We start from the raw sequence: 141,335 nt of genomic DNA on the forward strand, positions 1-141,335 counted from the left end.
TCCCACAGATGCTGACTTCTGTTTTTGCCTGTGGGTGCTTTTGAAGAGGTGGGGGGGGCACACTCTGCCAGTTTGGGGGGAGGCTATTTTCAGCATGTTTATAATTTTTAATATTCTAGTTTTTGAATATGAATCTGTCACTGGTATCTTAATTTAATCATTATTCAAATAGTAACAAATGACATAATTACAGTTTATTACAATCATTGCACTCACCCAAAGGCTGTCTTCACTAATGTCCCTGTTGAAAGATATTATATCTCACTGTGGCTTACTGGATGAAACTGTCAGCCATATTACTTACAGCTAGTTCCCTGGTCTGGTCTTGATGCACATTAAGGACAGCTACATAATTCAGTCGCGTCTGTTCCGATGGTGGTATAAAGAAAAGGAGGACTTGTGGCACCTTAGAGACTAACAAATTTATTTGTTATAGTAGTCTAATAATTCCACCTTCCGGTTTCACTGTGCGCCATGTACGTGCTCCTGCCCCCTACTGGTGCCATTGTAAAATGTCCATTGGAAGTTACTTTGCTTTAAACCGACATCTTTAATAACACTTACCACATAAAAACCCACTGTGGCTTGTGGGTGCTGAGCACCCCTTATTTTTTTTCAGTGGATGGTTGAGCCCCACAGCACCCATGGAGTCAGCACCTACGGATCCCATCACTGTGTAGCTTCACAGTCGTGCCACTCTCACTCGAGCCAGGCTAACTCGAGGGGCGTAACTCCGGCTGGCTGTTGGCAGAAGGTGATGTTGGCAAATGAGTCAGTTCTTGAGTTTCCAGGGCAAAACTACCCTGTGTAAAGGCTGCCATGGCCACAGAGGGTCACCAACCCTCCAGGATTGTCCTGGAGTCTCCAGGAATTAAAGATTGTATCATGAAAAAACTTGCAGGAATACGTCCAACTGAAATTGGCAACCCTATTTTCACATGGCAGTTGGAGATGCTATTTCTGGTAAGTCAGATACCCTCTCCCAGGAGAATCTCCCTCTGATAAATTTGTCAGTTTCATGTTTTCTCTGACAAGCTTCTACTGTGCTGTACATACAGGGAATGTGGTGGTATTTTCTGTACCTTGGCCTTTAGGACCAGCCTCCTAATCCTTTCTGTAGTGTCGATCTAGAGATCATGTTCTAGATGTCTCTTATTTTATGCTTTTTTCTGTGTTCTGTAAAATTGTCAATAAAATCTATTTGCTTTAAGTCCCTGGTTCTCATCCTTTCCCATAGTGGGCCCCTGCCATTCCCATCAAGACAGAACCTCCCTTTCCCTGAGCAGTATGGGACAAACTGGCCGGTCATGGCCCAAACATGTCCTCCAACTCTGGACAAGCTCTACAGTGGCAGAGTTACTTTGTTTTTGCCTTTTGCCACTCTGGCACTTTTCTGAAGTTGAGGTGTTTTAAAAATCTACAGAGCTCAGAAGAAGGAAAAGGAAGACAGGGATTAACAGATTCCTAGGTTCCAAGGCCAGGAGGGACCATTGTGATCATCTAGTTTGATCTCCTGGTGAACACAGGCCAGAGAAGAGCCCCCCCCCCGCAGTACTTAAAAAAAAAAAAATCTTGATTTTAAAAGTTGCCAGTGATGGAGAATCCACTACAAACCTTGGTAAAAGGTTCCAAGGGTTAATTACGCTCCCTGCTAAAAATTTACACCTTATTTCCAGTCTGAATTTGTCTAGCTTCAACTTCCAGCCATTGGATCGTGTTAGACCTTCCTCCGCTCAACTGACAAGTTCATTATCCAATATTTGTTCTCCATGGGGGTGCTATAAACTGATCAAGTCACCCCTTAGCCTTCTCTTTGTTAAACTAAATAGACTCAGGGAGCTCAGTCTATCACTATAAAACAGGTTTGCTGAATCCTTTAATCATTCTCATGGCTCTTCTCTGAACCCCCATCCAATTTATCAACATCCTTCTTGAATTGTGGGCACCAGAACTAGACACAGGATTTCAGCAGGACACACCCATGCCAAACAGAGGTAACAATCTCTCTGCTCCTACCTGAGATTCCCTTGTTAACGCGTCCCAGGATCACATTAGCTCTCTTGGCCATAGTGTCGCACTGGGAGCTTATGTGCAGCTGATTATCCACCACAACCCCCAAGTCTTTTTCAGAGTCCCCTATCCTGTAAGTATGGCCCACGCTCTTTGTTCTTAAATATATACATTTTGCCGTATTAAAGCACACACTGTTTGCTTGCACCCAGCTTACCACACAATCCAGATCACTCTGTATCTGATGACCTGTTCTCATCATTATTTTTGAGTCATCTGCAAACTTTAACAGTGATTCTAAGTTGAACACCTTATAGAAGCCTAAGTATTTTATGCCAACACTATTACCTTTATCAACCAAACTTGTACTCGGATTGAAAAAAGATAGTTTGACAGGATCTATTTTCCATAAACCCATGTTGATTGGCATTAATTATATTACCCTCTTTTAATTCTTTATCAATCAAGTCTCATATCAGCTGTTCCATTATCTTGCCTGGGAACAATGTCAGACTGACAGGCCTATAATTACCTGGGTCATCCTGTTTACTCTTTAACTATTGGCAAATTTTGCTCTTCCCACCTTCTGGGCCTTCCCCAGTGTTCCAAGACTTACTGAAAATCAACATTAAAGGTCCAGTGAGCTCCTTTGGCAGCTATTTTAAAACTCTTGGTTGCAAAGTATTTGGACCTGCCGATTTAAATACTGATTAAAAATGTCTAACTTTAGTAGCAGCTGTTTTACATCCTCCTGATATCCTAGTGAAATGGAAAGAGTGTTATCCTATTATATGATTGCATCATCTGTTTTCCCCCAAATACAGAACAGAAATATTTATTGAAGACTTCTGTCTCTTCTGCATTATAATTTGATAATTCTACCATTGCTCATGGTTAGGATTCTTTTTGCTCCTAATATATAGTGGCAGAGCTCTGACCTTGTCCCCTGGGTCCTGTGCTTCTAGGCATTTTATGCTAGCCTCAGTGGCTCACTGCAACCCTCCACGTAGCCCTTCTCTCTCTAGGGCCAGGGTTACAGTCTACTGAGCCCTTTTCATCATAAGCCAGCAAGGAGGTTGGTGAGAGAACTCCCATAATCTCTGTTATCCCTAGGGGCTTATTTCGGAACAGTTTAGCCTCCTGTCCTGACAGGGGCCTGTCTTCCCCTCCCAGGAGGTGTTTCTGTAGCGGCAGCTTGCGGGGAACCCAGGCCCATCCTCTACCGTGGGTTCCCGCCCAGGGACCCTAATGGTAGCAGATGTTGGCAGCCAACCTTTCACTACTAGAGTTGCTACATTTCCTTGGGCCACTTCCCCACAGCTCTCCTGCTTCTCTCTTCTTCACCCTTACCTTAGGGCTTCCTTACCAATGGCTTGAGGGCACCTTCATTGACCAGCCCTTCAGCCAGACTTGCTCTCCTCAGCCTGACCAGAGTGAGCCCTTTTATAGTATCAGAAGGGCCTTAATTAGAATCAGGTGTTCACATTACCTTAATGGCCTTGCCTAACTCTTTGCAAGTTAATTGGAGTCAGGTGTTCTCATTAGCCTGGAACAACCCCTGCTCTGGTCAGTCAGAGAAAGGAACACTGTTCAGCCAGTGGCTAGTAGACCCGTCTTCGGCTCCTCTGCTGAACCCGTCTAGCCTGGAGGGAGACTGCTGCTCCTGCTAGGCCGTGGGTCCTTGCTGCTACCGCCACTACCCCTGATCCAGTTGCTCCCCTGGCCAGGCCGGACACCACCCACCCACTCCCCTTCTCCGCTACCTGGTTGCTAGCTAGCTGCTGGACTCCCCCACCCACCCTTGGGTGCTGTTGCTACTGTTCCAACTGCAGTCCCTTGGTGGGGGAGGCTGCTGGCCTGCTCCCCAGAGGGGGGGAGTGAGGGACCCCTACCCCAGCCGTTGCCGCTACCGCTGCTGTGGATATCACCACCACCTGTGAGGGGTCCTCTCTGCCTGCCTGGCCACCAGGCTGCTGCCTAGAGCTGCTGCTGCTGCCTTTGCTGCTGCCTCAGAGCTGCCGGACCCCGAAAGAGGAGGGGACGAGGCCATCTGCTGCTGGGGGAGCGCACAAGGACTCTGTAGACCACTGTGGAGGGGGCTTGAAAGCTGAGTAACTTTTGGACTGTGCTCTTGTGGTGGGGGTCCTGACTGTGTTTGTGGGGACACAGGGGATGTGGCGTGGAGCCTGCCCCCTAGTCCATCGGTGTCCCTCCCCCCCACCGTCGGCGCTGCCCCCTCCACCCCCCCCAGTGGACACTCACCATCTGCCTCAAGCTCCTGCTTCTGGGACTCCGCCACTTGCTTGGCCTGCCACGCCCTTTCACCACCTTTTGGGCCTGCAGCAGCAGCCAGCCCGCATTGACTCTTCTGCAAGCACACGTGGGCGCACGTGTCCCCCGCCCCATCCTGGACTGACCCCCTTCAGCACCCCCCAGCTTTGTCCATGGCTCCCTGCCCCATTTTTCCCCTTGCAGCCCTTTTGCCCTCCCCTTTACCCCAGCACCTCGCTGGCTTCAGTTTGTTTGCCTGCCCCGCCCTTCTCCCTCTGCAGCCTTTGCTTGTTTGCCCCGCCCTTGCCTCTGAAGTCAGCCCCTAGGTTCCCTGCCCTGCCTCCAGCCTGGTTTCCCCCCCCCCACATGTGATACCCCTGCCCTGATTGGCCCCTTATTCAGTGCGTCCATGCCCCCTCCCATGCCCTTGTGCCCTTCCCCTGTTTGAGTTTGCCCCAACCTCACTGCACTCCCCGAATGTTGTTATGACCCCCCCTCCCCTAGTGCAGCTAGAGGAGCCGGTTTTCTACTCTGAGTCGGTGACTGTCCCCCACAAGCCCTCGAAAGCCCCCCTGTCCAGCCCATCCCCTTCGGCGCCCTCCTCCCCTGCCTGCAGCCTAGCGGGGAGGAGTGGTTGACCTGCCTCCTCTTTCCCCTCCTCTTTCTGGTGTCCTTCCCTCCCTCCCTGCTCATTATGGCGGGGGATACGATGGGTGGGGCCCCTCCAGCAGCCCTAGATACCCCTCTACCCCGCCTGCCCCTCTGTCACCCCCCCAAGCCTCTACCTCAGCCGCCGCTGCCAAACCACCTGTCACCGCCTCCGCCGGGGTGCCGGCAGTGGCGGGCACTGGGGTGACCTCCGTTGCTGTCACGTCCCTCCCCCCCTTAGATTCTGGGGGAGCCCCCCCAGCCGGCAGGAAGGGCCAGGGTAGGAAGAAGGGGAAGGGCCCTGCCAAAAAGTCCAGGCCCTCCATGGCAGGGACTGCCCTCACTGCCGCGGCCCCGCCACCGGCCGTGGCCTCCCACCCCGCTGCTCCTTCCACCAGCTCTGCGGGTGTCCCGCCCCCGGGGCCTACGCCCAGGTGGCGGCAGCCCCCCCGCCTACCGTTACGTCATCTCTCCCGCCCGCCGCCTCCGCTACCAGCTATAGCGCGGCTGGGGCCCCTTTCCCACCATGACCAGGAAGCACGGCGTCCGTTGCCTCCTGGTGCCCGCCTCGCCCCACGTGGAGACCTACGTGCGGGTGTTGGCGAGGGCGGTGGGGCCCACGGCCATTGTGGTGGCCTCCAAAATGTACGGGAAGGTGGTCTTCTTCCTGGCATCGGAGGCCGCAGCCCAGGAGGAGGTGGAGAAGGGCCTGGCGGTGGGGGGCGTGTTCGTCCCCCCTTGAACCGCTGGACGACCTGGGCGTCCGCCTGGTCCTGACTTCCATCCCTCCCTTCCTTCCCAGTGCCGCCCTGTTACCTGCCTCTCTACCCTGGGGAAGCCCATCTCTGTTTTGAGCCCTCTCTCCTTGGGCTGCAAGGACCCCGCCCTCTGTCACGTCCTCTCGTTCCGCCGGCAAGTGCAGCTGCAACTGCCGCCGGCGGCGCGTGACGGAGAGGCGCTTGAGGGGTCCTTTTTGATCCCCTACCAGGGGGCCCACTACCGGGTGCAGTATTCCACGGGGGAGACCCGGTGCTACCTCTGCCGGGCGATGGGGCATGTCCGGAGGGACTGCCCCTTGGCCCGGCAAGGAGAGGCATCCAGGACCCCCGAGCCCCGGCAGGGCACTGGCCCCGTCATCGCCGGCGCCCCTGGCTGCCTGGCGCCCGAAGCCGCCCCTCCTCCCACTCGGTCCATCACTGCTCCCGCTCGGGCCCAAGGGGTGCCCCCCCAGCACGCCCAGATGAGCGGGAGAGCCCCGCCTCTGCTGCCTACAATTCGGGGGGGCCCCCAGAGGAGGGTGCGGCAGGGATACCGCCAAGCGTGGGAGAGGGCCTGCCCCAGGGGGACTCTTTCCTCCCTTATTCTGCCCCACCACTGCCTCCCACGGTCCCTGAGCCATCGATCTTGCCCCCTGACCCGACCCCTGTTAGCCAGCCCCCAGATGATGCCATGGAGGGGCTGGGCCCTAGTCCAGGGGAAGCGGGGCAAGCGGAAGGCTCGAGCTCCGCCCCTTTCCACCGATGCGGAAGCCCCCCGGAAGACCAGAAGGGGGGGCGCCGATGCCAGCCCTCTGCCTTGCCCACGGGCGCATACCATCCCCTGGTGCCGGCTGGGGAAAACGTGGCAGCACGGGAGGGCAGTACCGTCCGTCTCTTGGAGTCCCTTCCCTCCAAGGACCCCGATGTAGCCCCACCTGCCCCGTTACCATCCGGAGCCCCTGTGAGCCTCGGGGTGAGTGTCGCTTCGGGCACTAGCGGGGAGACCTCCGGGGTGGCGGAAGGAGAGCTCCCCTCCATTTATGAGGAGATTGAGGCCCTGGGTCTGACCCCCGTTACCCAGGAGGAGGACGACCCTCTTCTAGCGGGCCTCGATCTGAGCGACCTCACCCTGGCCCCGCCTTCCCCATGCCCCCTTCCCCTAATCGCTACCTTTGCTCCTGCCTCCGAGGGTTCCCAGGGCTCCTCCATCTGCCCAGCCGTGGGTGGCACCCCGCTGTTAGCCGCCAAGTCCACCGAGGCGACCGCTGGTGCGCTGCGACTGGGACCCGAGCCCCACGGGTTGCCCCTCAAGGGCGTGGGGCGACTGACCTCCTTCCCGGGTGGGGACCCCACCGACAGTGCTGTGACTACTATGCCGGCCGTGGTGCCAGAGCCCAGCATCATGGAGGGCCCCCTGCCCCATCCCCATCTCCCAGAGCCTGATCGAGAGGGGCCATTTTCCAACTGTTTGGCTCCTGGGGCCCAGGATCCTACCTTTGCCCCTCTCCCTGGCTCTGCACCCAACCCCTGCCTTGCCCTTACTCTGGATCCCTGCCCTGCCCCTGATGTCAACCCCACCCCTGTCCCCCCCACCTCCCGTGCTGTCACCGCCACCCCTGGGGCCGTCATCTCCTCGCTCCTAGAGGATAGCCCCCAGGGAGCGGCTTCTGTATTCCCCAGTCCCGACTCACTAGGGGCTGCTACCTTCCCTCCGCCGCCCCCAATCGAGCCAGGGTTTGAGGGGGGCTGCGTGGTGCCAGCCCATCGGGCGCCACGTCAGGGGTCTGCCCCTTGCCTGCCCATTTCGGTGGGCCACGGGGCTGTGTCAGTAGTCCCTCCGGAGGACAGCCGGGGGCTAGTGGCCCCGGCCCCCCATACGCTGCGGGAGGAGCTGCGGGAGTTCCTTGAGGATGTCCGGGGCTCCCATAATAAGGTGCAGCTCGCCCTGCAGTGATGGGGGGATTTCCATCTCATCCTCCGGGCCGCGAGGGCCTTTATGCGGGAGGGTAAAAGGACCGGGAAGCAGGCTGCCACGACTTACCAGCGGGTCCGCCTCTTCCGTGACTCCCTAATTACCTACGGGGTAGGTCATGGATTGTTGTGCGGCCCGTTGGGAACCGCGAGCGTCCCTGCCGGCGAGGATCCCCCCCCCCAGCCCTCCTCATGGCACCTCTTACCATCATCACGTTAAACACCCGGGGCTGTAGGATGGGTCTCCGCAGGTGCCAGGTGCTCTCCTTCCTTCGGGAGGGGGGTACTCTGTGATTTTCCTGCAGGAGACCCATACGGATCCGGCCGCCAAAGCTAGCTGGCGGCTGGAATGGGGGGACATCGTCTACTTTAGCCATCTCACAGTTCGTATGGCTGGAGTGGCGACCCTGTTCTCCCCCGACCTACGGCCCGAGGTGCTGGGGGTCGCTGAGGCTGTGCTGGGCCGCCTGCTGCACCTCCGGGTCCGTTTGGAGGGGCTCGTAGTCAATCTTGTCAACGTCTATGCCCCGACATCGGGCCCGGAGCGGCTGCGTTTCTTTCAGCAGGCGTCCGCCTTCCTCGGCACTTTGGATCCTCACGAGTGCCTGGTCCTGGGCGGGGACTTTAATACGACCCTCGAGGAGCGGGACCGAGCAGTGCCCGGCCGCCGCGGACGTCCTCCGGGAGATAGTCGACCATCACTCCCTGGTGGAAGTCTGGCGCGACCACCACCCGGACGACGTCTCGACGTTCACTTTTGTCCGGGTGGAGGCCCGTCGGTCGCGCTACTCCCGGTTGGACCGCATCTATTTATCACGTTTCCATCTTTCACAGGCCCACTGCTCTAGCATCCGGCCGGCCCCATTCTCCGATCATCACCTGGCCACCGTGACGGTCTCTCTCTGTGCAGAGAGGCCGGGGCCGGCCTATTGGCATTTTAATAACAGCTTGTTGGAGGACGTAGGCTTCGTGGCGTCCTTCCGGGAGTTCTGGTTGGCCTGGAGAGGGCAGCGGCGTGCCTTTCCCTCAGCGCGGCGGTGGTGGGACCTAGGGAAGGTGCGCGCCTGGCTCTTCTGCCGTGACTACACCCAGGGCGCCAGCCGACGGAGGGATGCGGCGACAGGGCAGTTGGAACAGGAGGTCTTAGAGCTGGAGAGGCGGCTGGCCGCCAGCCCCGAGGATCCATCCCTCTGCGGGGCGTGCTGGGAGAAGCGGGAGGAGCTCCGGGCCCTCGAGGACCATCGGGCCCGGGGTGCTTTTGTTCGATCCCGCATCCGCCTCCTTCGGGAGATGGATCGCGGCTCCCACTTCTTCTACGCCCTGGAGAAAAAGAGTGGGGCCAAGAAGCATGTCATCTGCCTCCTCGTAGAGGACGGCACCCCCCTCATGGATCTGGCGGAGATGTGCGGGAGGGCCAGGGCCTTCTACGCAGGCCTTTTCTCCCCGGATCCGACCGATCCTAACGCTTGCAGAGTGCTCTGGGACGAACTCCCGACGGTCAGCGCGGGTGACCGAGACTGGCTAGAGCTGCCTCTCACTCTGGCCGAGTTCTCGGAAGCCCTCCGCCGCATGCCCACCAATAAATCTCCAGGCATGGATGGGCTGACCGTGGAGTTCTACCGCGCGTTCTGGGACGTCCTCGGCCCAGACTTAGTTACTGTCTGGGCCGAGTCTTTGCAGAGCAGGGTCCTCCCTCTTTCGTGCAGGCGAGCCATGCTCGCCTTATTGCCAAAGAAGGGGGACCTCCGCGATTTATGAAATTGGCGTCCCGTCTCGCTCCTCAGCACGGACTACAAGGTCGTAGCGAAAGCCATCTCGCTGCGGCTAGGGTCCGTCCTGGCAGACGTGATCCACCCAGACCAGACCTATGCCGTCCCAGGCTACACCATCTTCGACAATCTGTATCTGGTCCGGGACCTCTTGGAACTCGGGTGTAGGGACGGTCTGTCGTTTGCCCTCCTGTCCCTGGATCAGGAGAAGGCGTTCGACAGGGTGGATCACGGGTATCTCCTTAGCACTCTGCGAGCGTTTGGCTTTGGACCCCAGTTTGTGGGTTTTCTCCAGGTGCTGTACGCCTCCACAGAGGCTCAACTGGACCCTGACCGAACCGGTCAGCTTCGGGCGAGGAGTACGGCAGGGGTGCCCCCTCTCGGGCCAGCTGTACGCTCTGGCAATCGAGTCCTTCTTCTGTCTCCTCCGCAGGAGGTTGACGGGGTTGGCGCTACAGGAGCCGGAGCTGCAGCTGGTCCTGTCGGCATACGCCGACGATGTACTCCTCGTGGTCCAGGACCCAGGCTACTTGGCGCGGGTGGAGGCTTGCCAGGCTGTGTACTTGGCAGCCTCCTCCGCCCGGGTCAACTGGATCAAGAGCTCTGGCTTGGTGGCAGGGGACTGGCGGCAGGTGAGCTCCCTCCCACCCGCGCTTCAAGCCATCCGGTGGAGCGCAGGTCCGCTGCTCTATCTCGGCGTTTACCTTTCTGCCACGCATCCGTCTCCGCCGGAGAACTGGCACGGTTTAGAGGGCAGGGTGGTAGAGCAGCTCCGGAGATGGACAGGACTACTCCGGTGTCTGTCCTTTCGAGGGCGGGCACTGGTGCTCAATCAACTAGCCCTGTCCATGCTCTGGTACCGGCTCAACACCCTGGTTCCGGCCCTGGATTTCCTGGCCAACCTCCGGAAATTGATTCTGGAGTTCTTCTGGTCAGGACTGCACTGGGTCTCTGCAGGGGTTCTCCATCTACCCCTGGAGGAGGGAGGGCAGGGCCTGAAGTGTCTCCGCACTCAGGTCCATGTCTTCCGCCTCCAGGCCCTGCAGAGGCTCCTTTATGGTGCAGGTAATCCGGCGTGGAGCGTACTGGTGCACGCCTTCCTGCGCTGCTTCCGAGGGCTCCGATATGACCGGCAGCTCCTTTATCTCCATCCGAGGGGTCTTCCGCGAGACCTCTCCGGGCTGCCGGTCTTCTACCAGGACCTCCTCCGGACCTGGAAACTGTTCACAGTGACCAGGTCCGTGGCGGCCTCCGTGGGGGAAGATCTCCTCGCGGAGCCCCTGCTACACAACCCCCAGCTCCGTGTGCAGGTGGCGGAGTCCCCCTCGTGCGCCAGAGGTTGGTCCTGGCAGAGGTGGTCAGAGTCGTAGACCTCCTGGACTACGACCGGGGAGACTGGCTGGATCCCCTGACGCTCGCTCAGCGCATGGGGCTCTCCAGACCTCGTACTGCCCTGCGCGTACTTCAGGAGGTGAGGGCCGCTTTGCCGCCTGCTGCTCGGGTTTACCTCGACCGGGTCCTGCGAGAGGGCGCGCCCCGTCCACCCTCCACCCCAGGCCCTCCGGACCTTTTCATCGGGCCCCTGCCCCGTGGAACTGACCGACTCTTCCCCCCCCCCCCTTCACCGTGAGCCGGCTACGCGAGCTGCAGCCGGTCCGGTTCCAGACCGCGCCAAAACAACATCTCTACACGCTCGTGCTCCACAACCTTCATGTCCTCACCCTCGTGTCCCGCCCTGACACAAAGTGGCGGGACCTCCTGCCACCTCTAGAGGGTGAGGAGCCCCGGTGGGCCAGCCTCTATTCCACCTTAGTCCCGAGGCCCGCCGGGGATATCAGTTGGCGGCTCCTTCGCGGGGCCGTGAGCACGGGCGTGTACTTGGCACGGTTCACCCCAATCCCGGACACCTGCCCTTTTTGCGGCGTGAGGGAAACCCTGGCGCACGTCTACTTGGAGTGCGCCAGGTTGCAGCCCCTATTCCGGCTCCTCACGAATATTTTGTTAAGGTTTTGGTTGCACTTTTCTCCTCACCTCCTTATCTATGCTCTCCCTGTCCATGGCCCCACTAAGTCGCAGGACCTCCTGGTCAACCTCCTCCTGGCCCTGGCTAAAGTGGCCATCTATAAAACCAGGGTGAGGAGGTTGGCCGATGGAGTCTCCTGCGACTGTGGGGCCTATTTCCGATCCTCTGTCCGTTCACGCCTCCGGGCAGAGTTCCTCTGGGCAGCGTCCACTGACTCCCTTGATGCCTTTGAGGAGCGGTGGGCGCTGTCTGCGGTTCTCTGCTCGGTGTCCCCGTCCGGTTCCCTTCGTTTGACCCTTTGACCGCACTCCCGTCCCTGTTGTTCATTAGTTGTCCTCCCTTAGGCTGGGGGGGGGGGGATCCTTTAGCAGTGGGCGGGCTTCGCCCACCCTCTTCCTGGATCCCAATAAGGACTACTTTGTTGTATCCAACCAGCCTGGGTCTATCAAAATACATAAAAAGTCCTCCTTCTTATTGTCCCTAACTCTGCTGACCAGAGATTTCTCCTTGTGTCCCTTTACTTCCCGTATCAATTTTCTACAGTTCCTAACTTACTATCAACTTCCTCTTTTTGCCGTTTGCTATATATGTTTGTTTTTATATTGTATAGCTGCCTTCACTTTGCCTCTAAATCAGATCTCTCTTTAACCAATACAGCCATCTTCCTCAGTTGTGGCTTTTAAACAATTCCCATTTATCATTTCCACAGTATGCATCCGATGAAGTGAGCTGTAGCTCACGAAAGCTCATGCTCAAATAAATTGGTTAGTCTCTAAGGTGCCACAAATACTCCTTTTCTTTTTGCGAATACAGACTAACACGGCTGTTACTCTGAAACCATTTATCATTGACATTTTTCTGATTAAATTCTCCCAGCTGATTTGGCTCAAAATAGCTTTAAGCTTTTTGAAATTGACCCTTTTAAAGAACCAAGTTTATAGTTACTGGTCTGGACTTCTTGAACATTTTAAATGTTATCAAATCCTGATCACTTGTACCTACGTTACCAGAACAAGGAGCAATGGTCTCAAGTTGCGGTGGGGGAGGTTTAGGTTGGATATTAGGAAAAACTTTTTCACTAGGAGAGTGGTGGTGGAATCTCCTTCCTTTGAGCTTTTTAAGGTCAGGCTTGACAAAGCCCTGGCTGGGATGATTTAGTTGGGGATTGGTCCTGCTGAGGTCCCTTCCAGCCCTGATATTCTATGATTCTATAATGAACTTTAAATTCTGTGATCAGTTCCGCTTTATCTGTCAAGATGAGGTGTAATAGAGAATTCCCCCATGCTGGATGCAACACTTTGAGTTAGGAAATGGTCAGAGTATTTAGAAATCCCAAGGATGTTTTAGCAGTGGCAGCATGAGCCCTCCAGTGTGTGTCACTAAGATTCAAGTCCCCCATGATCACACAGCTTTCCCCCCTATACGTTATAGATAGGTGCGCACGGAGGCAGTCATTCTGTCCCTTAGTGTGATTTGATGGTCTGTAGCTGTGATGTTATTAATATAACCTGTGACCGTATAGATCATTGTTGCAACCACTGTTATATATTTGCAGCAAAAATTGTATAAAGGTTGTTGTGTAAGGTGTCTATGGAAAGGTTATGATTTGCTAATTATGATTATGCTATCTGTGTGTATATCATTTTTGTAGTTGAAGTTATGAATATTGGCTATGTATTTATGTGGGGGGAGGGATAGCTCAGAGGTTTGAGCATTGGCCTGCTAAACCCAGGGTTGTGAGTTCAATCCTTGAGGGGGCCATTTAGGGATCTGGGGCAAAAATTGGGGATTGGTCCTGCTTTGAGAAGGGGGTTGGAGTAGATGACCTCCTGAGGTCCCTTCCAACCCTGATATTCTATGATTTGTATATCAATGTGTTTTGATTCTGAAGTAGCCTTAGTAAAGCATTTGATCAGCTTCTTGAGAGAGGAATGTGCAAATTAAGTGCCCAAGCAAGAAACACTTCATGGACAATGGACCTTGGGACCTCCAATCCACATACGAAGTCTTCCTGGGAACATTCAAGATAGCATGTGGGCAATGGCTGCTACCTGTAAAGAACTGAGTCATGCATGGACATGTGACTTGCCCATGTGACTCCAAACTCCATTTTGCTGTAATTTTCCACAGGAAGAACAAAGAGGTGTTCTTACACCTGGAAGAGACTATGAAAGGAAGCTGCCTCATCTCCATCTTGTCTTCAATCCTGCTTCTGACCTTTGGAGGGACTTTGTGACAAACTGAAGCTTTGATCAAAGGACTGAATGACCCATTCTAGCTGTGGATGTACTCCAGAGACTTGATTTGAGCCTGCAGTTTATTCCATCACTGCTACAAGCGTCAACCAAGAACTTTGCCATTACTGTATGTAACTGAATTCATTTAACCAATTCTAGCTCTCATCTATATCTTTTTTCCTTTTATGAATAAACCTTTAGATTTTAGATTCTAGAGGATTGGCAACAGCATAATTTGTGGGTAAGATCTAACTTGTATATTGACCTGGGTCTGGGGCTTGGTCCTTTGGGGTATTTTTTTCTTTTACTGGGGTATTGCTTTTCATTACCATTCGTCCCCATACCCAGTGGCACTGGTGGTGATACTAGGAAACTGGAGTGTCTAAGGGAATTGCTTGTGTGACTTGTGGTTAGCCAGTGGGATAAAACCAAAGTCTTTTCTGTTTGGCTGGTTTGGTTTGCCTTGGTGTGCAAAAGAACCCCAGCCTTAGGTGTAACTGCTCAGGTTTAAGCAATTTGTCCTGAATTGGCACTCTCAGTTGGCTCCCACCAAAGCCAGCATCGTTACAGCAGCAGACATCAACTAATAGCCCATCTTCTGCCTTATCTATAAAGACATTGATCCATAAGCATTCAAGATAATTTTCTGCTAAGTGATCAGCGACTCAGAAACAGGTCATGCCATTTTTGACATAATTCTGCTCTCCCACCCCTTTTGCCCACTTGATCCTTCCTAAATAGGCTGTAACCATGAATTGTAAAATTCCAGTCATGGGAATCATCCCACCAGGTTCCAATAATACCAACAAAAGCGAATTTATGCTCATAAATTCCAGTTCCTCTTGTTTGTCACCCAGGCTCCTACCATTCGTGTCTAAGCAACTAAAGAATTTCTCCTCTGCATGTCCTTTGGTGTCTCGATTTTATTTTCAACATCACGATTTTGTGCTAAGTGTTCTTATCTTCCCTCTTTTTTTTTTTTTTTTTTACCCGTCCCCCTTTTGTTATTAGTTTAATGCCCTCCTGTCCCTAAGAAAATGGATCCCCCTTCTACTGAGGTGGAGGCTGTCATAAATATAAAGGAAAGGGTAACCACCTTTCTATAAAATCCCTATAAAATAGTACTATAAAATCCCTCCTGGCTGGAGGCAAAACCCTTTCACCTGTAAAGCGTTAAGAAGCTACGGTAACCTCACTGGCACCAGACCCAAAATGACCAATGAGGGGACAAGATACTTTCAAATCTGGAGGGGGGCGGGGAACAAAGAGTCTGTCTGTCTGTGTGATGCTTTTGCCGGGAACAGATCAGAAATGCAAGCCTTCCAACTCCTGTTAAGTTAGTAAGTAAGCTAGGTAGAAAATGCATTAATCTTATTTTGTTTAATGGCTGGTAAAATAAGCTGTTCTGGAGGGAATGTGTATTCCTGTTTTTGTCTTTTTGTAACTTAAAGTTTTGCCTAGAGGGATTCTCTATGTTTCGAATCTGATTACCCTGTAAGGTATTTACCATCCTGATTTTACAGAGGTGATTCTTTTACCTTTTCTTTAATTAAAATTTCTTCTTTTAAGAACCTGATTGATTTTTCATTGTTCTTACGATCCAAGGGTTTGGGTCTGTGTTCACCTGTACAAACTGGTGAGGATTATTATCAAGCCTTCCCCAGGAAAGGGGGTGTAGGGCTTGGGGGGATATTTTGGGGGAAGACGTCTCCAAGTGGGTTCTTTCCCTGTTCTTTGTTTAAAACGCTTGGTGGTGGCAGTATATTGTTCAAGGACAAGGCAAAGTTTGTACCTTGGAAGTTTTTAACCTAAGCTGGTAAGAATAAGCTTAGGGGGTCTTTCATGCAGGTCCCCACATCTGTACCCTAGAGTTCAGAGTGGGGAAGGAAACTTTATGGCCCTCCCTCCCCACAGAAGTTGGACCAATGTTGTGCAAAACCTAGGGTTACCACCCGGGTCTCCTGGACAGAGCCTCTGAGCTTCCTTTCCCTGTCGGGGCGGATTTCTCAAATAACAGGCAACATCTGGGGTTTTTATAGAGCAGACAAGCTGCAGCTCAGAAAGATCCCCAATTGGTCCCTCTCCTGCACCCGCAGCTGATTGGTGCAATCCCCTGCAAACCACAGCTGCCTGATCGCACCCACCCAGGCCCCAGCTCTGAGCCCTGGGATGGGAGTCTCGCAGGGAGGCACTGACTGACGACGGTCACTGTGTCCTGGGCTTTCACCAGCCACCCTGCCGCCATGAGAGCGACACGGCCTCCCACCTCCAATTAATACCCCCTCTAGTTCCCCCCAACTGTACCCTCCTTCCCTGTCCCCTCTAGCTCTCCCCTCCCCCACAATGTCCTCTTTTTGGAAATCTGAAATATGGTAAACCTCTACCTAGCCAGCAGTTCGCTTCCGAAATCTGCTGCATTCTGTCTTCCTTTGTTTAACCTGCTCTTTAACACCTCTGATGCTGGGGATTGCACCTCATTCATTGTATTGCAGTGAACCTGCAGTGAACACTACATTGTATTGCAGTGAAGAGAGGAACCAAAAATCCACAATTAAAAAAAATCTTTTTTCAATAACCGACATGAACATTTCAATTAGAACTGAAAATGTTCATTTTGTTTTGAAATTCCCCATTGACCAATTCAATTGCACTTGACACTGTCCCTGTGAAAATTTCCGTTTCTGATTAAATCTTTTTCTTTTTTTTTTTTTTTTAAAAGGGAACACTTTTCAGACAACAAATTTGGAGCAGTTCTAGTGTGTTCCCCAGGGAAGGCTTCCAGATCTGTTTGAGGCCTGATTTATTTATTTATTTTTAATCAATTTCCTTTTGCTAACCTTCATGCCCTGTTACTCTGATTGCCTACAGATGAGGGGGAATTGCATGTGTCAAATGACCAGCTATGCGTCCAGCTACTTGCATGTGATGTATCTGATATCTGAATGCAGTCACAGTAATTCCACATACACATTCACAACGGCGTTGCACTCGGGTAATACTAGAGCAATGTGGGAGTAGATCAGAACCTAGTTGTGCAATTGCATGGACATTTCTTTACACGCAATACAGAAAAACAGGTGCTTGGGGTCTAATCCTGCCCCCACCCAGGGGTCAAATCAGCAGTGAGGTCACAATTAGACTCCTTGTGTTACAGAAATACAGGAATCCTCATTGCAAAGAGACCGGTCTCCTTCCCTTTCCTTCCCCAAACTAGAAAGTGTTTCAAAATAGGGGGGAAATGCCAACATTAGGCCACTTTTTCCCCTTGTTCCTCAGATCCTACCTTCCCTGACCCCAAACCGGCCTCATTACCACTGCCCATGACATATGTGGGAGGTTAGTGATTTAGTGAAGAGATAAACCCAGAGCCTCCAGGGCCAGCGATCAGTGTTTGTTTCTGCCTTCTGTAAAGTTAATTGGTTTAGATTTTCCAGGAACAAATGAGAGAAACCCATTCCCAGCGTGCAAAGCTCATGGCTGCTTTCTGATTAATTATAATTGCAAATAATGTTTTGAAATTGCATTAACCAATTATTCGTTGTTGTTGTTGAGCTTGCCCCATCATAGCATAGCTGGGAGCACACACAATGATATAAACAATACTCTAGGGCAAACAACATGGCTATAAAATAAACTGGTTTCTCACCCCCTCATGGCAGCCATTTCTGAAAGTAAATATCCTGCTGGCTTGAAAAACGCATGTCCTAGGATTTGACCATGAGTGAAGAGCTAAAGTGATCAAATACATCACCCACTAGGCTGTAAAGGCTGCCAGAGTTGGGATGTGGCAGATCTGAGCCATTGCAATGTATCCTAATGGAAAGGGCAGTGGACTAGACCTCAGGAGATCCAGGTTCACATCTTACCTTTGCCACTGGACTGCTGCATAACCTTGGGCAAGTCATTTCCCTTGCATTGTGCCTCAGTTTCCCCATCTGTAACATGGGGGTAACGATACTGACCTCCTTATGAAGTGTTTTGAGATTGACTGATGGTAAAAATTAGGTGTTATTGTTAACAATGAATCCCATCAAGAGAAACAATCTCACCCATTGTGCAAGCCTTTGACTTTTTCCCACCCCTAATTCAACCAGAACTTTCACAATCCTTGTCCCATGATCCTTTCTGCAAGGACCATGAAATTAGAGTTGCAGCAAGCAAATGGAGCCGGTGTTTGGGTGGTGGGCAGGGAAGGCTGCCGATTCTCGGCTGGACAGTTGGATAACGTGAATCAGCATTAAACGCCATTTCCAAGACTCTACAACTGTGGGTCTCACGTCAGGAAAATGAAACTGATCATGTCCTTCGCAGCCTGGCCTCGTGGTGGTCATGCTTAATTCCAAATACGCACTCACTCCACATGCGTGTAGATCTTCCAGACGGCAATAGATGATACTCGTAACACTCCCAAAAGTGACACAAGAGTGTGCGTGACAGCCTAGCACAGACTGTCAAAAACCAGGGCACAACCCCCAAATCAGCTGTGAGCGCTAAACCTAGATTTCACAAACAATGTGCAAACTCCTCAGGCACTTGAACAGCCTTAACATGGAGTCACCGCCAGCCCCTGGGGTTCTCTGGTCTGTCTTGCTGCCCAGGTGAATGTACCTCTCTGCTCAATGGCTCCCTACACCAAGAATCACAGCAATATTCATGGTACTTCTGATCCCAAAGGACCAGTCACTTACCTCAGGTCAATTGCCCTTTAGGTCTCACACCGAAGATAACACTTGTAGCCAATCCTATAGTAAAGTACATGAAGATTTATTAAATAGGAAAAGGGAATATGAGCTTCTATAATCAGAAAGCTCTACTTGTCCTTTACTGCTAACCCAGACTTGACATCCTGGGATTTCTTGCTCAAGCCTAGAAACACCTGGCCCTTCACCACACCCAAGTCCAAGCAGCATAGAGATACCTAGTACTTTTGTTTGGGGTTTTTATCCCCCTCCTGCCTTGTGCTCTGAGCTGCAAACTCAGCTGATGGGAGTCCACTTTCATGACGCATCTTCATGGGGAGCAGAACACAACAACAATAACAGACTTTAGTCCTTTTATTGACAATTCCTAATCCCACAGTGGGGCGTTTCCCGTTGTAAGAACAGACGACGGCCCATCTGGTATCAGTGGGTCTCCTCTTTTTGGAAGGGGTAAATCAATGTTTGTAGAAGAACAGCTCTTCACACTAATTAATGTCGCTTTCCGGTATGATGATACAGAAGTTCACAATACAACTGCTCTGGTATTTGATTACAGTGTGAAGCACAGATATTACCAGCAAGATTAACGCAGGCAGTAACTGAAAAGCACCCAATAGAGTCTAACCATAAAACACTTTCTTAGAATTCTTACACTTGCAGGTTGATGTTGATAAAATAACTAAATCTGTCCGTGAGACATGGGAACCTTGACACAAGCTGGCACTGGTCTGCCAGTGTCACTGTACTTTTCCTCCTTTTGAACATGTTTTGGTGGGCAGCAGAGCTGATAGAAAGTTTTTCATCCAAACATAGCTATCGGTGGTCCAATGGCTCTTTGATCACAATGAACGCGCTCTCTGCAAATTTTCACTTGGTCAAAAATGTCATTTTTGGTTACAAACAGAGAATTAAAGGGGGGCATTAATAAAAATTAATCAGAGGGCATTTGAGTTCTAGCAGAGCCAGGTCCCTCACTGCTATAGAAGGGATCTCTGGGCAGATCAAACAATCTAGTGGGGGCGGGGACAGTTGTTTCTTTGTCACAATATGAATTTATTCCTGCATTGTAGCAATAAAAACTTTGTTTCTTCCACACACAGGGCTCCTGATTAAGTGATTTCCTGTCCCTGATGTGAGAGCGATTAGATTGTTGTGAGAACAAGGACACACGCACACATACCCCACTCCTGTGGAAAGCCCCTGCGCATGCAGTTTGTGCAGGGGAAACAGAACCTGCCCCACCAACTGATGGACAGCCTGCCCATTCTGCTCTCAGCTGAAATAGGAGATCTTGGTTTGTCCCTGTACTGGGGCATGTCACCCTTTGCTCCATGTGGGTGTGAATGCACCCCTGAATTCACACCCTGCACACGACTGTAATAATCTTTGTACAAAACATGCCTTGTAAAAACTAAGAACTCGCTGGTCAATCCTATCAAAGGATAAAAGGTGTGTAGCAACATTCTATGTAAAGTTATGAGCACAAGCTGAAATCCTGACTGAAGTATGTTTACCAGACAAGTGTGGGGGGAGGGGAGAGTAAATCTGTTTCTCGGGGGTCATCAAGTGGCCATTCTTTGGGAGGGGCAGGAACAAACAGAGCTGCAGTTTAGCAAACAGCATGGAATCTCTTTCATCTAGAGATGCCTTGTCTGTCCTCCATGCTGCAATGAACTTTGTCTAGGGCTAACCCTCAGGAAACTGCATTGCAAAGGGTGACTGGACTACAAAAGTGAGGGGGCAAAACACCCCAAGGTGTCTTTCCCTCTCCCTCTTTTACCTAAGACGACAAAAGAAACAGGTTTTGGACTTTGGGAGCAGATCCTGGCCTGAGAATGTTCCTGGGAACATGGGGTAAGGGATTCCACCTTGAACCAAGGCTAGCTTGTCAAGTTTTAGCTCTAGGATGCTAAAACCTGCCCTTTCAAGGGTCCCTTCCCCAAAGCCGTGTTCACCAAGTCTTGCTCCAGCCCATTCCTGCCTGCCTCCTACACTCCCCTGCAGCTTCAACTGGGTCCAGGCTTCTCCTTCCCTTTGCTGATCACTGCAAACTAGCTGACTGTTCACTGCCCAGAGGTGGCTGCATTTCAATGCTGGGTCAGCAATCCTGGTCTCCAGGAGCTATGGGCTCTTTGGCATGTGCCATGCCAGGCAGGTGCTAGAGAAATGCAAGAGATTATTCTCACTGGCTGGTTCTGTCCATAGCTAGGGCTCAGATGTCCCCACAAAGCCCCTAATCCTGGATCTTGCCTGTAACCCAGCAGTGAGCCCAAGCCTTGCTCCTACCTCTGGTGTAGTCAATGGAAGTCTTCCTGTTGCTCTGGGGACAGCTGGCCCAAGCTCTGGTTCAGGCAAAGTCCAACTGGGCAGTATTATAAAGACTGATCATTGCCTTTGCTCTGTAAGGTTGTTCTCTGGACTGGGGGGAGTCACTGCTACCACAATTTCTGAGATTGGCTTAAACACCAGGAGATTTAAAGATTTCATAGAATCATAGAATATCAGGGTTGGAAGGACCTCAGCAGGACCAATCCCCAATTAAATCACCCCAGCCAGGGCTTTGTCAAGCCTGACCTTAAAAATCTCAAAGGAAGGAGAGTCCACCACCTCCCTAGGTAACCCATTCCAATGCTTCACCACCCTCCTAGTGAAAAAGTTTTTCCTAATATCCAACCTAAACCTCCCCCACTGCAACTTGAGACCATTAGTCCTTGTCCTTGTTTGCTACCACTGAGAACAGTCTAGATTCATCCTCTTTGGAACTCTCTTTCAGGTAGTTAAAAGCAGCTATCAACCCCCCCCCATTTAATCCATTTGGGGTCCTTTCCAATCCCCCCCCTTTAGGCATCACGTTCTCTAGCTCATTTCCACAGCCATGAGGGCCAGAAGTTTATAAAAACACCAACTGAGATTGTGACCTAATCCCAGGACTCCAGGAGCTGGAGCTTTGAGAAAAATACCAAATATTGCAAGACACACCATAAAAATCATGGTCATATATGCTGTGAATTTGCCTGCTTGGACCCAACAAACACATTGATTCTGAGTTTGCTCCGGTCTGTATCAGGAGTCACTGCAATGAAAGTCTTGTGGTGTAAACCAGTGCAAGATCAGGACAGAATCAGCAAGCTCCTACCTCAGGAGCTTCTCTGAGGAGAGTCAGAAAATCATTAGCTTTTGAGCCCATAGAAATTACCTCACCACAGATAGGGACTGAGCCCCCGGAGATTTGGGGACTGGCAACCTGTGGAAGAACTGGGGACAGAACTCAGATCTCCTGAGTCCCTGTCCAGAGACCTGAGGAACGGGGTGTTCCTGGCATTCCTGGAGTGACTCCCTGCCTTTCCTCCAGAGGCTGTCAGCAGTTCCTCATTAGCTTCTCCATCTACTCTAGATTGAACGCTCCGGGGCAGGGATCCTGGCCTTAATGGTTTTCACAGCAGAAGCAAAGACCCAGGAATGCCACAATCCCCAGGGGCCTCGGTTGGTTTAGATTCCAGAGTGAGTGTCCACAGAGTCAAATGTGCTGTCACATGCTGGGGCTGATGCTCCAACGTGCTTCCTGCAGCTGGGATGGTCCTGCGGTGTTTGGGTTGAGCTCTGTTGCATGGCCTGGAGCTGACCGCCAGCCACTCACTGCTGCTCCAGGCTCTGCCCTCTACTCATGCTGGACGGCTAGAAATACCACACTGCTCCCAGCTCTCAGTGATTGATTGCTGGAGGGTGAAGGGGCTCTGTCCTAATAGCAGGTGTGTAAGAAGCACAGCTGGCCTGATGCCGCCAGGACTGGGATGGGGGACCTGTTCCAGTTGCAAACAGCTGTTCTGTTCAGCCACATTTGGGCCCCTGACTATTCACGGTAGGTGCAACTAGAGCTGGGCAAAATGTTTTGCCTGAAACCTATTTGGTGGCACCAAAATCACTTGCAGCTCTGGGTCAAATTGTTTGTTTAGCGGGGGAAATCTAAATAAATTGAAATGTTTGGATTTCAGTTAGAAACGACTTTTCCTTTCAAAATGTCCTTGCATTTTTTGCTTTAAATCCAAGAATGTTTAAAAAGTGGTGGAAATGGAAACAAAACACTACACTCGCCCCAAAATGAAACTAGCAATTTTGAAACGTCAGAAACGAACCCACTAGAATCACGAGTCATAAAACCAGCTCTCGCTCTCTGCAAAGGTCGTGTCCTGATGGCAGTTCAGAATAAACCATGGCACCTGCCCGCTCTTGGCTGGGCTTAAAGATTGTGTGCGTGCCCCGTGCAAGCGTGAGCATGAGTGTGTGTGAAAGAAAATAGAATACATGCAGGAAATTGTTCTGGACCATGTGCAGGACAAATTGCATTTCCAAGGGCAGATTTTTTCTTACCTTCCACTTAATTTTTCCCCCCCATTTTTTAACTTCTCTAAAAGATTAATGTTTCTTCCAACTCCCCTCTGAGATTTACTCGAAGGAGTGACGGTCCTGTGATACCAGAAACACTCTACTTTCTTTCCTCATTATGAAAAAGACCACTGCAGCTATATTTATATGTATTTATATCTGCCACATGCTCTACTTAATATGCAGACCCTGAATCTGCCCCCCTTTTAACTTCTCGGTGCTGTGAAATACACAGACCCTGCACGGGAGAGGGGAACTGGAACCAGATCTTACCCTGTCCCTGAAGTCAGATATCAATGGGAAACTCCCGCTGTGGGTACTGATCAACCTCCATGTGTCAGTGTCATTGATCTGCTTCCAGATGTTTCTGTCTTGGTGGGAAGATGTAGAACTGCAGGTGCCTATGCACGCACTGTGCACCTCTCTGCAGGGAAGAACCTGTCAAACTGGGGAAATCCTCTGCTGACTAACTGCCCCTCTCCAATTTCCCACCTCCTGAGGAAGGGCAGCAGTGAGTGCTGATGCATGCACTAAGGGACAGTAGCTTCTCTTAGCACATGGAGCAGGCTCCTCTTCCCATTTTGCTCTGCAGCAAAGGGCAGGGAATGGGGCTAGGTAAATTATGGGAAAACAATCTAGTGAAAATTTTTTTGAGGCTTCCATTGTCAAATGGGACAACTTTTTATGAAATATATTTTTCAAAAATTCTAATTTTGGGAAATGTCAGATTTGTATTTTTGAGATTGCAACTTTTCACTTTTTTCCTACTTTCCCTCTTTTTTACCAGAGTGCACCAGAATGCATGACAAAAAGGTGTCTTTTCCTTTTTCCAATCTCACTTCCCAAAACTGCCTCATCTTTGAGTCTGTTTCACGTTGGCTGTCCTATAACTCTTCCAAAGTTGAGGAAGTTTTGGAAAGGGAGAGTGGCAAAGGGGGAAAGCATAAAACAAAACCCTTGACATCTTCTATTGTGTTCTGTGTCAAAAGAGCAAAAAAGGAAAGAAGAAAAGGGAAAAAAATCAATTTCAAAATTAAATTTTGAATTTTTCATTTTGACCCCAAAAGGACAGTTTTGCAAACAGAGTATTTTACAAAAGATGTAGGGTTTTTAAAAAAAGTTTCCAACTAAAAATGTTAACCAGCTCTAGGTGGATGTGATACATTAATACAAAGCCCCTCAAATATATTGCAGGGGGTTGATATATCTGTAACTCACTGCCCTGGGGTTACTCTCAGAACCAGCTGAGGTGCACAGTTACTTTAGGGAGAAGCTAATGCTAATTAATTAACAATCAGGGACAATGTTCCCTCTAATTTTTGACAGGCTGTGTGCGCAAAAAATTTCTTCTGTGCAAATTGTTGTGCGTGCAGTGTTTTCCTGTGTGCACGGGTTTAGGATCTGTGTGCACATGCACCCGTGCACAGCTTAGAGGGAACAGTGATCAGGGAGTATTTATGCAACTTCCATGAAGGGGGCGGTGTTGCAGGATGTTGTCAAGACTGCTGCTCCGTAGTGCCTGGACTGCCTCCCCAGAGACTCCCTCCTAGCCAAGCTAGCTAGCCGATCACTCCTCTGTCTCTTCGTGTTTTGGCAGCTGCCACTCAAACGGATTTACTTGTGTGACTCGGGCTCGCAGTGACACATAGACATGCATGGCTGTGCTGACTGTGCATGGCCATGGCTTGTAGCACAGCACTGGATGCGACTGCTGTCTTATTAAATGTCCCATGCTTCAGTGTGTTTGCTGGGAGGATTTGCTGATTGGGTGGCTGTTTTCAGGCCTCTCTCTTTTTTTAACCCCTTCCCTATGTCAGAATACATGGATTGCTGTATTCTCCTGACTCATGCACTGTTGATTTGTGCAACCCGGGCCCGGGCTGTGCTTGGAATTGTGGCATCAGAGGGGTTCAAAACCCTGGACTGGAGTCTTATCTCTTTCAAACTGGAACTTCCCACAAATGGCACCTGTGGGGTGGCTCAGATCTGCCTTTGTAACCTGCCCTGAACTTCCAAAAGCTCAGGCAGGCCTGGCCTTTAGTCCTTCAGGGTATCAGCAGTTCAGGAGTTACCTCCACGTGCTGCTGTTAGGAATTAACAGTCAGTGTGGCTCTTCTGCCAAAAAGCAGCAAAACAAGGCCAGCGGGAACAGGAGAAGCGCTATTGTGGGGCACAAGGGCAGCTCATGTGACAGCAACTTACTGAATATTTAACATCTTACTATTTGGGTGTATTAGGAACATGCCGGCTCAGTTGAGCTCAGCAACAGAGTAAAAAGGGATGCAGCAGGTGGCTGCTATTTGTAGGATCCCTGGGTTGGGACCCAGAGCAGTGGGTGGGCCTGGGTCCCCCCCATTAGACACTAGGGAAGTGGCTTAAGCCCTGAGCAAGGAAGTAGCTCTGGGAAGGCGCTGAAGACCCAGAAGAGGGTCAGCATTTGTTGGATACCCCACCAGAAAGGAAGTGAACTGAACTATAAAGAGTGACTCAGCTGGAGAGCTGGGGTCAGCTAAGGCTTGCCAGGAGGCGAAGAGTCTCCAGTCAGGAAGCCCTAGGGGCACTGCTCCGTTCCAGAGCAGGGACCGTTTGAGAGCTAGCAGAGAAGGGGCTGAGGACTAAGCCTAGGAAGGGCTGCAGGAAGAGACCAAGTGAGGGTACTGTGATAGGTTCTGTTGGACTTGTACCCTGGAAGGGGTTTGTTTATTCACATACAGACTGTATGTGACTTGGCCAGCGGGCTGAGTTGCAAAGATCCACTTGACGAGGCTGGTAGCCGGCGGGTGGCACCGAGAGCAATGCTAAACTGAAAAAGATCAGGTGCGTGTGTAAGGGGACTGTTGCCCCCTTACTAACATTCAGTGGGGGTGTTTTAGTTGCTAGCTCCCAGTACTCAAAGGGGAAGGGTCGATGGGGAATCAGGACCCTGAGACTGACAGCCCCCAGGAACAATGGGGAGAGGCCAATGCTCCAGGTCAGCCTGAATGACAGGGCGAGCAGGCTAATCAGGGAGTCAGGAGGCCAGGGAGGTCCTGTCCTCTGTGTGAGCTGGAATTGCCTGGGTCAGACAGAGTGGGGCCGAGCTAAGGAGAAAGCAGGGGCCCAAGCTGAGCTGGGGAGCAGAGCTGTGCCAGATCCAGAGGGACCAGAAAAGCAGCCCAGAGAGAGCAGACCCTGTCCTGGGAGCAGAGCTGCAGCCCCAAAGCCGGAGGCACAGCCCAGAGAGAGCAGACCTCTCCTGGGAGGAGAGCTGCAGCAACCAGAGCCAGAGGGGCCAGAAAAGCAGCCCCGGAAGCAGGTCAGTGCTGGGTGCAGAGTCACAGAAGCAGCCTGCAGAGCAGACCTGTCCTGGGAGCAGAGCTGCAGCAACCAGAGGCAGAGGGGCCAAAGAAGCAGCCCAGGGAGCTGGAGGCAAAGCAGCAGCAGTGCAAAGACAGAGTGGTGGGGCTGGGGCTGGAGCAGTCCGGAGCTGGGTGCGGTGAGCAGCTGGGTAGAGCGAATGGGACCCTGGGCAGCGGGCCCAGCACCGGGAGACGCCTCAGCCAAGAGGCTCTGCAGGCCAGGCTTGGATCATAACCCCGACAGGGCGGGGGCGACACTGGGAAGAAGGGTCCTACCACTTAGAGCCTGAGAGCGTGTGGCCACCACCAGAGCAAGTGTCCAACCCACAGCATCCCTGCAGCACAGCTAGGGCCTGAGACGAAGGCCTGGGACTTACAAGGAACAGACTGTGAACGGCCCTGACATTCCAGAGACACTGTTTGTGATGTTCCCTGCCACAGAGCGTCTTGATGTGTTTCCTTTAACCTTTCCCATTTTCCCTTATTCTTTTTAAAATTAATTGTTGATTAAACAACTTGCATTTGCTTTAAATTGTATGTAATGGTCAGTGGGTCAGAGAAGTGCCCAGTGCAGAGAGAGTACCCTGGAGTGGGGACACCCTAGCCCCTGTCCTAGGTGACCACAGCAGGGTTGGGGATCGAGCCCCCCAGGACTCCTAGGCCCAGCCTTGTTGGGGTTACGAGGACTCTGCCAGACAGGAGGGTGGAAGGGGAGTCCTCAAGGGCAGGGAGGCCACTGGGTAAAGGAAGTGGGAGCGAGGACTCAGATCCTTTCGCTAGGCCACTTCACTGGGGTAGTACAGAAGCCAGGAAGGTTCCCCACAATAGCGGGACTGTTCCCCCGCTTACACATGCACATATCCAATAGAGGTTTCAGCATAGCAGCCGTGTTAGTCTGTATTCACAAAAAGAAAAGGAGTACTTGTGGCACTTTAGAGACTAACAAATTTATTTGAGCATAAGCTTTTTGTGAGCTACAGCTCACTTCATCGGATGCATTCAATAGAGGGCACTCGTGAGAGGCAAGTGGGCCCAGCAGAGGGAGGACGAAAATAAAAACAAATACATCTTTAAAAAGTCTAGAAATAGCATCTCTAATACATAAGTGTAAGCAGAGTCAGGATGAGCTCCACCCTTGACATCTGGTGGTGAGGTGTGGCAAGTTGTGGAAAAGAACTTCAGGGGCAGATCTCATTTGCATAGGCACACCCACCCCACCTAGAATGAGGCCATAGCTGCCCAAATGGTCACTTTGGCTGCTGTGGGATCCCAAGTGTCTCTCTTATTGGGGCAGGAAGAATAAATTGTTATTACCCTGATTATGGGAATCAAGGACAGTGGAACTGTACTTGGCCTTTTGTTATGATGGAGGGACTCGCCATCAACTAAGTAGCACTCGCTAGGAAAGGGACATGGGTTCCAAAACTCTGTGAATAGAGAGGGGCTGGGGACAGGTATTAATACTTGGTGGTATGGGCCCCTTGGTGAGGGCCTTATGTGCTAATTGCACTTCCTCCTCTCTCCACTGTGGAATATCAGAGCTAATTTTGATTCCATTAGGAGTCTAGTTACAGGCTGCTGAGCTCGCTTTAGGCTAATGGTGCACCAGCACTGAGGCTCCCCTACTACAAGCTGAAATCACTGAGTGTTGTGTTAAGTAGTGGGGGAGCCTGAAGCTATATGGTGGAGCAGTTTGCGGGACAGCGAGCAGAGCGGCTGCAGAGCATTGTAGTTTGCGGGACGGCGAGCGGAGCGGAGCGGCTGGTGGAGCAGAGCAGTTTGTCGGATGCCTAGAGCAGCTCATGGGGCAGCTGGCAGAGCGGAGCCCCGTGGAGAGGTGGGGCCAGCAGCTTTAGACCACGTAACCCCCTCCCCCCCCCATCTCCACCCAGGTTGGGAGGTAAAACTCTGCAGATAAACTTTTGAACTCTGGGGCTGCCCTGACCAAGGACAGAGACTTTTGGGTCGTTGGACTTTTGGGACTTTGGGTGATTTTGGGTTGCTGGACTCAAGAACCAAAGGGAAAGGACATGCCGCAATTTGCTTGGGGTGGGTTTTGCTCATGGGTTGTGTTATGAATCCTGTTGGTGGTGTTTCCCCAACATAATGCCACATTGTTTCTCTCTGTTATTAAAAGGCTTTTTGCTACACTCAGACTCTGTGCTTGCGAGAGGGGAAGTATTGCCTCTTGGAGGCGCCCAGCGGGGGTGGTATATATTTGTCCCAGGTCACTGGGTGGGGGCTCGATCCGGTTTTGCATTGTGTTATTGGAATGGATCCCCTAGATACTGAACCCGGCCCTTGTTGCTGCCAACTCTGACAGGCAGAAGGGTTACATTTTTGGGGGCTCGTCCGGGATCCCTGGGTCAGTACCCCTCGCAAGCACCTGTTGAGTGATCCACTACATTGGGAAACAATTTATATTTTGTTTGTTTATGCTTATATTTTGAGGAAATTACTGTTTGTATAATGGCTAATATGTCAGGTTTGTTGGGCCCCGGCTCAGCAGCTTCTAGCTCAGAGGCTGCAGCCTCGGCCGATGATTGGACAAAAGCTCTGGGGCAAACATTGGAAAAGGTTGTGCTGTCCCATGCTGCATCAAACTCTTGTTGCAAGTTAAGGTTATTTGCTGGGGAGGAGGAGTTTGAACCCTGGTTGGAGCATACCACTGAAATGCTGCAAGAGTGGGCTGTACCAGATGCAGAAAAGCGAAGATGCCTCATAGAGAGGCTTGGTGGCCCAGCATTAGATGTGATTCGCACCCTGAAGCTCATTGACCCTGGGGTCAGTGTGAAGGACTGCCTAGAGGCCCTTGAACACACCTTTGGGAGCGTAGAGGGCCCTGAAGACAGCTACTGTAAGTTCCTTAATTCCCGACAGCAAAAGGGCGAGAAGGCTTCAGCCTACATACAGAGACTGGAGAGACTGCTTCAGAGAGCTGTCATGAGGGGAGCAGTGACTGCTGAGCAGATGGATCAGACCAGACTGGCTCAAATTGTAAGAGGAACTCAGTATCAGAACCCGATTCTACTTCATCTCCAGCTAAGAGAACGGCAGGAACATCTCCCAAGTTACTCCCAGCTGATAAAAGAGGTCAGAGAGGAGGAGGAAAGGCAGGCTGCCAGTGAGTTTTGGGAAGCCCAAACATCGGAGCTAGCCAGCACAACACCACTGCAAACGGCCAGTGTACTGATGGTGAGCACCAGAGAGGAACTTGCCCAACAAATGCAGGTCCTGACGGAAAGGAAAGAAGTTGCTGTGATACCCACAGATGGAGTGAGAGCTATTTGCAGTGTGAGTCGCCGAGAGCCAGAGGCCCGTGAGAGCCTTCAGGGATGTGTGGCAGAAGCTTTGGGCCTGCCCCCTGAATGCATGCCTTCTGCTTCAGTGAACTATATTGCATTAGACCAATCTCCCTTGCCCATGCTCAGTGCAGCTGACTGGCAAGAAGCCCAGCGGCAGGATATTGACATTCGTGATATGCTACTTGCCAAAAGGGAGGGGCGAAGCCCAGCTGCGGTTGTCCCACCTAACCCAGAGGGTAAACTACTATTGAGAGAAGGGACCAAACTAAAACTGATTCAGGGAGTGCTACACCGAATGACCACCGACCCTTTACAAAAACAATGAGCACAACTAGTACTGCCAAAAGAGTACAGAGCCCTGGCCATGAGGGCCCTCCATGATGACTTTGGGCAGTTAGGGATGGAGAGGACCCTGGAACTTATTCGTAGTAGGTTCTATTGGCCCTGAATGGCTGAAGATGTTCGCAGGAAATGTGAGACTTGTGCTCAATGTGTTCAAAGGAAAACTCTGCCCATGAGGGCTGCATATCTCAAGAACATCACCAGCAACAAACCTTTGGAACTGGTATGCATTGATTTCTTGTCTGTAGAGGTAGACAAGAGGAATGTTGGGAACATTCTAGTAGTGACTGACCATTTTACACAGTATGAACAGGCATATCCCACACATGATCAGAGGGCCACCACCATCGCTCGAGTATTGTGGGACAAATATTTCTCAGTCTATGGATTCCCGGCTCGGATACACTCTGATCGGGGCGGGATTTTGAGTGTCAGCTTCTGAAGGAGGTGCTGAAGATAGCAGGAATTAAAAAGTCTAGGACAACGCCTTATCACCCCCAAGGTGATCCTCAGCCAGAGAGGTTCAACCGAACCCTACTAGATATGTTGGGAACTTTGCGACCAGAGCAGAAGGCAACCTGGAGCCAGCATGTCGCATTTCTGGTGCATGCCTACAATGCCACAAAGAACGATGCTACGGGAGTCACCCCATATCTCTTGATGTTTGGGCGAGAACCAAGATTACACCAAAGCACAAGTCTATGGGTATCAGAGGATGGAGATAGCTTGAAACTCATCAGCAATATGTATCCCGACTAAGAGAAAAGCTGTGGGATGCTTATCACTTAGCTACCGCTGTGGCTCAGAAGAACGCAGACCGCAACAAACATTGATATGATGCTAGAGGGCGTTCGCAGGAGCTCCAGCCGGAGGACAGAGTCCTGCTGCGAAATTTGGGTATTGCTGGCAAACACAAGATAGCTGACAGATGGAAGGCAATACCTTACTTGGTGATGGAAAAGCTGGGAGACCTGCCGGTCTACAAGATCAAACCTGAAGAGGATACAGGGCAAACAAAGACAGTGCACAGAAACCTTTTGCTCCCTGTGGGGGAATTAGTAAGTACCCCTTATGAGATGGGCTATAACAGGGCAACCAGGCAGGATAAAGGTGCTAGACCAAAGCCACCATCCAACATGGACAGCCGGCCCCCTGCAGCTAACCTACCCCCATGCAGCACATCCGAGAGCAAGTCTGAGGAGGAAGACACAACCCTGGTATATCCTGGAATGGAGACAAGATTTCAGTCTCGATCAGCTGAACCAAATAAGAGTTCCCCCTCTTCCACCCTAAACCCCACGGTGGAATTATTTAGGCCCATTTCTGACACCCCTGTGCCGCTGATGAGACCCCCGTGTGATGACACGCACAGGTTATTGGACACTGGAGACACAGAGGTAGAGGATGTCCTGGGCACCTTGGACCCTCCAGCGTTAGAACTAGGAATGCAGGGGCCTACGCCAGTAGCCGAGGGACCCTCGAAGGAAACCCCTCCGTCCGTCACTCAAGAGGATGTTCCCCCTACCACGGCAACAGAGATTCTCAATAGATGAGACAGGGTGATAAGACCAGTAAAATGGCTAACTTATAACCTGGGGTGACTAGTGAGGAGCCAATACATTTAGCACACAGGCTTGTGGAAGCTAAAGTGGGCTTCCTGAGGCCCTTTGGAGGAAACCAGTGAGTTGGTATAAAGGGAGTGTGATTTGTCGGGACGACAAATTCTCGGCTTGGGGGAGGATGTAAGCAGAGTCAGGATGAGCTCCACCCTGACATCTGATGGTGAGGTGTGGCAAGTTGTGGAAAAGAACTTCAGGGGCGGATCTCATTTGCATAGGCACACCCACCCCGCCTAGAATGAGGCCATAGCTGCCCAAATGGTCACTTTGGCTGCTGTGGGATCCCAAGTGTCTCTCTTATTGGGGCAGGAAGAATAAATTGTTATTAGCCTGATTATGGGAATCAAGGACAGTGGAACTGTACTTGGCCTTTTGTTATGATGGAGGGACTCGCCATCAACTAAGTAGCACTCGCTAGGAAAGGGACATGGGTTCCAAAACTCTGTGAATAGAGAGGGGCTGGGGACAGGTATTAATACTTGGTGGCATGGGCCCCTTGGTGAGGGCCGTATGTGCTAATTGCACTTTCTCCTCTCTCCACTGTGGAATATCAGAGCTAATTTTGATTCCATTAGGAGTTTAGTTACAGGCTGCTGAGCTCGCTTTAGGCTAATGGTGCACCAGCACTGAGGCTCCCCTACTACAAGCTGAAATCACAAAAGAGCTGAAATCACTGAGTGTTGTGTTAAGTAGTGGGGGAGCCTGAAGCTATATGGTGGAGCAGTTTGCGGGACAGCGAGCGGAGCGGCTGCAGAGCATTGTAGTTTGCGGGACGGCAAGCGGAGCGGAGCGGCTGGTGGAGCAGAGCAGTTTGTCGGATGCCTAGAGCAGCTCATGGGGCAGCTGGCAGAGCGGAGCCCCGTGGAGAGGTGGGGCCAGCAGCTTTAGACCACGCAACCCCCTCCCCCCCCATCTCCACCCAGGTTGGGAGGTAAAACTCTGCAGATAAACTTTTGAACTCTGGGGCTGCCCTGACCAAGGACAGAGACTTTTGGGTCGTTGGACTTTTGGGACTTTGGGTGATTTTTGGGTTGCTGGACTCAAGAATCAAAGGGAAAGGACATGCCCCAATTTGCTTGGGGTGGGTTTTGCTCATGGGTTGTGTTATGAATCCTGTTGGTGGTGTTTCCCCAACATAATGCCACATTGTTTCTCTCTGTTATTAAAAGGCTTTTTGCTACACTCAGACTCTGTGCTTGCGAGAGGGGAAGTATTGCCTCTTGGAGGCGCCCAGCGGGGGTGGTATATATTTGTCCCAGGTCACTGGGTGGGGGCTCGAGCCGGTTTGCATTGTGTTATTGGAATGGAACCCCTAGATACTGAACCCGGCCCTTGTTGCTGCCAACTCTGACAGGCAGAAGAACATAAGAACATCCCAAATTTAAAGCCCAATATCCCAGGACTAGAATCAAATGTTAGAAGCCAAAGATTTCAGACGTGAAATCAGTTGCCAGCCGAGGGCTGGTGCAATTCTGGGAAAAACTATCACATCTGGGAAGGAAGGTAACATCTCTCTAACAGGGTGATTAAAAAAACAAACCAACAACCCTCCCCACCCCCCCAGCTCCTTGGGGCTGATCAAGGTCTTGGAATGTTAGAATAAATGCAGGGGAGGTGGGCAGAGTACAGGCAAGGCTGAGGAGTGTATGATCTATGCAACATCTTGCATGGTGTGTGTAGCACATGCCAAATAATGACGTTAAGGTTGCAATGTTAGGAAGTGGAACAATTCTGGCCTGAGGTGGTAGAAATTCATGCTCTTAGATCCAGAGGTTCTAGCTTCAGTTCCTACTGAGGCTTTGTAACATGCGGCATTAGGCTGCCCCTGCAAGTTGGATTATTGGCAGGGTCTGACCCTACGATCTTTATATCCAGACCTCTACTGCTTGAGCTATAGGAGTAACTGATTGCAGTAGTAGGCTGTTATCTTCTATATTTATCGGTCACCAGAGAAGACTGCAACACACATTTTGCTGATGGTTCACCCAAGTGTCTGCTGGACAGCGGTAGAATGATGACAGGTAGGATTCCTGGGTTCTTTTCCTGGGTCTGGAGGGCAGTGTGTGGCTATAGACAGCACAACCAAGCACACAGATTTGGCACTGGGTCCCAGAGCAACCCAGAATCTGGAAGGCAGCAGGATGTTATAAACCACCTTTTGCCTCTCTGTCTTAAGAGGCGCAGCATGGAGCATGGCCCCTGGCTCCTAGTCCCTGGTCTACGAGACGTGGCCTTGTGCAACCTAATCTGTAAAATGGAGGGGCTGACACATACCTTCCTCCTACAGGAGAGGTGTGAGGCCTTACTCAGTGACAAGCTGTGTACTTCACAGCCCTTAACACCAGTCAGCTGAAGAGATGGGATGAGACCTCATGGTGGCCTTTTGTCCCCCAGCCCCCCTCTCATTCCCCTTGTCCAACTGCTATTGCTGTAGCCTGTTTTGAGCTAGAGCTGTGGGAGAATTAGATGGCATGCTCAGCGTGGATGAAAGAGTCATATAGTTTTAGCAACCAGCCTCCACTGAGGTGGGCAAATAGTGATTTTCAGACACTTATGGGCAAATCTGGGTGAATTTCACCAAGACCTCTTTGACACCAAGACCATCCTGCTGCCAAATGTGGAATTCCTGTTCCAAAGCTTGGGGATGCTACAGCTCTTCGACGAGTTGGGGGGGAAATCTGTTGGCAAAACAACTTGATTTTCCCCCATGGCATTCTCAGAAATGGCTGGGCCATTTTTGCTGAAACATAAAGAACCTCTATATTTTTTCAGCCAGAAAGAGAGACCCGGCATGGAACATTTCAGCCCAAATACATCATTCTGGCAAATCTATAAGCAACTGAAAACAGGATCTTGTAATGAGAAGTGTCAAGCAACCTTAACTACAGGGCACTTTGCTGTTAGCGGCTGTGTCGGGGGGCGGCTGCCCCACTCCCGCAGAACAGGGGTTAAAAGCAGCCCTGGAGAGGGCTGCAGCTGGGAAAAGCTAGGCTGACTGGGGAAGCAGCCACAGCTGTGGCCAGCTCAATCAGGGCCCAGCTGGCCCTGAGAAGAGGGCTGGGGACTAGGAGCTGGAGGAGTCTCACTCTAGCCCTGGAGTGGGAAGGGCTCACTGCCTGGCAGCAGGGTACCCGAAGTGGAGCAGTGCTGGGGAAGGGCAAAGAGAGCTGGGGAGCTCCAGCCTGGTAAACCCCCGGGCTGCAGGCTTTGTTTAAGGGCAAAAGGTAGTGGGGCTGCAGAGGGGCAGCCTAGGGATAGGCAAAGGCAGTAGGTCCTACCCCCTTGCCGGGGGTACAGACTGCAAGCTGCCCGAGTGAGTGGGGGCTAGATAATGACTGGCAGTAGCCACTGCAGCAAGGTGGGGATAGAGGGTTGGGGGTTCCCCTGGGTGGGGAGACCCAGACTGTGGGTTACCGCTGGGGGCAGAACCCCGAGGTAAAGGGGCACCGGGGTCTGGGAGGGACACGGGGCCTGAGGCAGGCGAGACACCAGCCAGGAGGAGGCGTTCCATATGCTGGAGAGCTAATTCCCGAGATGACCAGTAGGAGGTGCCGCGCCAGTGCTCGTTCGCTTCGCTACAGGCTCTGCCTATAATTAATCATTCTGTGCACCCCTTCCAGCTTCTGCAACCAGTGAGGCAGGGGTCCTACAGAAAACAGATGCCTTCACTATACTCCTAGGTTCTTCCTATGCACTGAGTGAGATAGAGGTTCTCTGGAAAATAATGCCATGTGATCATGTAAATAAACACTGTGTCATAATGCACAGACGGGGGAGGGGGTGAATTAAAGCTGGATGGGCCATCTTCATTCTGGCATTTCCTAACTTTGGGGTGCTTGACTCTGCAACCTTAACGTCCTGCTACTGCAGCTATGTTGTATAGTGGGGTAGTCAATAGGCAGACCACAGGCCTAATCCAGACCCCCCAGACCTTTTGAATGGACCGCAAAGGTCAAATGGGGTGAAGCTGTGCCAGCTCCCCAACGCAGGGCCCCCTGCCGCAGGGGGTGGGCGGCTGGGCTGAGCTGTGGGGCACAGTGTGTCCCCAGGTGGCTGCTTGTGCACCCTGCAGCTCCTCCAGCTCTGTCCTCCACTGGCCAGCAGCAGTAAAATCCTTGCTGATCTTAAACACAAAAAAGAAGCTTACAAGAAGTGGAAGATTGGACAAATGACGAGGGAGGAGTATAAAAATATTGCTCGGGCATGCAGGAATGAAATCAGGAAGGCCAAATCACACTTGGAGTTACAGCTAGCAAGGGATGTTAAGAGTAACAAGAAGGGTTTCTATAGGTATGTTAGCAACAAGAAGAAAGTCAACGGAAGTGTGGGCCCCTTACTGAATGGGGGAGGCAACCTAGTGAAAGAGGATGTGGAAAAAGCTAATGTACTCAATGCTTTTATTGCCTCTGTCTTCACGAACAAGGTCAGCTCCCAGACTACTGCACTGGGCAGCACAGCATGGGGAGGAGGTGACCAGCCCTCTGTGGAGAAAGAAGTGGTTTGGGACTATTTAGAAAAGCTGGATGGGCACAAGTCCATGGGGCTGGTTGCGCTGCATCCGAGGGTGCTAAAGGAGTTGGCGGATGTGATTGCAGAGCCATTGGCCATTATCTTTGAAAACTCATGGCGATCGGGGGAGGTCCTGGATGAATGGAAAAAGGCTAATGTAGTGCCTATCTTTAAAAAAGAGAAGGAGGAGGATCCAGGGAACTACAGGCCAGTCAGCCTCACCTCAGTCCCTGGACAATCATGGAGCAGGTGCTCAGGGAATCAATTTTGAAGCACTTAGAGGAGAGGAAAGTGATCAGGAACAGTCAGCATGGATTCACCAAGGGCAAGTCATTCCTGACTAACCTAATTGCCTTCTACTGCCTTCTATGGCTCTGTGGATGTGGGGAAAACAGTGGATGTGTTATCCCTTGACTTTAGCAAAGCTTTTGATACAGTCTTCCACAGTATTCTTGACAGCAAGTTAAAGAAGTGTGGGCTGGATGAATGGACTATAAGGTGGATAGAAAGTTGGCCAGATCGTCGGGCTCAAAGGGTAGTGATCAATGGCTCGATGTCTAGTTGGCAGCCGGTATCAAGTGGAGTGCCCCAAGGGTCGGTCATGGGGACGGTTTTGTTCAATATCTTCATTAATGATCTGGAGGATATTGTGTATTACACCCTCAGCAAGTTTGCAAATGACACTAAACTGGGAGGAGAGAGAGATAAGCTGGAGGGTAGGGATAGGATACAGAGGGCCCTAGACAAATTAGAGGATTGGGCCAAAAGAAATCTGATGAGGTTCAACAAGGAGAAGTGCAGAGTCCTGCACTTAGGATGGAAGAATCCCATGCACTGCTACAGACTAGGGACTGAGCGGCTAGGCAGCAGTTCTGCAGAAAAGGACCTAGGGGTTACAGTGGACGAGAAGCTGGATATGAGTCAACAGTGTGCCCTTGCTGCCAAGAAGGCTAACGGCATTTTGGGATGTATACGTAGGGGCACTGCCAGCAGATCGAGGGACGTGATCGTTCCCTTCTATTCGGCATTGGTGAGGCCTCATCTGGAGTACTGTGTCCAGTTTTGGGCCCCACACTACAAGAAGGATGTGGAAAAATTGGAAAGAGTCCAGCGGAGGGCAACAAAAATGATTAGGGGACTGGAGCACATGACTTATGAGGAGAGGCTGAGGGAACTGGGATTCTTTAGTCTGTGGAAGAGAAGAATGAGGGGGGATTTGATAGCTGCTTTCAGCTACCTGAAAGGGGGTTCCAAAGAGGATGGCTCTAGACTGTTCTCAGTGGTAGCAGATGACAGAACAAGGAGTAATGGTCTCAAGTTACGGGGGGGAGGTTTAGGTTGGATATTAGGAAAAACTTTTTCACTAGGAGAGTGGTGAAGCACTGGAATGGGTTACCTAGGGAGGTGGTGGACTCTTCTTTCTTTGAGATTTTTAAGGTCAGGCTTGACAAAGCCCTGGCTGGGATGATTTAGTCGGGGATCGGTCCTGCTTTGAGCAGGGGGTTGGACTAGATGACCTCCTGAGGTCCCTTCCAACCTTGATATTCTATGAGTACAAGGATGGGACGAGTGGGCCACATGGGCGAACGAGCAGGCTCTGGCATCCAGGCTCAGTGAGTGGGGTGGCGGGAGCCTCTGCGGGCAGCGAGCTGGGTGGGAGGCAATTGGAAGCTTGGGGGAGCTGAGCTGCCTGGCCTACCAGTAAGCAAAGCTACCATGCACCTCTTGGCTAGGCTGCCTGCCCTGCTATGGGGCCTCAGAGCTCAACAGGGAGGGGTGACAGGGCCAGACCCCGGCTCCCTGCCCTGGGGTGGGGGAGAGGCCTGCAGGGAGGCGCTGACTGATGGGCTGGCACTGCATTCCAGGCCTGTGCCAGCTGCCCTGACACCATCACACGGAGTCCGACACTGCCCCCACCTTGAGAATGGGACCACAGGTACCACCGCCAGCACCCACAAATATCCCAGCCAGTACATACACTCCCCTCCAGCCCCCCGCAAATACCCTCTCCAGTTCTCTCTGCCCTCCTGGCAGTGTTCTCTTGAAATACGGTAACCCTAAGATGGGGAGGGGGGCAATCAAGAGGTTTGGGGAGGGGAGGAAGGTGGTGGGCAATCGGGGTATTACATGCCTATGATAATTTTATTTGACAAAACCAAAGATAATACTCTTTGTAAACCCAAAACAAATTCAAAACGTAAACCAGTTGTCTAAAAGTGTTTTAATGCCAATATTTGCATCTATTTGACATTTTATCCATGTACTTTCTCAAAGTCTCAGATGTAATGTATTATACCTTTCTTGGAGGTTATTTTAGGTTATACGGTGTTTTGATTTTAGTTTTCATTTAATGTACCAAAACTATAAGCAGTAGGCCCTGGGTGTATTACACAGCATTGTGTGTTTTTGAACAGGGGCACGTGCAGTGTGAAAAATGTTTCCCTGGAGTCTGTACCTTGACTAGACCTTGACCAAGAAATTTGGACATTGACAAAAAATAATTGACTATCCCTGTTGCATATAATGTGCACATGCAGTGGTTGCCATCTAAAAGTCAACATGTACTACAGGTCAGGTGCAACAGATTCTTCCTAAAAGTGGGGGCCTGCCACCACCCCTCCATGGCTCCGCCCCTGCCCCTCCTCTTCCCCCCAAGACCCCGCTGCCTAGCCAAGCCAGAAGCTGCAGCTGGGCTGGGGATCCTGGGATCCTCCACCTGCCCAGCATGGGGGGGAGGTGAGAGTAGCGCCTGGCCCATTTCCCTGCCCCTGGGTTCCCTGCCCGGGGCAGGTAGAGGGTCTGCAGCTCCACACAGCTGCCTGCGCAGATCTTACCATGGCCCCGCTCTGGCTTCCGTCCTGGCCTGGGGGTGAGGCCTTGGGGGCCAAAGAGGCACAGCTGGGCCGTGATAAGAGCTGCACGGTCAGCTGTGGGGAACCGCCGACTCTCCATCTCCCTGGGTGGGAGGTCCGGGGGGTGCGGACACAAGCCCTGGGCAGGTAGAGGGTCTATGGTTCCCCACAACTGCCCAGGGTCCCCAGGCCACTCTTACCCAGGCCGGGCTTCAGATTAGCTTCCAGCCTGGCTGGGGGCAGAGCCTTGGGGAAAAGGAGGGGCAGAGGCTAGGCCTGTGGTGAAAAATGGACTGGCCAGGCCCATCCACTTTCAAAAGTGGTTCTGCAGTCGTTTCTTATTCCCCATATAGGGAGAATCTGTGGGAATGTGCGGCAGCTGCTGGAAATGTTGACTTGTTAATAGCGATCCCTGGCTAGATTAATTTAACTACTGACACCCAGGGCAGCACTGGAGAGGAATTAAGGGAAAGTCAATGCCCAGATGATTTTACAGTCTAAAAACCTATTTCTGCACATCCTTGCTCACACAAATAGCCCCATTGATTTAACCAGGATTTATAGAATTAGCCCTTGTGTCCAATAGCACTATGCATTTCTCTAGATAGGCTTGTTTGCTGCCATCAAGGAGCCAAGCAAGTGAATTTGGTGCCTGCTATAGTTAGAGCTTCAGGGCTTAGATTAAAAGAACCAAAATAGATCTGGGGCATTTAATCCAGAGGTTATTCCTGGGGCTTTGGGTACGTACCTATTTGGGATTAAAATCTGCAGAGGGGATCCTACAATCATCTGGATTTTAAAAATGGCTGAACTACCCCCATATAGCCAGGCCGAGGGAGAGGTTCTTAGGGAAGGGAAATGTCTGATCTTAGTGTGTGGCAGGAAAGCCCATGGCAAGTCATTCTGTAAAGCAGGGGAGAAAGAGGCAGCTTCATTCGTTGCTTGGGGAAAAAGCTGGCGGGACCCAGGAATGAAATCAGAAGAGCTGGGCTGGTGGTGATGAGCAGAGCTCTACCCTTGCTGTCCCTCTTGCTGTCCCTCTCTAATCCTGCTATGTGTGTGTGTGTGTGTGTGTACACATCCCTTCAAGCCCTGGAGAAAAAAGGGTTGGCTGTGACGCTGGCCCAGAAGCCACACAGATTGGAAGCTGCGATGGGGGCGGGTCTGGGGTGCTTTAATCCTGCCTCCACTGGGATTACTGGGTAACACGGTCCTGTAATCTGCACAGTAGCTCTGAGCACGCAGAGCTATCTCCCAGCAGAGGAAATCGGCAAGTTGCGCCCGCTTTCCCCAGCGCAGAACAGAGCAGCCAGTGTTTGGGGGCGTAGAGGGAAGAAGCAGGTAAGTGCCAGCAAACTTGTCTTCTGTTTCCTCACACTGGCTGTGTTTTTCTTTTTCCTTTCTCTTGAAATTGCTTCCTATAAACCTGCTTTATAATTTTTTTTAAATGTGCAAAACTCTTCGATTTCCAAACCACCCTGAAACGGTGAGAACTCTTCCAGCCAAGCCAGGCTCATCTCTCCTGATCTATTCCGGCTGTTCTAATCTAACCTGTCCTGGTCTAAATACTGCCACTCTTTCTACTCTCGGTAATACCTGCGTGGGATGGGGTTAGAGCTTTTGACGTATGTGCAAGGGGGTTAGGAATAGCGTATGTGCCGAACACTGATATTTGTGCACTATGTGGAGGGCGAATTGTAGGTCCAGGGAAGCTGTCTTTATCTTCCACTTCCCACTCCCCCTTGCCCCCGATTCTTTATTTTTACCTCTTCTGTAGTCTCTCTCTGGCTTTCTCCTAAAACTCTTTTAAACTGCCCTGATGGTTTTATTGCCAGGGTCAACAGCCCCATGATATTATAAACACTCACATTGCTTTCCTCACTTGCAAAAAGACAGCTGCAGGACTATATAATAAATAGTATAATTCACCATGTGCTCATCTTAACGTACAGATCCTAGCTCTCTTTCAGTGTTGTGAACTATACAAGCCAATGCATGTGGGCCAAACCTGAAGCTACAGCAAAGTTTGCAGGTGACAAGAGCTGGAGTTCTGGTGTGGGTCTTGTTTGGGTTTTTTTCACTCTTAACTCCTTGTGATCTATAAAAATGTGTGAAGCATCAGAAAGGAGCCGGTGCTAAGCCGGGTTTGCTGCATTGGAACATAGTGCCTTGCCTTTGGGCAAAGTCTTGGAAAGTGCCTTATGCTGTGTGAGCTGGGTGGGCCAGCTGTTGCCAATGATCTCTGGGTTGCACGCATTTAAAAAAAACACACCTTTTTTCCGCTTTAATTTTTAATTGGGCATGGGAGTTACATGTCTCCTAGCTCTGGGAACTGTTGCAGCCTAGATCAGGTGTCATTGCTCTGGACTGAGGCAGGAGGTTTCCGGTCAGCACACTACTTGAGAACACCAGGTTCTTGCACATTGCACCGGGAGACAGAGAGAGTCTTTGGCATTCGATTTCACCAGCAGCAGCAGCATGTGTGTCCCAGCTGCATGTTACTTGGTGGGCTCTCTGCAATCGGGGTATTGAGGTGTGGCTGTCAGGACTCTGGGCAGGCTCAGAGGGGGTCACTGTGTGCAGCAGGCTGGATGTAATTTGACTGTCAGAGCTGGCTCAGTGTGGGTGCTGTGGCCCAGGCTGTCTCTGGGGAGCAGGTGGGACGTGCCTGGATTTGCCTTGCCCTGAGCAGGGTATTTATAGAGCCTGGTTGCTCAAGGAGCCATCAGATGGCTAGGGGGAGGCAGGGGTGGCACATTGCATTCCCCTTCTGCCCACATGCTCCAACTGCCAACCAACCACTTTTCATCACTGTGTCCACTTCTAACTCCACCCTTCACCCGGCCAGTGATTTGCATAGCCATGCCCATTAGCCTTGATTATAGAGGGGCACCAGGGAGAGCTTGCCCTGTCCCCACTTTTAGCCAGGCAGGAGAAGGGGGTGCCTAGTACAGGAGAGGCTGGGTGGAGCCAGGCGGGAGCAGTGCTAAGTGTGCTTGGATTGCTGGAGCTGGGGTCTCCCATCCCCAGTGACCAAGCCAGGCCCGTTCGATGATCATTCACATTTTCCAGCTGACTCCCCGATATGCAGCCAGCTCTGGGGTAAAGCAGCAGCCAACAGCTGAGGAAGAAGGGGTGATTTTGGCTCCAGGCGCCGAGGCAAGTGCCTGCTCTTCAGGGAAGGGCTGGGGGATCCCACACTGATCGGAGACGGCCTTGTTTGGTCTAAAATCCTTCCCCAGGTGTAGGGAACAGCGCAGTGGGGCTGGTCCCCCGTTGCCTTCCCCCTTGGGCCGACGTGGGTGTGAGAGACTCCCACGCTGCTCTGGGGGTGCGGCGCAGCACTCGCGCCATACTGCATGCCAGCAGATCAGCATGGCAGCATCTCGCACTTGCATCCCACGGTTGAGAATGGCTGCATCAGGGGAGGCCAACCTAGGACCGGGGCATAGGGGTGGGGGTGGGGGTGGGGGTGGGGGTCAGCAGTCAGTTCCACTGACTTCAGAGAGCTCCAGCTCGGGCCCAGATGGCTGAGTCTGATGGACTCAGGCCTCTGGCTCCAGGGTGTGTATGTGTTTCACAGCCAGGGGAGCGGCCCCCTTTGGGTAGGGGGCTATCAGATCTGCTCTGTAGCCAGGGTAACCTCCCCTCTCATCGCTCAGAAGAGGGTCGGGCTGGCCACACCACAGAGACAGGTGTCTGTTGTCCTGCTGGGCCAGGGGCTACCACAACCATAGGTCCTGTAAGGGGAGCCTGCGCCGGAGCAAGCCGGAGCTAGGGCTAGTGCACAGGCCGTGCGTTCACATGCTCAGCCCCAAACAAGGACCCCTTGTTTCCAGCTGGAGACAATTAAAGGGCCATTGCCAGGGCAGGGGTTGTCTAACTACTTTACTCGGCTCTTCCCATGCCGCCCTTCATCTGAGTCTCTTGGGGCCTCCTGGTGCTCATGTGTGACCACACATCCACCTTCGCACTCGGGGTGGGCAGCCCCATCTCAGAGGTGAGAGGAGTCCCTGCGAGGTGCCAGAGCCAAGCCTGCTCCCATCCCAGACCAAGAAAGGAACCCAGGAATCCGGGCCCCCAAGGCTTGCTTCTAACCACCAGACCCAGCTTGCCTCCCGTAGCTGGGACTAGCACCCAGACTCCCAGTCTCCTGTGCCGGTCACTAGACCCCACTCCCCTGTGACAGCTGGGATTTTCTAGACCAGGAATCAAGCTGCTCTATCCCCTGCTTTAACCGCCTGACCACAACCAATTGCCCTGTGACTCTGCCCCCTGGCCTGCTGTGGTACAGAGCCTGGGGCAGGTGGGGACACCTTTGATCAGCTCTGCCCTTCCCTTTCCCTGCTCCATCCCAGAGCTGCCGCAGCAGCTGCTGGCCAGCCTGGCTGAAGGCAACGATTTGGGGCCCAGAGCTGGGAGTTCAGAGCTGCTGGGGTTTCAGCTGTATCTACACCCACTGGCTGCGGCTGTATCAAATAAACATGCTACACCAGGGCCTTTCTTTGGTGGATTTGTCGGGAGTGAAGCGCTGGGGTCCCACAAAGTTTGTTTTCTCAGTAAACCATTCTCCAGTCTGAGTAATAGCCAGCATGGTGGGGAGCTGGGGACCTGGCGCCCACTCACCTAGGCTGGTCCTGGCATGCTGGGGGCATGTGAGGTTTGGCTGCCACCCATGTGCCCCCTGCCGCGCAGTGCTGCTGACACAGAGATTTGCTAACAGTCGGGTCCTTCGTGTTCACCCTCAGGTCCCCTTCACATTCCACCAGGGGAATGTCAGTCGGGCCCCGGTTCCAGGGGAAATGCCTAAACCAAACAGTGTTCTAACCCCCACCTCCCCTCGTTTGTTATCACTTCCCTGAAAGGGCCGCATGTCTGCATCTGTCACCTGCATTCCGGTCGCCTCTGGGATACTGGAATGAGGCCCACGCCCCACTGTGCAGGTGCTGTACGTACACACACACACACACACGTAGCCCTAGCCCCATCCAACTTAGGCTAGCTAGGCAAAGGGTGGGAGGGGAAACAGAGGCACAGCAGGGGGCATTCACCCAGTAGGGCAAGGGGAGAACCCACATGTCTAGGATCAGCCATCCAGGGCAGAAGGCTGACCTAGTGGTTAGGACAGGTTCCGTTCTGGGCTTGGCTCCAAACTTGGGCCTTGTCTACGTTAGATCTAAGGTAGCGTGTTAGCTAACACATGCTACCAAGTCTAGCCTAGGCAATGGCAGTGGGCCGTTAGTGTGTGTTCAGCTGGTTCGATTAAAATCCAGGCCTCCCCCAGGAATGGACAGGACTGGCTGAGATCACATCCAGGGGCTGATGTCTCTCCTAGCTTCCTCCAATGTACAGCCTGTCTGAGGGAAAATGGCCCGGAGACCCCAATGGCTGGGGCAGATCCAGTCCCGTGACACCCCTGAGGGGTGGTGCCCTGGTCCAGTCCTGCTGGCGTCCACAGTGGGCTCATTTCTCCAAACCCCGACGGGGCAGTTTGCATCTAGCCTCGAACCCAGCAAAGAGCCACAGGAGCTGATCCGAGTGGTGGGTCTCAGGCTCAGCCCCTGCTGGCCTAGCCTTTTATTATTGTAGCCCCAGACATGGCCCAGGCCCCCACTGGGCCAGGCTCTGTACAGACACAGCACAAAGAGCTGGCAGCGTCAGTGCTAAGCTGGGCCACTTGCCTGAGACCAATCATCTGAGTTAAAGGGTTAGGCGCCTAAATCCGTATGTCCAGGGCATGTTACACACCCCGGTCTGCAGAAGCGGGGTCTGCGCCAGCCCCAGCTCTGGAGCCTGGCTTCTCTAGTGCAGGATCCAGAGGGCCCCAGTCCGAACCCCACTACGCTGGCCAGCAGCTGTCACACAGGCACCTACGGGAGTCGCTTGTGGCTCAGGAGTTGAGCACCCACTGCTAGCAATGGCAAAATTCCCTCTAAGTGCAGGCCCAGGCTAGGTCAGATCTCACCCCTTTCCCCGAGGCAGCAAGTGAGCTCCCTGCTGGCCATTTGCATCCCCTGCAGCAGGCTCCATCCCTACCCACTCTGCAGCGGGTTACCTACCCGCCTGGCCTGGCCCTGGCTGGTCAAGGCTGCCTGTGATATTGACGGCTGATGCAGGCTCCTTCCTCCTGCTCAATCACGTTCAGGGGAAGGAGCTAGTGTTGTTGGAGCTTGAGTCTGGGTCTTGGGGGCAGCCCCCGCCTGCGGGAGGTTTCCCAGGACAGCATCTGACAGCTGGTGGCTCCTGCTTTGCAAGTATCCCATGGGTTCGTGTCACCCCGGCTGAGGTTACTGGGGGCTGGCTTCAGGGGTAGGCACCACATAGCCCCCCAGAGTCCCCTGGGCATGGGGAGGAGGTGCTGGGGTGGCCCCAGCTGTCCCAGGTGCTGGAACGCCATGGCTGTCTTTGCAGCTCTCCTAAGAAGGCAGTTGCCATCTGTCCATGTTCTCCCAGGCCCTCCTTCCCTCATCCTCGCATGTCCGAGTCCCCCTCAGAACCAGGCTGCGTCATCGACTAACACAGCTTCCTGCCCTGTTGGGTGGGTTTAATGCCACGGGGAGGAGTGGCGCTAGGTTAGTGGGGGCTGGCGCTTAGAGCAGGGGGATCTGGGGCCCAGGCTGCCAGGGTTCAATTTCCCACTCTGCCACTGACTCACCATGTGATCGTAGACCAGTTGCACAGAATCATAGATTATCAGGGTCGGAAGGGACCTCAGGAGGTCATCTAGTCCAAACATCTGCTCAAAGCAGGACCAATCCCCAATTTTTGCCCCAGATCCCTAAATGGCCCCCTCAAGAATTGAACTCACAACCCTGGGTTTAGCAGGCCAATGCTCAAACCACTGAGCTATCCCTCCTCTCCTCCTCTTCCCTGCTGTGCCTCAGTTTCCCTATCTATAACATGGGGTCATGGCTTCTCCTGCCTTTACCAGTGGCCCACAGCCTACCTGGCTGGCACTGCGATCCTGGGCATGGGCTGGAGGGAGTGTTCCTGTCGGACCCCTGCCGGGTGGGCCCAGGCACGGACGCGTCACAGCAGGTTACCCCTCTCCTAGCTTGTATCCCTGCAGAGCTGGGAGGGTCTCTTCTTCCCTGGGAGATTGGGGCATGGCCCAGGGCTGGTTCTGGATGCCAGCTCCAGTGAATCCCATTGCTGGGATGGGTAGGGTTAGGACCTGCACCCATGGCAGTGTCTGGCTGGAGTGTGACACGTGCCATGGAATGGGGGGGCTCTGCCCTGCTTCTAAATAGGCCAGTGTGGCAAGGTGCCAAGGGAGCTCCAGTGGCTGGGAGAGCCAGTGGCTGGGAGACCCGGCTCGTCGGCCGGAACGGGTGTGGGGATGCACGGGAGCACCATGGCCTGGCTGGGCACTGAGGGGTTGAATCCACCCCCAACACGCCTGTTCCACTTTCAGGCTTTCCGCGACGCTGGGAGCAAAGCCCTGGTGGGTTTGCCCACGCAGGTGTTTTGCGACTCACTGCACCACGTACGAACCCCGTGCGCTGGGCTGGCCTCATCTCTTGTTCAGTGGCTGCAGCCACGAGTGCACGTCCCTGCTCATCAGCGCGCCCTCGCTGATTATCCAGAGCAGCTGTGAGCTCTTTTGCAGCTCCCTCTCACTAGGATTAGATTTCCTCTCCAAGGGCAGCTCAGGACACGGGGAGTGAGGCTGTGCATCCAGCCCTTCCCCAGGCGGGGGGCCGGTCCTTGGCCAAGCAGGGGAAAGGTTGGGATGCTGGCCCCGAACGAAACTCAGTGGCTGCGAATGGGTTGGCTATTAATCCCCTGGTGGGGAAGCTGAGCAGAGACATCCAGTGCCATGGCAGGGTGAGGGGGGCTAGGAGCCAGGACTCCTGGATTCTCTCCCCAGCTCTGGGAGGGGAGTTAGTGGTTGCGGAGGGGCTGGAAGCCAGGACTCCTGGGTTCTCTCCCCAGCTCTGGGAGGGGAGTTAGTGGTTAGAGCGTGGTGGGGGGGCGGGGGGGGGTTGGGAGCCAGGACTCCTGGGTTCTCTCCCAGCTCTGCTACTGGCTCACTGTGAGACTGGACGTTGCACACTCCAGTGGAGGTGAACGGGCTGAGCCCTTTGGTCAGGCAAAGCTCTGCAGCGTTCTCTGCATCAGGGCTTGGGGCCCGTAGCTGTGGAAGCTGCTTGGGGCAGGGACTATATCTTGGTGTGCGTCTTGCACAGTGCTGAGTGCACAGTAGCGGTAAAAGCCCCTCCCTGCTGCACGGTTCAGTGGAACAGCTCCACGGGATGGGGAGGCGTGGGTAGTGGGCGCTTGGGGGAAGCGCGGTGCACCCTTCTGGGGACGGGCCTGTTAGTTCAAGTGGCGCCTGTGTTCCGTGTCCCCCTCCGTGCCCAGCCCCCAGAGGAGATGGAGCTGTCACAGCTCACGCTGTAGCAGCTCCTCCTTTGCGCTCTGGAGGTCCCAGGGTGCTGGCCAGGTGGGTGGCTGTCGCCCAGAGGAAGGGTGGTGGCTGATCAGGGAATGAGGTGAGCTGGTTCTGCCACCGACTCCATTACACCTTGGGCAAGAAACACACAGGCTCAGCTCCCTGTCTGGGCAAGGGGGCGCAGAACACTGCCTGGCTCCCAGGGATGCGGGGCAGACAGGGTGCTAAGAGATGCTGCGGTGCTGAGAGAGTAACACGCCCAAGGTAGAGGAGGGGAGAGTTCCACCCACAGTGGAATAGGGGGAAGAATTTTGTCTGCACCGAACAGCTGTTTGCAATTGGAGAAACCATTCCCCAACCCAGCTGTGGGTCACTGTGCTTCTTACATGCCTAGTTTTGAGACCAAAAGTCCGCCCCTCTGTCCCCTCCGGATCAGTCACCAAGGGCCGGGAGCAGCAGAATCTTCCCAGCCCCATGGCCTAGTGGAGGGCAGAGAGCCTGGCCCAGAGTGGCAGTGACTGGCTCGGGGCTGGCTCCAGGCCACTCAACCACACAGAACAACCGACATGTGGGCAGGATGATCCGGTGGCAGGGAACGCGTGAGACCGTCAGACCCAGCGCGTGTGGCAGTCACGTCCGACTCTGTGTCCTCACTGACTGGAGACCAACTCAGGCACAGCGGCTGGGGAAGGGCTGAGATGGGGGCGTTCCTGGGTCTTCGTTTCTGCTCTGAGGATGTATTGCAACCTACTCAAGCCAGGATCCCAGCCCCAGGCGTTCAGTCTAGATTAGCTGGAGAAGTTAATGGGGGACTGCTGACAGCCCCTGGAGGAAAGGCGCCAGGAACCCCATGTGCTCATAGCTCTGGACAGGGACTCTGCAGACCTAGGTTCTGGCCCCAGCTCTGCCACAGGCTCCCTGTGTGATGTTGGGCCATGAACTGGCATCAGTGCCCATCTATTCATGTGGTTATAGCCCCTCTGGTCTCCCAGCCTTCGGAGCATGGTGCAGCATCATGGCGCCGGGGCAGCTGGATGCTGATGGGGGCCTGTAATGCTACTGTAATGAAATAGTGATCAAGGGCCCCGGGGGGAAGGGAGCTCTGCATGATTTATAGAGGAGTTGGGCTTGACTGGCGTTGACAGGGCTGGCTCTGATTCCCGCACGGCAGCTGCTGCGCCACCCTGGCTCTGCAGCCTGCATGTGCTGCCAAGCTAGAGACCAGATTCCACCGGCAAAGCAGCATTTACCTTCTCCCTCCTGCAGGGGGCACGGGTATCTCGCCTCCCACCATGCCTGAGGGCCCATGGGTGCCAAGGGGTGAGGGGGAGCTCCGTCTCATGGGCCAGCAGGGGGCGGGATGTCGGTGGGAAGAGGGGGACACTTTGCTGGAGAAAGCGTGTTGGGGACAGGGGCTGCAATTTGCCCTGGAGCAGTGGGATGAGGGCAAAGTTCATGCCCCAGCTAGACCCCACTGAAGCCCTAGTTTGAGGAGAAAGGTGGGGGCCAGGCCTCAGCTGGTCCCTCTGCCCGGACTGGATTGCACCCAAGCATGTGGGCGAGGGCAGAGGGAGTGACCCGAGCAGCTGACAAACAGATTCAAGTCTTGGAAGACAAGAGAAAACCAGCGGGGGACGGCAGAGTCACTGGGGAGCCAGGAATGCAGGCAAAGGGATGAGTGTCCCAGTGCCTGCTGGAATGCGGAAGCGGATCTCTGAGCTGGATCCCCAGCAGGGGGAGGCATTAGGATGTATAGATGCCAGGCAGGCTGCCCGGTGGATTGTGGCCCCAGGAGCAGAAGAGGCCTAAGGTACCAGTGTAGGCCAGCTGAGCCGTGGTCCCAGTGCTATTTATCAAGGGCTCTGCTAACACTGAAGTCTAACCAGAGCAGAGCCACTCATGAAGGCCTGGAGTGCCCTGGGCCCAGCCTCTGAGCAGCTTCCCCTGTGGGGTTGGCCCCAGTGCCAGGGAGCTGGCAGCACTAGGCTTCTCCACGGGGAGCTGTGGTCTCTTCCAGGCAAAGGCTCGAGCTGTCTGTGTGCACTGAGTGCCGGGGACCCCTGCTGCTCCAGCATGCCACAAGGAGGCTTTCTGCATGAACCGGGCCATAGCGGGGCTCTAATTACTACAGCCTGAATGCTGAGAGTTCCCTCTCTCTTCTCACCTAAGAAGCTCCTGTGGGAGGTGTGAAGGTTTCCCCCGGGGTGTCACTTGGAACTGGGGTACCACTGAGCCCTCTGACCCGCCAGCCTGGGCTCCCTCTCACACTGTGCTGTTGTGACAAGCTGCAGAGCCGCTCCCGGTCCTACACTTCCACCAGCATTCACACAAGTAGGGACACACCCAGCTGCAGTTACATGCTGGGTCTCTGACCAGCCCCTGCATGAAGCAACAATAGAAAGGCTACAGCCAAGATAACTCCCAGCTCCCCAGGCACACGCCCCGCCCCCTCTGGAGCATAAACCCAAAATTATATCATCTTTTGCTGCACAGGGAACTGTGCAACATAAGCTCTTAGAGTTCACCTCACCCTCAATGTGGAGGGGAATATGCAGCAGCCCCCAGAGCTAAGATTCCCAAGGACTTCACTCCAAATGTATTGGTTTAGATTAAAGCATAAAATAAAGTTTATTAACTACAAAAGATAGATTTTAGGTGATTATAAGTGATAGCAAACAGATCAAAGCAGATTACCTAGTAAATAAACAAAACACAAACTAAGATTAACATACTAGAAAGATAGGATGTGAATTATGTTTCTCACCCTGAGAGATGGTACAAGCAGGTTTCAGATTCTTAAGTGACAAGCTGCACTTGTTTTACAGCTTGGAATCCCCAGGTCTTTCAAACACAGGCTAGAAATCCCTTTAGCCTGGGTCCAGCACTTCCCCCAGTTCAGTCTTTGTTCCTCAGGTGTTTCCAGGAGTCCTCATGTGGGGAGTGAAGAACAACAGATGATGTCACTCCCTGCCTTATATAGCTTTAGCATATGGCAGGAACCCTTTGTCCCAAAAAGTCAATTTGTGGAAAAACACTGACATCGCAAGATGGAGTCCAGAGTCATGTGGTCTCATCACATGTCCTTGCTGAGTCATAGCAGCCATTACTTACAGACTGGAGCATTCTCAGGAAGGTTCACCAGGCCAGGGATAAGTTTCTCCTAAGGCCTATTGTTTTTCTTAATGGCCCATTACCCTGAATAGGCCCTTCGCCACCATCTATCTAGACTGGAAGTTCCTGCCTAGTGGGCGTTACCCAGGTGTAACTACATGTGGAAGACAGATACATAGTCAATATTCATAACTTCAGATACAAATAATACATGCATACAAATAGGATAATTATATTCAGCAAATCATAACTTTTCCAATGACATCTTACATGACCCATCTTGCATAAAATGCATCATAATTATGCCATAATCATATCATAATAATATTGCTATGAAGAATATGGGGTGCGGTGTCACAGCAGTGAGCAAAACAGCCTTGCTGATTCAGTGTCCTCCATCCTCATCTTGTGCTGATTTCACACCATGGCTGTCATGGCGCTGACTCCTGATTCACACCAGAGTGAGCTTGGAGTCGGCCTATTTGTTGGCTGGGGTCTAAGTGGGTAAAGCAGCTGCCTGACTACCCTAATTTTATGGCACATCTTGTGATATTTGGTGTTTCTTTTCCTCAAAGCCCCAGCTCCTGGAGTGCTGGGATTAGGTCAGACTCTCAGCTGGTGTTTTTATAAGTCAGTAAGAGTCTGGCCCTCGTGGAGAAGAGCTAGAGAACGTGACCCCTAAAGGGTCAAAACTGGAAGGAGAATGGAAAGGGCCCAAAATGGATTAAATCTTTAAATTTATTGGCATTTAAGCCAATCTCGTGACTGTGGGAACAGAGATTCCCCCTCTCCTCCCATCCAGATAACAACCTTTCAGAGCAAAGGCACTGATCAGTGTTTATGCTACTGCCCAGCTGGACTTTGCCTGAATCAGAGCCCAGCCCAGCTGCCCCCAGAGCGATGGGAAGACTCCCATTGACTGCACCAGAGGTGGGAGCAGGACTTTGGCTCCCTGCTGGGTTACAGGCAAGACCCAGGATTAGGGGCTTTGTGGGGGCCAGCTGAGCCCTAGCTATGGACAGAACCAGCCAGTGAGGATAATCTCTTGCATTTCTCTAGCACCTGCCTGGCACAGCACATCTCAAAGAGCCCATAGCTCCTGGAGACCAGGATTGCTGACCCAGCATTGAAATGCAGCCACCTCTGGGCAGTGACCCGTCAGCTGGTTTGCAGCGCTCAGCAACACAGCTTGGCAGTCTAGGAAGAGAAGGAGAAGCATGGTCCCACTTGAAGCTGCAGGGAGTGTACGAGGCAGACAGGAATGGCCGAATGGGCGGGGCGAGCCAATGGGGCTGCAGCCACACAGAACTGCGGTTACAAATCCCAGTTCAGGGGGAACACACAGATTCCATCCCCTGTGTCTGCCAGGGGCTGAATGAGCTGGGGAAGAGGGGCTGCCCAGCAGTTGGAGGGGGCGGGTTTTGCATTTACACTGGCTTCCTGCAGCAGATATGTGTGTCTGGGGGAGGGAGGGAGTGCAGCTCTCCCCCTCGGTACTGTCACGCCGATCTAATTGCTCGCACATCAGACAGGAAATCACTTGATTTGGAGCTTTGGTTGTAGATGAGACAACATTTATTGCTACCACTTAGGAAAATTCTTCCTACATTCCACCAAAGATGCGAGACCACCACCTCACTTGTCTGGTCCACGCCAAGGTTACCATTGAAACTCAGATGCTCTGTGATCAATTTTTATTCACTGTTTCCTTTTCGTTCCCGTTCTGTTTCTGTGGCCTTCAGGTGCCCGTGGATCATTAATAAGCACTGGCATTTTTCAGCACAGATCTCAGAGTGCTTCTCGCAGGCGGCCAGGCCCATTATATCCATTTTACAGATGGAGAAACTGAGGCACATAGGTGAAATTATTTGCCCAGGGTCACCCACCTGGCCAGTACAGAACCAGGAAGAGAACACAGCTTTCTGAGCCTCTGGCCACTCTGCCATGCTCCCTTTGGCTGTCTTGTCTCTAACCCTAACACATCTGCTCAGGGGACTAAGGATCCCCTCCCCCTTGTGCAATCACATTAGGGTGGCAGCACCAGGGGAAAGCAGGGCTGTGACCGCTACTCCCCTGCTGCCAGCCATTGTCCCAGGATAGGGACAGTAGTGCCCTGGTTCCACCCCCTCTAATTAGCCCCCCAGGGCCACAAGGGGGAGCCCACAGTAGATGGGTGTCTCAGAAGTACAGCGCCTCCTAGTGCGCTGACTGCGAGCACTGCACCTGCACTCTGCCACTAACGGCAAAATGTAACGGCCTTCAGTAGCAATAAGGTGCATGCGGCAGGTGTTAGAGCCTCGAGGTTAAACGGCTGGGCTGTCTAGGCCATGAGGTCAGATGCTCCAAAGCTTATCTCTTGGCTTTTCCACATCCATGTAGCTGGCGATTCATTCTCAGGCCACTTTGATGGGAAAAGAAGAAATGGAATATTAGCAAAGAAGCCAAGGTAGAAAACGGACCACTAGGAACATGGGGCTCTCTAGAGCGGCTCAGAGCCCAGATTGGTCTAGGACACTGACACTCTGACCTGTCTCCAATGGGGGCCAGTGCCAGCTGCTGCAGAGGAAGGTCATAGAATCATAGAATCATAGAATATCAGGGTTGGAAGGGACCCCAGAAGGTCATCTAGTCCAACCCCCTGCTCGAAGCAGGACCAATTCCCAGTTAAATCATCCCAGCCAGGGCTTTGTCAAGCCTGACCTTAAAAACCTCTAAGGAAGGAGATTCTACCACCTCCCTAGGTAACGCATTCCAGTGTTTCACCACCCTCTTAGTGAAAAAGTTTTTCCTAATATCCAATCTAAACCTCCCCCATTGCAACTTGAGACCATTACTCCTCGTTCTGTCATCTGCTACCATTGAGAACAGTCTAGAGCCATCCTCTTTGGAACCCCCTTTCAGGTAGTTGAAAGCAGCTATCAAATCCCCCCTCATTCTTCTCTTCTGCAGACTAAACAATCCCAGCTCCCTCAGCCTCTCTTCATAAGTCATGTGCTCTAGACCCCTAATCATTTTTGTTGCCCTTCGCTGGACTCTCTCCAATTTATCCACATCCTTCTTGTAGTGTGGGGCCCAAAACTGGACACAGTACTCCAGATGAGGCCTCACCAGTGTCGAATAGAGGGGAACGATCACATCCCTCGATCTGCTCGCTATGCCCCTACTTATACATCCCAAAATGCCATTGGCCTTCTTGGCAACAAGGGCACACTGTTGACTCATATCCAGCTTCTCGTCCACTGTCACCCCTAGGTCCTTTTCCGCAGAACTGCTGCCTAGCCATTCGGTCCCTAGTCTGTAGCGGTGCATTGGATTCTTCCATCCTAAGTGCAGGACCCTGCACTTATCCTTATTGAACCTCATCAGATTTCTTTTGGCCCAATCCTCCAATTTGTCTAGGTCCTTCTGTATCCTATCCCTCCCCTCCAGCGTATCTACCACTCCTCCCAGTTTAGTATCATCCGCAAATTTGCTGAGAGTGCAATCCACACCATCCTCCAGATCATTTATGAAGATATTGAACAAAACCGGCCCCAGGACCGACCCCTGGGGCACTCCACTTGACACCGGCTGCCAACTAGACATGGAGCCATTTATCACTACCCGTTGAGCCCGACAATCTAGCCAGCTTTCTACCCACCTTATAGTGCATTCATCTAGCCCATACTTCCTTAACTTGCTGACAAGAATACTGTGGGAGACCGTGTCAAAAGCTTTGCTAAAGTCAAGAAACAATACATCCACTGCTTTCCCTTCATCCACAGAACCAGTAATCTCATCATAAAAGGCGATTAGATTAGTCAGGCATGACCTTCCCTTGGTGAATCCATGCTGACTGTTCCTGATCACTTTCCTCTCATGTAAGTGCTTCAGGATTGATTCTTTGAGGACCTGCTCCATGATTTTTCCAGGGACTGAGGTGAGGCTGACTGGCCTGTAGTTCCCAGGATCCTCCTTCTTCCCTTTTTTAAAGATTGGCACTACATTAGCCTTTTTCCAGTCATCCGGGACTTCCCCCGTTCGCCACGAGTTTTCAAAGATAATGGCCAAGGGCTCTGCAATCACAGCCGCCAATTCCTTCAGCACTCTCGGATGTAACTCGTCCGGCCCCATGGACTTGTGCACGTCCAGCTTTTCTAAATAGTCCCTAACCACCTCTATCTCCACAGAGGGCTGGCCATCTCTTCCCCATTCTGTGATGCCCAGCGCAGCAGTCTGGGAGCTGACCTTGTTAGTGAAAACAGAGGCAAAAAAAGCATTGAGTACATTAGCTTTTTCCACATCCTCTGTCACTAGGTTGCCTCCCTCATTCAGTAAGGGGCCCACACTTTCCTTGGCTTTCTTCTTGTTGCCAACATACCTGAAGAAACCCTTCTTGTTACTCTTGACATCTCTTGCTAGCTGCAGCTCCAGGTGCGATTTGGCCCTCCTGATATCTTTCCTACATGCCCGAGCAATATTTTTATACTCTTCCCTGGTCATATGTCCAACCTTCCACTTCTTGTAAGCTTCTTTTTTATGTTTAAGATCCGCTAGGATTCCACCATTAAGCCAAGCTGGTCGCTTGCCATGTTTACTATTCTTTCGACTCATCGGGATGGTTTGTCCCTGTAACCTCAACAGGGATTCCTTGAAATACAGCCAGCTCTCCTGGACTCCCTTCCCCTTCATGATAGTCCCCCAGGGGATCCTACCCATCCGTTCCCTGAGGGAGTCGAAGTCTGCTTTCCTGAAGTCCAGGGTCCGTATCCTGCTGCTTACCTTTCTTCCCTGCGTCAGGATCCTGAACTCAACCAACTCATGGTCACTGCCTCCCAGATTCCCATCCACTTTTGCTTCCCCCACTAATTCTACCCGGTTTGTGAGCAGCAGGTCAAGAAAAGCGCCCCCCCTAGTTGGCTCCCCTAGCACTTGCGCCAGGAAATTGTCCCCTACGCTTTCCAAAAACTTCCTGGATTGTCTATGCACCGCTGTATTGCTCTCCCAGCAGATATCAGGAAAATTAAAGTCACCCATGAGAATCAGGGCATGCGATCTAGTAGCTTCCGTGAGTTGCCGGAAGAAAGCCTCATCCACCTCATCCCCCTGGTCCGGTGGTCTATAGCAGACTCCCACCACTACATCACTCTTGTTGCACACACTTCTAAACTTAATCCAGAGACACTCAGGTTTTTCCACAGTTTCGTACCGGAGCTCTGAGCAGTCATACTGCTCCCTTACATACAGTGCTACTCCCCCACCTTTTCTGCCCTGCCTGTCCTTCCTGAACAGTTTATAACCATCCATGACTGTACTCCAGTCATGTGAGCTATCCCACCAAGTCTCTGTTATTCCAATCACGTCATAGTTCCTTGACATCACCAGGACCTCCAGTTCTCCCTGCTTGTTTCCAAGGCTTTGTGCATTTGTATATAAGCACTTGAGATAACCTGTTGATCGCCCCTCATTCCCAGTATGAGGCAGGAGCCCTCCCCTCACAGACATTCCTGCCTGTGCTTCCTCCCGGTATCCCGCTTTCCCACTTACCTCAGGGCTTTGGTCTCCTTCCCCCAGTGAACCTAGTTTAAAGCCCTCCTCACTAGGTTAGCCAGCCTGCTGGCAAAGATGCTCTTCCCTCTCTTCGTAAGATGGAGCTCGTCTCTGCCCAGCACTCCTCCTTCATGGAACACCATCCCATGGTCAAAGAATCCAAAGCCTTCTCTCCGACACCACCTGCGTAGCCATTCGTTGACTTCCACGATTCGACGGTCCCTACCCAGGCCTTTTCCTTCCACGGGGAGGATGGACGAGAACACCACTTGCGCCTCCAACTCCTTTATCCTTCTTCCCAGAGCCACGTAGTCCGCAGTGATCCGCTCAAGGTCATTCTTGGCAGTATCATTGGTGCCCACGTGGAGAAGCAGGAAGGGGTAGCGATCCGAGGGCTTGATGAGTCTCGGCAGTCTCTCCGTCACATCGCGAATCTTAGCCCCTGGCAAGCAGCAGACTTCTCGGTTTTCCCGGTCAGGGCGGCAGATAGATGACTCAGTCCCCCGGAGGAGAGAGTCCCCGACCACCACCACCCGCCTTCTCCTCTTGGGAGTGGTGGTCGTGGAACCCCCAACCTCAGGACATCGCATCTCATGCCTTCCAACCAGCAGAGTCTCCTTCTGCTTTCTCCCCCCAGACATATCATCTGGTCCACTCTCCGCAATGGTACCTGTGGAGAGAACATGAAAGCGGTTGGTTACCTGTGTCTGTGTTACTGGAACCCGGACATTCCGCTTACCTCTTCTGGAGGTCACATGTTGCCAAGCTTCTTCACTGGCCTCTTGGCTCCTCTGTGCAACCTGCTCTATATCTTTAGAGCTTTGTGCCCCTAGAAGCCTATCCTGTGTTTTGTCCAGAAAATCCTCAGTTTCTCGTATGCAACGCAGGGTCGTTATCTGTTGTTCCAGACCTTCAATCGTCTCTTCCAATATGGAGACCAGCTTGCACTTTGTACAGACAAAGCCGCTTCTGTCCTGTGGAAGAAAGACAAACATGGCACATCCAGTGCAGGTCACAACAGCTGAACCCCCCCCTTCCATATCACCTACCTACTATGAGCTTCCTCAGAGACGTTTGCAAGATGTAAGCTGCTTCCTCCATGATGTTTCTCAGACCCGGTCTTCCCTTTGGGTCCCAATGTCTGCTCTCCCATCTGGACGCCACCCCTCCTCCCCTCATGCCCATCTTCCCGTGGCCTGTCCACATCACCCGCTCCATGCCACCACTGGCTCCCACCATCTCATCTTGCCCTGCTGGCCCCTTGCCTCTGCCCGTGCTGCCAGCCTCACCCCCTGCCTGCTGTCTCACCAGTGTCTCCAGGCTCCCTCTCCCACTCGGAGCTTTGAAAAGGTCCCCCGGAGCGCGGTCACTGAACTGATCCATAAAGCTCCAACCCTCGTCTCCTCCGGCCCCCTTGTCAGGACCCACCGTTGCCACCCCACTCACAAGAACTCAGATGGAGGTGAGGCTGCAAGGCAGCTGGGCAGGAGATCGGCGGGCAGCCAGCCACAGCTTTATGGTAACTAAGTGTTTTGTTTGGGAATTGGAAAACATGATCACAATATTTGGGGTCAGGAAGGAATTCTCCCCCGGGTCAGATTGGCAGAGATCCTGGGGGGTTTTCGCCTTCCTCTTCAACATGGGTCACTTGCAGGTTTAAACTAGAGTAAGTGGTAGATTCTCTGTCACTTGAAGTCTTTAAATCATGACTTGAGGACTTCAGTAACTCAGCCAGAGGTTAGGGGTCTGTTATAGGAGTGGGTGGGTGAAATTCTGTGGCCTGCAACATGCAGGAGGTCAGACTAGATGATCATGATGGTCCCATCTGGCCTGAAAGTCTTTGAGTCTCGGAGAAACATTGGGTCTTTTATTTGGAGGTAAAAACTCAGCTGGGGATATGAGATTATTTTGGCTTGGTTTTGACTGTAATCGTTCCAGTTAGCACTCTTCAGCAGTAAATCTCAAAACACTTTACAAAGGAGGTTGGTGTTGTTATCCCCATTTTACAGATGTGGAAACTGAGGTATGGGGTGGGGACATGACTTGCCCAAGGTCAGCCAGCAGGCCCTTGGCAGAGCCAGGGACGAGAACCTGGTCTCCTGAGTCCCAGTCCAGTGCTCTGTCCACGAGGGCATGCTGCCTCCCTGCTGTAGACCACTTTTCTGCCATGTGAAATCCACTCTCTGCTCAATTTCTGACACACAAACTCATCCTATTTGATTGGGGCTGATTTGGCATCTCTGTGAGTTCTTCATTGTGGGGCTCGTGCAGTGGTGCTGGAATACTTTTAATAGTGGGGGTGCTGAAAGCCAGCCCCCTTACCCCTGTCTGTGCCCCCCAGCCCCTCCCCAGCTGGGGCCAGGAGCAGGGCCATGTCTCCAGGAGTGGGGGACCCGGACAGGAGTAAGGGGGCTGAGGCTGGGGCCACAGCTAGGGGCATCAATAGGGCCGGCAGCCGGGACCCTGCGTGCCAGGACACTGCATGAAAACCTGGGAGTGCTGCAGCACCCCCCACGCCCCTAGTTCCCATGCCTATGGGCTCGTGGTGTTTACCCGGTCGGCTAAGAGGCTCGTAGAACCAGTAATCGTCCCGAGTCGCGCTGTCTGAGCTCATGACATTCGCAAGCCAGTCTAGCTGTGGTAGGCGGGATTGGCAACCTGCAGCCACCTGACAAATCATGAGATTGGTGGAAAAATCATGAGACTTTTTAAAATCATGTTTTTACATTCTTATTTTTCCCTTTTGGTTCTGAGCCCTTCAGGGGCAGGGGTCACGACTTTGCGCTTTTGCTCTGTAGCTGTGAAGGCTAGAAATATTTCCAACAAAGAAAACAGAGATTTCCTCAGAACGAGAATAACAAGAAGCAATGGGCTTGATCTGCAGCAAGGGCAATTTAGGTTTGATATTAGGAAAAACTTTCTAACTTTCAGGGCCGTTCAGCTGTGGAACAGGCGTCCGAGGGCAGTTGCGGAATCCCCGTCACTGAAGGTTTTTAAGAGCAGTCGGACAAGCCCCTGCCTGGGCTGGTCTGGGGTGACTTGGTCCTGCCTCAGCGTGGGCGGCTGGACTTGACACATTTCTAGGATTCTTTAATTGCATGACTCTGGGAGCTGGGGCTTTAAGAAAACCATACCAAGTAGCATGACTTGGGATCAAATCCTGAGAGTTTGCAGAACTGAGTGGGCCAAGATTTCCAAACTGGGGTCCCTAAACTTCAACCCTGAGGGGGTGAATATTTCAAAACTCCATAAGTCCCACTGAAGGGCAAAGTAATTAGGCATGTGAAGGCTTTTTGCTCTAGATCCAAAGGTAGGCACCTCAATGTCTTGCTTTTCAGAAGCCCTGAAAGTTAGAAAGTTTTTCCTAATATCAAACCTAAATTGCCCTTGCTGCAGATCAAGCCCATTGCTTCTTGTTATTCTCGTTCTGAGGAAATCTCCGTATTCTTTTTTGGAAATATTTCTAGCCTAGAGCCTCAGAGGTATTTCAGCCCCCACCTCACTAACTGTGCCCGTTTAACTCAGTGTCCGTTTAGCATGGTTGAAAATTGGGCCTCTTGCCTGGGTGTCTAAACCTGGATTTTGGACGTTACCCAACTTTCGGAAGTCAACAATCAGCCATATTTTTTCCACCTGTCGGAAGCATTGTCTGGTGGTTAGAGCACTGGGCGAGTCTGAACTCCTGGGTTCTTCCTGGCTCTGCGTGGGGACTGCGGCCCATGGGTGAGAGTGCAGGACTGAGAGTCAGGGCTCTTGGGTCCTAGTGCAGGCTCTGGGAGGGAGTGTCAGCTAGTGGTTAGAGTAGGGGGGCTGGGAGCCAGAACTCCTGGGTTCTATTCCTTGCTGCTTGCATGACCTCAGGCAAGTTCTGTTCAGCTCTCTGGGCCTTGCTGAGCTTCCGCCCAGCCACCTCCTTATGCCAGCGACAAGTAGGCACAATGCAGCCTCCCAGCCTGCCCGTTTCGGGAGACTGAGGCAGGCAGCAATAACTGCCAAGCGAAGCAGTGGCAGAGACAAGAATAGAACCCAGGCGTCTTGGCTGCTAATGTCCTGGGCTCACCGCATGCCCACACTGCCTGCCTGGGTGATCTGCAGCATGCCATGGTCAAGCCAGGGCAGGTAATGAGAAGCCTGTTGCGGGCATTTCCTGGACTCCACTGACCATGTAGGCCAGAGCGTGGGTACCTGGCCAGCCGCACGCAGCCCCAGCAGCTGGGCAAGTGCCTGGTGCTAAAGCCGGATTACTGCCATTAATGTTTCTGCTTCCAGGGACCCAGGGCAAGCGGATTATCAGGGATTCAGCTGTGATGAGAAGGGAGATGAGTGAGTGGTTCTCCCTCTGCAAAGCTGCCCCTCCCCCTGAGCTCTGCCAGCCTCAAGGCAAGGGACCAGCCAGGGGCAATAGCATGGCTTGGCCAGCAGCAGCTACCACCGGGGCCAAACACTCCATCAGCTGCTTCTCTGCACCCTCCTGGTCCAGGTAGAGAGGCTGAGGGGCACTGTCACCAAAAGTCAGATGCCGCCTGTACTCCGTGCCGTCCTCCCCCGCCCATGCTCCTGCAAGGTAAAAACTACACCACCTTGTCTTCTCTAGGCTTTCCTAGCCTCCACAGTGTAAAAACAGCCCTGGATTGGGCAGCAAGGAGGTGGCCTGTGTGTGTGTTATATCTTGTGTACATGGCACAGGCTGCACGGGTTTAGCTTAAATCAGTTCTCAAAGTAGTGCAACTCCCCCTTCCTCCCTCCCTCCCCATGTAGATGCTCTTGTTTCAGGTGAGCTGAAACCAGTTCCTGGCCAATTGCAGCTAAACTGCGATCAGCCTGGTTTAAACTGAAATCAGAGGCTGCACCCAGCTCTTTGCACCGACCAAAAACCACCCCTGAAGCCAAGGCGCTGTGTATGTAGACAAAGCCCGGGTGGGTGCGTCTCTGTCTGTCTGTGCAGGGCTGGAGGCGACTGTCCTGTGCTACTTACTGGCTGAGCAACCAAAAGCTGCTCTCTGGGATCCAGCGACTCCTGCTCCAGCTGACAGCCCTGCTGGGTTCTAAGGGGTGGGAGCAAAGCCGCAGCAGCCCAGCAAAGCTCCTCCGAGTTTTGTTGCTGCTCTCCGGCTGCTGAGGCAATGCCAGCGCCTGTCTTAGTGGGAGCAAGGGCCAGCCCAGCCACCCCAGCACTGCAGTGGTTCTTGGGAGTTGCCCGTGCCCAGCTGCTCGCTGGCAGTGAAAGAGCAGGGAAGGTGCTGAGCCAGCAGCCCAGAAGGTTGGGCTTGTATAGAAAGCCAGGGGTTAAGAAACACAGCCCTGATTAGCTTTGGGGTCCTTCTTCCCCGCCACTTCCAGCGCACTTTACTGGGGGAGGGGCAGGTATCACCACCGGAGCTGTGGAGCAGGGCGGGGACTTGGCCACAGGCTGCAGCACAGCCAGGAAGAACCCAGGTGTCCTGGCTAGCAGCTTGGTGCCCTAGCCCCTGGCCCCTGCCCCTCCACAGCAAGGAGCCCAGGCTGAGCATCATATCAGTATCAAGGGTTCTTTTAAAGCCAGCGACGAGGGTGGGATTTAAATATTCCAGCCGCACTCTTGCCCCCCCTTCGATGATAGAGCACCTTCCCAAGGTGGGCCAGTGCCATCACCCCCATTTCATAGAAGGGGAAACTGAGACACAGAGGGGGCCACGATTCTCCCACGGTCCCCTGATTCCTAGCTTGGTGCTCTCTCCGCTAGGCCACAGCCTCCCCTCTGCTGGAAGTGGGGGTTACTTTGATAGCCTGAGGGAAAGACAGGGTGGTCTGGCACTGGCCTGGCACTGCTGTGCCCAGTGAGGCTGCCGTCATCCCAGCCTGGCCTGGGCACCCTGGCAAGACCCACTGCCTGCAAGAGCCAGAGCCCTGAGCCTCGGGCTCCGCTCCCCCTTTGCTCCCACTGCCTCCCAGCTGAGGCAGGTCCCATTGAAGCATGAGGCAGTCACACCTGGGGGGAGATTTAGGCCACACCTCCTCACCCCAAATGACCCTTTCCGATGAGATCCCCAATCAACGCCCTTGTCCTGGCTCCTGGGCTGAGGCTGTCTCTGCCCATCAGATGGTGCAGCACTGCCAAGCAGGTCACTGAGCCCTGCCAGGGCTTAGGGCAATTCATGGCTTTGTTTGTGGAGTCTCCCCTGCCAGAAGCCACGCAGCCTTTGCCAACAGCGGCCTGGGAATCAGGGCTGCCCAGAGCAGGGCCTCTCCCCTCGGGGGTGTGATTGGTGAGTAACAGCCCACGTGATGTACTCTTTGGGGGCCGGGAACCCTGGGGAGATGGGGAGCAATGAGGGATCCATCTACCCACAGGTGTGTAAGGACTAACGGCCACCCCAGCTCAGACCCATGGTCTTTCTAGCCTGGTGTTCTGTCTCTGGCAAGTGGCTGGTGCCGGGTGCTTCAGAGGGAATGAACAGAACAGAGTGATTATCCAGTGATCCATCCCCTGTTTTCCAGTCCCAGGTTCTGGCAGTCAGAGGCTCAGGGACACCCAGAGCATGGGATTGCTTCCCTGACTACCTTGGCTAATAGCCATTGATGGACCTATCCTCCAGGAACTTATCTCATTCTTTCTGAACCTACAGGTTTCAGAGTAGCAGCCGTGTCAGTCTGTTTCCGCAAAAAGAAAAGGAGTACTTGTGGCACCTTAGAGACTAACCAATTTATTTGAGCATGAGCTTTTGTGAGCTACAGCTCATTTCATCGGATCCATGCAGTGGAAAATACAGTGGGGAGATTTTATATACATCAGCCGCACTATCAGAGGCTCGTTCACCTGCACATCTACCAATGTGATATATGCCATCATGTGCCAGCAATGCCCCTCTGCCATGTACATTGGTCAAACTGGACAGTCTCTACGTAAAAGAATAAATGGACACAAATCAAACGTCAAGAATTATAACATTCAAAAACCAGTCGGAGAACACTTCAATCTCTTTGGTCACTCGATTACAGACCTAAAAGTGGCAATTCTTCAACAAAAAAACTTCAAAAACAGACTCCAAAGAGACTGCTGAATTGGAATTAATTTGCAAACTGGACACAATTAACTTAGGCTTGAATAGAGACTGGGAGTGGATGGGTCATTACACAAAGTAAAACTATTCCCCCATGTTTATTGACCCCCCCGCCCCCCACTATTCCTCACACGTTCTTGTCAACTGCTGGAAATGGCCCACCTTGATTATCACTACAAAAGGTTCCCTGGTTTGTGTGGGGAGGGTCTAATTTAAGGCATTCCAGAGCCCTAGTTGCCCCCTGAAGCCCCTGTCCCAGGTCATATCCCCACATTCTTTAGGTTAAGATGAGAGGGGCAGTTCAGCCCCCTGGGAGCTATTGTTTCAGACTCTCTGCAGACTCAGGCCTTGTCTACACCTAGATCATTCCCATGCTGCTAGTCCGCCAGTGCCTTCCCCCCGTGTGCCGAGAGGAAGACAAGCTCTCCTGCACGTCACTGGGAACGAACCCCAGAGTGGCTCAGCTCCCTGCAGCCCAGTGGTGCAGACAACAGCCCCCAGAAATCCTAGCAACCCTCCACACACAGGGAGCGCAGCACTGTGAGGGTGCAGGGCTTTTCCGGGCGGCTGCTCACACCCAGGCTGGGTTGAGCCAGGGTCTCAGATCTGGGCTAGGCTCAGAACCAGGCACTGATCAGCTAACTCTGCAGGGAAAACATCTCCCCTAGGAGCGCACTGAGCAGCTGGCCGGGCCATACCCGCACTCAGCAGTGGTGTAGAGAGGGGAAGAATTATCCGGCACCAGGAGCTAGAACATTAGTGCCACTGAGAGCCTGGCTGGTGTCCAGAGAACCCCAAGGACTGGTCACCTTTAGTTCATTGGCTTAAATCCACTGGGCCCTCACAGAGGAGCTGAGGCAGAAAGCAGGAGCTTTCCAGAGGTGCTAGGGGACAACACCCAAGCCCAGTTCAGCAGGGACAATGAAACGGGGGAGCCGGTACCACCTGGGAACAAAGTGACAGCATGTGAAGTGCGAATGAAGGGCAAGCGAGGCAGGGCTAATGAGTTCAAACAACAAGCTTTGTGTGGGATTATCTCCCTGCTACGCACCGAAACAAACTGTTCGGGCTATGGTGCACAGTGTGAGTGTGGGTCCGGGAGCAGAAGCCAGGATGCCTGGGTTATATTCCTGGCTCAAACTCCCCATGTGACTTTGCTTGCTCTGTGCCTCAGTTTCCCCATCTCTGAATGGGACCCAAACATTGCCCTGTTTCACGGTGGAGTTGTGAGAGTTAATGAAGCACTTTTCCCCAAAGATTCATTCATTTTAATGCTATGAGGAATCATTAAATCATCTAGTCGGACCTGTATCTCACTGACCTGAGAGTTTCACCAATTACTCCTACGCTGAAGCCAATAACTGGTGTTTTGCTAATGGGTGCCTTCTACAAAACCATCTAGCCTTGATCTGGCAACACAAAGAGATGGAGAATGCATCATTTCTCATGGGATTAGTTCCACTGCTCAGCCACCCCCACTGTGAAACAATTGTGCCTTATTTCTAAATTGAACTTATCTAGCTTTAACTTCCCACCGTCGGTTCTTGTTCTATCTGTCTCCACTCAAGTGGAGAGCCCGTGAGTTTCTGGTATTTTCTCTTTGAGATCCTTGGGTGAGAAGTGCTAGGAAACAGGCAAAGCTTCCGAATTAGAACACGGTGAAGAATGCTCCTGTGAACGTTTTATTTGGCTGAAAAGTGGGGGCTTGGACCAAAAGGAAAAATTTCTCAAAAAATAAAAGAATCATTTTGGTAAAAAAAGAAAAAAAAATTCAGCTGTAATATGTTTGATCCCATAGGCCAGAATTCCTTCCCCCCTCCCCCAAACACACAGTCTCTCACTTTTTTGTCTTTTCCTCCCAGTGTGAAAAAGAAGTGAGAAAATAGGTGGGGTGTTTTATTCCCCATCAAAACTTTTAAAAATTCTTTGACGAGTGCAGAATAATTTCATTTAAAGTTAGTTCACTGAAAAATGAAAACAAAATCCCACCACCCCCAGCAATGCATTTTCCAGGGTTTTTTCCTACAAAACAGTTACCATTTTTCTTCAACTTCCAGTTGAAATGAACGGTTGGGGGAGGGGGGTGTGTTTGTCACCACCCTCTCATGGATGGGAAAAGAACCGTTCCACCGTGCAACCCGGGTGCAGTGTCTGTTGGTGTCTGTCTGTGAGGATGGGGTGTGGATAGTGTAGGCTACAAAGAGAAAAGCTTTTTTGCCACTGGGGAAAGTCCCACATGTAGGGAGCCAGAAAACTTCTGAAAACCTGGCCCCAGCTGTGGGGTTTGAGTTCTTAGAGTTGGGCCGACTCTCAGGGACCTACAGATATTCAGTATAAATGTGGTGGTAAAAGGAACCTCTGCGCAGGGCAGGATACAACTTGTTGCATCTGCTTATACGTGTGCCTAATGGGCCCAAATCTATGGGTACAGAGGTAGCCATAGGCCAGTGAATGGTGGGGAAGAGACAGCATTGTGGAAACATGAAGCTGAGGCCAGGCAAAACTTCCGAATTAGAACACGGTGAAGAATGTTCATGTGAACGTTTTATTTGGACTGGCAGGGAGTGGTAACCCATCCCTGTTCTGTTCCTGACTCCGTGGCCTTGAGTAAGTCACACTTCCTGCTCTGTGCCTCAGTTTCCCCATCTGAGGGGACATGATTTTTCCCTGCACTGGCATGAGAAACACTCACTGTCAGCCCTGACAACTTGAAATAAATGAAGCCAAAAGCAGGGGTGAGGGTGAGCTGTGTCCAAGGGCTGGCAACTCACCAGGGCCTCCCAGCCAGCACCTGAAGCCACGGTTGTTACCTGCAGTGATGCAAAGCAAACCCTGAGGCTTTGTCCAGACTCGGATTTAAGGGTTGACATTCACTCGCGCCAGCTGCCATGTGGCTAGCACATGGGGGGCGTGGATCACCTGCTGTGCTCCTCTGGGCATCTCTCAGCCGGTCCATAGGCATTTCAGCCACCACCTTTGCTAAGGGTCCACTGAGCTGCGGCCTCAGCTCTACCATGTACTGGTCTGTAGGAATGCTGTACCCAAGGCAGGCCCTTTCGAAATTTTCTAAGAAGGCCTCAGTATCATCGCCTGCCTTGTAGGTGGGGAACTTTCTGGGATCTTTCTGGGAAGCGGTACCTAGAGAAGGATTGCTAGGGTTGGTTGGTATATTCTGCTGAGCCCCTGCCTTCTCCATCTCCAATGCATGCTTCCTCTCTTTTTCTTTCTCCTCCATAGCTCTTCATAGCGGTCTCACCTCTGGCACAGCACAGTCCCCCGAGCACTGAAATGTTTGGTCTCACTGACATCCCTGGGCTCAGGAGCCGGTGGGGTCAGTGGCCCAGGCTATACGGAAGGTCAGACGGGCCAGTCTGATGGGCCCCTCCACCCTGAAACTCTATGAAACTAACAGTGCAGCTGTGCCAGGCAGGAGGGAAGCGGTTCAGCACATGCTAAGGGCTAGGTGGGAGGTTCCAGGTGTGTTAGTTAGTATGTGTTAACCTCCCTCCTTAGGTTCCAGGCGAGACGAGGCCCTGGGGGAAGCCAGGCCTTGCCCTGCACCATTGACCCCAGTCTGAAACTGGGCAGAGACACCAATGGCTTAAACCCTTCTGGAGACTAGGTGTCACTTGGAGCTGTCTTCATCCTGGCCTGGCCAAGTCCAGGCAATGCATGCTGGGGCCTGCTGGCTCGGCCCTCTGGCTTAGGGGAGAACTCGGCTGCTCTCTTAGTCTCTCCCCCAATCAGCAAACAATCCAAACATGCTGGGGCGGGGAGCAGGTGCTCGGTGGCCAGGCCAGAGGCATTAGGGCTTGTTCCAGGGAACGGCAGCTGTGGGAATCCCTCAGGGACTGTGCTGTGCAGGGAACAAACAGATCAATAATGTGCAGGGACTCATGGGCTTTCCGCCACCCCTCTCCCACCCGCTGGTGAAGAGGGGGAGTGGGCGCTGCACGGGGGCTGGCGATGCCACTCACACCTGGGGCAAGCCCAGGGGAAACCACGGGGCAAGGCCCAAATTCCTGCTGTGGCCCATGGGAGTTAGGCACCTGAATGCCTGTGAGGATCTGGGCCAATGTCAGCCTCTTGTTCAGTCCTGATGGGCCATATCCAAAGAGCCGCTGAGCCCCTCCTGGCGCTTCCATAAGACCTAGGAGCATGCTCCGGGCTGGTTCCAAGGATCCCACATGGCCGCTGTGCTGGGAGCTGGGGGAAAGGGGTTTGTGGGGGACCTCCCTGATATGGGAGAGGTGCTGGGCTGCCCTTCCCAGCAGGGGCTGACAGCAGGGTTTATTGAAATAATTGTCTGTTCACCTTTCAGCTGCATGGGGGAGCCCAGGGCCGGGCTAGCTGGGGCTGCGGGTCGGGAGTGAGGAGCACTGGCAGAGCTTAGGGGGGAGTCCAGGGCTGGGATAGCAGATGGCTGTGAGGTAGGCCTGAGAGGCACCGGCAGAGCTGGGAGGTGGGGGGAGAGCGCAGGGCTGGAGGTTGAGACTGAGGGGCACCTGCAGAGCTGGGGCGGGAGCCCAGGGCTGGGCTAGCAGGGGCTGCGGGTTGGCACTGAGGGGCACCGGCAAAGCCGGGGGGAACCCAAGGTGGGAAAAGCAGTGGGGGGGGGGGTGTGGGTGCTGCCAGCTGGGGCTGAGGATCAGCAGTGGAGCTGTGCTGTCTTTGGTCACTTCAGGGAGAACGAGGCAGGATAAGATTCTAATCCACATTCAGAAAGTTGACTTTAGGGAGCAGTGCTGCATGCTGGGGGTGTCTGGACAGAGCTGGCCCAGGGCTCCCACCGCAGGTCAACAGCACCAGCCTTGCTGATGAAGGCTTCAGAGCTAAAAGTTAATTATTTACGGGTGCCCCAGAGCTCCCTGCTGAGATCTGGCCCCATGGCACTGGGCATGGCCCAGGCACCGGGAGAAAAGGACCCAGTGCCGAGAGCTGACAGACACACAGCATACAATGATTATCCCATTGCACCGAGACCCAGGCCTGCAGTGGGATTTAGGCTCCTAACTGCCACAAATTTCCAGTGGAGTTAGGAGCCTCAGGATCTGGGCAAGGTCCCAGAGGGAAGCTGGGAACTGAGCCCCCAGCCCTGCCGCCACCCCAAGGCCGGCCTTCCTCTGACAGCGTCGGGTGCTGGGCAATGGGGGCTCGCACTCCCAGCAGGAACAGAGGAGAAGGAGGAGGTCGGGGGCTGGGGCTGAGCTCAGCGCAAATGCCTGGATGGCTGGGGAGATGAAAATAGCGGGGCACCATTACGAGCAGTGGCACGTGGACCAGAGCGATTGTCTGGGGAGCGTTTTCCTCTCAGAGCCATGGGCCATGGAGGGCAATTAACTTTGCCAGAAGTTCCCACCATGTCCTCGCATACAGCACGTAGAATGGTCACCTGGGGGCAGGGCCCTGGGGGTTTGAAACCTCCCTTGCTCTGTGACACACAGCCTGGAGTCTCCCACCTACACATGCCACAGCTTGGCTGCCCACCCGGCGTCACATTGTGAGGAAAAAGAAAAGGAGTACTTGTGGCACGTTAGAGACTAACTAATTTATTTGAGCATGAGCTTTCAGAGTGAAGTGAGCTGTAGCTCACGAAAGCTCATGCTCAAATAAATTAGTTAGTCTCTAAGGTGCCACAAGTACTCCTTTTCTTTTTGCGAATACAGACTAACACGGCTGCTACTCTGAAACCTGACATTGTGAGGAGCGAGCAGAGACACATGATGGCTCAGATGGACACAGATACACCCAGGATTTCATAAGCCACCCAAACACAAACTACCTGTCTCCCATGCATGCCACACGCTCACCCCGCTGCACCATTTCATATGCCACATCAGTGCAAAGGCAGCCACATCTGTCCCGCATGCCCTGCCCAGGGAAACAAACTTCCCCACACCCAAGTGTGTGCCACGCCCAGAAATTCAATTCCACACACGCTCCCGAACATAGCTACACCCCCTTCCCAAATACAAACACGGACCTGAAGCCTTATGCACGTGCAAAGCACATGTATACAGCTCCAGCTCCACACACCGAGCTAGATTCATTGGCTGTCCCACAGCCTCTTATCTCAAGGCAAAGCAAACAGGTTTCCACCTCTAGTTCTGTTCCATCAATTTATTGATTTTCCTCCTTTCCCTCTCTCCCCTCGCGACAAACCGTTTTTAGTCACCATTTAAGACCCATCAGCCTCTCAGGTGACATTCTCTTTTCCACGTTCACATAGCCAACCAAACGCCTGCATGAATTGCATTCTGGGAAGGCTGCCAGCGAGGGAACAAAACTCCCCTCTCATAAGGCCCGGCTGGCGAATTTCACACAGACCTGGGATGTGGGGGGAATCGGTCTGTGCGCATCACATTCACTCTGGTGCGTTTGAAATAGGTTTCACTGCCCCACACTCGCTACTCAGAGAGGCATGTGGGGGAGAGGCTGGTATTTCCTGAACTGCTGGGATAAAAAATCATTGTAACCTGGGAGAAGGAGCTTTTACTCAGACACTAAAAAGGAGCATTTGAGCAGTGAGTGCTGTGGAAAGGGAGTGGCAATGAGAGTTCAATCCGCACCTAATAAAACACTCTACTACCACATGCCCAGGGACGAATGGGGGACAGAGTTTGGCATAAGGTGCCCAAGGAAAATAATATGGGGGGAGGGGACTGGGACAAACAGGCCGAAGAGCGAGAAGGGGAAATGCGAGGCAAAGATTGGAGGAACGGCCAGTGAGGTGAGCTAGGATGCGGAAGAGTGGGGAAATTGAAGCACTGGCTCTGTGTCATGAGCTCTGGGGAAGGCACCCGGCTGTGACTGGGATGGGAGACGAATAAAACCTGGTTGGGGGAAGCCCCATTGCTCAGGTCACATGAAGCTAGACTGGACAAAAAGCCAGGTGAGCATTCCTAGGTGGTGCTGTTCCATGCAGCCTTGTGCATTGTTTAGGCACTGGTTGAATGGTGGGTTATTGGCAGTTGTGTGACACAAGTTTGTCCCGGGGGAGCTGTTGCAAGCAGAAGGGGCGTTTTGCTCTGTGCTTTGATCTCTGTAAGCAGAGTCAATTTCTAGGGCGGGGTTGCTTCCAGAGCCATGGGCAGGGGTGCTTGGGTTGGGCTTCCTTCACAAGGGCCTTGCCTGCCTGCCATTTGGGCCCACCACTGTCCCAAGCCTGGCATATGGAGCGGAAATAAACAGCAGCACTAAGAAAAATCCCAGACTGCAACAGTGATGCCAGGAAATCCCACCTGCAAGGCCTCAGCCTTGGCAGAGGGCAGCGATGTAACAGGGCACAGCCTTGCAGTGGCAGGGGGATGGTCTGGCACTTTTCTGCCCCCTTCTAACTACCCTGGGCCTGATCTTCTGGAGCAGAATCCATGGAGCGCCCCCCTTTGACTGCAGAGAGCAGGGGCTTCAGAGAACCTCTAGGACCTGGCCTCAGAGGTTGTGTGGTCACGTGGCAGACAGCTGCCAGGGAGGGGATGAGAGGTCTGGGCAGGGCAGCTGAAGACATGGTTAGGTGGGGACGAGGAGTAGTGGGAAGGTGGCACTGTGGCCCAGTGGGGAAGGGAATGGGGTTGGTTTCACTGCCTGGTTCTGCTGGTCTGAGAGCAGTTTTGGTGCATTCATAACCTCCCCGGGCCTAACACATGTTCTGCAGGGAGGTGATTACCCATGGGAAAGGCTGCCCTCGACACGTGGTGGGTTCTCCATCTGATGGCATTTTTCAATCCAGCAGCTGATGTCTTTTGTTGAGCCAGGCATCACGCACGTGGGGCAGGAACCTCTGGGTGAAATTCGCTGGCCTGTGGTGGGCAGGTCAGGGTAGATGATAGTTATGGTCCCCTCTGGCCTTCAAAATTTCTGATGTTCTCAGCAGAGCTGCAGTTTGCCAGGCTTTGTCTGCTGCTGAGGCTGAGGTCAGGTGCTCTGGAAGCCTCAGGTGGACAGTGCTATACGCACACTGAGCTTTGTCATCCCCTTCATATCAGCAGCCCCCCGTCTCTTTACACCTTTCATCCCCCCTCTGCAAACCACTGTGGCTATTGCCATGGACCCTCTGCTGGATTCAGCCTGGACCGAAGAGCCTTTCCCAGGCTGCCTGCCACCAAGCCGAGAGCTTGGGGCCGGAGCAACCAGTTGGGCTGAGGGACCCTCCCTCCCCTTACGTCCCCTCTGCGGCATCACCTGCCTTATCTGTCTCACACGCGGAGCGGCCCAAGGTGGAATAGTGCATGTTGGGACTTGTAGTCCCCAGGAGCCACGCCAGCATGTTCACCAGGAGAGCTGTGCAACAGACTCCAGTTTATACCGAATAGGTGCAGGGCTTGTGCTCCGGGCATGATGCCAGGCAAGCACCATGGTGGGCAAAGCGTGGGCAGCTCCCTGGTCTGTGCCCCTCACTTGGGAACAGACAAAGCACCTGGTCTCCTGTGCAGATGAGATTAGGGCTGAGTCCTCAGGGAAGATGGCTTAGCTGGCAGGCGCTGCTGCATCCCCCCGGAGGGGCTGGGCTGTCGACTGACAGATGCCGCTTTCCTGGAATACGGCTTCTGTTTGCAAGCTCAGACGCCCCAAGCATGCCTTACCCGGCCCTTACTGAGAGATCTCCTGGACAGAGCAATCTTTGTGGCCTCGCTTCCTGCCCTGACAGCCTAGAGTCAGCCTCCTCTCAGACCCTGCGTTCAAGTGGGCCGGGGAAGGTGGGAGATGGAACAGATCAGATTCCAAAGCGGGGGAATGGTCCCGCTATTGTGGGGAACTTTCCTGCCTTCTGCATTACCCCGGTGAGGTGGGTTAGCAAGAGGATCTGAGTCCTCGCTCCCACTTCCTTTACCCAGTGGCCTCCCTGCCCTTGAGGACTCCCCTTCCACTCTCCTGTCTGGCAGAGTCCTCGTAACCCCAACAAGGCTGGGCCCAGGATTCCTGTGGGGCTCGACCCCCAACCCTGCTGAGTCACCTAGGACAGGGGCTAGGGTGTCCCCACTCCGGGGTACTCTCTCTGCACTGGGCACTTTTCTGACCCACTGACCATTACATACAATTTAAAGCAAATGCAAGTTATTTAATCAACAATTACTTTAAAAAAGAATAAGGAAAAATGGGAAAGGTTAAAGGAAACACATCACCCCGCTCTGTGGCAGGGAACATCACAAACAGTGTCTCTGGAATGTCCGGGCTGTTCACAGTCTGTTCCTTGTAAGTCCCAGGCCTCCTTCTCAGGCCCTGGCTGTGCTGCAAGGATGCTGTGGGTTGGACACTTGCTCTGGTGGTGGCCACACGCCTCTGGGCTTTGGGTGGTGGAGCTCTTCTTCCCAGCGTCAGCCCCCCATCGGGTTAAGATCCCCCTCCCAGTCTGGCCTGCAAGGACCCTTGGCTGGGGGTGTCTTTCTGCGCTGGGCCCTTTGCCCAGGGTCCCCCCTTGGCTCACCCCAGTTGCTCACCACACCTGGTCCAGTCCCAGCTCCACTCTGCCTTAGCACTAGCGCTGCTGCTCTGCCTCCAGCCCCTTGGGCTGCTTCTCTGGCCCCTCTGGCTCTGTGGCTGCAGCTCTGCTCCCAGCACAGGATCTGCACTATGGGCTGCTTCTGTGACTCTGCTCCCAGCTCTGATCCTGCTTCCTGGGCTGCTTTTCTGGCCCCTCTGACTGGCAGGGCTCTGGGTGCTCCCCAGCTCAGCTTGGGCACCTGCTTTCTCCTTAGCTCGGCCCCACTCTGTCTGACCCAGGCAATTCCAGCTCACACAGAAGATGGGACCCACCCTGGCCTCCTGACTCCCTGATTAGGCTACCTGCCCTGTCATTCAGGCTGACCTGGAGCATTGGCCTCCCCCCGGGGGACTGTCAGTCTCAGGGACCTGATTTCACATCAACCCTTCCCCTTTTAGTACTGGGAGCTAGTCAAGCAAAACACCCCCACTGAATGTTAGTAAGGGGGCAACAGTCCCCTTACAGCAGGGATGGGCAAACTTTTTGGCCCTAGCCACATCGGGTACAGAAATTCTATGGAGGGCTGGGTAGGGAAGGCTGGGGGAGGCTATGCCTCCCAAAACAGCAAGGCGTGGCCTGGCCCCCGCCTCCATTCCAGCCCCCCGGAACTCCCACCCTCAACCAACCCCCCCTGTTCCCCACCCCTGACTGCCCCCTGGAACTCCTGCATCCTATCCAAACACTTCTGCCCCCTGACCATCCCCCCGGGATGCCCATTCCCTATCCAATCTCCCCTGCTCTCACCCCCTGACCGCCCCCCCCATCCAACCCTCCCTGCTCTCCCTGCCCCACGTTACTTGTGGGGTGGGGAAAAGGGGAGCTCAGTCCTTTCCCTGTGCATTTCCCCTGGTCGTTTGGTTGCTCTCCCTGGCAGTCGGACAGGGCTCGCTCCCTGACTGGGCTTGGCTGCTGGGCACAGGGGCCAAGCATGCTGCAGGTGGAGGGGGGCCCTGGCTTGGTCTGCCCCTGTCCCTGGCAGCAGGGCCCAGGCCCCTTGACCACCACCCCCCCGCAACCACCCCTGCTCCTCGCCTCCCCCCCGAACTCCCCCTGGCCGCGCCACCCTGGAGCACTGGTTCTGGCCTTGCTACAACCGTGCCGCCCGGCCGGAGCTGAGCCAGGCTGCCCAGGTGCTGGGGGAACTGTGACTGCAAGGGAGGGAGGGGAGCAGAAGGTGAGGGGCCAGGGTCTAGCCTCCGCCCCGCTCACCACGCTGCCGGGGAGTTGCTCTGGCAGGAGCTCAGGGGCCAGAGGGAAGGATCCTGTGGGCCGGATGTGGCCCACACGGCGTAGTTTGCCCCCCTCTGCCTTACACAGACTACTGAGGCAGCAAGCTGTGAAGTGTTGTGTGAACGGTCCAGAATAGAAGCCAGATCTCCCCACCCATCTGTGGCTCTTTCCCACGGGACCCCTTGCCAGAAGCAGAGCCTCTAATGGTAACCAGTTGTTCTCCCTTGGTTTGAATTTGGATTTGGGGGTGAACTTGGGTCCTCCTCAGGTGACTTTCCCCGGCTGGCACGTGTAACGGACTGCCCAGTGTGCGCCAGCGCGGTGACGCCTGAGGTGGTTTTAACAGCAGGGTTACTGCAAGCTGGTTTGAAATCATTGCTGCGCTCTGCAGACCCAGCCACCAACACCCTGATGCTCCTCCTCAGCCTTTAGTATGACAGAGGCAGCCTTGTCCAGTGGTTAGAGCAGGGGCCTTGGGAGTCAGGGCTCCTGGGCTCCGGTCCCAGGTCGAGGAGGGCCAAATGGGAGTGAGTGGCATTGGGAGTTGGCACTGAAGGTGGCAGTGCCACTCAGATTTGGCGGCGGGGTGGCCGAGCCAAACTGGAACCGCACTGTGACCATGTGGGACAATCACAAAGTCCGGAGGGGAGCGCTGGGCCCACCTTGCAGGAGGGGAGCTGCCACTATAGGTGAGTGTGGCATGGGCTCGCCCTTCCCTCCATCCCGGGCTGGGATTAGGGAGGGAGTGCCGGGGCGTTGCTGTGGGTGGTCAGTACCCTCTTAGCAGGGCAAGGAGTCTGGGAGTACCCATTGCCTTGGCAGGCTGCAGCCACCCCTGCCGACGTCAATTTCTCCCTCTGGAAAATGGGATGAAGTAAGCAGTACCTCGGGGAGGCGGGGGGTCCTTGTCCGACACTCTTCGGGATCCTTGCAATTACAGCTGATGGCAGGGACTATAAACCCCAGAGCTAAAAGAACAAGACGAAAGCTGAGAAACAGTTGGAGAATATTAGCTAGACCCCAGGGTACGTTCCCGTCTCTCCCATGTCTGCCTTTTCCAGCCCTTTCCCTGCTGATTAATGGGCTTGTTTGAGTCCTTCCTCAAGTGGCTTTTTAATCTCCAGAAGCCTGAGCTGCAGGTACCAGCCGATCAGCCAGGGCAGGTCCTTGGCAGCTGCTCTGCGTGAGTGCAGACTAGCTGAGCAGGGTGTCACTGGCCAGGAGGTGGGGGTGGCCAGGTGGTCTGAGTGGAGCAGACGCAGCTGGGGTGGGCCCTGGATGGCTCAGGGGCTGGAAGCAGGGAGCTGGGGCATTGTGTCTTTGGGGTGCTGTCTCCGATGGGGGTGACTGGAAGCTCTTAGCAGCTGGTGGCTGCTTGGTGATGTTCACAAAGTGAAGGGGCTGTCCCAGCTCCTGATAGACAGGGGTCCCCCTGGCCATGCCCGCCACCCATGCTGGCACTAATTGCCCCCTTGGTGGACGTGTTAGCCGAGGACTGAACAGACCATGGGGGTATCTCAGGGAGGGATGAAGTGCAGGGGCCGTGTGCCTAGGGATAAAGATGGGCCCCTCCACCTGCTGCCCAGCGGCTTTGTTCCACCCCAGAGGTAGGTACATTTCAGTGGCGACTAATGCAGTCTCAGCAAGTTGCATGTGTTATCTCCTTGTTACATTCCTAGAGTGCTTTGGGATCCTTTATTTATTTGTATGACAGCAGCGTCCGGGCACTGCAACATGAGCCAGCCCCTGCCTCAGAGAGTTTGCCAGCTGACTAGCCGGGACAAGCCAAGGAAGGATTATTATCCTTGTTTACCAGATGGAGAAACTGAGGCACGGGGCATGAAGGTCCCACAGGGCATCTATGGCAAAGCCAGGAATGACCCCAGATCTCCTGCCCTCCCCCCGTCTATGGCCGTCATCCCAAGACCCCTCTTCGCTGGACTGAAAGGCCCCAGGGCAGCCGCAAAGTTATTTTAATAATAACCATATTTTCCAAAGATGTTTGCAGAAACAAACCCACAACACCCCCTCAGCCCGAGGCAGGGGACAGGGCAGGGGCTCCCCCTTGCCGGCAGCCAGCCGCCCATAAAGACGCACTGTCCATGTCAGCCATTTCCCAGCGATTGGCGGGGAGGGGCACACGGTCCCACAGAGGGAGCATTGTGCTGCCTGCCAAGGTGTCCTGTGCTCACTGCTCCGGAGCCCGGCGAGCTGCCTCTGCCAAGGCCTTGTTTCCAGTTCCTCTCCCTTCCTGCCCCCACTGGCTAGCCTGGAGCTCCCCCTCACTCTTTGGCTGGCACCAAGGCCAGCTGCTGCCAGCCCCATTGGAGAGACTTTATTAATCCTCTGTCTCTCGCTAGCGCTGAACCATTTCCATACCAGCTGGGGCACAATGGGCGCTGCTGAAGTGGGGACTGGCAGCTCGGCCCCTCTGCCATGACCCACCCCCCCTCTCCAGAGTCAAACCCTGAGCCAGGCCAGCAGCTAACGTAGGGCCCAGCCTGGCAGCCAGAACCATCTGTCTCCAGCTCATGCTGGTAGCTCTCACGCTTGCCCTCCGCTGCCCGTGAATGGTCAACGGCAAAGAGCCAATGGGAAGCTAATTGCTGGGGGCTGAAATTGCTTCCCACTCGTCCTGCCTGGGGAGACCCTCGCACGAAGCGTGCTGGGCCGTGCAAAGTGGTGTTGTTATTTACACACTGTGACGAAGTGGGACTGTTCTTAATGTTTCCTCTGAATAGTGTGGGGGTGCCTCCGTTTCCCCTATGCAGTTCTTAAGTATCTAGGGGGTGGGGTAAGGGTGTATGATCGTTGCAGAGCCCTAGAGGGCAGGTGTGTGCAGGGGTCTGGACACAGAGAATGGCCAACACCCTGTTTCCTGGCAGCTGATGGCCTGGGCCCTTCCCCCCTGCAAGGTGAGAGCTAAAAGGTTGGAGAACAAAGGAATCAGGTGGCCTCCTGGCCCGGGAAAGGGACAAAGCCCAGAGGAGGAGGGGCTGGAGAGAGTTTCAGTTTGGGGCTGGCTGGGGACGAGGACTGAAGTACAGACGTGGTTGTCTGGCTCACTGCCCCCGAAAATGGACCCAGCTGAGGGGTCCTGTTCTCTGCACCTACAAGCTCTGTGTTAGACCATGTTCCTGTCATCTAATAAACCTTCTGTTTTACTGGCTGGCTGAGAGTCACATCTGACTGCAGAGTTGGGGGGCAGGACCCTCTGGCTTCCCCAAAACCCCACCTGGGCGGACTCGCTGTGGGAAGCGCATGGAGGGGCAGAGGATGCTGAATGCTCGGCGGTCAGACCCAGGAAGGTGGAAGCCGTGTGAGCTGTGTGTCCTGCAAACAGGCTGCTCACAGAGAGGAGACTTCCCCAGAGTCCTGCCTGGTTTCGTAGGGAGCAGTTCCAGAGCATCGCCCGGGGACTCCGTGACACACGCCCAGTGCTTTGCAGGCTGTTGGGGTCTCTTGCCCACTGCTGAAATGCGGGCACCCCTGGGGTGGACCATGGCAGCTGTTTAGCAGCGCGCAGCAACACCACATGAGTAGTTGGGGGCCAGGAAGCGCGGCAGGAACCTGTATCCAGCTGAAAGTGCAGGGGAAACTAGAAATCCAGCTGGCAGCTCCCCAGACACTGCAGATCCCCACATGCAGGGCAGCCAGTGGAGCAAAACACAGCATTGCCTGCTGGGCCCCGGCATCCCCTGGAGCTGCACCAGAGAGGAGGGACGCTGAAGTCCCTGGCCAGAGCTTGGTCTTTAGGGCAGGGTTGGGAGGTGGATTTGCATCTGGACCCAAAGCTCTGGGGTGTGGGGATGCCCAGGGCTGATGCCCCAGTTTATTAGCAAAGGAGAGGCTGCCCTGGACATAACTGTCATCTCGGCTGGGGTGCTGGTCATGCCGCCATTGGATCCGATGCCCCCTTGCCCTGCCCATTGTGCTGTCATGCACCTCAGCCCTGCTGGTTGCCCCTGAACCAGCCCGGCACTTTTCAATGGGCAAGTGCACCCTGTGGTATCGGGGGCTGGGCCTTTAAGGGCTGAGCTTCCCAGACAGAGTGCACGTGGGGCGCTGAGACGCTCAGCCTTTTAAAGGCCCAGTCCCCACGGCACGCTGACCGGGGGCAGCCCCTTTGCACAACTATTATAGCTAAAGGGGCTACTGACTGTGTGGCTTGGTGGAAGCACAGTCCTTGTTGATTAATAATCACTGCCCCCATGACAGCAGGAGACCTCCAAGGGCAGCCACGCCCCATGGACTGACCCTTCCCATGGGTCACCCCCAGGGTTTGCACCCAGAAACTTTACCATTATAGCACTGGCTGCTCGTGCTGGAAATAAAGGGGTGGCTCCATAAGGTGGTAGCTGTAGTAGGCTTTTATCTTTCAGCAGCCCAGTCGTGACAAAGGACTGCGACGTGCCCTTTGCCAAGGTACTGGAACCGTTGCTTTCCACCCAGCTAGCTGGCAGGATGGGATCAGCGGGGAGGCCAGGGCAGAGCCATAAGAATGGCTAGGCTGGGTCCGATCAATCATAGAATCATAGAAGATTAGGGTTGGAAGAGACCTCAGAGGTCATCTAGTCCAACCCCCTGCTCAAAGCAGGACCAACACCAATTAAATCATCCCAGCCAGAACTTTGTCAGGCCAGGTCTTAAAAACCTCCAAGGATGGAGATTCCACCACCTCCCTAGGTAACCCATTCCAGTGCTTCACCACCCTCCTAGTGAAATAGTGTTTCCTAATATCCAACCGAGACCTCCCCCACTGCAACTTGAGACCATTGCTCCTTGTTCTGTCATCTGCCACCACTGAGAACAGCCAAGCTCCATCCTCTTTGGAACCCCCTTTCAGGTAGTTGAAAGCAGCTATCAAATCCCCCCTCATTCTTCTTTTCTGCAGACTAAACAAGCCCAGTTCCCTCAGCCTCTCCTCTTAAGTCATGTGCTCCAGTCCCCTAATCATTTTTGTTGCCCTCCGCTGGACTCTCTCCAATTTGTCCACATCCTTTCTATAGTCGGGGGTCCAAAACTGGACGTAATACTCCAGATGTGGCCTCATTGGTGCTGAATGAAGGGGAATAATCACTTCCCCATATCTGCTGGCAATGCTCCTACTAATACAGCCTAATATGCTGTTAGCCTTCTTGGCAACAAGGGCACACTGCTGACTCATATCCAGCTTCTTGTCCACTGTAATCCCCAGGTCCTTTTCTGCAGAACAGTCGGTCCCCAGCCTGTAGCGGTGCATGGGATTCTTCCGTTCTAAGTGCAGGACTCTGCACTTGTCGAACCTCATCAGATTTCTTTTGGCCCAATCCTCCAATTTGTCTAGGTCACTCTGGACCCTACCCCTACCCACCAGTGTATCTACCTCTCCCCCCAGCTTAGTGTCATCTGGGAACATGCTGAGGGTGCAATTCATCCCATCATCCAGATCATTAATAAAGATGTTGAATAAAACCGGCCCCAGGACCAACCCCTGGGGCACTCCGCTTGATACCGGCTACCAATTAAATTGAGCCGTTGATCACTACCTGTTGAGCCTGACAATCTAGCCAGCTTTCTATCCACCTTATAGTCCATTCATCCAATCCATACTTTTTAAACTTGCTGGCAAGAATACTGTGGGAGACCGTATCAAAAGCTTTGCTAGTCAAGGTATATCACATCCACCACTTTCCCCATATCCACAGAGCCAGTTATTTCATCGTAGAAGGCAATCAGGTTGGTCAGGGATGACTTGCCCTTGGTGAATCCATATTGACTGTTCCTGATCACCTTCCTCTCCTCCAAGTGCTTCAAAATGGTTTCCTTAAGGACCTGCTCCATGATTTTTCCAGGGACTGAGGTGAGGCTGACCTGTCTGTAGTTCCCCGGGTTCTCCTTCTTCCCTTTTTTAAAGATGGGCACTATATTTGCCTTTTTCCAATCGTCTGGGACCTTCCCTGACAATTGGAAAAAGTCCCCCATGAGTTTTCAAAGATAATGGCCAATGGCTCTGCAATCACATCACTCAATTCCCTCAGCACCCTCGGATGCATTAGACCCATGGACTTGTGCATGTCCATCTTTTCTAAATAGTCCTTAATTTGTTCTTTCACCACTGAGGGCTGCTCACCTCCTCCCCATACTGTGTTGCCCAAAACAGCAGTGTGGGAGCTGACCTTGTCTGTGAATGGTTCGTCTTAACAGTATCATGTCTCTGAGCTTCCGGGGGAGTGGTCCCCTCCTGGCTTCTGGCAGTCAGAGATTTAGGGTCACCCCAAGTGTGGGGTGGCATCCTTGGCCATCTTAGCCAATGGCCACTCATGGACCTATCTTCCATGGACTTACCAAGATCTTTTTTGAACCTTGTTATACTTTTGACCGTCACAACATCCCCTGGCAATGAGTTCCGCAGGTTAATTGTGTGCTGTGTGAAGAAGTCCTTCCTCTTGGTTGTATGAAACATGCTGCTTGTTCATTTCATTGGGCGACCCTTGGTTCTTGTATCATGGGATAGGGTGAATAACGCTTTTCTACTCACCTTCTCTTAATTGGTCATGATTTCATCAACCTTTCTCACATCCCCTGTCAGTCATCTCTTGTCTAAGCTGAACAGCCCTGCTTTGTCCGGCCTCTCCTCACATGGAAGCTGTTCCATACCCTGGCTCATCCTTGGTGCCTTTCTCTGAACCTTTCCCAGCTCCGTTCTCTCCTGGGACTGCCAGACCTGGGCACAGAATTCCAGGGGTTAGACAGCGTTGTGATGGCAGGGGTACTGCTGGCAGCTGGAAAGGGGCCAGCTCGGTGCTTGAGCTCACTCCACAGACATGCTGGCCTTCCGGGTAGGTGCTGGCATGACAGGTGCAGGTGGTAATAATGCCACCCCGGCAGCAGCCTGGGCTTGGAGTGCTCGAGGCTCCCTATAGGCTATCCAGAGCTTGCCTGGCAGCCAGCACAGAGCGCGGGTCTCATGGCCTCAGCTGGGGGCTGGGCGAGCTGCCGCTCCCAGGTGTTTTTCACAGCTGTGCCCAGGCGGGGCCCATCAGGGTGACCCAACGGAGACAGCATGAACGAGGGACTGGCCATCTAGGGCCGTCTCTGAGTGCCTCTCACAGCAGGGCAGCGTCCTCCCTCCACCTGGCTGCCACTGGACCCAACCTGTGGTACCGAGCAGGTTGTCCTCTCTCCCTGTTGTCCTCGTAGAGCTGTGCCCATCACAGGACAGGTGGGGACAGTGCCGTTCTGTGCACTGCCTGGGGAGGGGAGTGTGTCTCCAAGTGATGGGCTTGTTGGTTGGTGCCTCCCGAGGCTGCTGGCTCTGCCCCTTTGAGGCTGGCGGAGGGGCGATTGCAGGGATCTGGCTGACACCCACCTGTGGGGGGCGGGGGGGAGATGCCAGCCTTCACATGGCAGACAGCTCGTCAGCTCTCACCAGTCCCCAGCGAGATTTCCTTCTAGCACCCATGGGGAAGCCCCTGGGTGTGTCAGCTTCGAGCTGGTGGCCCCTTAGCAGCAGGCCCAGGTAAGGGTCAATGCGGAGGCCCGCGTGCCATAGCCCTGGGCAGATGTGGGACCCTGTGGCTAGCCTGGCTCTGTGGCTGCTGGCTGGGAAGGGAGGGCAGCTGGATGGCAGCAGGCTGGTGGGTGACCACACTGGCATTTCCATGTGCCCAGGGGGAGACTGATTTAGACCTGGAGGCCATCCCAAGATGGGATTTCGGGCAGGTCAAGCTCCAAGCCCGCGGCCCGGACACATGTTATTCTGTTTGTGTTCCTAGCCCCACTGAGCCCCAGTCTGTGCTCTGCCGCCTGCCCCAGCCCCACGGGGAGACGCCATTCTCTAGGGCGACTGACTATTCTTCTTTCCCACAGCCAGCGCCGTCGCCCCAGTGAGCCCGGCATCCCCACCTGCTGGCAGAGATGGACCCCGGGGAGATCCCCATCCAGACAGAGCTGGTGGAGCTGGTGCCCAATGGGAAATACGCTGTGAACGCCTCGGCCATCCCCTTGGTGGGGAATGACAGGTAACCCCAGCGCATGGGCAGAGGGCAGGGGCTTGCCTGCCTGGAGCCAGCTGAGAGACAGGGTCATTCTGTCTTCCTGAATTTGGCAGGGGATGGGTTAGGAACCCTCGCCAGGTCCAGGCACAGTGAAGGCAAGTGCCATGCAAGTGTCCTCTTCACAGCTCTGCCAGTGCTTCTCACTCCCGACCTGCAGCCCCCTGCTAGCCCAGCCCTGGGATCCCCCACACACATCCCAGCTCTGCCAATGCCCCCCACTCCTGCCCCATGCCCCCCCCCGCTCTGCAACAGGCAGCCAAGAAAACAAAGTGGGGTGGGGGCTGATCCCTGTCTAGGGGCTCAGTGGAGCAGCCCCTTGGATCCCACGTGCTGTTCTGGCACCTCCATATGAGAAGGCCCCATGGCTGGGCTGAGAAGAGCCAGAAGCCCAAAAGGACTGAGTGGCTTGCGAGGCGGATTGATGGGGAGCCTGGCTGAGCGACAGCGCGGGGGGATGCAAGCAGGCACGGGGGGTGGGCGGGTAGCGCTAAGCTGCATGGGCAGGTCCTGCTCCAAGCAGCATGGTGCAGTCTGACCTCAAAGGGCCAGCTCCAGACTGAACCTGGGGAAGAATTTGTTTCCAAGGAGGAGAATGACAGGACCACACACCCCAGTGCAGCCAGGAGCAGTAGTAGTCTATTAAGACTGGACACAGGAGAGCTGGGATCTGCTGCCTTGCAGGGTGATGCTGAGCAAGTCCCAGCCCCTCTCTGCCTCAGTTTCGCCAGGGGATCCTGGTGCTCACCCCGCCTGGAGGGGATCCTGTTTCTGGAGCACTTTGAGCCCCTTGGAGTATTGGTACTGGAGGAGGGTAAGGGATCCGTGCCAGTCATTCAGGGACCCTCTGCTTTACCGTCCAGTCCCCCCCCAGGGTGCCATCAGAGATAAGGCTCCCCAGGGGCAGGCTGGAACCTCCTGGCCAGTGGAGCGCCCTGGAGCGGGAGCCAAGGGAGGTGGAGGAGATGGAGTGGCATGGTCCTGTTCTGCCTTGTAGCCCGGGAGGTGGCAAGGGCAGCCCAGGTGGTGTGAGGGGGAGGGTGCACCCCACTGTGGTGGGTGGTTTATGGCTCTTCTCTCCCCCCTGCCTTGCTCTAGATTTGAAGAGCCCCAGCCCACCATGGCAGAGATGGAGGAGTTCCTGCCCCAGGGCCCTGACAAGAAGCAGACCCACTTCACGGATGTAAGTCCAGGCAGGAGAGTGGCTGGTGGGGTGACTGCAGACTGGCCACCTCCTCACGCTGCTTGCCAAGAACCTGACCCTCAGGCAGGGCACAGACCCACTGCCCTTCACTGCAGAGCGGGGGCAGGACAGGGCAGGGGAGTGGGAGTCGGGAAATCCAGGTCCAGCACCCTGCCACCATGGGCTGCCCCCTGAGCTCATTCCCTGGGTCACAGAGAGAGCTGGAGAGATCGCCCGGGTTCTTTGGTTTCACCATAAACATCCAGTTTAGCGTGTGTGACTCATTTGCCCTCTGGCGGCTGGTCCACCTAGAGGATAAAAGCCTACTACTGCTGCTCACAGCTTGTGGAATTTTTCCCCTAGCTCAAGTGATCAGAGCTCTTGCAGTTAGTGCTGGTGACCCCTGTGGGTGTGCGAGTGGACTTGTTACATGGACTTGATGGCTGCCCTCTTGGCCTGCTCCCCAGGTATTGAGCCAGGTGCCAGGCTGCCCTGCAGGGGCACAAGAGCAGGGCACCAACCCTAACTGGCTGTGAGTTCTACACTTAGATTTCACCAAGTGTGAATCCCTCAGGCACTAGAACAGGCTAACCCTGGAGTCACCAACCATCCCCTTGGGTCTATCCTGCCACCCAGGCAAGTCTGCCTTTGTGACAGAGGGTCCCTCGTGCCAAGGATCACAGCAATAGTCAGGTTGCAACCAGTCCCAAGGGGCCCCTCACTAAGCCCAGGTCAATTGCACCTTAGACCATAGGCACCGACTGGAGCACCCACGGAAAAAAAATGGTGGGTGCTGAGCAGCCCCCAGCAGCGCCTCCCGCCCACCAGCGGGCCCTGCCCATCAGCACCTCCCCCTGCCCCACAGCGCCTCCCACCCGCTGCAATCAGCTGTTCCGTGGTGTATGGGAGGGATGGGGGAGAGGGGAGGAGCGAGGGTGGAGCATGCTCAGGGCAGGGGATGAGGAGGGGAGGGGCAGGAAGAGGCAGGGTGTGGGTGGGGGCAGGGGTGGAGCAAGGGGGTGCACCCCCCAGCACATTAGAAAGTTGGCGCCTGTGTCTTGGATCTCACCCATAGACAGCGCTCATAGCCAGTCCTGTAATAAACTCTCCAGCGCAGTGATACTCCGAGTGAGGCTCGGGAGCCGCAAGTGGCTCTTTAACATGGCTCTGTGGCTGTTCATAGCACATGATGTTAAAGCCCCGTGTGATCTCATTATTAACCAATCCAAGTTAGTAACCAATCCGGATGCTTGTACTGTGTTATTAACCGACTGTGGAATAGTTGTAGTTGGCCAGTCGTGCTGTGAGAATAGTGTGTTAGTCAATGAAACAAGGAATTCACGTGACTGGAGCTCTTTTGCGTCATGTTGCTCGCTAATTTGGCTTCTGAACGGCTGAGCTCGCAGTATCACGGCTCTATAGATGTATTGACTAGGAAAAGGAGAGAGGAGAGCTCTTTGGGAGGTTAAAGCAGCTAAACACAGACACACCCAAATGAATTCCAGTCTCATGTTTCACAAAGTAATAGAAGCTTCTCTGATAAGCAGGCTCTATCTGTCCTTTGCGGCTAACCCAGGCTAAGCACTGGGAATCTCTTGCTTATGCCCAGTAATCCTTGCCCCTCAGAGTCCAAGCAACATAAAAGATCCAGTTCCTCCTTGTCAGGGTTTTTTATTCCTCTCCCCCTCCCCACTTTCTGCTTCAAGATGCAAATTCAGCTGCTGGGAGGAATTCAGGAGTATGGCTCCTCTTGGGGGAGGGGGCAGCAATCAGAAATCTTTCCTCCTCTGATGTTCCACAAGGGTTCAGCTGGTGTCACTGGGCCTCCTTGGTTGGGCTGGAGCTGACACCTCCCGTTCACACCCCATTCGCACTGGTTAATGCTTCTCTCCTGTCTGGTGGTTGCCAGTTTCAGAGCAAACACTTCACTGTTACCCCCTAGCAGGGGACAAAGGTATTATAAACCAGATTAATGACCACAGCGACACACAGCATTCCATCACGTCCAACCCCCTAAGCCCATTTGTATAACGCTAATACCAAGGTTAATAAGGCTAACGCCCAGGGAGTCAGGCTGGCTCCAGCTATGTGCTTGTCATGGGTCAGTCGACACCTAGGGGCCTTGGCATGAGCTGGCCCCTGATGTGCCAGCATCACAGCGGGGCCTTCTAGATCTAAGAGCAGGAGCGACTACAGCTGGAGTTGAAGAGCCAGGCTGTGGAAGTGGGGCTCTCACGGAGGGGGACCCCTAAGGCCTGCTGCCCAGAGGGGTGCGGCAGCTTAGGGCAAGGAGGCAGGATATTGCGGAAGAGGGATTACAAGGGAAATAACAGCCCTTAGGAAGGAGGAATGTACCCTGGGCAGTAACATGGTAGTAGCCCAGAGGCTCTGCCAATGGGCCCAGTCCCCACATTCCTCAGCCAGAGGGTTAGCTGGGGTGCTCCAAAGGCATTGCCCTGTGTGAGTGGCAGGTACTGGGGGACAGGGGACAGGTGGGTATTTCCAGCTGGGGACACGGGGGGCTTTGCCCAGCTGCGGCGTGTGACCCACTGTGTCCCATCTGCGCAGTTCGAAGGGAAGACCTCCTTTGGCATGTCCGTGTTCAACCTCAGCAACGCCATCATGGGCAGCGGCATTCTGGGGCTAGCCTACGCCATGGCCAACACTGGCATCCTCCTCTTCCTGTGAGTGAAGCTCTCCACATGCCTCGCGCTGGGGGGTCGGGCGCGGCTGGGGCCGGGGGGGAGGGGGCTTGGCCCACACTTGGGGACTGAATCTGCTGTTAGGCCTGTGTGGGTCCAGATGGGAAAGGACAGTAACTCCTAGCAATCTGAGAGCCTGGGCAGGTGGGTGGGTGGGTACAGACCCAATGATGAGAATGGGGAAGTCTGGGGATGGATGGATGGATGGAGGCTGGTGTGTGGGGATGGATGAATAGATAGAGGCGTGTGAGGGGCATGCGCACACTCAGCGTTCGCATGCTGCGGGTGTTACACTTGCTGTTGGGGGGCCGACCCTGCCTGAGCTGTCCCGCAGCTTTGCGGCCGCGCTGACTGAGAGGAGCAGGGATGGGCAGAGGGCCCGTGGGTGGCTGGGCCCAGCTGGGATCCCAAAGCCGTCGGTGATCCTGCTGGCACAATGCCTCTGGCTGCCCCGGAGCAATCAGCCAGACACGGGGGATTCCCCCTGGAGACAAACTCGGCAGGGGCCAGACATGTCTCTGCCTCAGGAGCTGCATTTGACACCCCTCAGCACGGCACAACTCAGCACGCTGTCTGCTCCACCACCAGCTCTCGCCCCCCACCCCCGGCAGGCCCCAATTCCCCTCCCCCACATAGATCTGCCAAGAGCCAGTGATATGCAGCAACCCCCAGCTTGACCCATCCTACACCACATCTGACCTCGCCAGAGCCCCCAGGATGGCCCGGGCGAGACCAGCTCATGGGTGAAGAGCAGCTGGTAGAGGCCGAAGCCGAGCGATGGTGCTGGTGAGCAGAGGAATCATGCTGGAGACTCTGGGCCACAAGGGAGTCTCCCCCCAGCGCTGAGAGAGGAGCAATCAGAGGGCCGGCCCAGCACTCTGGGGTGCCCGGATAGCCGCTAAGGGCTGTGTAGCTCTGCTGGCTGCTCTGCCCAGCTGTCCCAGCTGCACAGGTCGCCCGATCAGCAGCCGCCTGGTTCTCTGTGGGGCTGAGGAGCTGCTTGGCGGCTGGCAGTGGTGGGTGGAGGGGGCTACTGCCTGGCATCCTCTGCTTCCCACTTCCTTGTTAGGCTGCGGCCTTAATGAGGAACTGGTGGATCCGCCCTCCCATTCCCCACTGGTGGGAGCAGCGGGGCCGCCGGCAGCTGTGGACTTTCCCCCAGGTTGTTGCTTGTTGTGGCACCGCTCACAACTATTCAAACAAAGCAGCGAGGGCAGCCAAGGCCGGACTGGCTCCAGGGCCGCCTGCAGCTTCCGAGAAGCCGATTTTCCTTTGACCGAGAGAGGCGGGAGGTCCCTGCATCCAGGGAGGGGAAATGTCCCCGGAGGGCAGCTTTCCAGGGCGCCTCCTGACATCCCACGGGGCTGCAGGGCACTCCCTGAGACCCAACCCCCTTGCGCCAGGCGCTGTACACACCGATAGCCAGAACCGGCATCGGCCCCAAGGAGCAGGCCACCTAAACGGACAAGGGCCTTAGCTCCGTTGTGCAGATGGGGAACTGAGACCCCTCGCCACAAAGTCTGTGCCACAGCTGCCCACTGACCCCAGATCGTCCACAGCCCATCCACATCCTTCCACTGCTGGGTGCCTCCAAGCACCACCTGCCCCCAGTGTCCCAGCCCCCCGCAACCCTGTGGGCAGTGGCCAGTGGGCCCCAGAAGACTTTCAGCAGCTGGCGTCGCTCTGTGAGGCCCCTCAGAAGGATCCCCCGATGCCGGCCCCGGGGCAGCTGTCACCCACAGGGCCACGTGCCCGGCAGAGGAGGAAGGCCTGCCTAGCTCAGCTCCTGGCATGGTAATAAAACTCCGGACTGTGTGACCGGAGAGATTAGCGCTGCTGCTCGCCTTGGATGGCACTGGGAACAAATAGCAACGAGGCCACCCAACCAGCCGGGCACTGGGCCACTGTGCGCCAGGCAACGGGGTGACCTGGGCTCACCACCCCGCCAGCTTCCGGCGGGGGTGATGTCTGCGGGTCACGAGGAGCTGGTGCTCATCTTGGTCACATGTCCTTGAAAGCAGCGCCCTGCCCATCCCGTGCCCTCCGCACGGACGCAGCATCATCTGCCTTGTGGGCAGTGCCAGGCTTCAGTACAGGGGGAGGAGAAGAGTGGAAGTGAGTGCCAGCTGGGCAGGATGGGAACAAGTGGCTAGGGGTGATGGGGATGCAGGGCCGCCCAGAGGATTCAGGGGGTCTGGGGTCTTCGGCGGCGGGGGTCCTTCTGCTCCGGGTCTTCGGGGCAGACATGGAGCGGAAGGACCCTCCACGGCCGAATTTCTGTCAAAGACCCGGAGTAGAAGAAGCAGTGGCGGGTCCTTCACTCCGGGTGTGTTCGGCGGCACTGAAGGACCCGCCACCGAAGTGCCACCGAAAACTCTTGTGGGGGCCCCTGAAAACTCTTGAGGGGGCCGCTGCGGGGCCCGGGGCCTGGGGCAAATTGCCCCACTTGCCCCCCCTCTGGGCGGCCCTGTGGGGATGGAGAGCTGGGGGGCACCGATTGGGCAGGATGGGTATGGGTGGTGGGGGGCACTGGCTGGGCATGGCTGGGTGGGGACCACTGGCTGGGCCAGATGGATATGGGCAGTGGGGGAAGGGTACCATCTAGCTAGCTATCATGTGCCTGTCACGATGGTATCTGGTCTGCAGCAAGCTCTCCTTTCCTGTCTGTGGGGTTGGCGCTGTGGAGGGAGTTCCTTTGCAGGCGGGATGACACCCGAGGCCGGCTGCTTTCATGGGCTCTGGTGCTGGGGTGGGTTAGTGCGGACACACCAAACCACAATCCTGAGTGCCCTGGCTGGGTGGCTGAGCCTTGAACCAACTCAGCACTGAGGACAGCCCCCTCCAGAGCCCAGCAGGCACCTACTCCTGGGACAGTTCTGCTGCTTACTCACACACTCAGGTAGGACTCGGGCGAGGCCCGGCTCCACAGCGGTTGGCCCTTCCCAGAGCCCCCAGCCTGAGCCCCCGGCCACAGCCTCCTGGGTTTGCGCTTAGAACAACCACAGATGCGACGTTGCTCACGAAACCTTCGGAGGTGCCTTGGGAGACAAGTCCTGCTTTGCCCTCCTCTTCCGCATGTGCCTCAGTGCATGCAGCACAGCAGAGTTGGTCGGCCCCCGGATTCCTCCACCCGTGAAAACAAGCGAAATTTCAGGGGAGATTCCAAAACCACTGGAAATTTTCCAAGAAATGAAATTCTGGAAACCCTGGTTCGGGGGCCATCTGTCATGGAGTCCCCGGGCGATGCTCTGGAACTGCTCCCTACGAAACCAGGCAGGACTCTGGGGAAGTCTCCTCTCTGTGAGCAGACTGTCTGCAGGACACACAGCTCACACGGCTTCCACCTTCCTGGGTCTGACCTCTGAGCACTCAGCATCCTCTGCCCCTCCGTGCGCTTCCCACAGCGAGTCCGCCCAGGTGGGGTTTTGGGGAAGCCAGAGGGTCCTGCCCCCCAACTCCACAGTCAGATGTGACTCTCAGCCAGCCAGTAAAACAGAAGGTTTGTTAGATGACAGGAACATGGTCTAACACAGAGCTTGTAGGTGCAGAGAACAGGACCCCTCAGCTGGGTCCATTTTCGGGGGCAGTGAGCCAGACAACCACGTCTGTACTTCAGTCCTCATCCCCAGCCAGCCCCAAACTGAAACTCTCTCCAGCCCCTCCTCCTCTGGGCTTTGTCCCTTTCCCGGGCCAGGAGGTCACCTGATCCCTTTGTTCTCCAACCCTTTAGCTCTCACCTTGCAGGGGGGAAGGGCCAAGGCCATCAGTTGCCAGGAAACAGGGTATCGCCCATTCTCTGTGTCCAGACCCCTGCACACACCTGCCCTCTAGGGCTCTGCAACGATCATACACCCTTACCCCACCCCCTAGATACTTAAGAACTGAATAGGGGAAACAGAGGCACTCCCACACTATTCAGAGGAAACATTAAGAACAGTCCCACTTCGTCACACCATCAAAATGTTCCAATCTCCATTGCAACCTTTGAGAAATGGGGTTCGTTCTAGTTTTGCTAGAAAATGAAGTATAGTTCCAAACAAAGCGGTGTTTCACAATGAAAGCTCAACAGTCCCAGTCAGAGCTTTTCAACTGTTTTTTTTTTTAACCAGTTTTTTTCTAAGTGAAATTTCGTCCAAACTGCTATGATTTCGCAGGAAATGTCAGTTTATCAAAACGGTATTTTCCCCAAGGAAAAATGTTTTGATGGAAGTTTTCCAGCAGGCTCATCCCACAAGCTCTGGGGAGTGGTGCAGTGCCATAATCTCCCCTTGAGATATGGGGAAACTGAGGCACAGAGCAGGCCAGAGACTCAACTACAGTGGCCCAGCCAGTTGATGCGAGAGCTGGGAATAGACCCAAAATCTCTGCTATGCACACTGATCCACACCTGTTCCCAGTTATTTTTATCCAGTAATGGTGCAGCCTAGTGGGTTGAGCCTTGAGCTGGGAGCCTAGACACCTGGGTTCTGATCCCAGCTGCACCAATGACCTTTGGTGTGCCTCACTTTACATGAAGTTAATGCTCATGGCTTTCTCTTCGGGGTGAAGACCATGCCTGCATGTGCTTGTACATTGCCTGGCGCAGCGGGTCTCAGCCCTGATTGGGCCACTATAGAAAGGAGCTGCAGGGGGTTGGAGTGGATCCATGACTGTTTGCATCCCGCTCAGCCAAAAGAATAGAATTTGCGCGCTCGGTTTCACTTCCTGGTTCCCATTCACAAGTTCCAGGCTGCTACAGTGGGGAAAATCCATCTCCTAAAACACACGGGGGCAACTTGCCTGACCCCGCAGCCCATTTCTGCTGGCTTCAGAGGGGTCACGCCTGATTTATCCTGGAGTATGTATGCAAGACACAAACCTGTTTCTAGCCCCATGAGTTTTCTAGCCACCACGCTTTAACAAAACCAGCATTCAGGACTCCCTGGCGGTGATCTGTGCTGTGAAACGACTAAGGCCGTGTCCGGGTTGCTGATTAGCTACGCAACATGGCAAGACACATGCCCTCAGCTCTCCGCATCACAGCAGAACTCAGGTGGATGTTGGAGAGCCGGGGGGGGGCGGGGGTTCCCTTTACTGATAGGAAAGTGTTTTTACACTTGAGTAAACAAACAAATCCAGAGGACAAACAAATCCAGAGACGAACCTCCAGCTGATGGCACTGATCCGCACTGCCTGGTTCCCCCGAGCTGTGAACTCGCCCTGAGATTCTGGGGGTGGCAGGAGAGAAAAGAAAATCTTCTTCCCTAAGAGACAGCTGGGAAAAAGCCCATTCAAATGCAAGTGACGCTGGCAGGCGCCTTGTTACCTAGCGGGACTAATGACAATGGATCTGAGCGGAAAGTAAAAGGGCACTAATTAGCCAGGACCCGATCCTGTTCTTGGAGCCACACACCAGGCTGGGTGAGAAGCTGTGAAAAGGTGGTCAGGAGGATCGGCTTATGACATTGTATGTGAGTCACTCAGGTGATGTGCCTTGGTTTCCCCATTTGTACAGGGGGTGGGGGGTGGGGGAATGGCACTGCCCTACCCCAGGCAGGGAGGCTGCGAGGCTGAATACCCGACAGAGCATGAGGGTCTCAGATGCTGTGGCTGTGGAGGGTCAATCAGAACCAAAAACCCAGAGCTGTATTTCAGGCCCCAGTCCTATGATGTCTGGCTGCAGTTGAAATGCCCCATCCCACTGCCAGGCTGCCCTGGTTCCTGTTACACGTGTCAGTGTGTCCATGCTGCAGACAGGGAAACCGAGGCAGACAGGGGTGGTCACTCGCCTGCCATCAGACAATAGGCCAGAACCAGGAATAGGACCCTGGTGTTCTGACCCTCCGCCCACTGTCTCCTGTTTTAAACTCAACCTGTCCTGTGCTTTGGGGCCAGACCAGCTGAGAGTTGCCTGGTGTTCCTGGGTCTGGAGTGCAGATGAGCGCTCCACTCTGGCTCTTCCTTATGCGCGGGGAGCAGCTCTCTCAGGCATCGGCGCATCAGACGGCGCCTTGTTTTCAGTGCGCCCTGGCCGGAGGCTGGTTTGCCGGCTCCATTCTCAGACACGGCTGCCAGCAGCCCCCAGGCACGTGGGACACCATCGAACTCCTACAACACAAGGCAGAGACAGAGCCAGCCTTCTGCATCGCCTCTGCGACATCCTCTGCTCAGCAGGTTCCAGCCAATTACAGCCTAGAGGCTTTGCTCAGTCCCCACGGCCTGAACGATCTCACTTTGGAAGCCATAGCCAGCCCTGGTCCTCGCCGCTCTCCCACCACCAAGTACGCAGAGCCCCAAGGGGAGGCTGGCGCCGTGTGGCATGACATGGCAAAGTGACACTTTGCCCAGGACGATCTCGGGGGTTCCAGGGCATCACGATGCCCTCGTCCTGGCGCAGGTGTGGATGGTTTGGGGCCCTTTTGTCCAGTGCACCCAGGTGACACAGCTGTCCCGACAGCTGGGCAAGTCCTCGTGTGGATAGGACAGCAGGATTCTTTGGGCATGGATCCATCCAGCTCGGGGCGTCCTAACCTCCCCGTGGCTCCGATCTCATTCCAGAACAGCTGTGTCCAGCAATGGCTCTGTGGCAGTGGGGGATCTGTGGCCCCCTCCGGCTCCTCTGGAAAAGCTCCAGGTCCCTGGCTGGCCAGAGGGAACCAAAGGCCCTTCCAAAGCAAACACAGCAGGCTGCGATTTGAAATGACCATAAACAGGAGGAGAGGGGCTGGGCAGGCCACATGCCTGGGAACATGTAAATAGCTCTGGGGGTAATGACGTCTCCAAGAACAGTGCCGAGGAACAGGGCCCCCAGGCCGTCCCAAATCCCGGAGCGCCCCCAGACAGTCATGTCTATCTTCTGCCGCCAAGCATCAGAGTGCCTGGGTGCCTTCCCTGTACCCCTGATGGGGTCAGAGCTCTGCTCGTGGGAGGGCTGTAGGCTTGATCGGGGGAGGTTAGATTGTTATGAATTCACTGCATTGGGGTTGTCTCAGTTGATTTGTTTCAGGGTGATTTTAATTGTTGTTTTTCTAGGTGGGTGGCTGATTGGTTGTTTGAGGAACTGGGTGAGTGGGTGAGCGGTTGGTTGAGTAGGTGGGTGGGTGTTTGTTTGGGTAGGTGGGTGGTTGATTGGCTGGGTGAGTGAGCGGCTGGGTGGTTGTTTGGTTGGGTGGCTGTTTCTTTGAGTGGGTGAATGATTGATTGGTTGGCTGGATGGGTAATCGGTTGGTTGGCTGGGTGAGTGTTTGGCTAGGCGGCTGGCTGGGGTTTGTTGTGGAGCAAAGTTGTGAGTGTAGCTCCTATGGTGGAAGGGCCTTTTCAAAGAGGTTGGAGATGTTTCCTAAAGCCAGTTCGGCTCTGGGCTCGCTCTGGAAGTTTGCCCAGCAGCTGGACACTCTCCCTCCGCCACGATCCAGAGTGCTTCGCCCATCCTCCCCACGCTTCACCCTCCTCCCCTCCCCTGGGCTCTGCATCGCCCCGAGGAGCCCAGCTGGCCCGAGGGCTCACAGATGGAGATTTGACCTTTGGGTTGGCTGGGGCTCACTCTGCTCCTTGCTGGGAAGGTGTGGCCCAAGGCCACAGACTGGCATCAGAAGTGACTGGCAGCCAGTGGCAGGCGGGGGTGCAATAGCACCCACTGCCCTCTGGCCTCCAGATATACCCCAGGACGGGCACCAGGAGAGCGGGGAGCGGGGGCCCGTGGGATGAGCTAGAGGCGTGTTTCATTGACTGGGGAGAGACCGCTCCTAAAAAACACCCAGCCCTTAACTCTTGGCTGGGTTCCACAAGGTTAATGGGTTTTCCAAGCCCCCACCCCCCATTATGCCAAGGCAGCTGCAGGCTCCAGGAACCACTGACAGGCAGCAGCTCCTCCGCTCTCCGCCCAGCACCACGAGCAGGTGGGACCCCGAGACGCGGATCGCACAGGCTGCGGTGCAGCTGGAGCCCTGCCGCGGGGCGGAGAGAGGGGCCGGCTGGAGCCTGCACTGAACCCAGTGGGTTTTCCCCGGGGGCCAGCAGGGCCCTTTGGCTGGTGAATCCTCCCAGTTCCCCTGTATCAGTAACACGCTCACAATCTCTGCTCCAGAAGGGTAAACAGGGGCACAGAGGGGCTGGGGTCCCAAGGTAATGGGAGTGCCAGGGACTCCACTCCTTGGAGAATCTGGCCCTCAGAGACACTCCCGGGCCATGCGGTACGTCAGCGCCTGTGACCCCTGGGGCTCTGGCCTGCCAGCCCTGAGCTCTCCGTCCCCGTAGCTCCCACCCTGTTACAGCCTCCTAGGGCTCTGCTCACGGCTCACTCATCTCCCGTCTCATTCCAGCTTCCTCCTGACCACAGTGGCCTTGCTGTCCAGCTACTCCATCCACCTGCTGCTGAAGTCCTCTGGGATTGTGGGTAAGACACCAGCCAGGGAGGATGGGGGGGTCATCTCCAGGCCCAGCTTTCCCATTTGTGCCACGTTCCCAATCCCCACACTTGTCACTTTGCACCCCCAGCCCAGGGTGGACTGAGGCTGACTGACCGCCTGCAGCCGGAGGGGAATGGCCTTTGCATGGCCAGGTAACCGCACTGCCGTATGCTCCCTGTGTGCTAGGTGCCAGGCGGGGGCAGTGCGGGCACTGAGTTCATAGTGTTTGCCCCACTTGTGGGGTTTTGCGTTAAGCCTGGAGGTTGCAGACGGATTGTCCCCACAGCAAGTCCCAGCGCCCTGTCACTGCAGCCCACGTCAATGGGGCTGTGTGTCGGGCGAGATTACGCCCTGGGGGCCAGGGGCCAATACACCAGATGGGGGTGCTCAGCTCTCAGCCTAGGGGGCCAAGGGGCTAGAGCATCGTGCGGGGGATGCAGTCGTCTCACAGTCCCCTAGTGCAGCAGGTATGGGGGCTCCATTCAGTGGAGGGGTCGTGTCGCAGGACCGGGTGGCCTGGGGTACTATGAGGGGGATGGTTCATGTCTTGAGGCTAAGTGTACCTGGATGCCGAGGGGGGAGAGGTCGTGTAGTGAGGCTGGGGGAGGGATCATGTCTCGGGGCCGGGAAACCTGGGGTGCTCTGGGGGGGAGGGGTTGTGTCTCGGGGCTGGCAGAGCTCCCTGCCCCCACCCCACTGCTAGCCCAGGGCTGAGGGCACCATGCTGGGGCTGGCGTTCCTGGGTGCTGCTCCCTGCTGGTGTTGCCCTGGTGCGTGGCCCCTGTGGCTCTTCTCACCCTCTGATCATCCCCCCTGCAGGGATACGTGCATATGAGCAGCTGGGCTACAGGGCCTTCGGCACGCCAGGGAAGTTGGCCGCAGCCACCGCCATCACACTGCAGAACATCGGAGGTAGGAGGGGGATGGGCAGATCCCCTGTCCCATACAGCTCGGAGCCACAGCTGGCACCCTGGGGCACCCACAGTGGGCTCACCTAGCTGGGGCACCCACGGGGGGCTCACCCAGCCAGGGCACCATCTGGCACCCCCAGGCCCAGCCGGGGGGTCGCCTAGGCTTCCCCACTGGTGTAGCTGTGGGGAGTGCCCGGCAGGGCTGCAGCTGGGAGGGCGACGTCTGCTGGGCACCAGTAATATGGCCACGCTGGGGCTGCCCTGCGGCCCCTCTCCTCTCTACAGCCATGTCCAGCTACCTGTACATTGTGAAGTCCGAGGTGCCGCTGGTGATCCAGACCTTCCTCAACCTGGAGGAGAAGAGCACGTGAGTCCCTATGTGCCTGTCTCCCCACTCCCCCGGCCGGCCACAGACCCCTGGCCCCATGCTGGTGCCTAAAGCAGCTGGGCCCCGTGTGTGGCCACACATTGGCCATGCTCCAGCCAGCACCGGGGGTCAATGTCATGTCCGGAGGCCCCTCGGAGAGCTCGAGAGGGGAGCAGGGGCCCAGTGTGGGTGACCATAAGCCCCCCCAGCTCCAATGGGTGGAAGGGGGATGGGCCCAGTGGGAGGAGGGGGAAGGGGCAGCCAAATCCGCAGCATCCAAGCCCCCCAGCAAGGGATCCCCAACCAGGGCGTCTCCCCAGTGCAGAGAGCCCAGGCACCACATGGCCCGGGGGGGCATCAAGTGCCTCTGCCAGCCCCTGCTCCCTGGCTCCAAATAGAAGGGGATCCCTAGCAGGGCTGGGCCCCGTGCCCACCCCTCATTCCCAGGGCCAGGTTCAGTGCCCCAGCCAGCGGTAGAAGGGATGTCCTGAGGGCCCCTTGGAGAGCTCAGGGGGTGAGAAGGGGCCCGGCAGGGGCAGGAGTGACCCGAGGCCAGCGGCTTGAGCCAGCTGGGGGTGCAGGGAAGGGACACTGCTTAGGGGAAGACCACAGCGTGTGGGGGTTGAGTTGCAGGTGCTAGTCACCACTTGCAGCCAACCCCAGCTGCGCTGGACCCAGCCCCACTTCACGGGGGCCAGAGAGGGGCTTTTGCATGGGGAAACAGCCAGCCCAGGACACACCATGACTCCTGCTACCCCAGTCCTGGGCTCTCCCCACAGCTCTGGGTGCCCCTCACTCCCGACCCGCAGCCCCTGCTAGCCCTGCTCCCGGGTGGTGCTTGGCTGGGGACTGGTGTGCTTTAGGGGTCAGATGGAGCGAAAGCTGATCTGCCCCATGATCTGCGCTAAATCTGACCCACGACCTCTGAGGGAGAATGTTCCATGTGACTCCAGCCATCTCCTCTTATCCATTGGTCCGTCTCCTGCCCCCGGCCCTGCCCTTCTGCCTCCCCGGGCTGATCTCCTCCCCACCGTGAGGCAGGCCAGCGCTATTAGCCCCCTTTCCCTGTTGGAGAAACTGAGGCACGGCATGACACCCCTCTGCAAAACCAGGTTGCCCAGGGGATCCCAGCCTGGGACTTTCACCCAGAGGACACCTGAGCCTCCTGGTGATTGGTTTGTACCAGGCTGTGTCTGCGCCCTTCTGTCACGCTCGCAGCTCCCTTCTCTCTGCCGCGCTAGCCTGGCTCTGTTTCTCACACTCCTTCTTCGGTGCATTTTCTCTCTCCCTACTTCCTGCCTGTGCCTCTCTCCTTTAGGCCTCTGCCCCCTGTCTGATCTCCGGCTTCCCCCAGGCTCAGCTGTGTCTCACGTCCTGTGGTAGCCGGGCAGATCTGGCCTCCAGCCTGTCACAGGGATTTAGCTGTATTTAGTCACTTCTATTTTAGCTTGATGCCAGAGCTGAATAAGCCTTTGGTGTCGGATTAAACCAGTGGGAATGTCCAATCCCTGCTTCCTCTTCCTGTGGGCAGAGCCAGCCCCCTGCTGGGCACACACCTTCCCCGGGGTGTGACTCTCCATGTGGCACCGGGCCGGGGCAGCTGGCACTTCCGGGCACCAAGCGGTTAATGCGGCAGCTGGCGAGGTTGCTGGGAGTGTCACTACCACTCCAACATCCATGCCGAGTGCCAGAGCCTGTCTCCCGGTGCCTCTATCGGTTCATCCGGCTTCCCACAGGCCGGCAGAGGCACTCTATGCCTGGCACCCACGAGGCCAAAGGATGGGTCACTCCAGGCACCCTGAGCCCATCTCTCCCCTGGAAGTTAAGTGGAGACCAGCCGGACCGGAGCCGCCCAGGCCCTGGACTCTGGGTGTTTGGATCGAGATTCTTGCACAGGCACAGCATAGCGAGGGCACTGTTGGGCCTGGCAGCCGCTTGCAGGCCCAATCCTGGCACTAGTCAATGCTCGGACTCAGTTCCAAACAGCTCCACGTGCGCCCAAGGACCGTGCCCCACCGTCCCTGCAGACCCACACGGCACTAGCACAAATCCCAGCATCACAGTGCTGCTTGCTCAGGGAAGGAATGGACCCCGGGGGTTCTAGCCAGGGATCACTGGCTGGGGAACTCCCCACTACTTGATGTGAATGGTATCAGTGCCTGGCACTGTGAGCTGGGCTCACTGCAGTGACGAAATGCTGGATTCTGCTCTGAGCCTGGGGTGGGGCATGAGTGGCGCGACTCCTGGCGCACCAAGGGAGAGGAGAGATGAGATCCAGGCCCATGAGTCAAACTACCCACGGTGGGCGCTACAAACCGTTCCCATGGCAACGCTGTTCCCACAACCATCGCTAGCCCTGCAAGTGGACCCAGCACTGCACTACAGTCCCCCCCAGCATGGGTGCCCATCACCACAGGCCTCAGGCCTAGTTTTCAGCCCGTGGGAGAAGCCATGGGCGAGGACAACAGGAGGTTGCTCGTTCCCCACACACTCCTAGGGATCTTCTTCTGGCTTCCCCAGTGGGGCCCTGACCCAATTCCCAGGGACCCTCCTGAGCTGGAGGACCCCGAGCCAGAGACAGTCAGGTCCCACGGAGGAGCCTGGAGCCCCATCGGGGTGGGGATTAGCTGCCCATGGGGGTGAGCAAGGGGGAGCCGCAGGACAGGTCATCTGGTCCAGGCCAGGTGGATGCCCGGAGCCACAGTGGTCCCTGGCACAGTCTCCGCAGAGCTGGCTCAGTGCGGCCAGGCTGAGCGCCAGGGCACGTTAAAGGTCCCAGTGTTCCCTGCACAGAGTGAGCTCTGTCTCTGGCCCAGCCGGGCTTTGGCCACATCCGAGCGGGGTGGGGGAGGCAGATGTGGCTCGAGGCAGAGTACTCCCTGGGGGCAGCGTGGGGTGTGGCCATGTGTCTGGGCAGGGGCAGGCAGCCAGGGGCATTGCAGTTCCGGTGGGCAGCCCAGCACTCCTTCCAGAGGGCAGGGAGATGGGATAGCAGTGGGCTGCGGGTTGGGATTGAGTGGCACTGGCAGAGCTGGGGGGACCTTACACCGCATTGACTTGCTCAGTTTTCCCGTTCCTGGATATTAAATTGCTTCACACATGCGTTAGCTGCCCACCCCGTGTGCCCATTCTGGGGGATGCTCAGGACCAGGCAGGGTTAACCCATAACTGCCCCCCACATGGGCTCTGCTGATGCCAGGGCCTCTTGGGGAGACTTGGGACCCATGAGTTGCACTCTTAGAGTGAGTGGGTGGGGGGAGAGGAGCAGAGGGAGACTCTCCAGGCAGCAGGGCTGCAGCAGGCCCCCCAGCTGGTGCAGGGGAGGGGGCAGCTGATTGGCACAGAGAAGGAGCCAGCTGGGGTGGGGGTTGGCACGGCACGGCAGGGTCGGGCATCCAGAATCAGTCCCGGCTGGTCCTTCCCACTGAGGCAGGGGGGTTGCTAGCCCAGGCTGGGGGGTGGGTATTGACCGAGGCGCCGGTGTCAGCCCCAGGGCCCCCGGCGCTGCAGGGCCTGACCCAGCCTCTTGTCTCGCAGGGACTGGTACCTGAACGGGAACTACCTGGTGATCCTCATCTCCATCACCATCATCCTGCCCCTGGCCCTGATGAAGCAGCTCGGTGAGTCACCTGCTCGGGGCCAGGTCGGGGCTGGCAGCTGTGGGGAAAAGCGTGGGGGGGCTGGGATGCGGGGTACCCGAGAGAGGGGCCCGTGGTGCATTGTAGGTGCCCGCCCCACCCCCAGCTCTGCTGCATGGACGGATGGGCAGCACATCCCCACCCACCCCTGGCACAGCGGGACAGGCAAACGCCATGTGGGGCGAGCGGGTGGGGACTTGAGGGGAGCTGGGATCAGAGCTGGGATGCAGCGAGGGCTGGGAGCCAGGCTGCTTCGGGCTGAGGGCGGGGCAGGGGGCGGGGAAGCGAATCTTAGCGGGGAAGGAAGGGAGATAGCAGGGAGGGGAAGTGTTTGGAGGGCAGGACCAGCCTGTGAGGAGGGGAGCGACAAGGGGGCCGGTGGGGTCTGTCTCTCGCTGGGGTTGGGTGGGCGCCAGGTATCTGTGCCAGCGCTCTCCATGCTGCCCCTTGCCCCACCAGGGCTCATGCCCCCGCCCCACACATACACCATGCGCCTCACCCCTTGGAGCCCCATCCCCATATGCATCTGGGCCAAGGGCAGAGTCCAGCTAGGGGACTGGAGGCAGCAGCCCGGGATGAGTCTGGTGCCCATGGCTGATAAGTGGGGTAGCTGGTGCCCATGGCTGGATCTCTGCCCATCGCTCCCGAAGCAGACTGAGCCCTGAGGCTCCGCGCCCCAGACCCCTTGGTGCCAACCCCATGAGGGCCAAGGATGTTGAGCTGGGACACACCCACCTCTGCTCGCGCCCACCCCCTGCTCTCCTCTCTCCCCAGGCTACCTGGGCTACGCCAGCGGGTTCTCCCTCAGCTGCATGGTCTTCTTCCTTATCTCGGTGAGTTTGCCAGGGCCCTGGGGGCCACCAGGACCCCCGATAAAAGCCAGCAGGCCGGACGTGCCTAGCCCCTGCTGTGCTGCAGCAGCAACGGTGCCTGCTCTCCCGAGGGGCACATACCCTGACCTGGGCATGGCTGGAGCTTCCCCCGGCATGTCTCATGCGCCCACTGAGCTGCTCTGGATTCCAGCTCCCTGGGACTCCCTGGAGGTTCGGGGGGAAGCCTCGCCATTGCCCCCTTAATGAGGTTACCCCTCTGCACAAGGACCTGGGATGTGGGGACTGGCCCTGACTGACGGGGGGAGCCCCCTTTCCTGAGCCATTCGGGCTGGCTCGCACCTTGCTCCTCATCCTGGGTGGCCCAGCTGGAGCTCGGGATGCTGCTGCTGCTGGGGAGGGATCAGGAGCACGGGGGCCACACGAAGGGCCTGACTCTGAGTGATGGGCTCCGCGGGCTGAGGTGGGATATAGGGGGCTCAGTGCATGAGGAGCCTGGTGTGATCTCAGCCCTGGCACAAGGAGCTGCACGCCTGTCATGCGGGTGCTGAGTGCCATGTCTCTGCCTGGTGTGGGGGGGCCGGCTGCAGCTACACATGGGCAGAGACCAGCCGCTCTCCCCTCACCAGGGTCCCTGGGGGAGCTGCGCGGCCTGCCAGCTCTGGGGAGCTGGGTTTAAAGCTGGCGTAGCTCCCAGGTGAAATGTGCCTTTTCTAGCTGCCAAATGGCTCCGTTCTGCAATAGCTGAAACACTGCAAACTCCACTTTGGAGGGGCCCTGGCCTGGGGTAGCAGGGGGCTGTGGGTCGGGAGTGAGGAGCACCAGCAGAGCTGGGGGGAGCCCAGGGCTGGGAGCCCAGAACCCTCTGTTCCCGTTGGCCCTGTGCTGGGGGTTGCTAGTGACTCCAGCAGGGGTAGGACAGGGCCTGGTGGCTCAGCGCTCGCTCCCGCGGCTGCCCAGGGCTCCAGACACCAGCTGGGGACTCTAGGTCTCTGCTCTGGGTTGCGGAGAAGGGGTGGGACCCGCTGGGCTTGTCATGGCTGCTCGTGGCCCCAGACAGGGACCCTGGCGTGGCAAGGGACTGGTTTATTTCTGGTTGAAGAAGCATAGACCCGGGTGGAGGGGTGGACGAGCGGCTGCGGGAGAGCACTGAGCTTTCAGGGACAGCAGAACACACGGAGAGGTTCATGCCCGCGCACAGAGGCACACACACGCTCATGCCCATGCACAAAGGCACACACACGCTCATGCACGCACACAGAGGCACACACACACTCATGCACGTGCACACAGGCACACAGAGAGGCACACACAACGCACCAGAGCCCATCACCAAACCCTGCTGTGACGTCAGGCCCTGGAAGGGCCGAGCGGTTACAAAGACTTTGTGGGGTTTCCGTTGCTCGTCTCGCAGGCCGGTGGGTTTGGCTCCAGTGCCCACAATCTGAGACCGGTGCCCCCAGTTCAAGGCGGGAGCTGGGGTTTCCGGCAGGGCAGAGAAGGACCCTGAGGGTTGGACCAGGAAGGCCTGGCTGGGTCAGTCAGTGATGCAGGGGGATGGGCCACTGTCCCCTGCCCCATGATTTCCCCCTCATGCTTCGGCAGCACCCGTCTCCTTCGCAGCCTTTCCTCCCAGGTTCAGAGCTGGGGCTGAGCCACTGTGGGGCCGTGGGCGACACTGGCAGGGCCAGGCGCTGACCGGGTTTTCCGCCCCATCCCTGCCCAGGTCATCTACAAGAAGTTCCAGATCCCCTGCCCCCTCCCTGAGCAGGATGGCAATGGCACACGCAACCTCAGCAACGCCCAGGGCAGCACCAGCGACTATCAGAATGGCTACCCGGTCCTCCAGCCAGCTGCTGCCGGGGCTGCCTGCTCTGCCAGCCTCTTCACACTCAACTCCCAGGTACCACCCGTGCCAGGTCACACCGCAGGCCAGCCAGGATCCCGTTGGAGCCCTGCTCTGGGTGCGGGTGTGTCCCGGGAATGCTATGGCCACGCCCCAGCTCTGCCACTGACCCTGCTGCCATCTGGCCAAGCCCAAGGACCACTAACCATGCCTCAAGCCCCCAAAATGGCAGGACTGGCTCCCAAGCCGTGAGACTTCACACAATCCCCTGGGTTTTCCCTTCGCCTCGGGGTGCCTGTGCCATCGGGTTGTGCTTGGGCCACTTATCCTCTGGACCCAGAGATGCTCTTTATTTAAAATGCGCACCGAGCTTCTCCCCGGCTCATGTGCCTCCAGGAGCTGGGGCTTGGTGGGACCCAAACTCAACTGGTGGGAGCCGGCAGTTTTGCACTGGAGGTTGTGAGCCCGGCACCCTCCCCTGGGCCCTCTTGGCCACTCCACTCCCATCCTCCCCATTCACTCCCACCACTGCATCATGCCCAGCTGTAGGGACACAGGCCAGGGGCGCTGGGCAGCTGGGGTGCTCTGGGTAGCTCTTTGTAGCCAGTGCCTTGCACCGTTATCCATCAGCCCTGCCCCGCTGATCCGTGGTGTCTCCTGCAGACAGCCTACACCATCCCCATCATGGCTTTTGCCTTCGTGTGCCACCCCGAGGTGCTGCCCATCTACACGGAGCTGAAGGAGTGAGTCCTGGGGGGCCGGGATGTGGTGGGGCAAAGGCGGAGAAGGAGGCGGCCCCGGGACCCTGCCCCATTGCTCCCTAGAGGAGCCTGAGCCAATGTCGCTCAGCCCCTGAACCCAGGGTAGCTCCGTGGTAGGCAAAGGGGCGACTCCAAGTATATGCCAACGTGGCAAGGATCCATGCCCAGATGGGCCCCCACCCCTTGTGGCTGGACCATGTACCCCAGCCAGGGGCCCCATTGCTGCCCTGGGACTCCCAGATCTGGGTTCTGCTCCAGTGGGTTCTGGTGCCACCCCTGCCTCATTGCCCAGAGCGACCTGCCCTCTGCCACTTGGGGGCACTCCCAGACGTTCTGGGGACCCTTGATCCATGCCAGCTCTGCAGCTCACGTCCTCACCTTGCCGGCCTCATGGCTGACAGGCCCACGTGGGGCAGGGACCACCCACCGTTCGCCTGCCCCTTTCTACAGCAGGGCCAGTAGTGGGAGTAGCTCCTGCCTCCCGTCCTGTCTCTGTGTCAGGCCGGCACCCTCTCCTGGCACCGGAGAGCCCTGCTTTCAATGAGGGTGGCTACTCGGACAGCTGAGATGCCCGCAGTACACAGCCTGCGAGGAGCCCTCCGATGCTTGGTACTCCAGGGGTAGGGAGGGAGATGGGGTGCTACTCCCCAGCCAAGCCTGCTGGGGACCCATCCATTCTGTGCTGCCAGGCACCAGCTGGCACCACGGGGTTTGCCCCAGAAACGTGCCTCTCCCTCGCCAGTGCCAAGCAAGAGGGACCCAGCTTAGCAGCCTGGAAAGGCCTCAGGACTGAGAGCTTGGCTCCGCGGCCGGAGCAGGGTGAGCCCAGCCCACGCAGGTGGTGACTGCTGGCAGCCGGCGAGTCTAACCCTGCTCTGGGCATCCCGCAGCCCCTCCAAGAAGAAGATGCAGGGCATCTCGAACATCTCCATCGCCGTCATGTATGTCATGTACTTCCTGGCTGCCCTCTTCGGCTACCTCACATTCTACGGTGAGTGCCCAGCCCCACCCCACCCCCCAACGAGACGATCCCCGCTCCCCCCGCACATCACTAGCCCCAGAGGGACCCAGCCGGCACCTGCCAGAACTGGGTTACTGGCTCCATTGGCTGCACGGCTCAGAGAGCTGGGAGCCGTGTGGCTCAATCAATGGGGCAGCCCTCTCCTGCCAAGGTTCTCCCAGACCCAGCCATGGCAGGAGCCGTGGGACTCACGGCTATGGGGCTGCCCTCTCCCGCCCAGGTACCACCAGACCCAGCCATGGCAGGAGCAATGGGGCTCATGGTATGGGGCTGCCGTCTCCTGCCCAGGTACCTCCAGACCCAGCTGTGGTGGGGCCCCTCCAGTGCAATCCACCCAGCGAAGTCATGTTGCTGGGCTCCAAGTCTCTAGGGCTGATCGGTGCCGCTGTCACGCACCAACCCAATGCCTCTCCAGGCCATTGCAGAGCCATGTTGGCCGGTCTCCCCATGGGACAAGTCTCCCCGTGGGCCAGCGGGATGAGCGGGGCTCGCCCTGGGTGAGACTGAAACAGTTTGTGTCCTGCAGGCCGGGTGGAGTCGGAGCTGCTGCACACCTACAGCTACGTGGACCCCTTCGACGTGCTGATTCTGTGCGTGCGTGTGGCAGTGCTGACCGCCGTGACGCTGACCGTGCCCATCGTCCTATTCCCGGTAGGTGATGCCACCCGCCAGCCACAGGGGTGGGTGAGGGGACAGGGCCTTTCCCCCGCCATCAGAGGTTCTGGCTCCCTGTGCAGTGCCCCACACTGGGGAACACTGGCGCCATGGTCTCAGGCCCCTGCACGGCTTCAGTTGGCACAGGCTGGCCGCTTGTGGGTAGTGCCAGCAGAGGCTGGATGGGCCTTGGCAACTGAGGGCAGCCCAGTGTGGAGCCCTGGCACCGCGTGGTCCTTGTCAGACCTGGGGTTTCTCTGGCTGGGCCTGGCCCTGCATGGGCCGTGGTGAGCACGGGAGGGACATGACAGCAGCAGGAAATGGACATTTATACAAACTTCAGGAAGGGAGTTATGGAGGCCAGCCAGGGACTGGGGTGAGCGGGGCCTAGGGACCACAGTGATGGGCACCATACTACAGGTTGGCCCTCGCGGGTGTGGGGCAAGTGGGGCCCAGAGGCCATGGTGATGGGCACCATACTACAGGGAGTCCATGGCGGGTGTGGTGGGCCCAGAGCAGGCTGGGCTCCGGAAAGGGAACTGGCTGTGGGCCCAACGCTGGGAATGCAGTCTGACCCTCTCCCCACTAGGTGCGCCGTGCCATCCAGCAGATGCTCTTCCAAGGCAAGGACTTCAGTTGGGTCCGTCACACGGCGATCGCTGTGGTCCTGCTGAGCACCATCAACCTGCTGGTCATCTTTGCCCCCTCCATCCTCGGCATCTTCGGCCTGATTGGTGAGTCCTGGCGCGTACTGCCTGCGCCACCCCCACGGCGCTGCAGGGAGCCCGGCACTGCAGGGAGCCCAGCACTCCCCACACTGGCACCCTGTAGGCTGGGACATAGTGTCTGGTCTGTCGTACCAGATTCCCAGCCCCCCGGCCCGTGAAATCCACTGCTCCTCCCCAGCACAAGGGTAGTCTCCCATGCGCACTGCCCCCTGCTGGCCTGCCTCAGCCCTGGGCTGGAGGAACCTGTACAAACACGGCTCGGCCACACAAGGGAAGGAGTGCCGGTGGGGAAACTGAGGCACTGAGTGTCCTTTGCCTAAGGCCACAGAGTGAGTCGGTAGCAGTGCTGGGATCGGACCCCAGTGGTGAGGGAGTTCAGTCTCCACAGCCTGCTACAGGGGAGACAGCACTGCCTACTGGTTAGGGCTGGCCTAGCAATCTGGACAACCTCAGCTAGGTCACATCCCCTCTCTGTGCTTCAGTGTCCCCTCCCAGCCTGGGGCTGTCTGCTCCATTCCCTGCTCAGCCCACGATCTCTGCCCCACAGCACTATCAGTACAGCATTGATCGACACTTCAACTGAGCTCCCCCAACTCCTCTCAGGAGTGGCCCAGACAGACAAAAGGCCCCCCTCCCTTTGCTGCTCCCCTCTGATCATTGTAACCACAGGATTTAAATGCGGCACCAGCTGCTCTCCATTGTCCCTGGACTCTGGAGTCCCGGCTTGTCCACTGTGTTAGCTCAAAGCCCAGGGCTCAAGGCTGAAGCCTGGGGGCTTCTCTTTGTTTGCAGTTTGGGTGTTTTTTTAATTCCTGTTCTGCCTCTGCACTCATCATGCCAGATCTGTTCCTAGTATCAGGGGATAGCCGTGTTAGTCTGTATCCACAAAACCGATGAGGAGTCTGGTGGCACCTTAAAAACTAACAGATTTATTTGGGCATAAGCTTTCGTGGGTAAAAAACCCACTTCTTTGGACTCCTCATTAGATCTGTTCCTGGGATCCCTGGCTGGCCACGGGGCAAGGCTGGCACCTAGGGATTGTGCCAGGGTGGCTAGTCCCACTGTTTCCAAGGAAGCTAATAGAGGGGGGGAGGTTTGGATCTAGCCAGGTCTGGGGCTTGGCTTGGGGTCAGGTGGTTGTGGGGGGCTGGGAGCTGCTGGCTGCTCCCCCGCGCCTCCGTACCCATTCTCTCCTGATGTTCTCCAGGTGCCACGTCAGCCCCCTGCCTCATCTTCATCTTCCCGGCCATCTTCTACATTCGCATCGTACCCAAGGACAAGGAGCCCCCGAAGTCCACCCCCAAGATCCTGGTACATCCTCTCCAGCCAAGCTGACTGTTGGGGGGAATCGTGCCACTAATGGGCACTGCATGGGGATGATTTAGTTGGGGATTGGTCCTGCTTTGAGCAGGGGGTTGGACTAGATGACCTCCTGAGGTCCCTTCCAGCCTAGGATTCTATGCAGAGGGTGGCCCTGGGCCAGCATTGACTCTGCTTTTGGGGCCCCCTCCAGAGGCCTCCCGCCCAACTCTCAGGGGTGCTGGGCACTGACCCCCCCACTGAGAGGCCATAGGACCAGCAGGGCAATCGGCACAGCTGAGGTCATGCCTCCCTGCCAGTGTGTTTCAAATCAGTCACCTAACATTAATAGCTATCAATATTCTGAAAACAATGGCCTTAATTTCCAGAGTCCTCCCCTCTGTGTGTATGGGGGGGGCACAATTTTAGGGGGAACCACAAATCCCTCGCACTTTGCAGAGGGTTGGCTCTCACTTTAGAAGCAAGGAGGCGCATTTATAGCATGGGAGGCTCCTCAGATGTCACGAAGATACAACCCACGAGTCCTGAATCTGAGACCATCACCACTAACCACTAGACCCCACTCCCCTCCCACAGCCAGGGATAGAACCTAAGTTCCCTCTAAGCTGCACAGCTGTGCATCAGGCTATTAAGGGCCACGCAGGCATGCAGCAGGGAGAGGCACCTCTCATCTGGCCCCGGACTGCTGTGGCAAGAGAGGGCTGGGGGGAGTCGAGTCCTCTCTCCCCAGGGCAGCCTGCACCCCAACCCCCTCATCCCCAGCCCCATCCCAGAGCCCGCACCCCCAGCCAGAGCCCTCACCCCCTGCAATCCAACCCCCTGCCCCAGCCCTGAACCCCCTCCCACACTCTGAACCCCTCTGCCCCAACCTGCCACACATCACCTCCAAATATGAACATAACAACATTCATTCCACACATGGATGTAAAAAACATAGAGGGACCATTGGATAGAACACAGGAGTCCTGAATCTCAGCCACACCACCACCACTAAGCCACACTCCCTCCCAGAGCTGGGGATAGAACCCAGGAATCCTGGCGCCTAACCCCCACTCTAACCACTGGACCTTGGGAGGAAAGGGCCTGCAGAAGAAAGGGAGATAGTTATAACAATTAAGTTTGGGCCGGGGGGGAGGGGATGAGCTGTGTGTCTGAGGGGCATGGGTGGGTGTGGTCAGGTGCAGAGCTGTGTGTCTGAAGGGTACAGGGGGCGATGTCAGGGGTGGAGCTGTGTGTTTGGGGATGCAGGTGGGTGGTGTCAAGGGTGGAGCTGTGCGTCTGAGGGGCATGGTTGGGGCGGAGTTGTGTTTCTGAGGGGCACAGTTGGGTGGGGTTGAGGTCAGAGCTGTGTGTCTGAGGGGCACGGGTGGGCTGGATTGGGGGCGGAGCTGTGTGTCTGGGGAGCGTGGGTGGGTGAGGTTGGGGGCGGAGCTGTGTGTCTGGGGAGAGCAGGTGGGTGAGCTTGGGGGCGGAGCTGTGTGTCTGGGGAGCACGGGTGGGTGAGGTTGGGGGCCGAGCTGTGTGTCTGGGGAGAGCGGGTGGGTGAGGTTGGGGCGGAGCTGTGTGTCTGGGGAGCGCGGGTGGGTGAGGTTGGGGGCGGAGCTGTGTGTCTGGGGAGCGCGGGTGGGTGAGCTTGGGGGCGGAGCTGTGTGTCTGGGGAGCGCGGGTGGGTGACGTTGGGGCGGAGCTGTGTGTCTGGGGAAAGCGGGTGGGTGAGGTTGGGGCGGAGCTGTGTGTCTGGGGAGCGCGGGTGGGTGACGTTGGGGCGGAGCTGTGTGTCTGGGGAAAGCGGGTGGGTGACGTTGGGGCGGAGCTGTGTGTCTGGGGAGAGCAGGTGGGTGAGGTTGGGGGCGGAGCTGTGTGTCAGAGGGGCAGAGGTGGGCTGGGTCGAGGTCGGAGCTCTGTGTCTGAGGGGCAGAGGTGGGCAAGGTTGAGGGTTGAGCTGTGTCTGAGGGGCTCTGGGTAGGTGAGGTTGGGGGTGGAGCTCTGTGTCTGAGGGGTGGGGTGGGCGGGGTCAGATGTCTGGAGCTGTGCCCGGTGGGCCGAGCCCGCCCTGGGGCTGATGTCTCCTGCCCCCTGTCTCCTCCCTTGCAGGCTGCCGGCTTCGCGGGCCTCGGCGTGCTCTTCATGGTCATGAGTCTCAGCTTCATCATCAGCGACTGGACGATGGGTGGCGGCAAGAGCGGGGGCAGCCACTAAGAGGGCAACAGGAGGCACCCTCCTGCCCCAGCCCCACACCCTGGGAGATGGGGCTGACTGAGCCATGCTCCCCTGCCCCTGTCCTGCTGCTAGTACTGTCCAGCGACCCGGTCCTCACCACTGCCGAACCAGGGATTCACCCGCAGCCCTGTGACACTACTGGGATTTTCCCAGCGCAGGCGAGCCAGCCCTTCGCAGCCAATGAATGTAGCATGGGGGGGCCGAGCAATCCGTGGGCCTGGCTGGGCTGGGCCAGTCCGGCCGGGGAGCTTCAAGTGCCAGAAGGAGGAGAAGCAGGTCTAATGGTTGTAGCATGGGAGTGGGCTCTATTCCCAGCTCTGCCCTTGTCCGGCTAGGTGAGCTTGCCTCAGTTTTCCCATCTGTAAAATGGGGCTGCTACTTCCCTACCTCACTGGGGGCTGGCCGCGAGACGGAGCCGCTCCATGCACATGTGGAGCAGCCAGAAGCCCCCCGATGGTGGTGCCAGCGAGGCAGGCAGAGGATTGTTCCAGGGGGGCAGGAAACAGGAAGCAAGTGCTGCCAAGTGGGAAGTGACGCAGACAGAGGGCATGTCCTGTCAGGGAGCAGCTCGGCGGTGAAAAAGAAACGAAATGGGGCAGGGTGTAGTGCTGTCCCGTCCTGTGCCTCAGTTTCTTTTTCCCTGCTGGGGCACAGGGCCAAACATGCCCTTCCGAAGTCCCTTTTCCTGTTGAGTGGGGGGGGTCCCACGCTCTGTGAGGCAGCAGCAGAGTTGTGCTAAGCCCGCAGCCATGATCTCACACCTGCCAAGGAGGGTGGCATTTGGGGTGAACTGAGGGGCAGGGACACCCTGCACTGGAGGGAGCAGTGCCTTGGCATGTCTCACCTTGGCCCGTGTGGGTGGAGGGTCCAATGCCAGCCCTGGTATGCCCCCCCCTCATCTGCTATCACAAAGGGGGCCTTGCCCGCTGCCTGGATCAGCTTCCTGCCCCACAGCACTGAGAGACATGGCCCAACCATGCCCCCTTCTCAGGAGGGCCTTCCCCACTGGCTGGCAGAGGGTGCCCCACTGAGAGTTGGCAGTGTGTGCTGGGAATTGTGACCCTGCCATTGAGCCTGTATAGAAACTAAACAATCCCTAAAAATTGATTTGCTGCTAATGGAAATAGTTTAGGAGAACCTACATTAATTTATATTGTATATGTGTACACACACACATACACACACACATGCGCGCACGTACACACATACTGTTGTTATTGTGTTACTGACCTTGCGGTTAGTGATTTCCATAGGGTGCCCATCCCATGCAGACCGTGTCAGAGCTGGGAGGGTCCAGTGAAATCGTGTTTGGTTGGCTGCTGTCTTCAATTTGGGATGCCCCCTCGTTACTGCTTGTGGTGGGCATGAGGAGAATCAGTTCACCATGGGCCTCTCCTTTTGTCCTCCCACCCGGCCAGTTCGCTGGGGTGAAGCCAAACCTGGGGGCGCGAGCAGCGTGCACCTGTTTAATATCTTCTGCCCCCCTTTGGACAGGTCTTCTCCACCTCTCTGACCTGTGGTCCCATCAGACTTCAGCCCAAACCAAAGATGGCTCCCAGCCCTCTCCACATGCTATGGTCATGGGTCCCTCTTCCTCAGGGTCTGGCTGGCTGAGGGGCAGGACATGGGCAGAAGAAGCTACCGTGGATGTGGCCTCCTCCCAGACCCACAGCAGGGGCCGTTCTTGGTGCCTTAGAGTGGGGAGACCTGCAGAGCTCCCTAGCTGGCTGTGGGTGGGGGTCCCCAGGCAGTGAGGGGGCCTCCTGCCCTAGCTGCTAGTGAGAGTTTGACTGCGCTAGCCCTAGCGCTGTGGGAACCACGTGATGGCTTTGATTTCCCCAACGGGAGAGCCCGAGTCACTCTGAACTTTTCCTGTGTGAACCTGAGTAGTCCCGGCAGCAGGGTCCTGGTTATACTGGCTGTTGCTGGGCTGGACTGGAAAGTGAGCTGGTAGGGGTGCCTAGATTGTAGATAGAGGAAAAATCCATGCAGAGTCACAGCTCACCACCCAGCTAGTGAGGGGCTGGGCCTGTGTTCACCCTCGATCCTGGCCTAAGGGGGCAGGCTGCCTGGGTATGTGAGGGTCACTCATGGAGGGGTGAAAGCAGCAGCGTTGTATCTGTGTTGGCTGGCAGGGAACCCAGGTGGGGCTCCAGAATGGGCACCCCGCTGAGAGGAGTTTCTGGAGGCTGGGGTTCAGCTAGGAGAACTGAGGCAGGTTTTTCTGGACTCCCCCAGGTGCCTGGGCTTCTTTAACAATGCTCTTCAGACCTCCCCAGGGGTGGGGTGCTTCCCCAAGGGCCTCTCCTGCTGTCCTGCCCGCCCAGTTGGCTCCCCCAGACCTGAAGCCAGAGCTGGGGGGCCAGCAGGGTGAACCAGCTGCCTTCTTGGGTATACAGCCACATGCAGGCCTGCGGTGCTGATGCTGTGGGGCGCCTGGGGTTCCTGCCTGAGGCCTCCCCGGGCCCGGCTGCAGTGTCACACCTTCAGTGGCCAGGGCACCCATGGGCACAGGGGGCTGTTTGTGGCCGCGGTGACTCAGGGACGTCCCAAACCAAGGCACAGCCGCTCCCCAAGGGCCCGGCCAGGACTCTCTCCCGGGTTTGGCCAAGCAGAGGAGGGTCCCTGGGCTGGAGCGAGACCCATTCATGTCCTGTGGGGGGCAGCCCTAATGGCTGGGGGCAGACGAGGGTGATCAGTGGGGAGGAGGGGTCAGGGTGGGTGTGTATGTAACCCATATGCCTCCTGGGTGTTGTGCTCTGTCCCCTCTCGTGGTACAGAGACCACTTAGAGATTAGTGAGTCTGCTACAGCTGTAGCTCAGAGGCACGTGGCTTTTAGCTGTCACAGTAGAGGCTCATACACTAAGCTCCAGAGGTCCCAGGTTCCATCCCGCCTGCCAATGACTGGGGTCTTGTACATGTACACGAGGGGGGCAGGGCCCATGGGGGGAGCTGGTGATGTGCTGGCAGGTTCCATTCTGAAGGACAGGGAACACCCTGGGCAGCAGAGGAACGTGGGGCTTGATCTCCCGAACAGAGAACACCGGTGGCTCAGCCCACGGCACCAAGGTGACAGGCACCAAATACCTATGCAGTGTAATGAGTCATGGTCTACGGGATGATGCTGCCCCCTGCTGCCCAGGGTCGTCATTGCCTTCAATGCATCCGATGAAGTGAGCTGTAGCTCACGAAAGCTTATGCTCAAATAAATTGGTTAGTCTCTAAGGTGCCACAAGTACTCCTTTTCTTTTTGCGAATACAGACTAACACGGCTGCTACTCTGAAACTTGCCTCAGGCAGGCTCTAGCTCCCAGCATGACTGGGTGGTTTGGGTGTGTCACATGCCCCTCGGTGAGCTGAGGGAGGTCCTGGGGGCGACCCCCCGCACCTGTGCCCTGGGAGATACTTGCCCTGTAAGCCAAAGAGCAATTGGAGAGCAGGTCGGGAGCACCCCACACGAGCTGGGGGACATGGGGAGAACAGGCCTATGTTGATGTGCAATAAGGCGATGCTGTGGGGTGCACTAATGTATTCGGATGGCAGAGGACATGGGGATTGAGGGCTGGGGAAGGAACAGCGCCCCTCCCTCTGTGCCCTCCCCCTCATGCCCCAGATGTCAGGGGGCGGGTGGGCACGTGTAGGGCATCCGGCCCATGGCTGCCAGCAGGATGGCCCTTCTACCCCATGAGTGCAACCCCTGCTCTCCCACTAATGCAGGGCCAATGGCAGGCCTGTAGAGGGCGTTCTGCCCATGCACTGCAGCCCCTACCCAGCACCCACCCGGCACAATGGAAAGATGCCCACAGATGTCAGGGACGCAGGATCGGGCCCGAAGCCAGTGCATTATGCGCCATCACGTCCCCTCCACAAGGGGCGAGCAGAGCATCTCCCCACCCTCCCCCCACCCCTGCCCCTGCCATCCACCGCTGGGGAAGCGGGCCAGGGTGCAGATTCCCACCCTGTGCTAAACCCTCCCTGCAGCCTTGTGCTAACACTGTCTGACTACCTGCCAGCCCGCTGCTCCAGCCCGCAGCACCACCCAGCCGCCCGCCTGCCCCCATCATTCCTCTGGGCGCCACATGCCCAGGAACCTCTAGGTCACGCCAAAAAATGAGCCGTCGCCTCCCAGGCTCCAGCTGCTGCGTGACAGGCACCCTATGAATTCAGTGGGCGGGGGGTAGGGGATGTGCTGGGACACACACGGCGAGGGGTATTTTTGGCAGCCCTCTGATTGCAAGCGAAATTAAGCAACACACCATTTCTTGGGGTTGACTGAGTGCAAATGAAGTAACTCAGAGACGTATTTTTGTATCGGGGTGCAGGAAGCTGGACAGCTTTGTGTCAATACTGTATATAAAAGTAGGGGTTTCTAAGGCGCGCTGTGTGGCTCTTGGTAGCTCTGTATAGTGGATATATACGTAGTCAGTGGAGAGGGACCACTCTACCAGATGACCTGCCTACGCCGCAGAGAACTGACCACGAGATTGGGCCATTCCATAGGCCGGTGGCCACTGCGACATTGGCTACTAGGGGACGTCTCCAGATGTCGCTGTGCCGGTGTTAAACCGTCTCCCAGTAGCCTGTGGAGGCTCTCCATCAGATCAGGGCCCTAGTGAAGAGTGGGGAGGGCTAGACAGTCGCAAAGCTAAAGAGTGTTTTAAGTCAGCTTTATAAGAGCCCCATCCTGCAAGGTGCTGAGCGCCAGCCCGGCAGGGGCAGACATTGCAATCAGTGGATGCTACTTGCCTCCCAGGAAGGGCTCAGCACCAGCACCACTCCCACGATTGAGCCACAGTCTTGGTTACCTGGGGGCTCTGTGGTATTGGAGAGCTCAAGTTGCTGTGCCCTGCTGGCGTGGCAAGGGAGGTGTGGGGAGGCTTGTAACCACAACCAGGGCTCTCTGCTTCTCCCATCTTGGCCGTGCTCAGTGGGTCGTTGCGCTAGGGCGCGTGTGCCCCTGCCTGCCCATTAAGAGGTGGCGGGGCCCAGGTCAGTTTAGCCAGGTGGTGGCAGGTTGGTCCGGCCATCCCTCTCCATTGCTCTGTCCATGAGGCAGCTCAGCAGGCTCCAGCGTAAGGGGTAAAGGGGATTTCAGTCTCACTCTGCATTCGGGGCCCTCCTGCGGGGGTCGGGCTGAGCCTCCAGTGCCAGCCCTGGCCTCCGATGTCCTGTTCCTTCCCTAGCGCATTCCCAGCCTGTGAAGGGGGAGCGAGGCGCTGGCCAAGGAGCCGCGTAGCTGTAGTGTGTGATAGGGCTAGCGGTCAGTTTTAAATTATATGGTTAAATTAGATTTTTATTTGGAAAGGAAACAACCCCCCCCCCTTTTTAAATAACAATAAAGGAAAAGCAAAACCTCCTTGGATCCGTGTGTTCTTGACGCTGGGAGCCAATGAGACGGATCCAGCGTGCAGAGAGCTGAGATCCTGCAGAACTACATGCGTGCGTGACTGCAGTGCACACGCCAGACCCATGGTAAAGACCCGTGTCAACTGTGGCTCAGGCACAGAACGGGACATACAGCACACACGGATCAGTGGGGAGCCACCCCCACTGTAAGTCACTCGCTTGTGAATTACTGCATGGCATGGTGACTGCCTCTATACAAACCAATGAGCTCAGCCTCTTCCCCTGCGGCCAAAGGCAGATCTAAGGAGTTTATGTTTATTCCCTTCTGGGGTTGAGATGAGTGTAAGGTAGGCCTTTCATCTGGGCAGACTGAAAATGGACACAAGGAAATCATTATTGGTGCAGCATGCAAAATTAACACGTGGAACTCACTGCTACAATGTACCACTTTGGCCACCAGCAAAGTAGCTTTTTGTTGTTCGTTCTTGTTGTTTTTTAAGGATGAGGCATTTATATAGAGAATGAAAACACCCAGAGTTATCATGGAGAGACTCAAACATCTAGAAAGGTTTTAAAGCCACATGCTTCAGGGCATAAACCAACTAGGACTTAATGCAGGTCAGGAAGGAACTGCCCCTATGGACAGGTTGTTCGGTCATTGTCCACTAGGGGCTTTCTTTCACTTTCCTCTGAAACAGCTGCTGCTGGGTTGCCGTGCTCTGCCAGTTCCTGTGTCCCATGCACGTATGTGAGCGGGTTGGCAGTGCAGCAGGCACATGCTCTCTGTGGTACAGTGGGCGCACGGCAGCAGAAGCCCAGTCTGTGATTGCTGCAGAGCGACTGTGCACAGTGCAGTAAGCGCGATGAAGACGTTGGTCCCTAGGTCACAGGGGAGACACATCAGTGTCAGCCCAGCCTGCAAGTGTCTGTTCTAAGGTCCCTGATGCACGGGGAGGTGGGTCAGGCCTCCTCTGCTTGGGGAGCCCAGGGCAATTGCTGCCTGGGCCCGGCCCCATCAGCGCTCGTTTGCTGTCACTGTGTGGGTGGAGCCGAGGCAATGGAGAGCACAGTCAGGCAAGCTCCAGCGACGCTGCCGTTCAGTGAGCTGCACACACAGCCTCGATTCGAGGTAACTCTGCTCCAGCCAAAAAAACGTGGGGCTGCTGTTTTGTCCAGCATCATGAATGAAACACGCCAGGGTTAGGCCAGGCTTCGGATTGGAGACCACCCCACAGCGCTCCAGGAGCCAGTGTATGGATGAGTTGGGGCTCTTGCATAGTGCTAGGGACAACTGCGCAGCAGGGAATGGGGGAGGATCACCTCTGCACTCAGGGTCACTGCCCCAGCTGCGTGCTAGGGCCTCTGGGCAGCAGGGAATGGGGGGGGGGGGGCTGTCACCTCTTCGCTTAGGGTCACTGCCCCAGGCCTGTGCTAGGGGCGCTGGGCAGCAGGGAATAGGGGGGTGTTGCCTCTTCTCTCCGGGTTACTGCCCCAGGCCCATGCTAGGGGTGTTGGGCAGCAGGTAAGAGCCAGCCCTAGCCCTGCAGAACTTAACTAGACATGTTGTGGGGGAGACGCACCCAGCAGCCCAGTGGCAGAAGCAGGCGTAGAAGCCAGGTCTCCCAAGCCCCGATGCTCTACTTTGCCCACTGGTCCATGCTGCCCCAGCTGGACAGTTTGGCAGATGGCGTGCTCATCTCCCCGCTGGCCGAGGGGGCTCTGGGCAAGCCCAGCAGCACAGAGAGCAGTCAGGACTGTGTCGCAGCAACCAGCTATTTCTTGGGCCAGGCTCTGACCATGCAGGAGACATGGGGCTGCAGGGTTGAGGGGAAGTGCCCCACCCGACCCCTGGCAGCACGCCAACAGCCTGGCAATGGCAGGATGGGAACAGGGAGTCCCAGGTAGAGGGCAGCTGCTAGGCCTGCACGGCGTGCCATGAGGTTAGCTGCATGGCAAGTCATCCCCTGGCCTTCGTCTGGTGCTTTGCTCACAGGCAGGTGGCTGGGGCACTGCTGTGGGTTGTGAGGGCAGCGAAGCAGGGGAGATGGGGGCTGGCGAAGAGGGTGAAACCAGTGGCTGGATGGGGGCCTGATCCTGCTGCCCATATCAATTGTCCCCTCACACCAGGGCCTGTCACAGGGTAACTGGCCCTTTAAGGGCGCTGGACTCAACCCCTGCCCGTTACCAGGCTGGCAGGTGAGGCTGGGGCTCGCCCTGCAGATAAGCTGATTTAGAGACCAAGCAATGCCCCGAGAGGCAGAGACAGGCAGGGGCAGGAGCCCCAGAGCCGAGCCGGTCTCCCCATGGGCGGGGTGGAAAGGCCTGGCTGGGCAAGACCTGGGGCAGGGGCTTTCCAGGCAGCTGAACGGGGCAGGCTAGTGCAGAGGGCTCAGAGAGCTTAGGGGACCATTCCCTCCTCCAGCCTGAGCATCCATCTGCCGCCGGCCATTGGCTTCCACCCCGCTACCCCGTCCTGAGCCCAGTGACTCTAGCCAGCCCAAAGCATGCCAGGCCTCGGGAGCCCACTGGGACCAGGCGGGACCGAGAGGCCTTCAGTGCCTGAGGGAATGGCTTAGGTGAGCCTTGCCCAGGTGAACCCCAGCAGGTATCCATGTCCCATGCTGCAGAGGAAGGAAAAAACACCTAAGATGCCAGCCGGGGGGGGTTCCTGTCTGTTACCCAGCCAGAGGAAGTTCAGGTCTAGGGCAGAGGTGGGCAAACTACGGCCCGCGGGCCACATTCAGTCCATGGGACCACCCTGCCCAGCCCTTGAGCTCCCGGCCGGGGAGGCTAGTCCCTGGCCCCTTCCCTGCTGTCCCCACTCCACCGCAGCCTCTGCTTGCTGGGCCACCAGCGCTCTGTGCGGCGGGACTGCAAGCTCCTGACGGGCAGCGCGGTGGCAGGGCTGGCTCCAGCTGGGCGGCGCAGCTGCCAGTCCTGCTGCTCTGAGTGGCATGGTAAGGGAGCGGGTAGGTTGGATAAGGGGCAGGAGGTCCCGGGTGGGGGCAGTCAGGGGACAGGGAGCAGGGGGCAGTTGGATAGGCGTGGGAGTCCTGGGGGGCCTGTCAGGGGGTGGGGGTGTGGGTAGGGGTTGGGGCAGTCAGGAGACAGGGAGCAGGGGCAGTTAGATAGGGGGTGGGGTCCCGGGGGGCAGTTAGGGGTGGGGGTCCCGGGAGGGGGCAGTCAGGGGACAAGGAGCAGGGGGGGTTGGATGGGTGGAGGGTTCTGAGGGGGGCAGTCAGGGGGCGGGAAGTGGGAGGGGGCAGATAGGGGGTGGGAGCCAGGCTGTTTGGGGAGGCCCTCCATACAGTTTCGGAACCCCGATGTGGCCCTCAGGCCAAAAAGTTTGCCCACCCCAGTCTAGCAGGTGTTTGGCGCCACCTTGTGGCCAGGACTGTACTGCATGCAGATTACTGCTGGAAGCCATAGTACACTGCTGCTGAGCTTGGGGCCTGGGTCACCACCTGGCCTCAGCCAGGGCCCAGCTCCCTCCCTCACAGCCAAACGCCCGGCTGCCAGCAGAGAGAGAGAGGTAGACGCTGGGGAGGGGGACTGCCTTCCGTCTGGCGGCCGTGCCCTCCTCCGTCCCCCCACCCCACCCCACCCCCACTGCAGAATCCCAGCACAACCGGGCAACGTGGGCAGCTGGGGCTGGGCAACGCACAACACCACGGCTGAGACTGCCCGGGTGGGCCCAGGGGTGGGAGAGCGTGTCAGTGCCCCCTCTGCCTCTTCTTGTGCCCCTCTAGAAGAGGGAAAGGAGCCATGGCCCCAGGCTAGCCAGTCTGGCCAGGTGCAGGTGGGTCCCTGTGCTGCAGTCTTTGAGGGGTGGAGGACTGCTGCAGGGGCTGGGCTGTCTACACACACACACACACACATACCCTGTGGGGGTGCAAGCCCTCTGCTGAGTCACCCCCCCCCCATTCCCTGCAGCACCCCCTAGTACCGCGCTGGGATCAGTAGCAACTCAGAGGGGAGAGCACCCCCCACTGAGTCAATCATAGCACTCCCTGCAGCACAGTGCCCCCTAGTACCGCAGTGGGGCGGGGGGGACATCCTCCTCACCAGTCTCTGCAGCAAAGCACCTCCAAACATGCACTGGCATGAAGTGAACCCTCCTCCCCACCCTCTTTGCTGATTCTGAGCAGAGCTGGGAGCATGCAGCAGAATTCAGCGCCCACTCTGGATTGGACCCCCCCAGGGCCAGGAGCTCCTGCCCCCTCTACCAAGGGATTGGACTTCCATGGCATGCAGAGGAGTGAGGGCATTCCTACGGTGTCTATCAGCAACTCCTTCGTGGCACTGAGAGGTCAGCATGGCCTGCACCTCCCTGGCATGCAGCCTGCCTGGGCGCTGGTCCACTGCCACAGCGACCAGCTTGGGTCCCACATAGCCCCCCCAAGGTGCGGGGGGGGGCCAGCAGGCCCAGCAGCCCCCAAGCAGCATGTAGCAGTGGCTGGTCTGTGCGGGGAGGGGGACGGCCCGAGGAGCCCTGGGCAGGGCTGATGGCTGCGGGTCCCCAGGCTGTGTGGGCTGCCCAGCAGTCACTGTGCTGTAACAGGCTTTGGGATTCCCCCAGCTGGCCACTGGGTGGCCCCATCGCCCTGCCCGCCCCGAGGACTGTGCCCAGGGGTTATTGCCCAGAGATGCCGTGCAGGGCCAGGCTGCAGGCGGGGATGGGACAGCCAGGTGCCTTGGGGGAAGGTGGCTGGGTGGGGAGGGGGCAGGTAGGCAGGATCGGGCCCGCTGTGACTCCCTGTCTGAAATGTTTGACTAGATGCCATTTAATGCCCCTAGCAGGACTGGAACTGCGCCAGGGTCCACCACTCAGTGCTCCTGAGCCTCTCGCGCCCTCCGCTCAGGACGCCCCAGAAAAGGGCAACCCCTGCAGCTCGGATCTAGTGGGCACTGGGGTGCAAAGCACATGGGGGCTACAGGTAGCACCCCAAGCTCCAAAGCCCCCGCCCTCCCCTGGGCTGGAGCAGCAGGGCAGTATGTGCTCCCCGAGGATGCTGGGCTCTGACGTTTTCACGCCCAGGCCCTGCAGAGGTTGCTGTGAGTGGGAGGAGCCTGGGACCTATATAAGTCAGTCCTAGACCCAGGCGGAGAGGTGTTACGTGGTGCTGCAGGAAACAGCCCCAGACTAGGGCAGGGGGAGCCACGCTGCCCCGTGCCGGAGAAGAAGGTACTGAACGTAGAGGGGGTTGGGCATAGACCAGGGCCTCTGCGTAAGGACTGCATGTGCAGAGTATGGAGAGCTTAAGGGGAAAGAGACTAAAAGGGGGTAAATGGGGGGGGGGACTTGAAATACTGATTGATAAGAACTGCCTTGTTCTCTGGCTTCCTACCCCCCCCCCCACTTTTCTGGGATGGCCAGGTCATCCCAGCCCCCCAGGCAATCCCTTAGGGATATTGGGGGTGAGCAGTGGGGCATTCCTCCTGTTCTCTGCCTGTAGCACAGAATCGTCTAGAGTTTGGGCTTGTTCTGGTTGCTTGGTTTAACATGTGGGTGCTGGTGGGGTGCTGGCCTGTGAGAGATCAGACTGAGTGACCTGGTGAGCCCATTGAGCAGAGTCAGAGCTCAAGGCTGCTTTAGGTCGCAGACCCCCAGCCATCACCTGTCTGGATTGCAGTCACCCTGAGACTCGCCAACTATCCCAGCAGGTCGGACCATAGAAGAGCTGGCCAGCCATTTTCAGTCTATTACTCAATTCCCTACAAAATGCAGCTCTTCAGAGAACAAACTGTGACGAAGTTGGGATTTTTGTAGTGTTTTATATGAATAGCGTGTGTGTGCCTCAGTTTCCCTGTGTGCTGCATGTTTAACAAGGTGGTGGGAGAGGGTTTGTTGTTGCAAAGGCCCAGGTGTGACCTCGCCTAGTGGCCAGGACCCCCGGACAATGGCCTGGAGATGGGGAACCCTAACAACTGGTGACCTAGTGACTAAGAGGCTCACCCCAGCTTGGCAGTCTGGCCAGGGGGAGGACAAACGACTGAGGAGAGAGGACCCTGGTGACCTGACCAACCACTTCCAGCCAGAGGGGAACAAAGGACAGAAGAGAGAGGGCCCCAGCAACCTGTTTACCTGGAACGGAAGGCAAAGGACAGGGGAGGAGCTGATGGAGCCCTTGCTCTCAGATGCCCAGCTGGAAAGCGCAGGGTCTTGGGACTGGAGAGAGAGAGAGCAGGCAGAGCCCACCTGGATGCAGGGGAGACTGAGATGTGCTGTGCTGAGGGCAGCCAGGCCTGAGGGCCCAGAGAGTTTCCTATGCTGTGTTCAGACGCTCAATAAACCCTCCTGTTTTACGCTGACTGAGAGTTGCTCTGGTCTAGAGATCAGGGTTGCATTATTCCCTCTGGGAGTGGAGGCTCTGGGGGTCCAGAAGGAGTGGACTCCCTGAGGGGGGTGAACAGCTAGAGACAGGCGTGCTAAGGCTCAGAGAGGTGCAGTTCCAGGAGGCTGAAGGACTTAACGCCCGAGACAGAGTGGACCCCCGAGAAGGGCTGTTACACTGAAGAGGGTTCCGCCCAGGGACCGTACAGGGCCAAGAGTGGGCGCAACCTGTGAGTCCGTGATACAAACTATGTGTGAATTCAGGTCGAATTCAGCTAATCCTTTTGGCCAAATAAAAAAAACAGGAAACTATTTTTTTTTCTCCAAAAATGTCAAAACTTCATTCAAGTGTCCAAAAAAAAAAAAGTCTCGATGCTTTGTTTCAGAACCAGCCCCACAAGTGGAAATGCTGTGTAGATTTGGCCCAAATGGCTTTTTATTTTTTCATTTTTCGCTGAGGGGGGAAAAAATACCAGGGGGAAAAAGGTTTATTTCAAATGAATCACAGTGTTCAGTTTGACCCCGAGCCAAAAAAAAAAAAATCATTAAGTCCCTCGGTTCTTGACATGAGTCCATACCTGCAGTTATGAAGAGTTTATCTGTGCTTGATTTGTAATGAGAGAGGGCCAGGGCTCAATCTGGTTTTTTTTCCTTTCATAACAGACGCGCCGGGCCCGGGGGTGCCGGGGTTCCTAACCGCCAGGCCTGGAGATGCCGGGGCTCTGAACTGCCTGGCCCAAGGGTGCCAGGGCTCTGAACTGCCAGGCCCGGAGGTGCTGGCTCAGCCCTTACACAAATTAAGCACTGGGTTGACTAGTGACTCCGCAGCTTTCCCTGCGCACAGGATAGTTTATTTAGGATACGGGCATCACAGAGAAAACATAATCAAACAGCGAACAATCAACCGGTCTCCACGCTTGCTAAACTTACCAGGTGTCTCCATCTTTCCCCGCGTGGGTAACCGGGCTGTGTCCTTCCAGTCCTCCCAGCAGGGTTTCCCCCGGTTACAAGCTGGTGTGAGGTTTTGGCTCACATGGGGGCATGGCTCTGCTCAGGCTGGCTGTTTGTACCACACACTCTTTCTTTGTCTCCTGGCCCCTTGAACCTGGGCTGACTCAGGCTGTGATTTTTTGTCTTGCCCCTTCCCTCCCCAACTCTGCCACCTCCTGGGGTGGTTCTTCTCTGCCTGTCCTGGTGTCTGCACTAATAACTTCCCACTGACTCTGGGCCAGCTTGGCGGGGGGGGGGGGGGTTTCAGAGCAGGAGGTGCAGTGGCTGTGGTGATCCTGTGTCCGCACAATTCTGCGGCACCGCCATGGCCCTGAAGAGATGGGGCGCAGGGATTCGGCAGGTCTCCAGGCAGTGTCTCTGGGCCACATGTGAAGTGAGGATGCTCAGGGTGTAAGGCCCGGTGCTCTGGGGCCTTCCTGTCTGTCTCCTCACCAGTGCTGCAGGGGTGGGGATTGGGGGCTGTGTAACCATCACTGAGCGGCCGGGCTGAGCCTGCTGCAAGGACAGGAGCGAACAAGCTGCAGAAGGAGCAATTCCAGGAAAAGAGGGAATGATCCCCGGGGAATGATGCCAGCAGGGAGATGAACCAGGGTTACCTACCGCCTGCAGCCCTGCCCTAGGAGTGACTGGGGGCATCCCATACCCTGGGCATTGCTTCAGAGCACCTCCATGGCCCGAGGGCTGTGCCAGGGCATGCCCTGCCCTGTGTGCCATTCCGGAGCACCCCCAGTGCTGTACCCCACCCCTGGACTAAACCCACCTTCCAGACACATACCCCAAGGCACAGCACCCCTCCCCCACATGCTTCCTACTGTGTGTTATTCCCTGGAGACTTCCCTTCTGCTGCCCCCTCCTAGCCTGGCACACGCAGTCCATCAGCATCAGCGCCACTGCTCTCTGTCCTCAATAAATCCCTGGCACCGGGGCGTGGGGACAGGTCTCTCTGCCTCGTTAGGATGGCAGCAGAGAGCCTGAACTCACCAATAAGGAGGAAGCCGTTAGTCCTAGTTTGAGCTGCACACAGCTCCAGACCCCATTACGGATCTGGAGCCCCTGACCGGGGCTGGGCCAACATTCAGACTGGCCATGAAGAAGAGGGGACATGCAGGAGCCAGAGGCATCAGAGATGGGGGAGCTTCCTTCAATACCCCAACCCCCATGACTCTTGACTCCCCTGGGCCACCATCAGAACTAGCCATATGGGAAGAAAGCCTTGGGCTGCTGAGATCTCAGTGAAGAGACCCATTAGGGTAGCTGATGCCCAGCTAGAGGGTTTGCTAACTAGTCCTACCTGTGCCTTGGGGATGGACCAGAAGGAAAAGGATCCTCCTTATATCCTCCCGGCGGAGTCATGAGCTGGGCGTTCCCTTCGAGTCTCACCTTGGCACTTCATTCCTAGCTGGCTTCTGGGAAGCCCTTCCTTCGGCACCTGACTCTCTTTGTACAACATCTGGTGACCCTGGCACCCAGTGTGGGACGGAGGAGTGCTCTGGGCAGCAGTTGAGCAGTGCAACGCTACGCGTGGCTGGGCCTAGGTCCCTGTGTGGCTCTAGCTCTGGGAAACTTTCCGTTGAGTGCAGTGGCCTGTGGATCAGATCCTGAGTGAGCAGCCCCAACCCCTGCTCTGATGGAGATGCTGACGGTCTCATAAAGTGATAACTTCTCAGGGAATGTGATAGGGACTGGGCACCCAGGGAAGGAGCTCTCCATCTTCTTCCTCCCCAGCCTGGAGGTACCACATGCCCTCCAAAGCCTTGATTCTCCATCACTCACAACAGGCCAGATCCAGTGTAATGAGATCAGTGGAGTTGCATCGTGACAAACATCAGTATGGCCCAGCGGGCAGCTCTTTCATTGCCTCAGGGGCCGAGGTTACGGGCATAGACTCCTAGCAATGTTGGACTGGAAGGGACCTCGAGTGGCTGTCAAGTCCATCCCCCTGTTCTGAGGCAGGGCCGAGTAACCCTAGACCAGCCCTGATGTGGCTCTTTATTCGGGAAGCGTTTGCCTCTGTGTGTATTCTGTATCAGCTGTGCTGCTGCTTTCCACTTTGTTAGCTGTAGGGATGGATTGAGGGGAGTGTGAGGGGCTGGCTGGAATGAGAGGTGGATCTGTACGGGAATGGACGGCTGGGAAGACAGATCTTGGGGGATTCTTTATGGGGCCTGCTGGACGCCTGTGCTTCTCCGCCACGCTCCTGTCCCCAGCTTGTTCAGCCTGTTCTCACCACTAGCAGCATGTCTCACGGGGACTAGGGTGATCAGATGTCCCGATTTTATAGGGACAGTCCCGATATTTGGGGCTTTTTCTTATATAGGCTCCAATTACCCCCCACCCCCATCCCAATTTTTCACACTTGCTGTCTGGTCACCCTAATCGGGGACATCCAGGAAAATTAATCCGAATTAACTAAAGGTATGTCTACACTACGAAATTAGGTCGAATTTATAGAAGTTGGTTTTTTAGAAATCTTTTTTATATAGTCGATTGTGTGTGTCCCCACACAAAATTCTCTAAGTGCATTAAGTGCATTAACTCGGTGGAGTGCTTCCACAGTACCGAGGCTAGTGTCAACTTCCGGAGCATTGCACTGTGGGTAGCTATCCCACAGTTCCCGCAGTCTCCGCTGCCCATTGGAATTCTGGGTTGAGATCCCAATGCCTGATGGGGCAAAAACATTGTCGAGAGTTCTGACATGTCGTCAGGCCCTCCCTCCCTCCCTCTCTCCATGAAAGCAACAGCAGGCAATCGTTTCGTGCCTTTTTTCCTGAGTTACCTGTGCAGACACCATACCACAGCAAGCATGGAGCCCGCTCAGCTCAATGTCACCGTACGTCTTCTGGGTGCTGGCAGACGCGGTACTGCATTGCTACACAGCAGTAGCTCATTGCCTTGTGGCAGCAGACAGTGCAATAGGCCTGATAACCATCGTCGTCATGTCTGAGGTGATCCTGGCCGCCTCGGTAAGGTCGGTCAGGAGCGCTTGGGCAGACATGGGCGCAGGGACTAAAATAGGAGCGACTCGACCAGGCCATTCTCTTTAGTCCTGCCGGCAGTCGTATTGCACTGTCTTCTGCCGAGCAGCCAGGCGATGAGGATGGCCAGCAGTCCTACTGCACCGTCTGCTGCCGCCAAAGATGTAAAAGATAGCTGGAGTGGATCAAAACAAGAAATAGACCAGATTTGTTTTGTATTCATTTGCTCCCCCGCCCTCCCACTGTGAAATCAACGGCCAACAATTGTTTTGGTGAGGTCTGTCGGGGGCACCTTGAAAAGTTTAATAGCGATTCAGTCCTGCCTAAAATAGCAGGGGAAGGGATAGCTCAGTGGGTTGAGCATTGGCCTGCTAAACCTAGGGTTTTGAGTTCAATCCTTGAGGGGGCCATTCTGTGGGACTGTTGTTTTTGTTTCTCCTTGAGGTAAAGCCACCCCCTTTGTTGATTTTAATTCCGTGTAAGCCAACCCTGTAAGCCGTGTCGTCAGTCGCCCCTCCCTCCATCAGAGCAATGGCAGACAATCGTTCCGTGCCTCTTTTCTGTGCAGACGCCATACCACGGCAAGCATGGAGCCCGCTCAGATCACTTTGGCAATTAGGAGCACATTAAACACCACACGCATTATCCAGCAGTATATGCAACACCAGAACCTGCCAAAGCGAAACCGGGCGAGTAGGCGATGTCAGGGCGGTGACGAGAGTGATGAGGACATGGACACAGACTTCTCTCAAAGCACGGGCCCTGGCATTGTGGGCATCATGGTGCTAATGGGGCAGATTCATGCCGTGGAATGCCGATTCTGGGCCCGGGAAACAAGCACAGACTCGTGGGACCGCATAGTGTTGCAGGTCTGGGACAATTCCCAGTGGCTGCGAAACTTTCGCATGCATAAGGGCACTTTCACGGAACTTTGTGACTTGCTTTCCCCTGCCCTGAAGCACCAGAATACCAAGATGAAAGCAGCCCTCACAGTTGAGAAGCGAGTGGCAATAGCTCTGTGGAAGCTTGCAACGCCAGACAGCTACTGGTCAGTCGGGAATCAATTTGGAGTAAGCAAATCTACTGTGGAGGCTGCTGTGATGCAAGTAGCCAACTCAATCAAAGATCTGCTGATATCAAGGGTAGTGAGTCTGGGAAATGTGCAGGTCATAGTAGATGGCTTTGCTGCAATGTGATTCCCTAACTGTGGTGGGGCCATAGACGGAACACATATCCCTATCTTGGCACCGGAGCACCAAGCTGGCGAGTACATAAACCGCAAGGGGTACTTTTCAATATTGCTGCAAGCACAGGTGGATCACAAGGGACGTTTCACCAACATCAACGTGGGATGGCCGGGAAAGGTACATGACGCTCGCATCTTCAGGAACTCTGGTCTGTTTCAAAAGCTGCAGGAAGGGACTTTATTCCCAGACCAGAAAATAACTGTTGGGGATGTTGAAATGCCTATATGTATCCTTGGGGACCCAGCCTACCCCTTAATGCCATGGCTCATGAAGCCATACACAGGCAGCCTGGACAGTAGTCAGGAGCTGTTCAACTACAGGCTGAGCAAGTGCAGAATGGTGGTAGAATGTGCATTTTGACATTTAAAAGTGCGCTGGTGCAGTTTACTGTCTCGCTTAGACCTCAGCGAAACCAATATTCAATATGCTTGCTGTGTGCTTCCACAATATCGGTGAGAGCAAGGGGGAGACGTTTATGGCAGGGTGGGAGGTTGAGGCAAATCGCCTGGCCGTTTGTTACGCACAGCCAGACACCAGGGCGGTTAGAAGAGCACAGGAGGGTGCGGTGCGCATCAGAGAAGCTTTGAAAACCAGTTTCATGACTGGCCAGGCTATGGTGTGAAAGTTCTGTTTGTTTCTCCTTGATGAAACCCCGCCCCCCCCCGCTTGGTTCACTCTACTTCCCTGTAAGCTAACTACCCTCCCCTCTCCCCTTCGATCACTGCTTGCAGAGGCAATAAAGTCATTGTTGCTTCACATTCATGCATTCTTTATTAATTCATCACACAAATAGGGGGATAACTGCCAAGGTAGCCCGGGAAGGTTGGTGGAGGAGGGAAGCACGTGGTGGGGTGGTGGAGGAGGGAAGGACAAGGCCACACAGCACTTTAAAACTTTAAAACTTATTGAACGCCAGCCTTCTGTTGCTTGGGCAATCCTCTGGGGTGGAGTGGCTGCGTGGCCGGAGGCCCCCCCACCGCGTTCTTGGGCATCTGGGTGAGGAGGCTATGGAGCTTGGGGAGGAGGGCGGTTGGTTACACAGGGGCTGTAGCGGTGGTCTGTGCTCCAGCTGCTTTTCCTGCAGCTCAACCATACACTGGAGCATATTAGTTTGATCCTCCAGCAGCCTCAACATTGAATCCTGCCTCCTCTCATCATGCTGCCACCACCTTTCAGCTTCAGCCCTCTCTTCAGCCCACCACTTACTCTCTTCAGCCCGCCACCTCTCCTCCCAGTCATTTTGTGCTTTCCTGCAGTCTGCCATTGTCTGCCTCCACGCATTCGTCTGTGCTCTGTCAGTGTGGGAGGACAGCATGAGCTCAGAGAACATTTCATCGCGAGTGTGGTTTTTTTCGCCTTCTAATCTTCGCTAGCCTCTGGGAAGGAGAAGATCCTGTGATCCTTGAAACACATGCAGCTGGTGGAGGAAAAAAAAGGGACAGTGGTATTTAAAAAGACACATTTTATAGAACAATGGGTACACTCTCTTTCATGGTAAACCTTGCTGTTAACATTACATACATAGCACATGTGCTTTCATTACAAGGTCACATTTTGCCTCCCCCCACCATGTGGCTAACCCCTCCCCCCTCTCCATGGCTAACAGCAGGGAACATTTCTGTTCAGCGACAGGCAAACAGCCCAGCAGGAACGGCCACCTCTGAATGTCCGCTTAAGAAAAGCACCCTATTTCAACTAGGTGACCATGAATGATATCACTCTCCTGAGGATAACACAGAGAGATAAAGAATGGATGTTGTTTGAACGCCAGCAAATATACACTGCAATGCTTTGTTCTGCAATGATTCCTGACTACGTGCTATTGGCCTGGCATGGTAAAGTGTCCTACCATGGTGGACGGAATAAGGCTGCCCTCCCCAGAAACCTTTTGCAAAGCCTTTGGGAGTACATCCAGGAGAGCTTTATGGAGATGTCCCTGGTGGACTTCCGCTCCAGCCCCAGACACGTTAACAGACTTTTCCAGTAGCTGTACTGGCTGCAAATGCCAGGGCAAATTAATCATTAAACACGCTTGCTTTTAAACCATGTATAGTATTTTAAAAGGTACACTCACCAGAGGTCCCTTCTCTGCCTGGCAGGTCCAGGAGGCAGCCTTGGGTGGGTTTGGGGGGTACTGGCTCCAGGTCCAGGGTGAGAAACAGTTCCTGGCTGTCGGGAAAACCGGTTTCTCCGCTTGCTTGCTGTGAGCTATCTACAACCTCCTCATCATCATCTTCCTCATCCCCAAAACCTGCTTCCGTGTTGCCTCCCTCTCCATTGACGGAGTCAAAGCACACAGTTGGAGTAGTGGTGGCTGAACCCCCTAAAATGGCATACAGCTTATCATAGAAGTGGCATGTTTGGGGCTCTGACCCGGAGCGGCCGTTTGCATCTCTGGTTTTCTGGTAGGCTTGCCTCAGCTCCTTAAGTTTCACGCGGCACTGCTTCAGGTCCCTGTTATGGCCTCTGTCCTTCATGCCCTGGGAGATTTTGACAAATGTTCTGGCATTTCAAAAACTGGAACGGAGTTCTGATAGCACGGATTCCTCTCCCCATACAGAGATCAGATCCCGTACCTCCCGTTTGGTCCATGCTGGAGCTCTTTTGCGATTCTGGGACTCCATCATGGTCACCTCTGCTGATGAGCTCTGCATGGTCACTTCTGCTGATGGGCTCTGCACTCACCTGCAGCTTGCCACGCTGGCCAAACAGAAAATTGAAATTCAAAAGTTCGTGGACCTTTTCCTGTCTACCTGGCCAGTGCATCTGAGTTGAGAGTGCTGTCCAGAGTGGTCACAATGGAGCACTTTGGGATAGTTCCCGGAGGCCAATACAGTCGAATTGTGTCCACACTACCCCAAATTCGACCTGGCAAGGCCGATTTCAGTGCTAATCCCCTTGTCGGGGGTGGAGTAAAGAAATCGATTTTAAGAGCCTTTTAAGTCGGAAAAAAAGGGCTTCGTCGTGTGGATGGGTGCAGGGTTAAATCGATTTAACGCTGCTAAATTCGACCTCAACTCCTAGTGTAGACCAGGGCTAAATGGGTGAATCTGAAGTAGATTTGTTAAACTGCATTAAATTCCTGTGTGGCTGCTGTAATTCAGAATTATAATAGCCTTAATTCAGTTTATTTCAATTCACTTTCAAAGTGAATTAAACTAAACCGAATTAAGGCCACTTTAATTCTAAATGAAGGTGTTCACACAAGGGTTTAATGCAGTTTGACTAATCTGCTTCAAATTCACCTGTTTAGTTAGTTCAAGGCTTGTCTACATTGAAACGCAAAAGCAGCGCAGCTATGCCAACAGGAGGACTGCTCCTGTCGGTGGTGTTAATCCACTTCCTCAAGGGGCAGGAGCTAGGTTGGTGGAAGAATTCTTCTGTCGACCTACCGCTGTCTACACCAGGGGTTAGGTTGGCTTAACTAAGCCTCTTAAGGATGTGGATTTTTCGCATCCATGAGCAACGTAGCTGGGTTGAGCTAACTTTTTAGTGTAGACCAGGCCTCAGGTTAATTTTCCTGGCTGTGCTTATGTAGACAATCCCTAGGTATCTGCTGACTCCAGGCTGGAGCACAGGGAGATACAGAAGGGACAGACAGTCCCTGCAAGCTGTAGCATAGCTATCCCACTCAGGGATGCCTTGTCTGAGGCTCTGCACCTGGGTATGGCAGTGGGAGCTGGAGCCCAGCCACAGGTTGCTGAGGGGAGGGGGCCCTTGGGTGCAGGAATGGCATTCCCACCCTACCCCCTTTCCCTGTTTCCCTTGGATGTCAGGGGCTGGGAGTTGGATCACTTCTCCTATCCCCTGTGGGAACCTGTCCTCCAGCATGATCAATGACCTCAGATTTATGATATTGGTTTTAATGTGTCACTTATTTCTTCTGCTGGGATCCTGCCAGCCCTTTCAGCCCTATTGATACTGACTGACTGGATTCAGCTGCTCTTAGTTTACGCCAAGGGGGAGGTGCCGCAAACCGGGATTGTGCCCTGCCCAGGGCAGGGAGCTGCTCTTCATGCAGCTCAAAGACGGGTGACAGATGTGAGTATCCGTGGCTCCGGGCATGTCTGGAAGGCGCTCCGATGTTGCAGGGATGATGGTGCGACGAGGACAGGCTGGAATGTGGTTCTGGGTCTATACAGCAAAGGCAAGTGAAACTGGCATACAGACAGTGCAAACTGGCAGGGTTGCTCCTCACTTGGGAAGGAGGGCCCTTTTATCAATCTCCTGATGCGATTGGCAGGCAATGTCCTGATCTGGGTTCAGAAAGCGGGTGTGTGTGATCTACCTCAGTGGGAGTTTTGCCACTGACTTCAGCCAGGCCAAGATGGAGCTCTCTGGAGGACAGCAATACATAAAACTCCTTGCTGTGTCATTCTTTAGGGGCCAGGGCTGAAATTTCCCTTACCTTGGAACCCAGGTCAGCTTGACCCTGCTTCCACGGAAAACTACAATCAAGCTCCCCCTGAACAGGGTGAGGCCCAGTGTCTTTAGCGGACAGCCTAGATGGCTGAGGGGCGAGGTCACAGGTCACTGCTATGTAATTCCCTATCCCCTGGGAGAGAAATGCAGGAGTGATTTCAAAATGATTCCTCCAGGTATTCTCCATCCACATCCGGACCTTAGGCAAGAGCGGACAAGGCTCTGAGCAGAACAATATCCCAAGGAGTTAGAAAGTCTGGGTCCGGTGTATTGAGCCATTTGGATGCTGCCCCAGGACACTGTATCAGTCATTAGCCCCTGGCCAATGACTAGTGAGCATTGGGGGCAGCGCATCTGGCTGGTGAAAGTGAGGGAGTAACAGATGTGTAGTATCCTGAATGCAACAGCAGGCACAGGACACCTTTCCTTCAGGCCCTGATTCCTTAGAGCGCTTAAGCACATGCTTCAAATTAAGCAAGTTCCATTGAAATCCAAGCTTAAAGTTAAGCACGTGCTTCAGAACTTTGCTGAACTGGGTCTCGTGGCCTGAAATGTTTTGTGTCCCCCCTTATCTTCGCCCCATCCCGATCCCATTTATTCCCCTCCCACGGTGACTTGGTTGCCGGGTTGAGAATCTGTGTCCTGCTGATCCATGGGCAGGGAACGTCTACTGCTGCGGCACTCCAGGGCCAGGCGTGGCACTGCACTGCCCTGCTGATCAGCAAGGAGGCAGCTGATGCAGAAGGGGCAGGGAAGCGGCGGCACCTTGGAACAGAGGAAGCGGGGGGAAGTAGCCTGAGTGGGCAGACATCACACAGGGGGGCTGGAACTAGGGGTGCTGGGGATGTGGCAGCACCTGCTGGCTTGAATTGGTTTCCATCAGACAAAGGGTTTCCAATTTGGTTCTATGGCTCCCAGCCCCCCCACTACACAAATTGTTCCAACTCCCCTGGCATCACAGGGTTTTTATTGGAACCGAGGCTGCAGGACTGTCCCTCAACTGGAATAACCTCAGCAGACAAGGACCCGGGGTTGCGGTAATGATTAGTGGTGTGGCAGATAGAGCACTGGGCTGGGATTCAGGAGACCTGCATTATAGTCACGGCTCTGGCCCGCTGGGTGACCTTGGCCAAGTCACTGCCCCTGCCACAGTTCCCCCATCTGTAAAATGGGGGTAATGAGAATGACCTCCTTGTGAAGTGCTTTGAGAGCTATGGTTGAAAAAGCACTAGAGAAGAGCTCTTATTACAATGCAGAGGTGGCCTATAGCAACTAGCAGCCCTGAGGCCTGACCTCTCAGATCTAGGGTTGCCAGGTGTCCAGTTTTCGACTGGAATGTCTGGTCGAAAAGGGACCCTGGTGGCTCCAGTCGGCCCATTCAAAGTCCGGTTGGCAACGCAGCGGGGGCCCAGGGCTAAAGCAGACCTCCCTGCCTGCACTGGCTCCGCGTGGCTCCTGGAAGCAATCTCCAGGTCCCTGAGGCCCCTAGATGCATGGACAGCCAGGGAGGCTCTGCAAACTGTCCCTGCCCCGAGGGCTGGCTCCACAGGGGAAAGAGACCCAAGGATAAGGAGAGCCCGGCTTCCTTCAGCTCTCCATGAGGCCAAGAACAGGCCCTGCTGGGGGAAGGGGATTCCCCACAGATCCTGCCCCCAGGGCTGGGCAAGGGGGAATGGACCCACATGATCATAGGAGAGCGTTCTTCCCTCTCCCAAGAGAAAAGCATTGGTTACAGACCAGTGTCAGGCTGTCTGGACACCCCGACCATGGGTGCCAGCCTCAGGGCAAGCTGTTAGGAACCAGGGCACAAACACCAAACTGTTTGTATGTTCCACACTTAGGGCATGTCTACACTACAAAATTAGGTCAATTTTATGGAAGTCGATCTTTAGAAAGAGATTTTATACAATCGATTGTGTGTCCCCCCACTAAGTGCAGTAGGTCAGCGGAGTGCATCCTCAATACCGTGGCTAGCATCGACTTATGGAGTGGTGCACTGTGGGTAGCTATCCCACAGTCTCTGCTGCCCATTGGAATTCTGGGTTAAGCTCCCAATGCCTGATGGGGCAAAAACATTGTTGCGGGTGGTTTTGGGTACATGTCGTCAGTCTCCCTTCCTCCCTCCTTGAAAGCAATGGCAAACAATCATTTCACACCTTTTTTCCTGGGTTATCCGTGCAGACTCCATAGCATGGCAAGCATGGAGCCCACTCGGCTGCACACTGATGTTGCGAGCATTGTAAACACCTCGCGCATTATCCTGCAGTATGTGCAGAGCCTGGCTAGGAGCCGCCAGCACGAGGATGATTGTGAGAAGGACATGGACACAGACGTTCCTGAAAGCACGGGATGTGGCAATTGGGACATCATGGCGGCAGTGAGGCAGGTTGATACAGTGGAACGCCGATTCTGGGCCTGGGAAACAAGCACAGACTCGTGGGACCACATAGTGTTGCAGGTATGGGATGATTCCCAGTGGCTGCGAAACTTTTGCATGCATAAGGCCACTTTCATGGAACTTTGTGAGTTGCTTTCCCCCTCCCTGAAGTGCAGGAATACCAAGATGAGACCTGCCCTGACAGCTGAGAAGCGAGTGGCGATAGCCCTGTGGAAGCTTGCAATGCCTGACAGGTGCCGGTCAGTCGGGAGTCAATTCGGAGGGCAAATCTACTGTTGGGACTGCTGTGATCCAAGTAGCCAAGGCAATCAATAATCTTCTGCTAACAAGTGTAGTGAGTCTGGGAAATGTGCAGGTCATAGTAGATGGCTTTGCTGCAATGGGGTTCCCTGACTGTGGTGGGGCAATAGACTGAATGCATATCCCTATCTTGGCACTGGACCACCTTGCCAAACAGTACATAAACCACAATGGGTACTTCTCAATGGTGCTGCAAGCACTGGTGGATCACAAGGCACATTTCACCGACATCAATGTGGGATGGTCAGGAAAGGTGCATGACGCTCGCATCTTTTGGAATTCCGAAAGAAGGGACTTTCTTCCCAGACCAGAAAATTACCACTGGGGATGTTGAAATGCCAGTAGTTATCCTGGGGGACCTAGTCTTGCTCCCATGGCTCATGAAGCCGTACACAGGAAGCCTGGACAGTAGTAAGGAGCAGTTCAACTATAGGCTGAGCAAGTGCAGAATGGTGGTAGAATGTGCCTTTGGACGTTTAAAAAGGCATTGGCGCTGTTTGCTGAGTAGGTTAGACCTCAGTGCAACCAATATTCCCATTGTTATTGTGTGCTCCATAATATCTGTGAGAGTAAGGGGGAGACGTTTATGGCGGGGTGGGAGGTTGAAGCAAATCGCCTGGCAGCCAGTTTTGAACAGCCAGATACCAGGGCCATTAGAAGAGCACAGCTAGGTGCGCTGCACATCGGAGAGGCTTTGAAAAACAGTTTCATGACTGACCAGGCTACGGTGTGACAGTTGTGTGTTTGTTCTTGATGCAAAACCTCCCCCTTTGTTGAATGTACTTCCCTGTAACCCAGTCCCCCTCCCCGCTTCGACCACAGCTGGCAAAAGAAATAAAATCCCTATTGTTCTGAATCCATTCATTCATTCATTCTTTATTTAAAAAAAAAAAGAAAAAAAAGTGAGGTCACTAACAAGGTAGTCTGGGTGCGGGAGGAGGGAAGGACAAGGCCACATTGCTTATTGTAGCCACACTACAAATCAAAGCTGTTTGAATGACAGCCTTCTGTTGCTTGGGTCATCCTCTGGAGTTGAGTGGCTGGATGCCCGGAGCCTCCCCGCTACGTTCTTGGGCATCTGGGTTAGGAGGATATGGAACTTGACAAGGAGGGCAGGCGGTTATACAATGGATGCAGCGGGGGTCTGTGCTCTAGTTGTCTTTCCTGCAGCTCCACCAGAGGCCTGATCATGTCCGTTTGCTCCCCCATTAGCCTCAGCATCGCCTCCTGCGTGTTTTGATCATGCTCACTGTATGCTTTCCTGGCCTCTGCCACCGAATACCGCCATGCATTCAGCTGTGCTCTATCAGTGTGGGAGGACTGCATGAGCTCGGAAAACATGTCATCGCGAGTGTGGTTTTTTTTCGCCTTCTAATCTGCGATAACCTCAGGGATGGAATTGATACGGGGAGCATAGAAACATTTGCACCTGCAGGGGAGCTAAAAAGGGAGAGTACAATTTAAGAAGATACGTTTCTCAAAACAAAACATTCTTTCACAGTGAACCAAGCAATTCACAGCAGACAGCACATGTGGTTTAGGTACAAGATCACATTTTGCCTTTTATATTGAGCGCCTGCTAGTATGGTGACACCTCACACATGGCTGGGCAACAGAATTCAGTTTTCAGGCAGCCATGGTAAGCCAAAGGGTATGCAAGGTTGGCTTCTTCCGCCTTCATAACATGTGGGAATGCTTTCAAACTGCAGCGCCCTCCTTTCCCATAGCAAGCAATGCTGGTTGGGTTTGCCATTTAAAAGGAGGGGCTGTGCTTTTGGGGTAGATGTATAGCACACCCCTCCCCGCACCGTGTGGCTATTTTCTGGGATGTTTCCTCTTAGCCAAGCGCAAACAGCCCAGCATGAAGGGGGTCCTTTTACTGTTCCCTTACAAACATTCCCCTGTTTCAACCAGGTGACCATGAAAGATATCACTCTCCTGAGGCTGACACAGAAAGACAGAGACCAAATGTTGCATGAATGTGACCAAAACCCAGGACCATTTGCTGCCATGCTTTGTGGTGCAATGATTCCAGACTACTTGCTACTGGCTTGGAGTGGTAAAGTGTCCTACCATGGAGGACAAAATAAGGCAGCCCTCCCCAGAAACCTTCTGCAAAGGCTTTCAGCGTACCTCCGGGAGAGCTTCATGGAGATGTCCCTGGAGGATTCCCGCTCCATCCCCAAACACGTAAACAGATTTTTCCAGTAGCTGTACTGGCCGCGAATGCATCCCAATTCTTCACGGCGAATCAAACATTCAACACAATTGCTTTTAACCCCTGTAGTGTAGTTACAAATGTGTACTCACCAGAGGTGCCTTCTCTGCCTTCAGGGTCTGGGAACCTGCCTTGGGAGGGTATTGGCTCCAGGGTGATGAAAAGGTCCTGGCTACCGGGGAGAATGGATTCTCCGCTTGCCTGCTTCGCATTCTCCTCTTCCTCATCCACAAAATCCTCCTCCGTGTTGCATGAGACTCCCCCCTTGCAGGTGTCCACGGACAGTGGTGTGGTACTGGTAGGGTCCCCCACTAGGATGCCATGCAGCTGATCATAGAAGCGGCATGTATGGGGCTCTTACCCGGAGCAACCATTTTCCTCCTTTGTCTTTTGGTAGGCTTGCCTGAGCTCCTTGACTTTCATGCGGCATTGCTGTGTGTCCCTGGTGTAGCCTCTCTCCACCATGCCCTGTGCGATTTTGGGATATATATTAGCATTTCTTCTGCTGGTTTGGAGTTCTGCCTGCACAGATTCTTCTCCCCATACAGCATTCAGATCCAGTGTCTCCCGTTCACTCCATGCTGGATCTTCTTTCATAGAATCATAGACTATTAGGGTTGGAAGGGACCTCAGGAGGTCATCTAGTCCAACCGCCTGCTCAAAGCAGGACCAATCCCCAATTTTTGCCCCAGATCCCGAAATGGCCCCCTCAAGGATTGAACTCACAACCCTGGGTTTTAGCAGGCCAATGCTCAAACAAACCACTGAGCTATCCCTCCCCCCCAAATTCTGGGACTGTGCTGCGATTCTGGGACTGTGCTGCTGAGCTCACCACACTGAACAAACAGGAAATGAAATTCAAAAGTTCCCAGGGCTTTTCCTGTGTACCTGGCTAGTGCATCGGAGTTGAAAGTGCTGTCCAGAGCTGTCACATTGGGGTACTCTGGGATAGCTCCTGGCGGCCAATACCATCGAATTGGACAGCGCTTTGTCTGACTTACCCCAAATTCGATCCAGGAAGGTTGATTCTAGCGCTACTCCCCTCATCGGGGAGGATTACAGCAGCGGATTTACAGAACCCTTTAGGTCAGCAGAACAGGGTTGGTTGTGTAGCCGCATTGCTTATAAAATCGACGTAACGACTAAATTCGACCTAACCTCGTAGTATAGACCAGACCTTAGATTTCACCAACCAAATAACCAGTGTAAACTCCTCAGGCATTACAACAGTTTTCCCATGCAGTCACAGCCAGTCCCCTTGGGCACTCCGGTCTATCCTGCCACCCCAGTGATCCTGCCTTTATGACAGATAGTCTCTTACACCACAAATCACAGCAATATTCAGGTCACTCCCACTCACTTACAGCAGATCAATTGCATTTTAGACCCTACACCAAAGACCACGCTTGTAGCCAATCCTATAATACATTGACTAATAATTTATTGGCTAAGAAAGGAGTTATTCACAAGGCTAAAGCAGGTAAGCGTGCACACACATGAGTTACAGCCTTAGGTTCTGAAAGGTAATAGAAGCTTATATAATAAGGAAGCTGTATCTGTCTAGGGCTAACCCAAGCCTCATGGCTTGGGGATCTCTTCTTTAGGCTTCGAAATCTTTGCTCTTCCGAGTTCAAACAACATAGAGATAAATTAGTTTTTTATTGAGTGATTTTATCATCTTCACAGAGTTCCCAACCGTTGAGCCATGAGTTATGCCACATATCTCTTGCTGGGGATGGGTAAGAAACCAACGGCCATCTTTATCCTTTGATGGGAATGTGACGTTCTCTGATTAAAATAAGACCATGTAGATTAGTGTTGCTACCACTATTATATAATAGCAACAAATCTTGTATAAAGTATGTCAAGTAAGGTGTCTATGGAAAGGTTATGATTTGCTGAATATGATTAGGCTATTTGTGTGCATGAATCATTTTTGTATCTGAAATTATGAATATGAACTATGTACCTGTGCTTCAAATGTTTGCTCCTGTGAAAGACCAACAAGGTATTTAGCCCACACCTTGAAGGGACTATTCAAGTTGACTGGCCCATCAAAGAACACTTAACTCATAATGGACCATGGAAGATGCCTATCCACACTTAATGGACTTTCCTGTGAACATTCTTACTGGAGTATGGGTAATGGCTTCTGCTATGCCTAAGCGAAATTATGCATGGACATGTGACTTGACCATGTGACCCCAAACACCATCTTGTCACCTGTAATTTTCCACTGTGAGAACAATGGCAGAAGGTATAAAAGGCCTTGGAAACCCCTCCATTTGGCCTCTTTCCTGCTCAAACCTCTGGACTGTGAATTTACACTAATTTATACTAATGAGAGCATTCTAACCAAAGGACTGAGGACCTTCTAATGATTTGGAAGCAACCAGAGACTTAAGCCAGGAGTTTATTCTGTCACTGCTACAAGCCTGAACCAAGAACTTCACAATTGTTGTATGTATTTGATTCATTTAACCAAATTTAACTCTCACCTTTCTTTTTATAAATAAACCTTTAGATTTTAGATACTGAAGGATTGGCAACAGCCTGATTACTGGGTAAGATCTGAGTTATATATGTGGCTGGTCCTTTGGCATCAGAAGAACCCTTTTGTTTGATGAAATTGGTTTTAAAGAACCATTCATCTTTAAGTCTAGTGTCTGGGTTTTGAATCCAGGACTGGAATACCTAAGGAAGCTGCTTTTCTGAATTCTTGTTAGCCAGCGTGGAAAACAGAAGTTTACTTTTGTTGCTGGTTTGATATATCCTATGGGAGAATAACCACCAGTTTTGGGGTGTGTCTGGCCTATTTCTCAGCAGTTTATCCTGAATTTGGTATTCTCAGCTGTGACCCATGGAGGCATGGTGACAGGGAACAATGGCTTATTTGGTTTCAATAGCTCTCCCTGATGGGCAGCGTGACATTATTAACATGAACTGTGACCCTATAGATCATTTTTGCAACCAAGGTCCTGTAGTTGCACCAAATGTTGTACAAAGGAGGTCCAATAAGGTATCTATGAAAACATTGTAATTTGCTGGTTATAATTATGTTGTCTGTATGTGTGTATCATTTTTGTATTTGAAGTTATGAATATTGGCTATGTACTTGTATCTCAATGTGTTTGATTCTAAGTAGCACCAGAGAAGCATTTGGCCAGTTTATTGTGAAGAGACTCTTCAGATTAAGTGCCCAATCAAGAAACACTTAGTTGACAATGGACCTTGGGAGACTCCAGTCCACATGAGAAGTCTTCCTGGGAATGTTCAAGGTAGCATGTGAGCAATGGCTGCTCTCCTTGTAAAGAACGGAGTTATGCATGGACATGTGACTTGCCCATGTGACTCCAAACGCCATCTTGCTGCTGTGATTTGCCACAGTAAGAACAAAGGGGTGTCCTTCCACATGCAGAGGATATAAAAGGCCCTGGAAACCCCTCCATTTTGTCTTCAGCCCTGCTTCTTACCTCTGGAGGAACTTTGCTACAAACTGAAGCTCTGAACAAAGGACTGAATGACCCATCCAAGCTGTGGATGTACTCCAGAGACTTGGTTTGAACCTGCAGTTTATTCCATCACTGCTACAAGCCTGAACCAAGAACTTTGCCATTACTGAATGTAATTGATTCCATTTAACCAGTTCTAGCTCTCATCTATATTTCTTTGTTTTATGAATAAACCTTTAGATTTTAGATTCTAAAGTACTGGCAACAGCGTGATTTGTGGGAAACATCTGACTGGTATATTGACCTGGATCTGGGGCTTGGTCCTTTGGGATTGGGAGAACTTTTTTTCTTTTACTGGGGATTGGTTTTCATAACCATTTGTCCCCATAACGAGTGGCACTGGTGGTGAATCAGGGAAACTGGAGTGTCTGAGGGAATAGCTTGTATGACTTATGGTTAGCCAGTGGGGTGAGACCAAAGTCCTCTCTGTTTGGCTGGTTTGATGTGCCTTAATAGTAAAGGAAACCCAGCCATGGGCTGTAACTGCCTTGCTCTAAGCAATTTGTCCTGAATTGGTACTCTCAGTTGTGTCCCGCCAAAGGCAGCATCATTACGGGCAGTACTTGACACCTTCTGCTGGAAGCCACTATTTACACCAGCCAGTGTTTCTTTCCTGCTTGCTGGCCTGCACAACGAAAGACATGGACCATGCCAACACTTAGGCTGTGTCTACAACAGTGAGCTTACAGGAGCACAGCTGTCCTGATGCAGCCACACCGCTCTAAGAGCACTCGTAGCCGCCCTATGCTGATTGGGAGAGAGCTCTCCAGTCTACATAATAAAACCAGCTCAATGAGCGGCCATAGCTCTGTTTGTGGGAGAAGCTCTCCCGCCAACATAGTGCTGTGCACACTGCCGCTATGTTGCTCAGGGGGGTGGTTTTTTTCACACTCCTGAGTGACAGAAGTTTTGCTGACATGAGTGGCAGTGTAGACATGGCCTTAGTATAACCTTTATAACATGGGTGCAGATGTCATAGGCAAGATTAATGCACTCAGCAATTTACAAGCCTTTCATAGAGTCTAAACATGTTCTTATAAACCTACTGCCTATGTTAACGGTGCCAGCACACAGGTGAGCCAGGACAGGCTCTCTGTTTAACAGAGGTCAAGGGAGAAAAAGGGGCACATTGTCTGAGCTCGCACCGGACTGCCAGCGTCATAGCCAGGAACTCCCACAGTCTTCTTTCAGTCATGTCAGTGTGTCTGGCTCTCGTGTCTGATCCAACAGCAGTTGGGATTATAGCTTCCCCCAACTCCCAGCCCCCGTTTCCTCCCTCTCCAGTCTCCCACCCCACCCTGTTGCTTTGTATTAGTCTTCTCCCACTGGGCCTGGCTCTGGCTCTTGGTCCCCTCTGCATTCAGGTTAGGACTCAGGAGGATTCCTCCTCCATGCTGTACAGCTGGGGGACATTGGGAGCACAGGAAAGAGGGATGCCCTGCTCTGCTGCCTCGCCCCATGGGGGCCCAGAGCTGCAATCTCAGGGACCGTCCTGCTCAGCTCCCAGGCGTACTCAGGGGGAGAGAGCCTTCAGGGAACTTCTCTCTGATGCTCTAGCACAGTCTAGGGGGGCAAACTACGGCCCACGGGCCACATCCGGCCCACAGGACCCTTTCCTCTGGCCCCCGAGCTCCTGCCAAGGAGTGGGGTCAGGACAGGCTTGCAGAGGAGCCAGCCCAACTCCCCAGCAGTGTGGTAAGCGGGGTGGAGGCTAGACCCTGGCCCCTCACCTTCTGCTCCCCTCCCTCCCTTGCAGTCACAGTTCCCCCAGCACCTGGGCAGCGTTGCTCAGCTCCAGGGCACCTTGATCAGGGGGTGATCAGGGTGGGGGGAAGGCGAGGAGCTGGGGCGGTTGCAGGGGGGTGGTCAAGGGGCCTGGGTCCTGCTGCCGGGGACAGGGGCAGAGCAAGCCAAGGCTCCCCTCCACCCCCAGCATGCTTGGCCTCTATCCCCAGCAGCCAACCCCAGAGAGGGAGCGAGCCCTGTCCGACTGCCAGGGAGAGCAGCCAAATGAGCAGGGGAAATGCACAGGGAAAGGACTGAGCCCCTCTTTCCCCCACCCCACAAGAAATGTCGGGTGGGGAGAGCAGGGAGGGTTGGATGGGGGTGGGGGGTGCCCAGGGGGGCGGTCAGGGGGTGGGGAGCAGGGAAGATTGGATAGGGGACAGGTATCCCCGGGGGATGGTCAGGGGGCAGAGAGCAGGGGTATTTGGATAGGATGCAGGAGTCCCAGGGGGCAGTTGGGGTGGGGAGCAGGGGGGGTTGGATGGGGATGGGAGTTCCGGCGGGCTGGAATGGAGGTGGGGGCCAGGCCATGCCTCGCTGTTTTGGGAGACATAGCCTCCCCTAGCCTTCCCTACCTGGCCCTCCATACAATTTCTGTACCCGATGTGGCTGTAGGGCCAAAAAGTTTGCCCACCCCTGCTCTAGCACCCCGAGCTGCATATGACAATCTTCAGAAGTGCAAGAGCCAGGATGTGCCTGCCAGGGCTCGGGGCTTGAGCCCCACTCCTGCTTAAGCCCTGAGCCCTACCAGGTGCTTCCGGTGACGAAGTGGGAATGTTCTTAACGTTTTCTCTGAATACTGTGTGGGTGCCTCTGTTTCCCCTCAGTTTCCCCTATGCCTTTCTTAAGTATCTAGGGGCTGGGATTAGGGTGTGTGATTGTTGCAGAGCAGAGGGCCAGTGTGATGCTGTCTGCACAGAGACACCCTGTCTCTTGGCAACTGATGGCCTGGGCCCCTCCCCTGCAGGGTGTGAGCTGAAGGTGTTGGAGAACAAAGAGACCAGGTGGCCTCCTGGCCGGGGAAAGAGACAAAGGCCAGAGGAAAGGCTGGAGGGGGTTTAGTACATGTGTAGTGAAGATTTTTTGAAAAACAAAACCCCATAGACCCAAGCGTACTAGAAGATACGTCAGATTTCTGCAAGTTTTCCTAGTATGATTTATCGGCACAGGAGGAGACTATTTCACACAGAGGACTGGAACTAGTGACCGCTTTATTTGCATCGCAGTAGTACCTACGAGCCCCGGTCACGGTCCAGGAGCCCATTGTGTTAGGTGGTGCACAAACACAGCCCAAAAAGACGCCTTACCGTCTACGCCATCTCTCTGTGCTGAAATGCATTGATCCTCCAGTGGTTTTTGAAGTTTATTCGGTCCACACATCTTGTATTTTTAAATATAGAATCCCAGTGCTGTAGCAAGTAACTTTCTTTTTCTTTTCTTTTAAATGACTAACAGAGTGAGCAAGATCCTTGTCCCTTCTCTGGCCCCTTTATGCCAGTGAAAGGACTGGAGCAGTGTCAAGGCACTCTAAAAGTCCTGGCTCCAGCTGTGGGAGGACTACTCTGGGGCAGTTATTGAGAAAGTTGGGTTGCTTTCAGAGGACCTCCTTGCATGCGCTGGAGTAGGGGGCCATGCTGGGTGCAGGAGGGCCATTTTGGGAG

At 55.0% G+C, this 141,335-nt stretch overlaps 1 protein-coding gene across 2 annotated transcripts; it reads left to right on the forward strand.

The window, feature by feature from the left end:
• Nucleotides 1–39,917: 39,917 nt before the first annotated feature.
• On the forward strand, nt 39,918–113,458 carry SLC38A3 (solute carrier family 38 member 3). Of its 2 annotated transcripts, XM_074958350.1 has the most exons (16): nt 39,918–40,076; nt 81,373–81,524; nt 82,656–82,740; nt 85,309–85,424; nt 93,743–93,816; nt 94,649–94,741; nt 95,026–95,107; nt 98,645–98,727; nt 99,520–99,578; nt 101,302–101,478; nt 102,085–102,164; nt 103,073–103,173; nt 103,730–103,854; nt 104,447–104,591; nt 105,793–105,896; nt 108,000–113,458. In XM_074958350.1, exons 2-16 carry the CDS (start codon nt 81,421–81,423, stop codon nt 108,102–108,104), a joined length of 1,533 nt encoding a protein of 510 aa, XP_074814451.1. In that variant the 5' UTR covers nt 39,918–40,076; nt 81,373–81,420; the 3' UTR covers nt 108,105–113,458. The 2 variants fall into 2 exon arrangements, with proteins under 2 accessions (XP_074814451.1, XP_074814452.1); XM_074958351.1 differs by lacking the exons at nt 39,918–40,076; nt 81,373–81,524; nt 82,656–82,740; nt 85,309–85,424 and adding an exon at nt 90,730–90,888.
• The last annotated feature ends 27,877 nt before the right edge of the window (nt 113,459–141,335 follow it).

Source organism: Natator depressus, chromosome 7 (genome assembly GCF_965152275.1).
Source record: "Natator depressus isolate rNatDep1 chromosome 7, rNatDep2.hap1, whole genome shotgun sequence".
In the NCBI taxonomy this organism is placed as follows: Eukaryota; Metazoa; Chordata; order Testudines; family Cheloniidae; genus Natator; species Natator depressus.

Excerpts from the sequence above, each read along its gene's own strand:
- SLC38A3 (XM_074958350.1), top strand. The coding sequence starts at position 81,421 with ATGGACCCCGGGGAGATCCCCATCCAGACAGAGCTGGTGGAGCTGGTG. Across the intron at positions 85,425-93,742 it reads ACTGGCATCCTCCTCTTCCT|CTTCCTCCTGACCACAGTGG; the intron begins GTGAGTGAAGCT and ends GTCTCATTCCAG. Across the intron at positions 95,108-98,644 it reads AACCTGGAGGAGAAGAGCAC|GGACTGGTACCTGAACGGGA; the intron begins GTGAGTCCCTAT and ends CTTGTCTCGCAG.